This window comes from Protopterus annectens, chromosome 14.part0 (assembly GCF_019279795.1).
Source record: "Protopterus annectens isolate FY-2018-M chromosome 14.part0, PAN1.0, whole genome shotgun sequence".
In the NCBI taxonomy this organism is placed as follows: Eukaryota; Metazoa; Chordata; order Ceratodontiformes; family Protopteridae; genus Protopterus; species Protopterus annectens.
Genome location: NC_056748.1, coordinates 493,457,262 through 493,601,440, shown reverse-complemented (window position 1 = coordinate 493,601,440; position 144,179 = coordinate 493,457,262).

Below are 144,179 nucleotides of genomic sequence, written 5' to 3'. Positions count from 1 at the left end.
AACACAGAGCCAGTCCTTCTGCTGATCTTCCTTTAGGAAGTAATGGGTCAGGAGGATATAGGCAATGTTAAAGATGACTTTGTAGACGACTTCATCCACTGGCTGGAGTACTCGTGTGAAAACGCAGAGGGTATTATTTAACCCTGAGGCCATAACTAGCAATTAACCATTAAAGGATGATGACTAGAGATGTCTACAATTGTCTTTCAGTTGCAAGAGACATATTTACTTCTCCAGTCCAAGGATAAAAGGCTTATTATAAAGGTATCAGAAAGTTAGGCAGGTTAGTTTCAGGGGAATCTTACAGTATAATTTATAAAATAATACACTGAAGTTACATTAATGATCATCAGCATACAGATATATACAAACCAAAACTAAAAACAAACCACTGACAAGAGACTTCAGACGGCACTAGAAAATTTAATGTTAAGCGCTTTTCGTTTGATAAATTAAACAAACTTCATCAGACATATTAAAAATCTTATAAACAGTCACATATATAGAAACAGTTAACCAATCATTTCATCTGGTACACATATTAAATGAGCTAATTTGAACACTTAAAAAGAACTTTTTAAAGGGATAAACACATTAACAAAAGCTCTACTCTCACTCTATTAAAAGTATACCTGTAAAGATTCAAGCACAGTATAACCAAAACTGTACTACTAATATTACAACTACATACAATTAATATTATTTATAATAAGTTTTAAACATAATCATAAAAACTTTAAAGAAATAATGAAAATATATAGTAATAAAAAATGTAATGAAAAAACTGTATATGTATAAGTATATAATGTATATAATGAAACAATTCAAGTGTGAAAATCAAAAGTGAAATACCAATTACAGGTCATCTTATCAAACGTTTGATTTTTAAAATGCTACTAATAGAGCAACCCTCATTCAAACCGTGTGAATTATACGCATTCAACCTAATCTGCCATATAAGCTCAAGTTCTTCTAATCTAAGTGAATCAGGACCACCTCGAGGGTTGTAAGGAACTTGGTCTATCACTATGAACTTGAAACTATGATTGGGACATTGAACTATATGTTTAGCTAATGCATTTTCAAGTTTATGCTTTTTAATGGCAAACATATGCTCATACATATGGTCACGAAGTCTTCCTTCTGTTTTGCCAACATAGAAGGCCAAGCATGACCGGCATTGAGCTAAATAGACTACCATTTTTGAGTTACAATTAACTCTCTGCTTCAACTGGTATTGAAAATTATGAATACAGAATCTGTTGGATTCAGTGACATAAGAACAGTAATTGCAGGCCTGGCATTTATACATACCCACTGTTCTAACAGAAGTTCTTACATGGTGTTCATAATAGGCTTTGAGGTTTTTACCTCTTTTATATGTCACCATAGGACGTTCGCCTACACTTAAGTAGACACTATTGTCATTCTTAAAAATTTCCCAATTTTTTAACAAAATCTATACAAGATATATACAAACCAGTCCTTTTAATATGACTTACAGTTATTACAAGGATTATTATTTGTAAGTGGAAATCTCTACCCCCACATATTAGCAGACTGTTAGTCTCTATTACACCAGATACAAGTTCAGGAAAGTCAGCTCATGCATTGGAGAGAGACCTTTCACAAGTCTTTGATTCTGTTAGTAGAATATCTTTGGGTATTAGGCTTTTCTTCACCGTCTCCATGGGGTAGAATAAGGGTTAGTCAAGATAAGCAACGATAGGTTGCCACTGTAAATTATTCTACACTGTGTCCTTTTCCTTGAAGTCAATGGTGAGTCAGAACTAGCGAATGATTTTCCACTGGCCTCTATTCCCTGGTCTGCATCATATGAGGGAATCGCACAAATTGCAAATGCTCATAATACCGAACGTACTGGACCTCAAACTTCCTATTGTGAGGGGCTACACCCCCCGCTAAATATATATTCCAACTCGGAGATCGCACTACAGTGAGGAAAGGGCAAATATCCCATTCTTCACTGTACCGCAATCTCAGAAAAAGCACTTTGAAGTCTGGTATGTTCGATGTTATGAGTGTTCACAATTTATGGGATTCGCTCATATGATATAGACCCCTATTCCCATGAAATACTGATTTGAATGCTTTACTCCTTTTGTCCCTTTCTTTAAATGATGAGTTATATTATTGACTGATTGTTCTCTTTTGCTGTTTGCTATGTACATTTAATAATACTCTACCAATGTTTATTCAGTTCATGACAGGGATCCACAGTAAACAGGAAACTATATTTAATAACACAGAAAATCACTGTGTATGTTTTGGCTCTTCTGTGAGGAAAAATACTTTGTAATTTACATCTAGTGTAAGCAGTTAAGTAATGGAATGTTTACTATATTTAATTTTTCTTGGTACAAGGTGATTTTGCCAATGAATCTAAAGATAAGTTTTACAACTGGTCTTATTTTATGTTCAAGTCTTTGATATGGCATATTTTGGGAAGCAATTACTTGCATACACTTTGTAAAATCTTAACATTTTGTAAAAATAAAGTTATGCAAAATAAATCTGAAATGTTCAGATAATGACAAACTTTTCACATAGGCACATAATAACTAGCATTTATCAAACTTGTAAAATCCCTCTTCTTTCATCATATACTGTGAAAATGAATGCAATATCTCCTAATGACCACTAGAGGACACTAAAATATTACAAATATTACAAAACACATAGCCATTATCATACCCAGCACCATACCTCTCAACCTTTTAGCACAAGAAATGAAGAAAACCTAAAACAATGGGGGAACAAATGCCCAAAAATAGGGGCAAAATTTAAATATTACTCCAAGAAACTTAGAATATCATGATTTGTGTTAGCATGCATTTTCTGAAGATTATGAAGACTGAAACCCAAATGTATGTCATTATTTAGTGACTTCAGTCCTCAGGGATTTGCCAGAAAATTCTAAATGTTATGAGTAAACCAAAAATATGAGGCATAAAATGGGACATTCTGTGAAAATCTGGACAGTTGAGAGGTATGCCAGCATCTAAGAAAGAAAACCTGCAACTGTTTACTAACAGAGTGGTCCATAGCTGTATGCACAGCATTATCTAATCTAATTCCTAACATCTCCTAGCCTTACAGTCTCTATCTTCTTGAAGGTTCTGTTTATCTTAAAGAAGTTTCACCATGTACATTGTATTCTATAATACACACACATCTGATACAGAGTTGCTGGAGGCCAAAGCCTATCCTGGTATTCAGTGGACATAAGGCAAAGAAGCTCATCCAGAGAGAGTGCCAACCTGTAGCTGGGTACACACACACATGCAGTCATTTTCTAATGGTTTACATACATATTGGCTGTAGAGAATTGACAATTCACTTATGACACACCTTGGGGACTGGGTAAGAAACCAAAGCATTTGGTAAAATGTCATGTGGATACAAGGACATAATGAAGTTGCAAATATACACGCAAACACATGTACTCTATACGTATATCTGTGTACACACACACACATATATATATATATATATATATATATATATATATATATATATATATATATATAAAATGTGTGTATACATATATGAGACCAAACACAGAAAGAATGAGCATTTTAGACCGAATCCATTATCTGTTCTCCCCTAAAAACAGGCCATGTCTAGCGGGACTACCCTTGTCAACAATAGTACAAAATTAAATAAAACACATAATAAAATTTGGATGTATGCTATCTTTTGGCTTTCTGGTTGGTTTATCTTAATTACTTGCAGCTAGAAATTTGTTTAGCATCGTGCTTCCTTCTGCTTCTGGCATCACATTCTGAGCCTGTTCTGGCATCTTTTACCCGATACATTTTTAATTTCACATTGACTTCTACTGGACACTGAACTTGTTTTAGCCAAGTTTTAATTGCTTTGTTTAATAGCTCCCATTCATATGGGGTTCCTTCTGGTACTTCATCTTCTTAAGCCCTCACTTCGATAACCCAGGAAATCTTTTTTTTTTTTTATCTTTTATTATTACAGTTTATTATTTTATTGTATTCCTTGTTACTGAATTCAATTATATTTTCAATTTGGATGTCAATTCTAAACTAAAAATGTATGTGGTTGGCATGGTGTAGGTGTTCTATTGTCTCTACTCAGTTCTACAATCACTTAAAAATTATTACTTTTTTTAATACAACAATGGCGTAAGGAACACAACTCAACATAAATGTGAGAAAAACAAATGAGATACATTATTCCTCAGAAGATCAAAAAATAAATACACAAGATAATGGCTCTGACATTAACTGTGTAATTTTTTCTCATTATTTAAGCCCTGCTCTCATTTATGCAGTAAAGTGTAATGCTCAGGTGGAATGTCCAAGTAAAATTATTTATACTAGACTGACCCAGTTATACAAAGTCAAATTTTAATGTTTTGCTGAGTTTACAGCTAGCTTACTTAAACCCCTTCTGTTATCCATATTTGGTTCTGCTGTATTTATATATTTTGGATGAGGGCAAGTTTTGATGAAGTCATCAAGGGCTGGGATTCATAGATAAATTGCACAGTACACATCATGCACTTGTGTGGGAAATGGCTACCACACAACATAGTAGTGATTCGCAGTCTCATGTTGAATAAACACAAATGCATTCCAAAAGATATATGGAAATTACTGCACAAAACATACAAATGAAACTGGTTATGGAAATGAGATGTTAATAATAATATGTCAATCCATGCGAGCTGAACATACTTGTAATTTTGTCATATGTCTTTTTGTTTATTTATGTATTTATTTGTATTTGTTTACTGGAATTGTCTATTTGGGCATACGTTGTCCTTTTTCAGTAGAGGCTTGGGGGAAGCTACAAGTATAATACATGTATAAGAGGTACAAAAAACAGATAAGCAAAATTACAATGACTTTAATCATTTTAGCAGTGGGACTGAAATTAGAACATGTAGTAAAACATAAACAGAGATTTAGAAAGGACAACAGCATATATCAACACATTTAAAAAAAAATTGTAAGTCATAAATATAATCCAATTCATGAGTAAACAATGGTTCAAAACAAAGAGGGTGGAAGGAAAGAAAAAGGAAAGCAAATTTATAAACCATGGTTTTATATGTGAGGTTTGAAGGGAAAAGTAAGTAAGTAACATTTTGGTGGAAGTGATAGTTATACAACAGTGTGCAGAAGGAGCAAGATAAAAAGGACAAGTTTAAACGGTAACAACAGGCAAAAGGTAGTTTCCAGCAAAGAAAATGGTTGGATTATGCATTGGATGTGATAGAGGTTGAAACACATGATGAGTACATACAATGAGTGAGAAGAAAGATGAATAAGTATGAATAAAAAGATGCAGGGTTATTGTTGTGAAGAGTGGCTGTAAGGTGCCAATGTCTGGCATGTGGCTGGGGGGATACAGAAGGGATGTGATGTGAAAAGAGATGAAAGCGGGAAGAGAAAAGGAAATGTAGAGTCCCAAGAGATGTTGACTGGGAATAGGAGGTGTAATAAAAATAAAGGTGGGGTGAGAGAAGAGTAGGAAATGGTAAGGAAAGGTGTGAGGAATGGAAGTGGTTCAGGGACAGAGGATGATAAGAAACACATGCTGTAGATATAGTCAGTATAGTGTTCCTAGATAAGGTGAAGGATAGCATAGCTTGGCACAGACACTGTAGATGGACTGGAATTTTTGTCTAGTGAGGAGATGAGCAGGGGAACAGTCACATGATCATAAATTGTTGTTTTAACTGAGACTTAAATAGTTTCACCTGAGGTTGTTGTTTAAGGGCAAGGGGATGTTGACAAGAGAGTTGCCTGCAGAGTTGTTTGATTTAGTTATTGAGATTAATTATTTTATCTACAGAGCAAAGAGGCCTGTTTACTGAATACTGATAAAGGACGTGAGTTAGGGTAGGACATTTTTCAGGTTTGTGAATAAGATTGTTTGTGATTAGTAACAGAGGGAAATTGCACAGGTATATGTGCCTGAATGTAAAAGGAAAGGCACATCAAATATATTGGTGTTACAGATAGCTAGAAGTAGCATCATCAGTCAAGCAGCAGTATACTTTAGAGTATAGCATATCCACTTCCAGGTGGTATGCACCAGGTGCTACCCGGCGACAAAAGAAGCATTACCCTCAGCAGCTAATAAGTATATTTTCAACAATTTGGAGTTAGCTATTCACTTCAGAGTGGATTGGGATATAATAGGTTCATAGGTAAGTATTAAGCTAGCAGCCCTTGTAGGCTGCTTTAAGCCAGCCAATTTCCCTTTTTTTGCTTGAAATAACCTATCCCATTTGGTTACAGATTGGCCTCACCCATCCAGTGACTAATTATATAATGAGAATAACTCTGTTCATACCATAGATAATTGGAATGGACTCATGCATGGGGTAAAGCATTTAGGAACTGCCTCAGTCCATTAGTAGTACAAGGGGGCAGGCCTTAGGCATAGGCGAACTAGGCGACCGCCTAGGGCACCAGAAAGGGCGCAATTTAACTTTTCCTTGTATCACTTGGCAGCATCTTCACTTGTCACTCAGCATTGTGTCCGGCCCCATTGTAGCCTTGCGCTCTCCCCTACTTCTGTAATGCACAGAACGGAATGACAGTCACACAGCACATAGAACGGAACGACTCCCCTCCCCATTGCACCCGGCCCTAATGTCTTCACATTGCACCCGGCCCCATTGTAGCCTTGCGCCCTCCCCCACTTCTGTAATGCACAGAACGGAACGACAGTCACAGCACATAGAATGGAACGACACCCTCCCTCCCTCCTCCTCCTCCTGCTGCTCCTCCTCCTTCTCCTTCTCCTCCTCCTACTGCTACTACTACTCCCTCCCCGTGATGAGTTACAGTGGCTGCTCTTGCTCGGCATTATTTAAGCATCCAATCAGTGATGCTTTCATACCACTGACGTCCCTGGCTGCTGCTCCAATCTCGAGTATATAATGCAGCTGCCACCCGCCTCTTATTCCTTTCTTCATTGATGCGGTAGAGGCGGGCGTATCTATTGGTTGAAATTACTTCCTGGTCCTGATCAGTGGACTATCTGGATGGCATGGATCATCAGCGGGACTGGCTCTCTGTACACCCGGGCCTACAAGTGTGATTTTTTTTTCCTGCTGCCTCGTGTCCTTTTTTCCTAGCTTGGCTTTAATTTGCAGAGGTAAGTCAATTATTTCACTTCAAATTTCAGGCAGCCGAAACTAAAGAAAAACTGTCTAACTGTTTTGGCAAAGTTTGAATAACCGGGGAGTGAACGTAAGGGAATGTAGCACAGATGAGTTGAGAAATGTGGGTTAAAAATACTCTCTCTGATGTATAAAAGTACATTGACTGTTTGGCTGCTTGTCCTGTAGTAAATGAAAGGTGCTCTTAGCATTTAGCATTTGTTTAGGCACATGCAATGCAACAGCCAATAAAGGTGCCAGCAGGAAAATGTTAACCAATAGCTTCGGATTTCCAATGGATTAATTTAATAATTAAGACAGCAGAGAAACCAGTAAAGACAGCATGCACATTCTTTGGGAAGGTTTGGAATGCTAAGGCCCAGTACTCCATGCTTGCTAAGACTGCATGGTAGCTAAAACATTATCACTTTTTTAACCATCTGAACATTGCTTTAGTAACTAGCACACACAGATGAACATAAGAGGTGTGTTTTTTTTTTTCTGGATTACCGGTGGGGGGGGGGATAGTCTTTGTTTATGCATTCCTAAATCTGCAAGGACAACTGTCTGATTAAAATTCTAACCTCATATAACATTTTGTTAAATATCAGATATTTGCATATTTTTTTGTATTACATGTTGAGTACTGTTTGAGTAATGTTTGCTTGCTCAGTGCAAACTTCATCATGGTGTTGAAGGAAGGTGAGAGGAAGACAAGAATTCAGTTTTGTGGCTGTTTCTTGGTTTTTAAAACCTCATCCATTGTGTGGTTCTACTTGGAGCTGCTGTGATCTGTCTTGAATGCATTGTCCTTTGTTGGGAGTCCATGGAGGGGTTTGTGTTTAATTTCATACAGCTGCTTTATTTTTGTGGGGTGGGGAAGTGATATGTGGTGGGGTTCCATGTGTGCTGCATGAACATTGAGTCTCCTTTTGGAATCATTTGTTGATGTGAATTGTTTGGGATGTTTCTGCATGTGGTTCATGTTGTTTAGAGAGACTCTGATGTACAGTGGGGAGAATGGTTTGGAGACAGTTTACCTCCTGATCATTGAATTATTTTCCCTTTTGTTTTTTTTTTTTCTCTCTCTTGGTGATGGTGTACAAGAGGTTCTCTGGTTTGATCCTTGGCTGGGGTGCCTTCTGTGTGGAGTTTGCATGTCCTCCCTGTGGTCGTGTGGGTTTCCTCCGGGTGCTCCGATTCCTCCCACTTCCCAAAGACATGCTGTAGGTGGATTAGACACTCTAAATTGGCCCTAGGTGTGTGTGCATGTGTGCCTTTTGTGGAAGGTTGGGTGCCGGGCTGGCAACTCGACACTGTAAAACTCCACTGCTAGTCACGAGCGGACAGGTGACTCGCTGTGGCGAGCCTTAACCGGGAAAAAGCTGAAAGAAGGTGATGGTGTATAAAATGTAAGACTAATGCAATGTAGAACAGATGATCAGTGCAGAATTATTTAGATGAGTAAAAGAGAATGATAAATATTGCAGATAAGAATTCCAATGTTTTTGTGAGTGTGGTGGTATTATAAAATGCAGGGACAAGGTGTCTCCTTAAGAAGGGAGAGTAGTGTGCATGAAAAAGTAAATATAAGGACAGACTTCCATACAAGAAATACAACTGAGTGAGAGAAGTGGTAACCATTTGTCAAGTGAATGAGAAACGTGTTCCTGCTCTGGGTCGGCTGGTTAGCTTAGTGTAGTGTTTAGTTATGTAAACTATCTTTCCTGTTTTTTGTTGCAGTTTGTTTTTGTTGTCTGTCATAATGTTTTTTTTTACAAATCACCTGCACAGTCTGACTAACTTGTACTGAGTGGTGACAGATATTTGAATATCCTACAGAAAATGCACACTAAGACAATCTAAATTATCAACTAAGCTGTCTCTTATTAGAATGCTTTGATGGTCTGCAAACGTTGCATGCAGTATCTTTAAAGGTTGTGCAGCTAAATGTGCCTACTGGAGTCTGAATTTAACAGCTATGTTAGATCAAAGACAATTCTGATATCAGAACTGCATTCTGTTTAATGTTTTTCCTAATTATATGCAGAATGTTGATAAACGAGCAGCTGTCAAAACATTTTCTTTTTTCAGGAAGTTTAAAAACAATCCATGTAGTAAAGGAAAAAAACGTAGATCAGTGCACCAGGAATCTTGTTATATGCTTTCTTATATAGTAAATGTATACAGAGGACTTTGCTGAGTGCGTTTAACCACTGGAGGTGATGTCCCTTTATGCACTGTATCAGACAATATGTTATGTTGATGGGCTGATACCAGTAAATTTCTGCTGACACATGATCTGTTTCTTATGGGCATTCTATAGGGGTCTACTATTGAGTTATTCTTGCTGTTGTAACATTACTTGGACAGAGTATTACCATGTTTTTCTAATTCCTTTAGTTATCATTGTTGTGCATTGGGATGTATGAGTAGTTTTTGACTTTCTTAGCCCTACAGTCTTGTATCACATGAAATTGGTACTTACCTGGGGTACTTACTAAGTGAAGTGAGACTTAATAATGAAAATTTTTAAATTTCCTAATGCTATGATTATTTTGATTCCTGTGTATGGAGTTACTGAATACAAAGCAGTATATCATAGTGGTGTGGTTCTATACAAAGAAAATAGAGAAAGGGAATGATCTTGCACTTTTCAAACATCATCTAAATGTATGGGTAGCTGCAAATTGACCCCTGGTTTAGCAGTCTTGTTCTTGGCTGTGGCAAAATGTAAATATTCTGCTCATTTTGATTTTTATATTATTTTAAATTTGACTGTGATAGTCCGACTGGATACATATCCATTTTCAGCAGAGGCCCCAGGAGAAAAGCTCCAAACTTAAAGACAAGCAAGTTACAGTATATGCACAAACATGGTATTAACACACAAGTTAGTCTCACATTTCAAGTGTATGAATACAGTTTATATACAGAAGTGTATAGAAATATGTTGGTCTCTTATCAAACCTATAGGTGTAGCTTGTTTACAGAGTATCTACAAAGATATTAGATTCTCTTTTCAAACCTTAGTGTAAGAGGGTAGTTGCTATAAATAAAATTGCAGGATTATGGAAGTGCATGAGGCTTTACTCAGGGTTAGAGCAAGGACATAACCAGTGAATTTTAAAATACTGTTTAGATTTTTTTGAACTGATTAAGGGAGGGGATCACAGTAAGGTCAGATGGGAGTGAATTCCTGGTTTTGCCTTGTGAATTAGTGTAAGTAAGAGTAATTGGTGGTTAACAATGTCAAAGGCCTTGGACAGATCAACCAGGTTTAAGGAGATTTCAGCTTTCAATTACAATGCAGTCAACTACACTACAAGGTGTCTTGCAATACGACTTGTTTTTTCATGCAATTCAACATTGAAAGAACTGGAGTGGGTTTTGTGGGAGTGACCCATCTGTGGGCGTGGCTCAAATAGGGGTGTTCCTTGAGTTTGGTGTGGGTGGGGCTTAAAGGGCGCCAGAGCAGTACTTCGCCTAGGGTGCTGTTTCAGCTAAGGCTGGCCCTGTACAAGGGGCAATCATGGGGTAAATTTTCTGCTTCCTATCCATACACCTAAGTTGCAATTGAATATGGACAGGGCTGAACTTCATTTTATGTGGATGGGGAGTCTGTTCCACAGCAGTGGTATCCTCTGCATGATAGACCTGTCCCTCCAAACTGTCCTGTTGATGTTGCAGAAAAGGTTTAGATCCCTAGGCTGAGTATTTCTGATGTCATTTGACTTGCTGATGTGCAGTAAATACATCAGTAATGGGTCAGAGGATGCCTTGCATGGCAGACACAGGTCATAGGATACCGAGTATATTATAACAGCCTAGGCTAACATGTGTCATTCACACATTGAATCACTCATAAGGTGTGGCCATCCAGCACCTGTGGAGATCAAGACAAGTATAGTTCTATTTTAGCTGCAGGGACCTTTCAGACACCAAAAGGAGACATACTGATTATTTTAGAGGCCTTTGCTTTTAGAACACTAAAGTTCCATGTCATAATGCTTCTGCATGCGAAAGAGTATATATGGCTTCCTATCACACCACAGGAGAGCTAACACCATTCTTGCTGTCTCCTTTATCACCCACCTCACTGTAGTGCTGGGCACCATAGATACACATCTGTAGCAATAATGGCAGCACAGTCACAAAGATTCTGGAACAGGAAGTGCTACCTTTCAATAAACTGCCAGGTAGAACATAATGTATATGACATCATAATTAACATGCCCAGACAACACCTAGGCAGTTTAGTTGATTAACATATATAGCAAACATCTCAGCTTTAGCACCACTTCTTTTGTAGTAACATGGCACAGGACCATCTAGTCGGTAAGGTCAGCTACTTTAGCTGATATTAAAGTATATGGCTACATGTATAGTGTGTCCAAATGTGGTAACACCCAAATACACACACATGTTGATAATCTGTTGTAGGTGATGCTGGCAACCTATTGTAGTCCTTGTTTATGATGCCTGTGTGGAACTCACACAGTGTGGCCAAACTCCAGCATAACACTGCTCACGCACAAACCCACTTATTTTAGTGTGTGTGAGTTGGCCTGCTTAAAGGCCACTTCAACTGCTTTGACATGTCTGGGGAGACATTCTAGTACAACCCTGCCACAGCCTGCAGGATGTTCCTCATATGTTCCATTCTCAGACCATGATAGGTGCAGTAAAGGTTACTTAGGCAAACAGCTAATATACAGTCTAGACCTATGGTCCTGATGAGCCCACAGTGACAGTGTGATGACACACAGGACAAATGCAATGCACACAATGTAAATATAAGGCTGCACAAAACACTGCATGATCAAGACACTTTGTATCAGGCATTGTTCCATCCACCACACAGAAGGGAGGGTAGAGTAGGCCACAGTCTTCATTATGTGTTGGGGCAGCCAGAAACACAATGTGGATCCGTGTTTGTGTTTCAGAAACACAATGTCACATGGCTGTTTTCACACACCTGGTGGAAGGAGCACATCACAGATGATAAAGACAGGGGTCTTAAGCTGACGGAGTATTCTCTGTCCAGGGCAGTTTTCTTATATGATGGTCTGGAGGGAGCCAATATGTGGTCATGACCTGCAGTCACTCTGCTGGCTAGTTGCATTCTAACTCGTCTTCTCTGACAGGGATAGCATGTGACTACTGGACCATTACCTGGATGGATTCAGCTGGCAAGATGCCCTGCTAGTGGTGGCTAGGTGCATTACCAAACACGAGTGGTGGCAGTGTCATACACTTCCAGATGCAGATGAGGACTTGTGAGACCTGTGCAATATATTGCATGATTGCTCTATACTATGTTTTGTTTTTCATTGTACTGGGTACATTTCAAGCATGTGTCTACTTGCACAGTTGCAATGCTGACCATTAATGTATCCTGGAATGCAGCTAGCTGCAGAAAGGTGCTGTCTGACTTGGTTTTCATATTTATTTCCTTTGTTACTGTGCAGTGCCCCCAAGTTTTGCACATAAGGGCAACACATTTCTGTGAATCTTAGCCAAGGTTGTTTTTAGCAGATAGAATTAATTACCTGATTGGTACATGGGTGTATAAAGTGCACCACAGGCAACTTTCTTATTGTGCCATCAAATTGTTTTAAATGTACTGTAGAGCAATGAAGGCCATGATTATGCTCTGAAAATGGCAAAAAGTCAAACCTCTAAAAGCTGAAAAGATCAGGTCTCATGCTATGGATTACAGCAAACTTTGTCAGCTGGAGAGAAATGGTGGCAAAATAAAGTGTCTAACAGCTTTTAAAGCTGTTTTCTCATCAGAGGAACACTTCATTTCTGTCTTCTGCCTGGCACCACTAAGTGTTTTGCTGGCTTTGAAAGCTTGTAAAACACTTTACATTCCTACATTTTTTATTTTGTTCTGTAACAGGTAGTAGGTGAAGCAGATAAAGCTCCATGCACTACAAAGAATTATGACTGAATCTCAGTGATCATAACCCTTATTAAGTGTTCTTGACATAGATGCCAATTCCCACCACTCAACCTTCACTCTTGAGGTGATTTTCTTGGTATTCATGTATCTAACACAAAAAGCTGTCTGATCAAGACCAAATCATAATCCTATATGTTAAGAATTCTCATTCTTATCAATATTCATCCTAGGTTGACCATCTTTAAAAAAAATCTGTCTTAACTGTTTTAGAATAATTGTATTGTCCAAATACCAACCAAACTGTAGTGAAAACTCAGAACACAAAACACTGCACAGCATAAGCACTGGAAACCAGGGACTCAAGAGGAACACCAAAGGTAATTAAAGCACTAACTGCAAAATAAATAAAATTTATTATAATATAAACTGTCAAAAGTTTTGCACTTGCATTCCACACTGGAAGTTTATCAGAACAGAGCAATTCAGTGGATGTTCAATTCCACCCTTACCAAACGACTCTCCAGCAACCTAAGTCTGTCACCAAACCCAGGTCAATGTCCTTACATTTGGGTGCCAAACTACTGTAAAGACTGACACCCTCTTTGACTTTACCCATATTATCCTAGGAACTTTCAGCTCACATAAAAGCATCTTGTGCTTCTCATAAAGGATTCTATTATGTAATCTGATATTTTAATCCTTGCCCACTTCCTTACGTATGGGTTACGGTTCCGATATCGAACTGAGCCATCCATATACCAAGCTCGTGCCAGCGATAAACTCTCAAGCTAAGCAATCACTTACCCATAATCCCCCTCTCCCTGTAACCCCAGATTTCGTTTGCCGCATTGCCATCAGGTCGTGTCAGGCTGTTGCTCTTGAGCTAAGTGAAACCTTTTTTTGTCCTTTTATTTCAAAATAAGGACTTTTTCTCTCAGAAAGTTGATTTTCTGATCTCTCTTACCTTATTCCATTTAGCAACTCCCTTTTCTTTCAGTTTTCTAAACATTTTTTAGTCACTTTCATCCTTTTTATCTAATGTAAGGTATCAGTTGATTACCATAGCTGGTAGATAGCCTTTCCTTTCTTGCCTTCGAGTAATTTTGTGTTTTTGTATTATTGTTGGTATTTGCCTTTCCTTTAACATGACAGATAAAAAAGGTAGTACTGGTTTTAAAAGATGTTATGATTGTGGATATAAACTACCTACTTCAGATGCACATTCTTTGTGTGTTTTTTGTTTAGGTGTGCCTCACTTAACTGTTGACCCACCCTGTGGGAGTTGTAAGAATTTTTCCAACAGGACACTGATAGAGAGGAAAAATAAACTTTTGCTGAAAGGGTTACTAAAGTCTCCCTTTTCAGAGGCTATTTCTGGATTGGAGGCCTCAACCCCTCCAAGATCCCATAAAAAGAAATCTGAGGATGCTTCTAAGGCTAAATCTCTTCCTTCGTCCCCGGCTGGGGACTCTCATCAACCAAGAAAGAAAGCAAAGATTTCTGCTTTGGATCTGACTGTCTCGGATCCGACATCTTCGGCGCCTAGATCTTCGGCTCTGAAAAAGTCCTCGGCACCACCTATGTCTATGGCATCGATGTCCTTTGCTGTATTGGAACAGAGGGCCCCCTCAGTTCAGACTCCTTTACTGGCACCGACCTCACAGTCGGCGCAGACCACCATTGTTTCGGAACCGACAGCTCAGTCCTTGTTTACTATTTTATCGGTTCCAACCTTGGCACTGACAACTACTTCAGCACTGACCTTTTCAATGGTGCAGACCATTACATCGGCACCAATGACTTCCTCAGTGCAGACACCTGTAGTACAGTCATTTACGGCGCCGTTGTTTTCGGTGCAGTCTACTGAGATGGGCACCAACCTGCCCTCATCTCCAGATAGACCTGTTTCCCCCTCAGTTGTTTCTGTGAGATCTACCAGAAGCCTCTCCTAACATGACATATTGCGACTTGTGGATCAAGTGCTTTTGGCCAGAGGAATTCCACCTCTCAAGACCTAGCCTTCTCCCTTGAAATCTATTGACGTAGCACAGTCTTCCCCCTCTATGGTTCCCTTTATGGATCTCTCTAAGGAGCCGCAGTTGCCTTTGTGGCAGAAAGATTTTGCTACGACCCAGGATTTGACTTTTCTCAGCCATCCTGGGACTCCCAGTCAGCAGGCTGGATCACTTAGGGGAGAGGTGACTTCCCCCTTGGGCACTCACCCTCTTCTAGTGGACCTGCCTTCCAAGTCATGGAGAAGGCCTTGGCGTCTACCACTGATACTGTGCTTACTATCTCACCGTCCTCCTCTGGACCACTATGTACACAGGTTGCTTCTAGTGGACACTGGGTGCAGAGGTCTCAGGATATACTCCCACAGGATACCCCCTTGGTGTTGTCTTCCCTAGCGTCTCCCTCTGAGGAAGTTCATCAGAAATTCTCGTGCAAGAGGAAGCATATGGACTCCACTGAGGAGTCTCTCACTGAAGACACAGACTTTGATGATGGGGAAGGGTCCCCCTCATTCACCTTCCGACGTATCCTTTGGTGGTATACTACAAATCCTTAAACAGAGAGGTGAATGGCAGTCCTCTAACCCGACTTCTGAGGAGTCTGTGTTCCTGCAGGCTTTCGGCCCGGCCCCCTACCTCCTGGGTTACCCCACCTGCAGATGAACTGGTCCGGCTCATTGTGCAGTGTGCATGGAAGACCTCTGATACTGTTGAGGCCATTCCCTGGAGGTCAGACAAAATCTTGTCCCCCCTGCTTCTGAACCTCATTGGTCTAAAGGTCTGCCTGTAGATGCTGTGGTGGTGGCAGACGCAACTAAGAATGACCTGGCAGAAGAGGAAAGCCAGACTGTCCATCCGCCCAACAAAGAGTCCAGGGCATTGGATAGGATAGGGAAGTGCACCTTTGCATCAGCGACCTTCGCTATCAGGTCCCTGAATTATATGGGACACTTCCCCAGACTTCAAAGAGACCTAGTATCTGAGCTCTCTGAAACTTTGGCAGGTGCCATGTCTGATGAGATCCGTGACAAAGTGGCCTCTCAGCTGGCCACTACTGAATCGATTTCGAACTCCTCCATGCACTTGGTGTCCCACGCATCAGAAGGAGTGGCTAGAGCAGCGAGTTCAGGCATTGTTTTGAGATGACATGCCTGGATGCGCTTGTGTAATTTTGCAGAACCCTTCAAGACTTCCTTTCTCAATGCTCCCATCGAGTCCTCCTCCTTGTTTGGACCCAAAGTCAAAACTACATTGGCCAGGTGTGAACAGGACGGTAAGACCCTGTCTGCTGTAGGTGTCTGTTTTTCTTCCCCCAACATGCTTTCTCCAGAAACCAAAAGAGCGGGAAGATGTGGTACAGAAAATCTCAGGGTCCTTTCCGTGACACACAGGCCAATTTTTCCCCTAGGGGCAGAGGGGGAAACTCACAAGGAAGACGCCCCTTTTGGGGAAGAGGGGGTCTACATAATCAGGGTTCCAGAGATTCTTTCTCTGGGCAATCCTACCAGTGCTCCTGAAGAGCGGCCCAACCCCTTTCCTCTGGAAGTGGTTGGGGGACGTTTCTCTTTGTACCCTTCTGCCTGGCTAACCATTACCAATGATTCTTGGGTACAAACGATAATAAACAGAGGTTACAAGATCCCCTTCGATCTTTGTTCTGTCCCTCCATCAAGATTTCCCGATGTTCCACCCAGTCAAAGGGAAGCAGCAGCTCTAGAGATTACAAAGCTGCTAAACAAAAGAGTCATCCAATTAGTCCCAACAGACCAGACAGGATTCGGATTCTACTCAAGACTATTTTTGGTGCCAAAGAAAACTGGGGACTGGAGACCAATTTTGGATCTCAGTGTGCTAAACAAATTTGTGAGTGTGAAAAATTTTGGAAGGTCTGTATACAGTTTATCATTCCTCTCTTGGAAAAAGACGATTGGATGTGCTCGATAGATCTTCAGGATGCATACTACCACATAAAGGTGGACAGGCCATCAAGAAGATTCCTGCGCTTCTGTGCGGGAGCCAGTCATTACCAGTTCAGAGTACTACCCTTTGGACTCTCTACAGCCCCCAGAGTGTTTACAAAGTGCATGGCAGTTGTCACAGCTCACCTGCGACTTCAAGGTTTTCAGGTTTTTCCATATCTAGACGACTGGCTCCTCTCCGCCCCCACCAGACAGCTATTGGAGGAAGCCCTGGCATACTCTCTCAATACTATCAAAAAGTTGGGCATAACAATAAACTGGCAGAAATCCAGTCTCACCCCTTCTCAGTCCACAGAATTCATAGGGGTCATTTTGGACTCAAAAACTTGCAGAGCATCCATACCGGAACACAGAGTATCAAGAATCAGACAGCTATGTTAGATCAAAGACAATTCTGATATCAGAACTGCATTCTGTTTAATGTTTTTCCTAATTATATGCAGAATGTTGATAAACGAGCAGCTGTCAAAACATTTTCTTTTTTCAGGAAGTTTAAAAACAATCCATGTAGTAAAGGAAAAAAACGTAGATCAGTGCACCAGGAATCTTGTTATATGCTTTCTTATATAGTAAATGTATACAGAGGACTTTGCTGAGTGCGTTTAACCACTGGAGGTGATGTCCCTTTATGCACTGTATCAGACAATATGTTATGTTGATGGGCTGATACCAGTAAATTTCTGCTGACACATGATCTGTTTCTTATGGGCATTCTATAGGGGTCTACTATTGAGTTATTCTTGCTGTTGTAACATTACTTGGACAGAGTATTACCATGTTTTTTCTAATTCCTTTAGTTATCATTGTTGTGCATTGGGATGTATGAGTAGTTTTTGACTTTCTTAGCCCTACAGTCTTGTATCACATGAAATTGGTACTTACCTGGGGTACTTACTAAGTGAAGTGAGACTTAATAATGAAAATTTTTAAATTTCCTAATGCTATGATTATTTTGATTCCTGTGTATGGAGTTACTGAATACAAAGCAGTATATCATAGTGGTGTGGTTCTATACAAAGAAAATAGAGAAAGGGAATGATCTTGCACTTTTCAAACATCATCTAAATGTATGGGTAGCTGCAAATTGACCCCTGGTTTAGCAGTCTTGTTCTTGGCTGTGGCAAAATGTAAATATTCTGCTCATTTTGATTTTTATATTATTTTAAATTTGACTGTGATAGTCCGACTGGATACATATCCATTTTCAGCAGAGGCCCCAGGAGAAAAGCTCCAAACTTAAAGACAAGCAAGTTACAGTATATGCACAAACATGGTATTAACACACAAGTTAGTCTCACATTTCAAGTGTATGAATACAGTTTATATACAGAAGTGTATAGAAATATGTTGGTCTCTTATCAAACCTATAGGTGTAGCTTGTTTACAGAGTATCTACAAAGATATTAGATTCTCTTTTCAAACCTTAGTGTAAGAGGGTAGTTGCTATAAATAAAATTGCAGGATTATGGAAGTGCATGAGGCTTTACTCAGGGTTAGAGCAAGGACATAACCAGTGAATTTTAAAATACTGTTTAGATTTTTTTGAACTGATTAAGGGAGGGGATCACAGTAAGGTCAGATGGGAGTGAATTCCTGGTTTTGCCTTGTGAATTAGTGTAAGTAAGAGTAATTGGTGGTTAACAATGTCAAAGGCCTTGGACAGATCAACCAGGTTTAAGGAGATTTCAGCTTTCAATTACAATGCAGTCAACTACACTACAAGGTGTCTTGCAATACGACTTGTTTTTTCATGCAATTCAACATTGAAAGAACTGGAGTGGGTTTTGTGGGAGTGACCCATCTGTGGGCGTGGCTCAAATAGGGGTGTTCCTTGAGTTTGGTGTGGGTGGGGCTTAAAGGGCGCCAGAGCAGTACTTCGCCTAGGGTGCTGTTTCAGCTAAGGCTGGCCCTGTACAAGGGCAATCATGGGGTAAATTTTCTGCTTCCTATCCATACACCTAAGTTGCAATTGAATATGGACAGGGCTGAACTTCATTTTATGTGGATGGGGAGTCTGTTCCACAGCAGTGGTATCCTCTGCATGATAGACCTGTCCCTCCAAACTGTCCTGTTGATGTTGCAGAAAAGGTTTAGATCCCTAGGCTGAGTATTTCTGATGTCATTTGACTTGCTGATGTGCAGTAAATACATCAGTAATGGGTCAGAGGATGCCTTGCATGGCAGACACAGGTCATAGGATACCGAGTATATTATAACAGCCTAGGCTAACATGTGTCATTCACACATTGAATCACTCATAAGGTGTGGCCATCCAGCACCTGTGGAGATCAAGACAAGTATAGTTCTATTTTAGCTGCAGGGACCTTTCAGACACCAAAAGGAGACATACTGATTATTTTAGAGGCCTTTGCTTTTAGAACACTAAAGTTCCATGTCATAATGCTTCTGCATGCGAAAGAGTATATATGGCTTCCTATCACACCACAGGAGAGCTAACACCATTCTTGCTGTCTCCTTTATCACCCACCTCACTGTAGTGCTGGGCACCATAGATACACATCTGTAGCAATAATGGCAGCACAGTCACAAAGATTCTGGAACAGGAAGTGCTACCTTTCAATAAACTGCCAGGTAGAACATAATGTATATGACATCATAATTAACATGCCCAGACAACACCTAGGCAGTTTAGTTGATTAACATATATAGCAAACATCTCAGCTTTAGCACCACTTCTTTTGTAGTAACATGGCACAGGACCATCTAGTCGGTAAGGTCAGCTACTTTAGCTGATATTAAAGTATATGGCTACATGTATAGTGTGTCCAAATGTGGTAACACCCAAATACACACACATGTTGATAATCTGTTGTAGGTGATGCTGGCAACCTATTGTAGTCCTTGTTTATGATGCCTGTGTGGAACTCACACAGTGTGGCCAAACTCCAGCATAACACTGCTCACGCACAAACCCACTTATTTTAGTGTGTGTGAGTTGGCCTGCTTAAAGGCCACTTCAACTGCTTTGACATGTCTGGGGAGACATTCTAGTACAACCCTGCCACAGCCTGCAGGATGTTCCTCATATGTTCCATTCTCAGACCATGATAGGTGCAGTAAAAGGTTACTTAGGCAAACAGCTAATATACAGTCTAGACCTATGGTCCTGATGAGCCCACAGTGACAGTGTGATGACACACAGGACAAATGCAATGCACACAATGTAAATATAAGGCTGCACAAAACACTGCATGATCAAGACACTTTGTATCAGGCATTGTTCCATCCACCACACAGAAGGGAGGGTAGAGTAGGCCACAGTCTTCATTATGTGTTGGGGCAGCCAGAAACACAATGTGGATCCGTGTTTGTGTTTCAGAAACACAATGTCACATGGCTGTTTTCACACACCTGGTGGAAGGAGCACATCACAGATGATAAAGACAGGGGTCTTAAGCTGACGGAGTATTCTCTGTCCAGGGCAGTTTTCTTATATGATGGTCTGGAGGGAGCCAATATGTGGTCATGACCTGCAGTCACTCTGCTGGCTAGTTGCATTCTAACTCGTCTTCTCTGACAGGGATAGCATGTGACTACTGGACCATTACCTGGATGGATTCAGCTGGCAAGATGCCCTGCTAGTGGTGGCTAGGTGCATTACCAAACACGAGTGGTGGCAGTGTCATACACTTCCAGATGCAGATGAGGACTTGTGAGACCTGTGCAATATATTGCATGATTGCTCTATACTATGTTTTGTTTTTCATTGTACTGGGTACATTTCAAGCATGTGTCTACTTGCACAGTTGCAATGCTGACCATTAATGTATCCTGGAATGCAGCTAGCTGCAGAAAGGTGCTGTCTGACTTGGTTTTCATATTTATTTCCTTTGTTACTGTGCAGTGCCCCCAAGTTTTGCACATAAGGGCAACACATTTCTGTGAATCTTAGCCAAGGTTGTTTTTAGCAGATAGAATTAATTACCTGATTGGTACATGGGTGTATAAAGTGCACCACAGGCAACTTTCTTATTGTGCCATCAAATTGTTTTAAATGTACTGTAGAGCAATGAAGGCCATGATTATGCTCTGAAAATGGCAAAAAGTCAAACCTCTAAAAGCTGAAAAGATCAGGTCTCATGCTATGGATTACAGCAAACTTTGTCAGCTGGAGAGAAATGGTGGCAAAATAAAGTGTCTAACAGCTTTTAAAGCTGTTTTCTCATCAGAGGAACACTTCATTTCTGTCTTCTGCCTGGCACCACTAAGTGTTTTGCTGGCTTTGAAAGCTTGTAAAACACTTTACATTCCTACATTTTTTATTTTGTTCTGTAACAGGTAGTAGGTGAAGCAGATAAAGCTCCATGCACTACAAAGAATTATGACTGAATCTCAGTGATCATAACCCTTATTAAGTGTTCTTGACATAGATGCCAATTCCCACCACTCAACCTTCACTCTTGAGGTGATTTTCTTGGTATTCATGTATCTAACACAAAAAGCTGTCTGATCGAAGACCAAATCATAATCCTATATGTTAAGAATTCTCATTCTTATCAATATTCATCCTAGGTTGACCATCTTTAAAAAAAATCTGTCTTAACTGTTTTAGAATAATTGTATTGTCCAAATACCAACCAAACTGTAGTGAAAACTCAGAACACAAAACACTGCACAGCATAAGCACTGGAAACCAGGGACTCAAGAGGAACACCAAAGGTAATTAAAGCACTAACTGCAAAATAAATAAAATTTATTATAATATAAACTGTCAAAAGTTTTGCACTTGCATTCCACACTGGAAGTTTATCAGAACAGAGCAATTCAGTGGATGTTCAATTCCACCCTTACCAAACGACTCTCCAGCAACCTAAGTCTGTCACCAAACCCAGGTCAATGTCCTTACATTTGGGTGCCAAACTACTGTAAAAGACTGACACCCTCTTTGACTTTACCCATATTATCCTAGGAACTTTCAGCTCACATAAAAGCATCTTGTGCTTCTCATAAAGGATTCTATTATGTAATCTGATATTTTTAATCCTTGCCCACTTCCTTACGTATGGGTTACGGTTCCGATATCGAACTGAGCCATCCATATACCAAGCTCGTGCCAGCGATAAACTCTCAAGCTAAGCAATCACTTACCCATAATCCCCCTCTCCCTGTAACCCCAGATTTCGTTTGCCGCATTGCCATCAGGTCGTGTCAGGCTGTTGCTCTTGAGCTAAGTGAAACCTTTTTTTGTCCTTTTATTTCAAAATAAGGACTTTTTCTCTCAGAAAAGTTGATTTTCTGATCTCTCTTACCTTATTCCATTTAGCAACTCCCTTTTCTTTCAGTTTTCTAAACATTTTTTAGTCACTTTCATCCTTTTTATCTAATGTAAGGTATCAGTTGATTACCATAGCTGGTAGATAGCCTTTCCTTTCTTGCCTTCGAGTAATTTTGTGTTTTTGTATTATTGTTGGTATTTGCCTTTCCTTTAACATGACAGATAAAAAAGGTAGTACTGGTTTTAAAAGATGTTATGATTGTGGATATAAACTACCTACTTCAGATGCACATTCTTTGTGTGTTTTTTGTTTAGGTGTGCCTCACTTAACTGTTGACCCACCCTGTGGGAGTTGTAAGAATTTTTCCAACAGGACACTGATAGAGAGGAAAAATAAACTTTTGCTGAAAGGGTTACTAAAGTCTCCCTTTTCAGAGGCTATTTCTGGATTGGAGGCCTCAACCCCTCCAAGATCCCATAAAAAGAAATCTGAGGATGCTTCTAAGGCTAAATCTCTTCCTTCGTCCCCGGCTGGGGACTCTCATCAACCAAGAAAGAAAGCAAAGATTTCTGCTTTGGATCTGACTGTCTCGGATCCGACATCTTCGGCGCCTAGATCTTCGGCTCTGAAAAAGTCCTCGGCACCACCTATGTCTATGGCATCGATGTCCTTTGCTGTATTGGAACAGAGGGCCCCCTCAGTTCAGACTCCTTTACTGGCACCGACCTCACAGTCGGCGCAGACCACCATTGTTTCGGAACCGACAGCTCAGTCCTTGTTTACTATTTTATCGGTTCCAACCTTGGCACTGACAACTACTTCAGCACTGACCTTTTCAATGGTGCAGACCATTACATCGGCACCAATGACTTCCTCAGTGCAGACACCTGTAGTACAGTCATTTACGGCGCCGTTGTTTTCGGTGCAGTCTACTGAGATGGGCACCAACCTGCCCTCATCTCCAGATAGACCTGTTTCCCCCTCAGTTGTTTCTGTGAGATCTACCAGAAGCCTCTCCTAACATGACATATTGCGACTTGTGGATCAAGTGCTTTTGGCCAGAGGAATTCCACCTCTCAAGACCTAGCCTTCTCCCTTGAAATCTATTGACGTAGCACAGTCTTCCCCCTCTATGGTTCCCTTTATGGATCTCTCTAAGGAGCCGCAGTTGCCTTTGTGGCAGAAAGATTTTGCTACGACCCAGGATTTGACTTTTCTCAGCCATCCTGGGACTCCCAGTCAGCAGGCTGGATCACTTAGGGGAGAGGTGACTTCCCCCTTGGGCACTCACCCCTCTTCTAGTGGACCTGCCTTCCAAGTCATGGAGAAGGCCTTGGCGTCTACCACTGATACTGTGCTTACTATCTCACCGTCCTCCTCTGGACCACTATGTACACAGGTTGCTTCTAGTGGACACTGGGTGCAGAGGTCTCAGGATATACTCCCACAGGATACCCCCTTGGTGTTGTCTTCCCCAGCGTCTCCCTCTGAGGAAGTTCATCAGAAATTCTCGTGCAAGAGGAAGCATATGGACTCCACTGAGGAGTCTCTCACTGAAGACACAGACTTTGATGATGGGGAAGGGTCCCCCTCATTCACCTTCCGACGTATCCTTTGGTGGTATACTACAAATCCTTAAACAGAGAGGTGAATGGCAGTCCTCTAACCCGACTTCTGAGGAGTCTGTGTTCCTGCAGGCTTTTCGCGCCCGGCCCCCTACCTCCTGGGTTACCCCACCTGCAGATGAACTGGTCCGGCTCATTGTGCAGTGTGCATGGAAGACCTCTGATACTGTTGAGGCCATTCCCTGGAGGTCAGACAAAAATCTTGTCCCCCCTGCTTCTGAACCTCATTGGTCTAAAGGTCTGCCTGTAGATGCTGTGGTGGTGGCAGACGCAACTAAGAATGACCTGGCAGAAGAGGAAAGCCAGACTGTCCATCCGCCCAACAAAGAGTCCAGGGCATTGGATAGGATAGGGAAGTGCACCTTTGCATCAGCGACCTTCGCTATCAGGTCCCTGAATTATATGGGACACTTCCCCAGACTTCAAAGAGACCTAGTATCTGAGCTCTCTGAAACTTTGGCAGGTGCCATGTCTGATGAGATCCGTGACAAAGTGGCCTCTCAGCTGGCCACTACTGAATCGATTTCAACTCCACCATGCACTTGGTGTCCCACGCATCAGAAGGAGTGGCTAGAGCAGCGAGTTCAGGCATTGTTTTGAGATGACATGCCTGGATGCGCTTGTGTAATTTTGCAGAACCCTTCAAGACTTCCTTTCTCAATGCTCCCATCGAGTCCTCCTCCTTGTTTGGACCCAAAGTCAAAACTACATTGGCCAGGTGTGAACAGGACGGTAAGACCCTGTCTGCTGTAGGTGTCTGTTTTTCTTCCCCCAACATGCTTTCTCCAGAAACCAAAAGAGCGGGAAGATGTGGTACAGAAAATCTCAGGGTCCTTTCCGTGACACACAGGCCAATTTTTCCCCTAGGGGCAGAGGGGGAAACTCACAAGGAAGACGCCCCTTTTGGGGAAGAGGGGGTCTACATAATCAGGGTTCCAGAGATTCTTTCTCTGGGCAATCCTACCAGTGCTCCTGAAGAGCGGCCCAACCCCTTTCCTCTGGAAGTGGTTGGGGGACGTTTCTCTTTGTACCCTTCTGCCTGGCTAACCATTACCAATGATTCTTGGGTACAAACGATAATAAACAGAGGTTACAAGATCCCCTTCGATCTTTGTTCTGTCCCTCCATCAAGATTTCCCGATGTTCCACCCAGTCAAAGGGAAGCAGCAGCTCTAGAGATTACAAAGCTGCTAAACAAAAGAGTCATCCAATTAGTCCCAACAGACCAGACAGGATTCGGATTCTACTCAAGACTATTTTTGGTGCCAAAGAAAACTGGGGACTGGAGACCAATTTTGGATCTCAGTGTGCTAAACAAATTTGTGAGTGTGAAAAATTTTGGAAGGTCTGTATACAGTTTATCATTCCTCTCTTGGAAAAAGACGATTGGATGTGCTCGATAGATCTTCAGGATGCATACTACCACATAAAGGTGGACAGGCCATCAAGAAGATTCCTGCGCTTCTGTGCGGGAGCCAGTCATTACCAGTTCAGAGTACTACCCTTTGGACTCTCTACAGCCCCCAGAGTGTTTACAAAGTGCATGGCAGTTGTCACAGCTCACCTGCGACTTCAAGGTTTTCAGGTTTTTCCATATCTAGACGACTGGCTCCTCTCCGCCCCCACCAGACAGCTATTGGAGGAAGCCCTGGCATACTCTCTCAATACTATCAAAAAGTTGGGCATAACAATAAACTGGCAGAAATCCAGTCTCACCCCTTCTCAGTCCACAGAATTCATAGGGGTCATTTTGGACTCAAAAACTTGCAGAGCATCCATACCGGAACACAGAGTATCAAGAATCAGACAGCAACTGTTACCAGTTCTCTCAATGGAAAAGTCCACAGCTCACTCGAGCTGTTGGGCTCCATGGCAGCTTGCATCACCATTGTCCCCTTAGCCAGGTTTCACATGAGGCTTCTACAATGGCTACTGCTCACCCAATGGTATCCTTTTCAGCTTCCCCTTTCAGCCAAGATTCACATAACTCAGAGATGCAAACAAGATCTAAAGTGGTGGATGAACCACAACCTGTCACAATGGTCTCTCCCCTACTCCCCTCAGCAGCCCAAGGCTTCAGTGACCATGGACGCCTCCCTGATGGGGTGGGGAGGGCTATGTCAGGGTCAGACAATCCAAGGCACTTGGTCCGAAGTGGAGGCCCATCTGCATATAAATGTTTTAGAGCTGAGAGCGGTGCTTCAGGTGTTGCAGGCATTCCATCCCTTGCTGCCATCAGGGATAATTGCGATACAATCAGACAACATGGCGGTAGTCTGGTACATCAACAAACAGGGCGGAACCAAATCCTACCCCCTCTGTCGAGAGGCTATGAGGATATGGCAATGGGCGATGGCTACCAACTGCTTTCTTCTAGCAACACACATTCCGGGAGTTCCAACGTGATAGCAGACAGACTCAGCAGGTGCATTCTTCAACCTCACGAGTGGTCCCTGAATCCTCTCATAATGGCGGAGATCTTCCACCGTTGGAGCCATCCATGCTGTGACCTCTTTGCATCCCTGACCAACTTCAAATGCAGCAACTACTTTGCCCTGATTCCCCCTCCGGGACAGTCACCCAGGGATGCTCTAGTTCATGATTGGCCCACGGGTCTTCTTTATGCCTTCCCACCAACTCCTCTCATTCCCCAGTTTCTGAAGAAAGCCCGTCGATTGAAGAGCAAAGTGATCCTTATTGCTCCATATTGGCCTCGTCAGATATGGTTCCGCTTTCTGTGGCCTCACCTGCTAGATCAACCATGGATTCTTCGTCCAACCTCGGAGTTGATCTCCCATCCACAGAATCTGATTCACCCCAACCTATACAGTCTGAAGCTCACAGCTTGGCTTCTCCAATTCCCTTGACTGCCAGGCAAAATGATCTTCCCTCACAAGTACGGGACATTTTTATTGCATCTCATAAGCCCTCCACTAGAATGACTTATCTAGGCAAATGGAAAAGATTTACCTGTTGGTTGAAAGATAAGGAAATTGATCCCTTTTCAGCACCGGTGTCGATGGTACTCTAATATCTAACCGCCCTATTTCAATCGGGGCTGTCAGCATCTACCATTAGAGTACATTTGGCTGTGATCTCTAATTTCCACGAGAATGTCCAAGACTCCTCCCTCATGTCTCACAAGTTATGTAAAGCCTTCATAAAGGGTGTGAATCATCTGAAACCCCCTTTCAAGGAACCTATTCAACCTTGGGATTTATCTTTAGTTCTTCAAGCTCTGACATTGCCCCCTTTTGAACCAGCTGCTTCATGCAACCTCAAATATCTGTCGTGGAAGACCTTGTTTTTGGTCGCTATTACTTCTGCCAGACGTATCTCTGAGCTTCAGGCCCTATGTACAAAGAGTCCATACTTGATTTTTCATCCAGACAGGGTATCCTTAAGAACTAACCCTTCCTTCTTGCCAAAAGTCATTTCTGAAATGTCTATTAATTAGACCATTGAATTGCCAGTGTTTTTTCCTGATCATTCTAATGAGGGAGAGTACTGCCTACATACCCTAGACGTACACAGACAACTCCGTTTCTATTTGCAAAGGACTAAATCTTTCCATAAATCAGGCCAGTTATTCTTGGCTTTTTCTGGATCTATATTAGGATGTGCTGTTGCTAAGGTCACATTGGCTAGATGGTTAAAAGACACTGTGACCCGTATTTATTTGGTACACAATACTTCTTTGCCAACTACCATCAAGGCTCATTCAACACGGTCAGTGGCAACTTCTGCTGCCTTCCATGCCAGAACTTCTTTACATGACATCTGTGCAGCTGCAACTTGGGCCACTCCTCATACCTTTATCAATCATTACAAGTTGGACTTGGCCTCCAGGGGAAGAGCATCTTTTGGTTCTATGGTGCTCAGGAATGTCCTTCCATGAAAGCCTCTCAGGAATAGAGGTAGCTGGGGAATCTGTCCCATATGTAAGGAAGTGGACGAGGATTAACAATATCAGATAAAGAAGTTATGTCTTGCCATAATGTTCCATCTGTATTGTTGATCCTCGTCCACTCATTATGACCCTCCCTCCTTCCCTCCTTCCCCCTCCTATGACTTCTAGTGGATCTCACCATCCTTCTCTTTAGGTCATTTGACCAGAGATAGCCTCTACCTTTTTCTGAATTGCAAACTCAATCTGAGGTAACAGGGAGAGGGGGATTATGGGTAAGAGATTGCTTAGTTCAAGAGTTTATCGCTGGCGCGAGCTTGGTATATGGCCGGCTTGGTTCCGATATCGGAACCGTAACCCATAAGTAATGAGTGGACGAGGATCAACAATACAGATGGAACGTTATGGTAAGACATAACTTCTTTTTTTTCACTGCCCATAAAGAATTCTATTATGCTGGCATTCTGTGATATTAAAGTATTACATTCTGTGTGATATTTGATTTACAATTACTTGTGAAATAATAGCAACAGCAGAAATGTTTTTTTCACTGTCTTCATTGCCAAGCATAAGAAGGCAGGGAAGCAACCCCCAAATTAGTGTAAACATATATGTTTTATATATTTTTATCTGCCTGCAAACATCAGCCCTTCCATAATCACTTCATTCCAACTGTCCCTCTTCAGGCAAGAGCTGCTCATAAGACGCCATTATCTTGACATAACAGCTTTCTATTTGATCTTAATCCTCAGTACTGTCAGAATGGAAGAGTTTGACCAAAATACCAGACCCCCTCAAACACCTGCACTACAGTTCATTCTAACTCCAGCTTGTATGACATGCAAGCCCCCATCAGAGCCCTGTTCTTTTTGGTGAACCTCATTCTTTGTGGCATTCAGTCTTTACTAGGTGTCAGTAGAACAGCAGGCCTTGTTGCCCCCTATTTCCTAGGATGGGTGAGCCAGCACTGGGCATTCACTCTGACTCTCTGCCATCAGCTTCCCCAGCATCTGAGTCCTACTCAGTCCTGGGTCACCTGGGTCACAGTCAGGCATCATTCCTCTGCACCACAAAGTCAACATGCATGGGTTTTAAAATCTGGGAGGCAGCCTGGCCTAAATACATAGCAAACTGGCTTGACTAATATAGCAAAACATATCTTAGTTTAGTAAACTGCAGAAATCTATAAAAGAATCTAAGTTCTTTATAAAATGTTAAAACCTGTTCTTATAACCTCAGACATTTCTGGAGGGAGATAAACTGCTGGTTACATTGGGGACGTCTGATGATCCCCAGGTGTAGGCCCATGTCTCTGGGCTAAGGTGTCTTTCCAATCATGCCTTTGACATTTGGGTTTAAAAGTTCCTTCTGCAGATTCTGTGCTCTACTTGAGAAAGTGCCTCAAGACAATAAAAAGTGAGTGATTGTTTGAGTACAATCAGTCAGTCCCTCTCCTGTTAACATGATTCTAACCAGCAAATTTTGTTAAATTGAGACATACTGGCTAGTGTCTTTCCCTCTTACTTCTCAAACCAAACTTAATAAAATACCAGATGTCTTGGAAATACCAGATGTCCTTCCAAGATCCAAGCTCTATCTCTTCCTTCTCCAGTTAATCTCTATTCCTGAGATTCAATAAACTCTGTGCAGTAATAGTCCTATTCTTGCATGGAGTGGTTTGTGTCCATGTAGCCACAGCAGCACGCCTTGCATATTCATGAAGGCATGCTGCTGTTTAGGCTAAATGGACATGAACCGTGAATGATTGCAGGGGCGTGTTTAAGTAGTGCATGGACTACGAACATGCCCCCTGCACTCAAAGTGCCATATGGAACTTTCTAAAACACAATCCGGCATAATATTAGAGAATTTCTGTAATATTATGCCAGTATTTCAGTGTCCATTGACACTGAAATGAAATAATCATTTCAGTGTCCACTGACACTGGAATACATACAGCAGCAGGAAAGCAATGCAGAGGGTATGTGACAGGTTCTGTGACACACCCCCTGCATTGTAAAAATGCCGTACAACACCTTGCAACCTGCTAAAGAAGGAAATGTGTACAAAGGCACAAATAATGGGGGAATAAAGCTCTAAAAAGGGACACATCTTAAATATTGCCCCCACGAACTTAGAAAGTTGATGGAAAACAGGTCATGCATTAGCAGAAATGTCTGAAGGATAGAAGTCTGAAAGTCAAATGTATGCCATTATTCCCTGACAGTAGTCTATGTGGACAAAGGCACAAATAATGGGGGGATAAAGCATTAGAAATAGGGACACTAATAAAATAATGCCCTCACAAACTTAGAAAGTTGAAAGAAAACAGGATATGCATTACCATGATTTTCTGAAGGATAGAAGCCTGAAAGTCAAATTTATGCCATTATTTCCTGACTGTGGTCCTCAATGACTTGTCAGAAAACCACAATACTCACTGTATAACATAATAATATAATACATCTTTTTTTTACATGCTATGGAATGTTTAAGCATAGCTAAGCAGGTGTGCGCATTATGGTCCTCCGCTTAGCATTGTTTAAACATCCCATAGGAGATAAATAGAAATATACAGATACAATTCCTAAACTGAAATAGTGTAGTGGTTAGAGTCCTGGCTTTATATGCAGGTGTTCACGGTTTGAGTACCAAGGCAGGCAAGTTACTTTTATATGGGAAAGTGTTAAAATTATTTTTTACTTAAAGTATGTAGTAACTGTTTTTTGTCAACCAAGGTAGTGTAGCTGGTGTAAAATGGAAGTGTGAGTGCATGTAACATGTGAAATCACCCATGTATACACAAGTGTCCCATACAGTATAGTTACACCCCTTGCTAATGTAATGAAACACATAGGGGGTGTCATGTAAAGTAAATCAAATACACCTACTAAATGAAGCCATTATCCCAATATTTTTTTAATAAAAAGTGAGCAATGGTCAGCCATGTCCAGCTAAGCTTACCAGGTTTAAGCATCACTTACAGAGGACTGCTAAACAGCAGGTAGCTCAGCTAAGTGGATTTGCCCTCTGTTAAGCACTGCTCAGCAATTACCCCTTTAAGCACTGTTCAACCCAGCTTAGTAGGTATGCGCATTGCTAAGCTGTGCTCTGCATTTTTGAAATGGCCCAAGGATGGCAAAGGCCGGGAATATGGCCTTATTTAAACCATGCAGGCAGGAATACAGCCATAGCCTGTTTAGTTTGATCTCTGCAGGAACATGTCTGGTGTTGGAGAGAGAGAGAGAGAGCGCGTGCTTTCGGGTAGAGCACTGGAGAATTCAGGAGTCCAGGGTCATGGCTGGACTCCTTGTCAAAAACCATGACGAGAGACTGCTGCAGGGCCAGTACCAGGGCTCACAGTACAAAATGGAGGCCTGGGACTGTCTCACACATGATCTCACCAGTGCTACTGGCATCTCCTGGACTGGTGAGCAGGTATGCCACCATTATGCTGACCTAAAGCGGAGGAAGGGGGTGCTCTTGGCCCAGTGGATCCAAGATGCATGGGCAAGGAATGCTCCAGTAGTGAGTAAGTGTCACTATCAAGTAGTTTGTAGCAAATACTAGCCTGAGAATGTCATAGACAGGTATGCATAATGTTTGTTTCTCTCCCCTACAGATACAGCAGAGAGGGCTATGAACATTGAAGCCCATGGTGACAGACTGCTGAGGCTGCACTGAGAGGCTGGTGAGTACAAATCTAATTAACAGTATATTGCTCAAATAGCTAACAAGGAGAACATTGCTTATGCTAGTAGGTATACTGGCACTGTGTGAAATGAATAAATAAAAATGTCTGACAGACTAATATTGATGTGCAATAAAACTACCTAAAAACTGCTGAGTTTATTCTGATATGTTATTGTAGATATTTAGAATGTATACAGATTCTTTACAGAAATGTGGCTGTGACAGCATACATTAACTGAACTTTCTTCTGTGAACCTGCTGTAAGAAAAACTGTAGATGGTGTAGCTGTAAAAAAGATATAATTGAAATGTGAAATATATACTGCACTAAGCTCTGAACCCTGAATAGTAATGTGTAAAGTTTCAAATTGTGTTCCATCCAGCATTGCCTTGTGTTAACCTTTGCTTTCCAGATTGCAGTAATCCAAAGGATTAATGCATAGTACAATAACTATCTGTCATGCATGCATCACATGATTACAAGTTCAGACTGTCTAAACAAGAGACTATTAGGCAGAAACCAGTGAAACTAGAAACAGCAGTACCCCAGTAGCTCAGTGTGATGAGAAATAGCTTAGTTGTTAATTTTGCACACACAGACATGGTTCGTATCCAGGGAGTGGTACTAAGATGTTTGCATATCAACACACAAGGAATCAGGAATTAATGTAAAAACAGGTAGTGTTAACATATATATTCCCCACAGGTTGTACAGGTAAGGAAATGTTGGGAGTAGTTGTATGAAGGGTACACTAATAAACTGTGTACAACTGTTCAACGGTCCCACCACATGCCTGCCAATGACAACAGGATAGGTACATAAAACATGCACTCTTCCTGATACACGTCTCTCAAGAGTCACGCTGTCATGGCTAGTGATCACTGCTGTTAATAACCCTGGATACAGATAGGAAACCAGATGAAATATGCCAGTAGCACACTCGCATAACAGCAGTTCAGGGTACCCCTCCTGTGTATGTAACCCTGACATGTACGAGTCCCCTCTAGTCATGTATCCAGAGTTGTCACAGTTTGCCCCATACCATTCCAGGCTGACAGTTTAATAGGTATGTCTGTGCTACAGAAGCTATGGGCCATAGGCAGATATAAAGTGAGGGCAGACCCATATAGTATTGAGCAGTACTGTTGTGGTAAATAGAAGCATAAATAGTTAATGGACTTTTTGTCTCTCCCCCCACCCCTCATCTGGATCAGTACTAAAATTCATATACTATGGGTATGTTTTACTCCAACCCTAATGTTGGGGCTTGTGTTCTATTATTGTTCATATATTTGATTGTCTGCATGTTAACATACCTTGTTCAAATACCATTGTTGGTGGCCTGTTGCCGTCAATGTTACTGGCATGCTGTTGCAATGCATACTGTTGCTCCATTTATGCATGTGTTTGTTTTGATATGCAGCTGTTTCAAATATGTTTTATGGGGTTAATTGGAACATACATGCATGCTGTTATAAATGGAAATGTGTTGTTCATGACTAACCAACATATTCTTTAAAACCTCAACACCACAGCACGTTTGGGAAGGCAGATCCCAGCGGATCCACCTCATCTGGCCATGTCATCAGGCCCCAGCACATCTGAGACCCAACCTGGGCCTTCTTCATCTGCTGGTCCTGCACTACCTTCAAGTAGAACCACCTCAGGGGACGGAGCCATCACCCACAGTCAGGTCTGGGGTTTGCTGCACAGCGCCATCTGAATAGAGTTGGGTGGGCAGCTGCACAAGATTGAGGGCCACCTGGCACACCTCGAGGGGCAAGTCACTCCTCCTGTCCAGCCCCCAGCACAGCCACCTTCAGGGCTGTGAAGAAGCAGTGGTGACTGCCCATGGGTGGGGACCTCAGTCCCACTGTATCCATTTGGGGGCTCATGGGCTTCGGATTCCCAACCACCCTCCCCATCAAAGGTGTTTATCTCCTCTCACATGTCATATAATGCCCCTGTCTGCTGTCTTGTCCATCTGCAAATGCAACCTATCCCACCCAAACATACCTACAGCCCTTCGCCAACATCCCACTGTCACCTTTAAAACATTTCCCCCATACATAGCTCTGCATTTCACCACTATGTACAGTGAAACTAATGAATCAACCCACTGATTACTCTTAAATGTCTGTCACCAGCTCCGCCCCCCCCGTGGGGTGTGATGCTGTAAATTCCAAATTCTATACATGTAATGCACAGCAGTTGCTGCTGAAGAAATGTAGAGCTATGGTCTTTTCCTACATCCATCTTGCACATCCCTAGCTCCTTTTTGTAATGTTTTACTCTCTGCTTGCCCCATTTCACCACTTTCATATCACCCTTTTTTATTTTCTTTAAAGAAAATTAGTGTGGGTGTAAGCAGTGCTAAGTTAAGCTAAGAGGGTTTATTTAACAGTCTCTTAGCAATGCTTAGAACTGCGCAAAATAGTGCAAACCCACTTACAACTGCTTAAAAGTACCTTAATCACTCTGTCTCCATCAGCCATTGTTCTGCCCGCCAAAATAATCAGCCCTGCTGGGATGCTGTGCACTACAATCATAGCAATGTAAAACTTCACCATCTGAGCTGTGTGAATCTGTAATGCATTTACAAACATATAATTCATTCTGGTCATTTAACATTAATGAAAAAAAGTAATCACCTCCTAGTCAGGAACCCAGGACCCTGTGCACAACAGTCACAGCAACATACCGCTACATCATCCAAGCCGTAGGAATCTGTGATATTTTTACAGACATATCATGCACAACAGTCATTCAACATAAGGTGGAATTATATATCCATAGAACTGTTATATACATATATATGTATACATAGATAGCAATAAATATCTCTCTCTGTATACACACACACACACACACACACACACATATATATATATATATATATAACACAGCACTTCTGCTCTATGTCTAATGGAGTACTCAAAACTAATACAAAAGCAAAAACAAAAATAATAAAAATATATTGAAGCAAGTGTTTTGATTGAATGAAGAGAAATAAACTCCAGAACAGACATTTGAGTGCGCTTTCGTTCTTTATTGTATAAGAACTTCTTCAGAAATAAATACAAATGTTAAAAACCAGGTATATGTAGACAAGTCATACAATGGAATTACAGGAACAGCCTATGAGGCAAATCTAATTAGCATGTTAAAAACTCTTCTTTAGGATAAATTTACAATCTTAGCAAAGTGTTAAACAAGCTGTGGGGGTTGTAAACCGCAGCCAAGCACCTTGGGCAAACAAAGAAAAACTTGATTAAGCAGTACTCTGTTATAAAAAATGTTACCAGTAGAGCTAAAATAGCAAGTGGCATAATTAAAGATCAAAAAATGCAGTTTTTTCACCAGAGTGTAGTAGTCTGCAAAGGTTAAGCAATACTCTGTTATAAAAAATATTACTGTACACAAATAACCACCCTCTTACTGAAACACATCTGCAAAAAGCCCAACAAACTGGGGGGATAAAGGGCAAACAATAGTGACATGTGAAATATGGCTGACATAGGCACTACAATCATAGCAATGTAAAACTTCACCATCTGAGCTGTGTGAATCTGTAATGCATTTACAAACAGATAGATTCCAGGTCTGAAACAAAAATGAATGCCATTATTTACAGATGTCAATGCTCACATCATCCCAATGATTTATCAGAAACCCACAACTGTTGTGGCCAACAAACAAAACATATGAGCCACACATCAGGACAGTGTCTAGACATCTGGACAGTGGAGAGGTATGGCCGCAGTCATGTAACAAAATGGACAAACCTGTAACAGCTGCCAACCATGTCACCCAGCACCTTCTGAACCACAGTAAGATTAGCACGAAACTAACCCAAATCAGCTCTGGGAAATTACCCATGTATATCCAAATATATCATGCACTACAGAGATGGAACTGTAAGGAAAAGCAGATAGTGGTGCATAAATGTCCACCCACAACCATTTGCACCACAGCCACAGCAACATACCAGTACCCCAAATGAACTCTAGAGTAGAATGACTGTTTGAACAAACATATCCTGATTCGCAGTCAAACAATACACTGACAGATAGTGGCTCAACTCACAGTGTACTGGGAATACTGAGATGTTAAAGGACTTTTCTCAGTCTGCCCCTACAAACATACACATCTGCTAGACTACCAGCAGCCATAGCAGCATGCACATTCAGATAGAAAAAGGATCTGTGACACTTACATCTGCCACTCTCCCTAGCCAGCCAAACAAACATCTACACAAAACACTGCTCCACAATATTGTCAGTCGCTTCACAATGGCCAGACCTAACTCTGATATATAGTGATTTCCACAGAATGTCCAGGGTATGAGACCATATTCAAGGCCACTGCCACATGCCACTCCCAGGAGTCTGCTAAGTCAATGGGATGATACCTTGAGTGCAGTCAATAAATAATGATATCACATACCTCTGACCCTCTTACTGCAAGACATCTGGACAAAGCATGACATACCTGGGGGACAAGGGGCTAGAAAGAGGGACATGTCTCACATAATGGTGTTACAAACTGAAACTACAACTATGGAATTCAAAATTTTTTCACATAACAAAACTGAAATAGAACAGGGACAATCCGCAAAACGTCTAGAAATTACTATCGGCAACAAACACTCTTTTTGAACAACACATTCTCAACACAGTAAAGAAAACCCACTTTAAACTGGGCAAATTATACCGACATAAACTTTATCTTGACAACAAACTAGGGTCAAATTAGCTAACACCCTGCTTATTCCATCCCTTACATACAGAAGACCCATTTTCACCAACCTCCAAACATCACTCAGTAATAAACTACAACAATGCTACTACAAGATAGCAAAATGTGCTTCTAACTTGCCTAACTGCTCACATCACTGCAGCACACTCTCAAACCTATCCTGGCTAGAATTTCACCACTATATCCAGTTTACCCAACTAACTACTGCCCATAAATTACTTTTCCAACCTGATAAATGCCCAGCTCTCCAATCCATCTTGCATACATACACCCCCACTCGATCCCTCTGCTCTTCACAGAAAACCCTTCTAAGTGTAGCTAAACCCAACAAGAGAGCAGGACAATGCCTGTACTCATACAGTATAGCCAAACAGTGAAATGCCCTCCCCTCCTCCATTACTCAACTAGACTCCCTGAAGTCCTTTAAAGCTGCACTAAAAACCTAGTTTTTACAAAACCCAGCTATGCATGTAAATACAATGCAAGCCCCCATAATCCCATAACTTTTTCAACTATAATTCTGCCTTACTAACAACTCTGATTTCTCAATCAACTCCACTGAATTATAATACTATAGTACTTGTACACCTTGCTTTTCTTGTTATATAGTTTTTACCTATGATATGGTGTTTATATAGTAATTTGTAAATAATATCTTTTTTGCAATTATGTTCTTCTATAATAGTAGTCTGTCTTAATTGTGGAGCCTTCCCTCCTGATCTGTACTTCATAGTTTGCTATACTTTGTTTTGATATTTGTTTCTGATGTTTGTATATATGTGGAGCTTTTCTCCCCAGGCCTCCACTGAAAATGGGTATATTTTGCCCAGTGGACCTTCCCGGTCAACAAATGCCAATAAATAAACAAATAAATAGTTGACAGTGTCACAGGCTTTTTTGTAACATAACATCCCTGAAGAATGTGATGTCTGAAACACCAATGGATGGCAACAGTTACTGACTGCAATCCTCACATTATCCTACTGCTTCAACAAAAACAGACTAAACATAACAGATGAACCCCTGGGCAGTCTGTGGACATCAGGACAGTTGAGAGATATGTCACAGAGATATCACACTCAGACGTCAAGTCACACAGAAAATGTATGTCCAGATGAACACTGTTAAACTAGCAACCCTGTATAGCAGCACTAATGACTTACAATCTGTACCCAATTCTGGAGCTTTGCTCCCTATGTTGCCGGGCTGTCTCCACATGTCCTCTCCTAAGAGGTATTCCTACATACTGTCTGTGAAGCTGTAGCCCCCACACCTCCATAATGTCCTCCACACAGGCAAGGGAAAAGCACACATGAAGGCAGTCATAGTAGCAATGTGTTGCTATGGAATTGGCAAATGGAAAGACAACATGGCTGCTCTGGATGAAAGTAGCAAGTGGAAGACATCGACTGGTGCACAGGCCATCACCTGCCCATGAGCAGTATCTACAAAAGGCAAGCTGCTGCCTATGCAACACAGGTCTCAACCCATCTATACGAAGACAGACTGCAACTACACAAACTTAACCATTTGCATTGTTGTGAGGGAACTCTTGAGCACTATAACAGGTATGCCAATCATGTAAGCAAGTAATGGAATGCAGAAGGAGGGGTGCAATGATGTCAAAAGGGACAAACACTAGGCCGCAACAAGACCTGCTGGACTCGCATGCTGCTGTCCAGCACCCATGGCCATTACAGCTTTCCCTGCCTGCAATGACATGGAGCACATCTCTGGTCCCTGAGTCACCCCAGCAAAGGCCAGCTCATGTACGACTACTACTGGAGTCTTTGTTGTCCAATACTGAGTGTGCCACTGGTAGGCCAGCTACCTGGGATGTTGTAATTACTCATATGTCACCTGTGAATGCTACTCTGATGCATATGCTTGTCTTACAAATGTAAGAGATGTATGCAAGATATATGCATAATACACAACAGGTGCAGATGTGTGTGTTGAACTGTATATGATATACTGAGCCCATACCAGACAACTGTCCAGAGTTTTGCAGATTGACCACATGTGTGCCTCATATTTGTTTGTAGTCAATGCCTCAGAAAGTTGTGTATTGTCTAGCACATCACTGGTAACCTATTAAAGACTGAAGTCATTGAAAATTAGCATACATTTCATTATCAGATGTTATATTCTGCAGCGTACACCTGTGAATGTGACACTGTCTTTGCTGGCAAATAAATGTGTTTCAGCTAGATTCATAAACTGACACTATTTACTGGCCTTTGTCCACCACTGATGTGTGCGCCTTTGTGCAGGTGTGTTGCTCTAACAGGAGCTAGGTGTCTTACCATGACACCCATGTCAATGCAAGCATATCCTGTCCTGTAGGATGCTGACATTTGTGCAGTCATTGATACCTGCTTTCTAGCTGTGGAGAACACACCAACCTTGCCAGGTCAATCATATGTGTAGACCCCAAATGGAAGCCTGCAAAGTCACAGGAGGTGGAGTGTTGAACATTAGCATACACATACACACCTCCAGGCTAGAGAAACATTAGGTCACATGAGTGACATCCCAAGTGCAGTTAACACTTGACAAAACACCTACTCAAGTCATAGTTAGCTACAGGCCTCCAAACATGACTATGGACACCCACCACACCTATTGGGACCTGCTGAAATCTGTCAGGATTAAATCATCTACCCTGCTCCTGGGTGACTTCAAATACCCAACCATACTGTGCCTGACCTATGCCACCAGAACATGAACGCACATAGATTCCTTGGCTTTGTCAATGGCAATGCAGTGGATCAGTGGGCCAACACTCCTATGGCAGGTGGGAATCTCATGTACCTGGACCTAATCAACATGAGTAGCCACTGTAGCACTCATACAGTGCCATCCTCCTTGGTAATATCTGATCACACAGCCATCACTATTCAGGTCACCATCTCCCCCTTTACAGTGTTAAACAGAATGTACACAAATGACTATATCCCATCAGAGTAGGTAGAAGTAGCTGTGCAGCCAAAGTCCCATTTGTTTGAACTAGCAGCAGTGTCCAGGCCCACACCACAATACTATGTGGTCATCCACATAACTGTATGGACTCAGCAGTACCTGAAAAGACATCATCCCCCTCAAGGTAGGGTAAATGCCTGTGGTGGATGGCAGCAATACACAAATACCATAATAGGTGGAAATAATTGCTGGAGGGCCAAGAAGGAACAAGTGCCTCATCGGAAGCAATGCCACCTTGGTCTGTACAAGCAAATAATGGCACAGGTGATGTACCCTAAGCCTGTCTGAGTGCAAATCGGACACATCCACCTCAGAAAATCACTAGGCCTTCCATGTGTCTGCAATTCTAGAGGAAACATGCAAATCTGCTCTGTAGTGCACATATGGCATAGATACAGGCAACCGGCTGCAGACAGGTGAAGTGTAAACACCACCCTCTGTCCCTCCAGTGGTACACATGTGCATGTACAGCACCTGCCCTCATCATCAGGAAGGAGGTCCGTAATGACCTCTAAAAAGCAACACACAGAGGTCTCCATAGTCATGATACCATCCCTGGCTGCATCCCACATGAACACAGGCATGGGATGTCAGATACATTTCACACTATAGTCAACCACAGCCTGAACACTGGTGTCATCCATCCCACCTGCACAGAGGACAGCCACTGTCATCCCTATACACAAAGGTGGAGCAATCCACCAACCCGGCCAATATGATGCACATCAGCCTAACTAGCCTACTCTGCAAGGGCATAGGAGGTGATATTGAGGACATTATGAACAGAGACATCAGCAACATCAAAATGCCTGGGCCCACACACCATTGTATTGTCAAAAGGAGATCAGGCCTGTGAAACCTGATTGACCTCTCTGCAGTGGTCAACAAACACAGGGACAAGGGGAAGATGGTGAACAATGCCTGCCTTCACCTAGCCCAATCCTCTCACACTATTCCTCAGGTGGACAGGATAAATAAGCCTACACAGTTAGGCACCAAACTGTAGGTTACCAGATGGGTAGCTAACTGGCCCAATGATAGTAGCCACTCACTCAAAGTAGTAGAATTCATCTCTAATAATAGGTTCATCCACAATGGTGCACCAAGGATCAGTCTGGGGGGCCTCTACTCTTTGAGATATATGTATTTGAGGTACAGGACAATAGCCCCATATGGGGATGTGAAGGTGCAGTTGTGACTGCCCGCAGGTGGGGATGTCAGTCCCACCATATCCATATGGTGGCTCATGGGCCACTGATTCCTGAACACCTTCCCCGTCCAAGGTGTTTACCTCCCACGTGTCATACACCACCCCTGTCTGTCGTGTCTTTCTCCCTACCCAAGCTACCTCCCCAGACATACATACAATCCTTCCCCAACATCCCACTCTTATCTTAATGAAGAAAAAAAGGGCATCTGTCCCCCAAAATATTATTGCCCCATACATAGCTGTCCATTTTGCACAGGTGCCCACTGAACACATGTAATCCAGTCCAATTGTCTTGACAACACATTTCTGTTGTCCTCCCCCTCTCTCTCTGATTTGAGTGTCCAAATTCTCCTCCAAATTCTGTACAAATGCAGGCCTGTTGCTGTATAAGAAATGGACAGCTATGGACCTTCCCTACATCCATCCTGCATATCCCTAGCTACCTTTCATATTGTTTTTCCCTCTGTGTGCCCCTTTCTCACCACTTTCCCCAAACCCCTTTTTCTTTTCTTCTTTTAAAGGAATTAGGGCAGGTGTAAGTGGGAGTAAGCAAGTTTGCGATGCTAAGTGAAGCCAAAATGGATTAAGCATCTCTACGGTTAACCATATGTTGGCATTGCTTAGCATCATGCAAACCTGTTTAAAGCCACATAAAACTGCTTAAAACTGTTTTAACCACTCTGTCTCCATCAGCCACTGTTCTGCCTAGCAACAAAATAATCAGCCTGCCAAGTCTCGAACCCAGAGCCCTGTACACTACAGTCAGAGCAATCTACCACTACACCATTTGGGCTGTAGGAATTTCTAATGCTCTTTCAAACATACCATGCAGTAGAGACATTCAACAATAGGGAAAAATCTGTGTGGAATCGCTCATGTTTTTTATATATACATATACAGATATGCATGTATGGAGATACATATATATGAAAAAAAAATATATAATATATATATATATATATATATATATATATATATATATATTTATAGTGATTGACATTTAAATTCTGACAATGCGGAACCGGCATCTTCGTATAGTGTGAAATGGTAAGATTTCCATTCCTGCATTGTAGAGTTGGTATATTAAAGTTACGGGGGTGTGGGGATGGAGCCCCCCTTGGGGGTGCAGGGAGTCTTGTCCCCCTGCCAGCAGTGTTTAGGTAAGTGTTTGTTGTTTTTACTTTTGTATTCCATATGTTCGACATTTCAAGTGTCGATCATATGGTCTCGGCCATATAAAATTCAGTATTTTGAAGTGTCAAACATATGAAGTATATATGTATATGTATATGTATATGTATATGTATATGTATATATATATATATATATATATACACACACACATACTCAGAACATGTAGTGCACTCCTATCTCAGTACCATACCTCTCAACCTGTTAGTGCAACAAATCTGGACCAAGCCTGACAAAGTGGGGGGAGAAATCCATGACAATAGGGACATATCTGAAATACCTGGCTAGATAAGCTGAGACAGTTGCTACAGTAACACCGTCTGTTCTAACATATATTGACTGAAATAGCACAACTCCATGACTTAATTGCTTCTCAGCAGTTAGTGCCTGAAATCCTTATATCATCTCAGTTTGTCAGACATACAGAACAGTTATGGGGAGTAGACCAAAGATATGAGCCAACAACTGAACATTCTATGAATATCTGGACATAACATGACAGTAGGGAAAAGTACACTGAACTGCTTAGCATGTCACCAAGCACCATCTAGACTACAATCAAACTGACACAACACTACCCCAAGTCAGCTATGGGGAATTACACATGCATTTGCAAATATATCAGCCGCTACAGGGATGTAACAGTAGTGAAGAACAGTTACCGGTGTGAGCCTGCATACCCACAACCACTTTCAACACAGTCACAGTGACATACTGGTAAGCCAAATGAACAGTAGAGTATAATGACTGTGTGAACATAAATATCATGTTTGACACCCGCACACTACCCCTACATATACTCCCCCAAGTCACACAGTGTAGTCTGACTTCTGTGGTGGTACATAACATGTCTCAGTCTGCCCCTACAAACATATACAGCTGACAGACCACCAGAAACTGGAGCAGCATGCACAATCAAATAGAAAAAGAGCCATAACACTTAAATGTATCCTCCTCCCTACACAGCGCAACAAACATGTACACACTACACTATCCTGACAGTCTGTTAACAATAGCTACACATACATAGACCCCCAACTGTACAGATTCCCACAGAATGTCTAGGCTCTGTCCTCAAATATATGGCCCCTTCCTCATAACATATCTGGCATTCGCTACATCACTGGGATGATGTCAAGAAGGAAGGCACTAACTAATGGTATACCATACCTATCAACCTCTTACTGCATGACATCTGGACAAAGCCTGACTTAATTGGGGGACAGAGGCCCAAACACAGGGGCATAATTGAAATATTGCTGTTATAAACTGAGATAGTTGCTGGTGTTAAAGGGTTTGTTGTAACATATCTTAACTGAGGGATATGAAGTCAGAAACACAAATGGAAGTTAGCATTTACTGACTGCAATACCCAGGGTATGCTACTTATTTGCCAAAGACAAAAACTGTCAGAAGAACAGACCAAACATAAGAGTCCAACCTCTGGCCATTCTGCGGATAGCCCTACAGTTGAGAGTTATGTCAACTACATAACACTGTCAGACTGAGACCCACGCAGAATATCCATGCCCACACAAACCCTGTTAAACTAGCATGAATCCAAATGTATAACAGCAATACTTACATTCTGTCCCTAAGTCTGGAACTTTCTCCCCAGTTTTGTTGGGCTGTCACCACAGTTTAAGTTGTAAAAGGTATTTCCAACTACCCTCTGTGATGTTGTTGTTCACACACCTCTATGAAGTCCTCCTCACAGGCAAGGAAAAGGAGCAATGCCCACATGAAGTACTCAATTATAGGAGTGTGTTGCCATGCATTGGCTATAGGAATAACAACACAGCTATTCTGCATGCAATTAGCAAGTAGAGGACACCAACTGGTGCCCAGGCCATCAGCTGCTCATGAGCATGACCTACAAAAAGCAAGCTGCTGTCTATGCAAACCTGATGCATACCCTACATCTGAAAGAGAGACAGACCATGAATAAAATAAAAAGACTCGGAAACTATACTTGGGGAAAAAAATGGTATGTCAAACAAGTAAGCATGTAATGGAATGCGGTAAGGGGTATGTAATAATGGGAAGTACAAAGTTTAACAAATATGTCTCAACAAGACTTGCTGTACTGATATATTGCTGATCAGCACCTATAGCCATAACATCTGGGTCCATCTGTGGTGACATAGATCACAGCTCATGCCTCCAAGTCACCACAGGAAAGTATGGTCACATATGACTACAACTGGAGTGTCTGTTGGAAAATACTGACTGTGACACTGATAGACCAGCTACTGGGATGTTGTAGATATCCATATGTTACATCTGGATACAGCCATGATAAACATGTTTGTCTCACAAATCTGAGAGACCTATACACGCCATGTGCATAGTAAACTACTGTTGCAGATGTGTGTGTTGAACTGCATATGATATAGTGAGGTCATACCATTCAACTGTCCAGTGTTATGCATACTGACTGTATGTGTGCCTCAAATTTTGTAGTCATTTACTCATAAGAGTTGGGTTATGTCCCAAAAATCATTGGCAAATCTGTGAAGACTGAAATTAATAGCATATGTGAGTGTCAGACATCCTCCACGGTATTTCTGTGTATGCAAAGCCTACTGTGCTATCAACTGATGTAAATGTGTTACAGCAATATTAACAGTGTCAATAACTTTAACCCATTGCTCCCCATTTTTGTTTGCCATCCTCCAAATGTCCTGCTCTAACAAGTTGAATGATATGACAAAGCAGGAAGAGTGTAAATACAGAGTGCCATACTGACATAGAACAGAAATGCATATCAGGTATTACCTGTGCACATGTATGTATGAGTAAGTGTAGCTGGAAGCCTCAAAACAACAGACACGAGATGCAAAACATCAGGTAAATAAGCTATACATATTGAACATGTGTGTAATCTTAGTTTCAATGCATCCAACAGTCGGATTTCCACAACTACTGGTTGTTGCAATGCCCTGACACAGACATGGGTACTAGAATAAGCATGATTATCCAGTTGAAATTGGAGAGGTGTCCAACTGTGTCATTATCATGTGTCCATGCCTACTACAAACAGCTATATAAACACCTACATAGCTGTAGGGACTCAGAAATACCTGATTTATAAGACCTGCCTCCACCAAGGTGGAATAATCCCCTTTGGAGAGCAGCAATACATAGACACATAATTGGGTGCTATATTGGCTGTACAAGGACAATTAGGAGCAGGCACCAACTTGAAAGCAGGTCAACCTTTGTCTCAACAAGCATATAATGTCACAGGTGTGTCATTGCAAGGTTAACTTTGAGTACAAATTGGACACATCCACCAAGGCCAATTACAAGGCTGTCTTCACATATGTCTTCCATCTCAGAGGAACAACCCAACCCACCCTGAATTGGTGGTCAGTCACACCAAATGCACACACGGAATAGCTATAGCGATCCCTCTGCGGACAGGTTCAAGGAAAACATCACCCCCTCGTCCCACCATCAGTATAGGTGGAAAGGCACAGCAACCACACCCTCTCCTCATCATTAGGAAGAAGGTACATAATGCCTATTCAAAGGCAACAAAATAAGTCTTAACATCCCTGTATGCATCCTATATGAACTCAGGCATATGCACCCAGCTCCATTACACACTGTACTCAAGCAAAGCCTGAGCATCATTGACATCCCATCTGGAAGGAAGATGGCCACTGTCATCCATCTACACAAAGGTGAAAGATAAATGTTGGATTATGCAATTTACTGGCTATCATTGGGGTAACATGACACATCAGGACCAGGAGTGCAATGCAAGCTCATACTGTTCTGATAGATGACAGGGTATGATGTGGTCATAGGTGGTGGCTAATTATATAAAATGTTGATGTTTAGGTTCTGTAAAGAAGGTTGACCAATGTATGAGGTTCTGTAATGTGTTTCCCTGTGTATGTCTTCCAAGTGACATGCCACATGTCCATCAGCCACAGTATTCTGCAGCTGAAAATAAGACTATTATTAACTTTATCATCCAGCACCATGGGGTCATGTTTGGCCATAGGCAACAAGATCTGCAGGAGCAGACTGCCCTGTGCCAAATGTGAGTCTGCTGACAATACCTTTCCCCCAAAACTACATAGGTACCTCTGGTCTGGATGTGGGACAGCAGCCTGAAGTTGGTGAGTATGGGATTGTCCTGTTGTGGCTCACCAGTACCCCAGGCATGTTAAGGTCATGCATTTTACCATGCACACAACTGTTACTCTCAACCATATTGCAATATCTGCATGTTCATTTGTGGTGGAGTTAACTGCATTGCATCCCAGTGGTCATCACAGGGGCCTATTTGCAAACAGAAATGAGAGCAATGTGGAAGGATACCCAGATAGTTCAAATTGTAGTAGGAGCAATGGGTCTTATAAAAAAGAGTCTACCATCATATTTAAATAAGCTACCAATACACAACTCCATATGAATTACAGAAGGAGTCATTAATGGGCACATTTTGGGTGCTGCAAAGAGCACTTTTGTCTGACATCACAGAGTAAACCAATACTAATTTCATTAACTTTAATCATACTTTGACTTAGGAATGGGGTCCATTCCCATCATGGTATTAGAATCCCAAAAAATTTGGAGAAATTAAAAAAAAATAGGAGATGTAACATATTTGTAGCATACCTCACATCCTGTCATTGCAAGAAATCTGGACAAAGACTGACAAAATGGGGGGGACAAAGGCCAACAACTATGGACATATTTTACAAATTAGTGTTATACAGTGCATATGAATGGTGTACACACACCTGTTAAAATGCCAGGTATTTGTGATATACAAACATGAGAGCACAATAAAACATTTCCAAACTCTTCCAACCTTCCATGTGACCTATAACCTGTACAATTCAATTGTAAAACTAGCAAATGTGTTAGGGGAACAATTGTGACAAATAAAAAACATACAAGACGCTAGATGCATAAGTCTGCACAGGCTGAAGCTAATACTGTGTTGACACAGCTTTCAATATAATTACAGCATTACATCCTTGAGTACACACCTGCCATCAATTACACAGACTCTGGTTAACAGCAAATAACTGTCAGCTGTCCTACCAGGATTTACTTGCCATTTACTCAGTTGCTTGCTACAGCAAAAGCCATGGTTTGCATAGAGCTTAACTCATTACATCTGAGTGACGTCTCCAGGTGCATCTGCAGTTACCTCCTACTGATGCCTTTAGGCATCAAATATTGCTTGATCATATTTGTATCAATAATTCTAAAACCATGCTATATACAAGGTTTTAAACGATTTCATCTTAAAGCTTACACAATGGTAGAATTAATTACATTAATATTTGACATTTGTCTAGTGCAGGTTAAGAGATATTAAGTGTTTTTATTATATTAATTTTATATAGATACAATTGTCACATTTTTATAAATATCTCAACAGCCAAGTAACAGAGATGCAACTGCTTAGCCTCATATGAAAGCTCTCAGCTAGATGAATAAAATGTAGTGGACAGCATTTGTTTAACTTGAGTGGTTGCTGAGATATTGTAAGTTGTTTATAAAATATTACAAACATAATAGTTACTGTGTTTCCTGTGACTTATAAAGTTCAGTTTAAGACCTAGAACCTAAAGAATACTACCACTTTAAAAATAGTTTGTACTGAAGAGTTTGTCAATGATACTTCTTTCATAACCCCTATGATTCCAGAGATATGAACATTTGTTTGAAATGTGAGGACATAATTTGACTCTGTCAAAAGGCTTAGGCTCCTCCCATTGGAAGTTACAGTGCAAACTTCCTGAGCTCCACTGGAGTGAATGAGTTAAGAAGCAGCAAAGGGATCTCATTTTTGAAAGGTACCAGCTTGGCGAAGGGTACAAAAACAATTCCACAGCATTGCATATGCCATGGAACACAGTGTGGAAAGTCATCAAAAGGTGGTGAAAATATGGGGCAGCAGTGATATTGCAAAGAAGAGGACATCCCTCCAAATGTGTTGGACACAAGACCTGAACTGGTCAGGGAGGCTGCCAGGAGACCTACAGCAACACTAAAGGAGTTGCAGGAATCTCTAGCAAGTACTGGTTGTGTACTAGATGTGACAACAATCTCCCATATTCTCCACATGTCTGGCCTATGGGGTAAGGTTGGAAGATGGAAGCCTTTTTTCACACAGAAAAACATCCAGGTCTGGCTGAATTCTCAAGAACAATACACCAGATCTCCCAAAAGCATGTGGGAAAATGTGTTATGGTGTAAGGAGACCAATTTTGTACTTTTTAGCCACGATTCCAAAAGGTTTGTTTGGCACAATAGCAACATTGTGCATCACCAGAAGAACACCATCTCCATGGTGAAGCATGGTGATGGCAGTCTCCTGCTTGGGGGTTGCTGTTCATAAGCTGGGAGTGGGCCTTTAGCCAAAGTGGTGGGGATTATGAACAGTTCCAAATACCAGTCCCTTTTGTCCCAAATTCTTCATGTGTCTGCTAGAAAGCTGTAGATGAAGAGGAATTACACCTTTGCACATGACAATGACCCAAACCAAGCATCCACATAAAAAATGGCTTCAACAGAAGACAATCAATGTTTTGGAATGGCCCAACCACAGTCCACACCTACATCCAAAATAAAATCTGTGGGATGCCCTGAAGAGGGCTGTGCACAAGAGATGCCCTCACAATCTGACAGGTTGGAGGGCTTCTGCAAGGGGGAGTGTGCAAATATTGCTAAGTCGAGATGAGCCATGCTGATAGACACCTTCCCAAAAGGACTGACTGCTATTACTAAATCAAAAGGTGCTTTAACAAACTATTAGTTTAAGGGTGTGCACACTCCTGCAACCAGCCTATTGTACATATTCCACCTTCTATATGCTACCCCTAACCAATGCGTTTGTTCTTCAATTGGATTGCACAGGTTATAAGCCACATTAAAGGTGGGAAATGTCATGACATGATTTCTGTGGTCTCATGCTATATATCAGGAAAACCTGGAATGCTAACAGGGGTGTGTACACTTATTATATCCACTGTAAGCTTAGCATGGTGTTAGTGCAACTGGTTTTGTTTTAACATACATGTACTGCAGGTGTTGAACTGCGAAACTCAAACCATGTCATTAATTAGTGACATCAATCCTTGGATCATCCCAGTAATGTGACAGACAAACACAGGATTTGAGAGGAATAGACCAAATATATGAACCACACATCTAAACATTCAGAGAAACTCTGTACAGTTGAGAGGTATGTTCTTTAGGAGTTGGCACTGTGCTATACAGGTGAACAGCAATAATGTGTACATGGCTGCAGTGTGTGCTAGGTGAAGGCCCATCACCTACCAGCACTACTCGCATATCTCAGAGGTGTATATTAATAGTAACATTAAGTGGAAAGGGCTGCACTGCATGATGTTGAGGACCTGTCCAGAGTATGTATGTTGTGGTCTGACTGTCATGAATGTCACCAGTTGGCTATTGTGAGGTCTGTGGAATGCCTTTGTGCCACCTCACCTGTACATATATATATATATATATATATATATATATATATATATATATATATATATGTGTGTGTGTGTGTGTGTGTGTATATATATATATATATATATATATATATATATATATATATATACCAACAAACATTATAGGGCAGGTATTAATTTACATATATTGTCTTCCCCTCACAGGTGGACATGGTGGTTGTAGTCCCTCCCACTCAGAATCTGATGTCAATGCCTCTGCGGACTCTGACAATGATGGTGGTCATAGTGGGGCACAGGTGGGGCTGTCAGAGGCTGAATCTGTGCCATCGGTTGGCATCCCACAGTCATCCACAATGTCCCCACACACAGTCAATGCCCACACATACCCCATCCCCAGTAGCCACAGATAATAGATAGTTGGCATGTAGTGGCATGGAAAAGGCTAGTGTGGTGACAATGACAAGTGTGAATGTAGCCACTAGCCACAGCCAGAATCCATGCAAGGTCCCACACAGGCAGATGGACAGGGGTGCTCAAAGGAGGACTGCTGCCAATCAAGCCGCTGTTGCAAGTGCCACAGCAGGGGTCACCAGATGCATGTTTTTGGCTGTCATGGATGCACAAGCATGTAGTGAATTCAACAAAAAACACTCAGGGTCTTGGATGCAACTCTTCCTGGCTTATGTGGTGACATACATGACCTTGTTGAGGCCACATGTCAAAATACTACGATCATGAATAGACGGTGGGGTGAGATCTTGGCAATCCTCAACCATAGCATGTCTATGATAGAGTGTGTGGTGGGAGATTGGTGTTGGCCATGTGGACATAGGTCAGCACTAACATCAGCTGAAAGTCTACGAGGCTGTGCACCTTCACACTCCTGTAGTGGCAGTACCACCAGCACTACTGAAGGGGGGTGCTGTCCACAACACAACGGAGCAGACCATGGGCACGTGGTCCTGGCCAGTCCCATCAGGGATACAGATCCAGCAGACAGCAGTCATCATAGGAAAGAAGTACTGCATTTGGCCTTGGGCCTGGTGGTGCTAGTGAGACCCCTGGCATGACCAGTTCCTGTGTTCATGGCCGGAGATGGTGAACTGTACTCACTGCCATGTATGGTCTACAGCTGTCCAACATACCCCTGTGTAGGGCAGCCACATGGTGTGACTGTCTGCACACATACACTCACACACATCACCATCACAGCCAGGTCACCTCCAGACACACACACACACACACACACCCCACCTCTGCATGGGCCAATCATAGAACACCCCTCCAAACACACACATGATGTCAACCATATGGCCCAGCCTAGGCCTCTGGCAAACCCACACAACACCCTGTACATATGATGATACCTCTACCACATCCCTGTCATCCATACCACTGATGCAGGGACATGCTAATATGGTGCTGATGCACACGGTCAATTAAGTACAGTTTAGTTACGTAATGCTGGGTAAGGTACTATCAGCTTGCAATTGTAATGGGTAAACTTCAGAGTGTGTGCATCTTGTCAGCCATGATGCTTTACCAGTGTTAGTAATGCTGACCAAATGTAGTTTCACATGATATATTCTGTTTGTGTTCTAGGTGTCTGTGTGTCAGCAGAAGGTGGCCCTGCAGAAATTGGCAACAAGGGGTATGGCAGAGGGGTAACACATTGATCATATGAAAAAGAAGAAAAAGCCAGCAGACTGGATCCTTGGTATTAAATCAATTTAATATGGACAGCAAAGGAAAAAGACAGACCGGTTTTGGCTGCTTAATACTACACAGCCTTCTTCAGCGTAAAACATTGTAATCAGAAGCTGTCATATATACCAAATAAAAGTACATGATTGGTTCAGCCTAAAACTGCTCATTAAGCCCCGGTGCAAACAAACCACCTAACTTAATAATCCATTTCTTTTCTTTCGAATTTAATAAAGAATGCCAACATGTTTTATTTTGTTTTTTGCCCTTGATTATATCAATAATAGTAAATGAAAAATTAGCAGTTGGATGTATAACATGATGTTTATACAAAGCATTGCGGACTCTGCCTTTCTTAATATTACTAGTATGTTCAGAAATCCTGAATCTGAGTGGCCTGGAGGTTTGTCCTACATAGAATGCCCCACATGTGCATGTAGCCAAATAAATAACCCATTCCGAGCTACAACTGGCAAAAAACCTAATAACATACACTACAGGGGAATTTTTACTTGAAAATTATTTTGTTGTACTTACTTTATTGCAATTAACACAATGGCCACAAGGATAGCAGCCAGTTATAATGCCTCCTGTAAGTGTAGCTTGTAGGGATTCAGAAAAGTTAGACTCATGTGAATGTTTGTAATGATTAAAACAACTGCTTAGATTCTTACCTTTCCTAAAGGAGAAAATGCATCTCTGGGGGATGATATTAGATGTTTCATGGTTGTATTGCAAAATATTCCAATGCCTATGTACACTCTCAATAAGATTCTCAGGGTTCCTACCAAAGGTGGTAGTGAACCTGATTGGTTGTGTAACACTATGGTCGTGCTCCTTATAAGATAATAACTCATTCCTCTTGAGCTTGTTAACTTTGTTACTGGCATCGAAAACATTACCCATTTTGTAGCCCCTACATCTAAATCTGTGTATAAGGTCCTTACTCTGCTCCTGATATGAAGATTCATCAGAACAGATCCTTTTCATTCTAATGAATTGTGATTTTGCTATGTTTTTGGCAATATGTGGTGGATGGAAACTGATGGCATGAAGAATAGTATTATATTCCGGATGTTTCCTAAACACATTTGTACCTAGAGTATTGTCTGATAATCCGGTAACCAGAACATCCAAGAACGTAATAGTCTTGGTATCCTGATGTAAAGTAAAATGGAGACCCCCCATTTGTTGTTATTCAAATAAGCCAGACAATCAAACAATTCCTGAAGACCCCCTCTCCAGACCAACCAACAGTCATTAAGGTAGCATCTCCAAATATCCAGTTGAGCCAAATAAATATCATTATCGCTGTTATAAATGAGATCTTGCTCAACATAGGCCATAAATAAATCTGCATAAATAGGGGCAAATGAAGACCCCATTGCTGTCCCTTTAGTCTGCCAGTAACAAGTCTCTTGATAAAAAAATACATTATTTGTTAACACATGGGCAGCCATGTCAAGCAAGAATTCAATATAATCAACTGGATATAAACCTGACGCATTTATCCAGTATGCCAAAGCCTCCAGGCCACCAGAATGGGGAATGTTAGTATAAAGGGCAGTAACATCAAGGGTACACATACATCAGTCAGGTTCAAGTTATGTCTCAGAGATAATTTGTAGAAAGTTAGTAGTATCACGTAAACGTGAGCGTATAAGAGATAACAAAGGTTTGATTTGCTTAGTAAGATAAAGGGACAAGGGTTCTGTAATATAGCCCTTCCCTGACACTATAGGCCTCCCTGGAGGACTGATAGGATCTTTGTGTACCTTAGGCAAAAAATATATATACTGGTTCATCGGATCCTGAACCAGAAGCTGGTGCATAACTTCACTATCAATAATAGCTGCATCCCTGGCCTGAACCAAAAAATCCTCAATCTCTTTCTTAAATCACATAGTGGGATTGATGACCATCTCCGCATAGTATTTCTTGTCTGAAAGTTGTCTTTGGGCTTCCTGATCATAGGCAAGCCAATTCAAAACAACAACCTCTCCACCCTTATCAGCTGAAATGATAACAATATTATGATTATTCTGTAATTCCTGTATAGCATGTTTTTCTTTCATGGAGATGTTATTAGGTTTCAAACGAGAATCAAATCGATGAAAATGTAAATCTTTGAGAATATTGCTTTGGAATTGCAGAACCACAGGATGCATCGGAGGCAAGAACTGAGATTTATGATACACAAATTTATCATAAGCATAATTACTGTCATTATCTCCAAAAAATAATTTTAAATTAATCAATCTACAAAAGGATACAACATCTTGTGCAAAAGTATCTTCTGGTACAAAAGCCTGGTACAAATGTTAAGCCTTTATTGAGAACCATCAGTTCATTAGCTGTCAAAACATGGTCGGATAGATTTAAAACATTATGGTTAGACCAAACATTTAGTTCTGCATTGCTAGTTTGAGCAAGCCCTGAATGGTGTTTATTTGCTTTATGCTTCCTTCCACCCGGTGGTATTTGGGCCTAAAGGGACACCAGGAGAAATTCTTTTGGGAGAGGGTGATGCTGATGCAGTCTGTAAGTTATTCTCATTACAGAACGAAAGTTCATCCGTAGATGAACCCATATCAGAGATACGATTCCTTAGTATGGATTTGGGTCTTTTCCTTTTTGAAGGGCGACTGTGTAGTATTAACCAGCCGAAACCGGTCTGTCTTTTCCTTTGCTGTCCATATTAAATGGATTTAATACCAAGGATCTAGTCTGCTGGCTTTTTCTTCTTTTCATATGATCAATGTGTTACCACTCTGCCATACCCCTTGTTGCCAATTTCTGCAGGGCCACCTTCTGCTGACACACAGACACCTAGAACACAAACAGAATACATCATGTGAAACTACATTTGGTCAGCATTACTAACACTGGTAAAGCATCATGGCTGACAAGATGCACATACTCTGAAGTTTACCCATTACAATTGCAAGCTGACAGTACCTTACCCAGCATTACGTAACTAAACTGTACTTAATTGACCCTGTGCATCAGCACCATATTAGCATGTCCCTGCATCAGTGGTATGGATGACAGGGATGTGGTAGAGGTATCATCATATGTACAGGGTGTTGTGTGGGTTTGCCAGAGGCCTAGGCTGGGCCATATGGTTTACATCATGTGTGTGTTTGGAGGGGTGTTCTATGATTGGGCCATGCAGAGGTGGGGTGTGTGTGTGTGTGTGTGTGTCTGGAGGTGACCTGGCTGTGATGGTGATGTGTGTGAGTGTATGTATGCACACAGCCACACCATGTGGCTGCCCTACACAGGGGTATGTTGGACAGCTGTAGACCATACATGGCAGTGAGTACAGTTCACCATCTCCGGCCATTTACCAGGTCTGTGCAACAGTTATTGCATGTGCCACAGAGCTTATGGGGCTGAGGGTTCTATCCAGGTAAGTCCACAGGGGTTGACGTCAGCAGGCCTTGTGAAGTGGACAGTGGTATGTGTAGTGGGTGGGACACACCTCAGATTGGTAAAACCCACAGCCCAAAAGATATTGTGTTAATCAAACACAGAGAATATTGTCTCCCCCCCCCACACACACACACACACACACACGATCACAGTTGCCAGTGTTGTGTTTGGAACCCCTACCCATCTAGTTAGTGGTACTACAGTGTTATGCGGTACGTGCAGGTGGTATGGAACTAAATGTTCCCACGTACCTGTAAAGTGAAAAACATCATGTGCCCTTGTGAGGAATGGCAATGGGGTGTGTACTTGGTGTGGAGGACTCAGACTGTCATCTACGAGTCTACATACTCACAAACACTGCTATACACACCAATACACACACAATTGCCAGTACTGACATCAGCAGCCCTGCTATCATGTTATTCATTCCATACTGTTACAAAACTGTTGAATGCAGCATGGGGCTTATAGGGCTGAAGAGTATCCACAAATACCTCTATAGTGGATGTGAACAGCGGCCTTTGTAAAGTGGACTTTGGGATGTATACTGGGAGTACCATGGCCTAAAACTGTCAACTACAGCCACCCAATGGATATAGTTTCCACTAACACACACTTGCCAGGACTGAGATTAGAACCCCTACCTATCTAGTTACTGCTAATACAGTGTTATGCATTTATCGCATGTGCCACAAAGCTTACAGGGTGAAAAGTGTCCCAAGGTAATTCCAAGGTGTACAACATCACCAGGCCTTGTAAATTATGGCAATGGGTGATTTACTGGGTGAGAATGTACCCAAAATACTCAAACCTACAGTTATACACACTTACACACACAGATGCACTCATACACACATTTTCCAGGACTGAGATTAGCAGCCCTGCCTATCTTGTTAGTTAGTCCATACTGTTACATAGTTCCTGCATACGGCACAGAGCTTATTGGGCTGAAGAGTGTCAGCAGATACCTCTATGGTTGATGAAGACAGCAGGCCTTGTAAAGTGGATCTTGGGACATGTACTGGGAGTACCATGGCTTAAAAGTGTAAAACCCACCCCCACAATGGATATAGTTCTCATTCAGACACATACACAAAATATGGTTCTCGCACGTACACACACACACACACACACACACACACACACACACACACACACACACACACCAGGACTGAGATTAGAAACCCTACCTATCTAGTTATTGCTAATGCAGTGTTATTAATTTATCTCATGCACCATGGAGCTTATAGTGTGAAGAGTGTCCCACAGATCTAAGGTGAACATCACCACCAGCTCTTGTAAAGTATGGAAATGGGCAGTGTACTGGGAGAGTGAGGCCTCAAAATGATGTATCCTACAAATAACACACTTACACTTAGACACACACACACACACTTGCCAGGACTCAGATTAGAACCCTTACCTATGCAGTCATTGGTACTACAGTGTTATGCAGTTACTGCATGCACCATGGAACTTATACAGTGAAGAGTGTCTCAAGGTACCTATATAGTGAATAATATCACCAGCCCTTGTAAGGTATGGCAGTGGTAGGTGTAATGGTTGAGAAGGGCCTCAAACTACTTTCACCTACATGTTTACACACAAACACTTTATACACACTAAGGCACACACACAGGTTTGCCAGTACTGAGAGCCATAGGTTCATAGCTCCACAGGTGTGTACTAGGTGAATAGCCATGGAGCCTTTACAAGCCTAGCCCATGGGAATACCCTGGCATCATGCCAACTGACAATAGTCTCCAGTGTGTCTAACGAGTATAACCACTGCAGTGATCCCTGGGATAGGATTTCTATTCCCCATCCACTCATCCAGATTTCTCTTGAAGAGGGCCAGTGAGGTGCTCTGCTTGATATGTATGTAAAGTCGATTCCATAGCATTTTCTGTTGATTGTGGAAATGGGGTTGAGGTCTCTGGGGCATGTGGTATGGGCAGAGTGGTTTCTTCAGATGTAGTATTCCTGACAGAGCTGGGTCAGATATGGCTATGTAACTCAGGCAGAGACTGCCTCTAAGTAGCCAATATGAGACAGAGAATAGTTGGAGTTATTGACGTCTGTCCATATAGGGCAAGTGTGTAAGGCCTAGGATCCTCCTTGTGAGGTACTTTTGCAGCCTCTGCATATGTGTCCAATGGGGCACATGCCAAATGGGCCATTGTACTCAATGACTGGCCAAATGAGGGGAGAGTACAGGGAGAGAATGACCTCTTACTTCCTGGATACAACACCCTTAGTCAGGAGATGTGACAAGAACTTTCTGAACACAGTGGCACTGTGGTGGTCAACAGGGAACTCACTGTCAATTTGTGTTCCCAGTTCTCTTATAACATCATCTGTGTTTAGTGGACTACCATCAATGTAGTAATTCATGGGAACCATGTTGTTCCCAAAGGGGATAGCAGCACATTTTCTAGCATTGAGCTAAAGTCCAGGGTTCTGACACTAGTCATAGGTCTCAATGAGGCCTTTGTGCAGGATGTCAACATCATGTGGGGAAGTAATAATAGCACCCACCTTGCAGTTGACTGTTAACATTGTCAGGCAGAGTCCCTTGTGTTAGTATGGACTTCAAAAGTGTATATCCTGAACACAAGGGAACCGGGACCAAACCCTGTGGGACTCCAGTCATGACTGGATGGCAGTCTGACATGGAGTCCACTGCTTTCACACTGTGGTTTTATTTGTGAGTCAGTTTGCAAGCCACCTAGTGATATAGGGGTTGATGCCTAGCTCAGTGCATATGTCCATGATTCCTGAGTGGGGAATGGTATCCAAGGAAAGAAGGGCCACCTATCGTATTTATTCCATACTGTTACATAATTATTGCACATGGCACAGAGTTTATAGGGCTGCAGAGTGTCTACAGCTACCTCTACAGTGGATGACAACAATGGGCCTTGTAAAGTGGACACTGGGGCATGTACTGTGTGGGCAACAGCAAAAAATTGCAAAGCATGCCCCCAGTGGATATGTTTCTCACAAAGACACACACACACACATACATACACATTTGGCAGGACTGAGATTAGAACTTCTACCTATCTAGTTACTGCTACTACAGTGTTATGCATTTATCGCACACACCATGGAGCTTATAGTGTGAAGGCTGTCCCAAGGTATTTCTAAGGTGAGGAACATCAACAGCCCTTGCACAGCAAGGCAATGGGTGAGAGAGGCCTCAAAATACTTTAACCAACACATATACACACTTGCACACACAAATACACACACACACACACATTTGCCAGAACTGATATTAGAACCCCTGCCTAATTAGTTATTTGTACTATAGTGTTACGCAATTATCGCACATGCCACAGAGCTTATAGGGCTGAGGGCTGCCCAAAGGTACTTCTAAGATGACTGACATCAGCAGGACTGCTAAAGTAGGGCAATGGGAAGTGTACTGGGTGTGAACATGGTCAACATTTTTAAACTACAAATACACACACACTTTTACATTTGTGAGGACTACAATTAGGACCCCTACCTAACTAGTTATTTGTACTATAGTGTTATGTAATTATTACATGCACCACAGAGCTTATAGGGCGGAGGGCTGCCCAAAGGTATTTCTAATGTGACTGACATCAGCAGGACTGTTAAAGTAGGACAATGGGAAGTGTACTGGGTGTAAACAGGCTCAAAATCTTTAACCTACAAACACACACTTTTACATTTGTCAGGACTAAGATTAGAACCCCTACCTAACTAGTTATTTGTGATATAGTGTTTATGCAGTTATCACATGCACCACAGAGCTTATAGGGCTGAGGGCTGCCCAAAGGTACTTCTAAAGTGACTAACATCAGCAGGACTGCTAAAGTCGGACAATGAGAAATGTACTGAGTGTGGATGGGCTCAAAACCTTTAACCTACAGACACACAACACAAACACACACACTTTTACATTTACCATGATTGAGATTAGAACCCTACCTAAATAATTATTTCTACTATAGTGTTATGCAGTTATCGCACACACTACAGAGCTTATAGGGCAGAGGCCAGTCCAACAGTACTTCTACAGTGAATGACAGCAGATCTTGTGAAGTGCGGCAATGGGAGGTGTACTGGGTGGGAATGGACTAAAACACTTATTCCTGCACACACACATACACACACACACACACACACACACACACACCCCACCTCTGCATGGGCCAATCATAGAACACCCCTCCAAACACACACATGATGTCAACCATATGGCCCAGCCTAGGCCTCTGGCAAACCCACACAACACCCTGTACATATGATGATACCTCTACCACATCCCTGTCATCCATACCACTGATGCAGGGACATGCTAATATGGTGCTGATGCACACGGTCAATTAAGTACAGTTTAGTTACGTAATGCTGGGTAAGGTACTATCAGCTTGCAATTGTAATGGGTAAACTTCAGAGTGTGTGCATCTTGTCAGCCATGATGCTTTACCGGTGTTAGTAATGCTGACCAAATGTAGTTTCACATGATATATTCTGTTTGTGTTCTAGGTGTCTGTGTGTCAGCAGAAGGTGGCCCTGCAGAAATTGGCAACAAGGGGTATGGCAGAGGGGTAACACATTGATCATATGAAAAAGAAGAAAAAGCCAGCAGACTGGATCCTTGGTATTAAATCAATTTAATATGGACAGCAAAGGAAAAAGACAGACCGGTTTTGGCTGCTTAATACTACACAGCCTTCTTCAGCGTAAAACATTGTAATCAGAAGCTGTCATATATACCAAATAAAAGTACATGATTGGTTCAGCCTAAAACTGCTCATTAAGCCCCGGTGCAAACAAACCACCTAACTTAATAATCCATTTCTTTTCTTTCGAATTTAATAAAGAATGCCAACATGTTTTATTTTGTTTTTTGCCCTTGATTATATCAATAATAGTAAATGAAAAATTAGCAGTTGGATGTATAACATGATGTTTATACAAAGCATTGCGGACTCTGCCTTTCTTAATATTACTAGTATGTTCAGAAATCCTGAATCTGAGTGGCCTGGAGGTTTGTCCTACATAGAATGCCCCACATGTGCATGTAGCCAAATAAATAACCCATTCCGAGCTACAACTGGCAAAAAACCTAATAACATACACTACAGGGGAATTTTTACTTGAAAATTATTTTGTTGTACTTACTTTATTGCAATTAACACAATGGCCACAAGGATAGCAGCCAGTTATAATGCCTCCTGTAAGTGTAGCTTGTAGGGATTCAGAAAAGTTAGACTCATGTGAATGTTTGTAATGATTAAAACAACTGCTTAGATTCTTACCTTTCCTAAAGGAGAAAATGCATCTCTGGGGATGATATTAGATGTTTCATGGTTGTATTGCAAAATATTCCAATGCCTATGTACACTCTCAATAAGATTCTCAGGGTTCCTACCAAAGGTGGTAGTGAACCTGATTGGTTGTGTAACACTATGGTCGTGCTCCTTATAAGATAATAACTCATTCCTCTTGAGCTTGTTAACTTTGTTACTGGCATCGAAAACATTACCCATTTTGTAGCCCCTACATCTAAATCTGTGTATAAGGTCCTTACTCTGCTCCTGATATGAAGATTCATCAGAACAGATCCTTTTCATTCTAATGAATTGTGATTTTGCTATGTTTTTGGCAATATGTGGTGGATGGAAACTGATGGCATGAAGAATAGTATTATATTCCGGATGTTTCCTAAACACATTTGTACCTAGAGTATTGTCTGATAATCCGTAACCAGAACATCCAAGAACGTAATAGTCTTGGTATCCTGATGTAAAGTAAAATGGAGACCCCCCATTTGTTGTTATTCAAATAAGCCAGACAATCAAACAATTCCTGAAGACCCCCTCTCCAGACCAACCAACAGTCATTAAGGTAGCATCTCCAAATATCCAGTTGAGCCAAATAAATATCATTATCGCTGTTATAAATGAGATCTTGCTCAACATAGGCCATAAATAAATCTGCATAAATAGGGGCAAATGAAGACCCCATTGCTGTCCCTTTAGTCTGCCAGTAACAAGTCTCTTGATAAAAAAATACATTATTTGTTAACACATGGGCAGCCATGTCAAGCAAGAATTCAATATAATCAACTGGATATAAACCTGACGCATTTATCCAGTATGCCAAAGCCTCCAGGCCACCAGAATGGGGAATGTTAGTATAAAGGGCAGTAACATCAAGGGTACACATACATCAGTCAGGTTCAAGTTATGTCTCAGAGATAATTTGTAGAAAGTTAGTAGTATCACGTAAACGTGAGCGTATAAGAGATAACAAAGGTTTGATTTGCTTAGTAAGATAAAGGGACAAGGGTTCTGTAATATAGCCCTTCCTGACACTATAGGCCTCCCTGGAGGACTGATAGGATCTTTGTGTACCTTAGGCAAAAAATATATATACTGGTTCATCGGATCCTGAACCAGAAGCTGGTGCATAACTTCACTATCAATAATAGCTGCATCCCTGGCCTGAACCAAAAAATCCTCAATCTCTTTCTTAAATCACATAGTGGGATTGATGACCATCTCCGATAGTATTTCTTGTCTGAAAGTTGTCTTTGGGCTTCCTGATCATAGGCAAGCCAATTCAAAACAACAACCTCTCCACCCTTATCAGCTGAAATGATAACAATATTATGATTATTCTGTAATTCCTGTATAGCATGTTTTTCTTTCATGGAGATGTTATTAGGTTTCAAACGAGAATCAAATCGATGAAAATGTAAATCTTTGAGAATATTGCTTTGGAATTGCAGAACCACAGGATGCATCGGAGGCAAGAACTGAGATTTATGATACACAAATTTATCATAAGCATAATTACTGTCATTATCTCCAAAAAATAATTTTAAATTAATCAATCTACAAAAGGATACAACATCTTGTGCAAAAGTATCTTCTGGTACAAAAAAGCCTGGTACAAATGTTAAGCCTTTATTGAGAACCATCAGTTCATTAGCTGTCAAAACATGGTCGGATAGATTTAAAACATTATGGTTAGACCAAACATTTAGTTCTGCATTGCTAGTTTGAGCAAGCCCTGAATGGTGTTTATTTGCTTTATGCTTCCTTCCACCCCGGTGGTATTTGGGCCTAAAGGGACACCAGGAGAAATTCTTTTGGGAGAGGGTGATGCTGATGCAGTCTGTAAGTTATTCTCATTACAGAACGAAAGTTCATCCGTAGATGAACCCATATCAGAGATACGATTCCTTAGTATGGATTTGGGTCTTTTCCTTTTTGAAGGGCGACTGTGTAGTATTAACCAGCCGAAACCGGTCTGTCTTTTTCCTTTGCTGTCCATATTAAATGGATTTAATACCAAGGATCTAGTCTGCTGGCTTTTTCTTCTTTTTCATATGATCAATGTGTTACCACTCTGCCATACCCCTTGTTGCCAATTTCTGCAGGGCCACCTTCTGCTGACACACAGACACCTAGAACACAAACAGAATACATCATGTGAAACTACATTTGGTCAGCATTACTAACACTGGTAAAGCATCATGGCTGACAAGATGCACATACTCTGAAGTTTACCCATTACAATTGCAAGCTGACAGTACCTTACCCAGCATTACGTAACTAAACTGTACTTAATTGACCCTGTGCATCAGCACCATATTAGCATGTCCCTGCATCAGTGGTATGGATGACAGGGATGTGGTAGAGGTATCATCATATGTACAGGGTGTTGTGTGGGTTTGCCAGAGGCCTAGGCTGGGCCATATGGTTTACATCATGTGTGTGTTTGGAGGGGTGTTCTATGATTGGGCCATGCAGAGGTGGGGTGTGTGTGTGTGTGTGTGTGTGTGTGTCTGGAGGTGACCTGGCTGTGATGGTGATGTGTGTGAGTGTATGTATGCACACAGCCACACCATGTGGCTGCCCTACACAGGGGTATGTTGGACAGCTGTAGACCATACATGGCAGTGAGTACAGTTCACCATCTCCGGCCATTTACCAGGTCTGTGCAACAGTTATTGCATGTGCCACAGAGCTTATGGGGCTGAGGGTTCTATCCAGGTAAGTCCACAGGGGTTGACGTCAGCAGGCCTTGTGAAGTGGACAGTGGTATGTGTAGTGGGTGGGACACACCTCAGATTGGTAAAACCCACAGCCCAAAAGATATTGTGTTAATCAAACACAGAGAATATTGTCTCCCCCCACACACACACACACACACACACACACGATCACAGTTGCCAGTGTTGTGTTTGGAACCCCTACCCATCTAGTTAGTGGTACTACAGTGTTATGCGGTACGTGCAGGTGGTATGGAACTAAATGTTCCCACGTACCTGTAAAGTGAAAAACATCATGTGCCCTTGTGAGGAATGGCAATGGGGTGTGTACTTGGTGTGGAGGACTCAGACTGTCATCTACGAGTCTACATACTCACAAACACTGCTATACACACCAATACACACACAATTGCCAGTACTGACATCAGCAGCCCTGCTATCATGTTATTCATTCCATACTGTTACAAAACTGTTGAATGCAGCATGGGGCTTATAGGGCTGAAGAGTATCCACAAATACCTCTATAGTGGATGTGAACAGCGGCCTTTGTAAAGTGGACTTTGGGATGTATACTGGGAGTACCATGGCCTAAAACTGTCAACTACAGCCACCCAATGGATATAGTTTCCACTAATACACACTTGCCAGGACTGAGATTAGAACCCCTACCTATCTAGTTACTGCTAATACAGTGTTATGCATTTATCGCATGTGCCACAAAGCTTACAGGGTGAAAAGTGTCCCAAGGTAATTCCAAGGTGTACAACATCACCAGGCCTTGTAAATTATGGCAATGGGTGATTTACTGGGTGAGAATGTACCCAAAATACTCAAACCTACAGTTATACACACTTACACACACAGATGCACTCATACACACATTTTCCAGGACTGAGATTAGCAGCCCTGCCTATCTTGTTAGTTAGTCCATACTGTTACATAGTTCCTGCATACGGCACAGAGCTTATTGGGCTGAAGAGTGTCAGCAGATACCTCTATGGTTGATGAAGACAGCAGGCCTTGTAAAGTGGATCTTGGGACATGTACTGGGAGTACCATGGCTTAAAAGTGTAAAACCCACCCCCACAATGGATATAGTTCTCATTCAGACACATACACAAAATATGGTTCTCGCACGTACACACACACACACACACACACACACACACACACACACCAGGACTGAGATTAGAAACCCTACCTATCTAGTTATTGCTAATGCAGTGTTATTAATTTATCTCATGCACCATGGAGCTTATAGTGTGAAGAGTGTCCCACAGATCTAAGGTGAACATCACCACCAGCTCTTGTAAAGTATGGAAATGGGCAGTGTACTGGGAGAGTGAGGCCTCAAAATGATGTATCCTACAAATAACACACTTACACTTAGACACACACACACACACTTGCCAGGACTCAGATTAGAACCCTTACCTATGCAGTCATTGGTACTACAGTGTTATGCAGTTACTGCATGCACCATGGAACTTATACAGTGAAGAGTGTCTCAAGGTACCTACATAGTGAATAATATCACCAGCCCTTGTAAGGTATGGCAGTGGTAGGTGTAATGGTTGAGAAGGGCCTCAAACTACTTTCACCTACATGTTTACACACAAACACTTTATACACACTAAGGCACACACACAGGTTTGCCAGTACTGAGAGCCATAGGTTCATAGCTCCACAGGTGTGTACTAGGTGAATAGCCATGGAGCCTTTACAAGCCTAGCCCATGGGAATACCCTGGCATCATGCCAACTGACAATAGTCTCCAGTGTGTCTAACGGGTATAACCACTGCAGTGATCCCTGGGATAGGATTTCTATTCCCCATCCACTCATCCAGATTTCTCTTGAAGAGGGCCAGTGAGGTGCTCTGCTTGATATGTATGTAAAGTCGATTCCATAGCATTTTCTGTTGATTGTGGAAATGGGGTTGAGGTCTCTGGGGCATGTGGTATGGGCAGAGTGGTTTCTTCAGATGTAGTATTCCTGACAGAGCTGGGTCAGATATGGCTATGTAACTCAGGCAGAGACTGCCTCTAAGTAGCCAATATGAGACAGAGAATAGTTGGAGTTATTGACGTCTGTCCATATAGGGCAAGTGTGTAAGGCCTAGGATCCTCCTTGTGAGGTACTTTTGCAGCCTCTGCATATGTGTCCAATGGGGCACATGCCAAATGGGCCATTGTACTCAATGACTGGCCAAATGAGGGGAGAGTACAGGGAGAGAATGACCTCTTACTTCCTGGATACAACACCCTTAGTCAGGAGATGTGACAAGAACTTTCTGAACACAGTGGCACTGTGGTGGTCAACAGGGAACTCACTGTCAATTTGTGTTCCCAGTTCTCTTATAACATCATCTGTGTTTAGTGGACTACCATCAATGTAGTAATTCATGGGAACCATGTTGTTCCCAAAGGGGATAGCAGCACATTTTCTAGCATTGAGCTAAAGTCCAGGGTTCTGACACTAGTCATAGGTCTCAATGAGGCCTTTGTGCAGGATGTCAACATCATGTGGGGAAGTAATAATAGCACCCACCTTGCAGTTGACTGTTAACATTGTCAGGCAGAGTCCCTTGTGTTAGTATGGACTTCAAAAGTGTATATCCTGAACACGAAGGGAACCGGGACCAAACCCTGTGGGACTCCAGTCATGACTGGATGGCAGTCTGACATGGAGTCCACTGCTTTCACACTGTGGTTTTATTTGTGAGTCAGTTTGCAAGCCACCTAGTGATATAGGGGTTGATGCCTAGCTCAGTGCATATGTCCATGATTCCTGAGTGGGGAATGGTATCCAAGGAAAGAAGGGCCACCTATCGTATTTATTCCATACTGTTACATAATTATTGCACATGGCACAGAGTTTATAGGGCTGCAGAGTGTCTACAGCTACCTCTACAGTGGATGACAACAATGGGCCTTGTAAAGTGGACACTGGGGCATGTACTGTGTGGGCAACAGCAAAAATTGCAAAGCATGCCCCCAGTGGATATGTTTCTCACAAAGACACACACACACACATACATACACATTTGGCAGGACTGAGATTAGAACTTCTACCTATCTAGTTACTGCTACTACAGTGTTATGCATTTATCGCACACACCATGGAGCTTATAGTGTGAAGGCTGTCCCAAGGTATTTCTAAGGTGAGGAACATCAACAGCCCTTGCACAGCAAGGCAATGGGTGAGAGAGGCCTCAAAATACTTTAACCAACACATATACACACTTGCACACACAAATACACACACACACACACATTTGCCAGAACTGATATTAGAACCCCTGCCTAATTAGTTATTTGTACTATAGTGTTACGCAATTATCGCACATGCCACAGAGCTTATAGGGCTGAGGGCTGCCCAAAGGTACTTCTAAGATGACTGACATCAGCAGGACTGCTAAAGTAGGGCAATGGGAAGTGTACTGGGTGTGAACATGGTCAACATTTTTAAACTACAAATACACACACACTTTTACATTTGTGAGGACTACAATTAGGACCCCTACCTAACTAGTTATTTGTACTATAGTGTTATGTAATTATTACATGCACCACAGAGCTTATAGGGCGGAGGGCTGCCCAAAGGTATTTCTAATGTGACTGACATCAGCAGGACTGTTAAAGTAGGACAATGGGAAGTGTACTGGGTGTAAACAGGCTCAAAATATTTAACCTACAAACACACACTTTTACATTTGTCAGGACTAAGATTAGAACCCCTACCTAACTAGTTATTTGTGATATAGTGTTTATGCAGTTATCACATGCACCACAGAGCTTATAGGGCTGAGGGCTGCCCAAAGGTACTTCTAAAGTGACTAACATCAGCAGGACTGCTAAAGTCGGACAATGAGAAATGTACTGAGTGTGGATGGGCTCAAAACCTTTAACCTACAGACACACAACACAAACACACACACTTTTACATTTACCATGATTGAGATTAGAACCCTACCTAAATAATTATTTCTACTATAGTGTTATGCAGTTATCGCACACACTACAGAGCTTATAGGGCAGAGGCCAGTCCAACAGTACTTCTACAGTGAATGACAGCAGATCTTGTGAAGTGCGGCAATGGGAGGTGTACTGGGTGGGAATGGACTAAAACACTTATTCCTGCACACACACATACACACACACACACACACACACACACACTACCCCACACACAAAGTACAGTTGTGTACACTTACCATAAATGTAGATGTTCGGGTGTATTCACTGTTGCAGTCATCACATTTGGGTTATACCTGCAAGGGTAGCCCTCGGCCCGACCGAATACCAGAGACTTAGTATTTCTGCGTCAGTTGCTGTCGCTTCATGACTGATGTCAGGTTGTCAGTAGTATAAAATAAGCAGCCGATGCCATTACATCAGTTTTTCTTGCCTTAACCCATCAGGAGCCCCCAAGTGGGAGCCAGGTTCTAGAAGAAGAACCCCACCAGTAGAAAGTAAACACCAGTATGTCCCTTGTAAGGAAAGAGAAGAAAGAAGAGGGGGATGGAGGGAGGGAAACCAGGACTGCAACAGTGAATACACTCAAACATCTACATTTATGGTAAGTGTACACAACTGTACTATGTTCTTTGTGTTTCACTGTTGCAGCCATCACATTTGGGTTGATTCCCAAAGCTGAGGAAAAAGGGTGGAGGCAGTCAAGGAAACCAGTGGCTGGCTAGGATGCCATGCAAGACAGCAGGGGCAACCCTGCCCTGGATTTGGAGAAGAGATGCAAGTGGTAATGCTTGGTAAAAGTGTGAACAGATGTCCAAGTGGCAGCCTCCAGGATGTCCCTGGTGGGGATTCCTCTGAGGAAAGCTGCAGAGGTGGAAGCTGCTCTGGTGGAGAGAGTCCTGACCCCCTTGGGGAGGCTTTCCATGTTGTTTGTAGCAGAAATGGATGCAGTGTGCTATCCATTTGGAGATGGTTTATTTGGATATGGCTTTGCCCTCTGCCACTGCAGCAAAGCTAACCAGCAATTGATCAGACTTTCTAAAGGATTTAGTCCTGTCTAGATAGAATCTGAGCTATCTGTGCACATCTAGAGAGTGCAGTATCCTTTCCCCCTTGTTCTGTGGGTTAGGGAAAAAGGTGGGCAAATGAATGGATTAGTTGAGAGCCATGCTGGGTACCACCTTGGGTATGAAGGATTGGTTATTCCTGAGGGATACCCTGTCAGCATGGAAGATGAAGGGTACCACAGCCACGAGTGCTTGCAGCGTGGAGACCTTTCTGGCTGAAGTGATGGCCAGAAGGAAGGCTGTCCTCCAGGAAAGAAATGTTAGCTCTGCTGAAGAGGCAGGTTCAGGGGGTGAGCTTTTCCAACACAAAGTTAAGGTTCCAAGCTGGGGTTGGTGCTGTTCTGGGTGGCCTCAAGTTGCTAGCCATTTTAGGAACTGTTTGATCAGAGGGTGTGAGAAAAGTGGCTGCTCAGTGGGGAAATGAGCAGAGATAGCAGAGGCATGAATTTTAATAGAGGAAAAGGAGAGTCCACTGTGTAGCAGGTCAGCTAGAGAAGGAGGGAGGGCTGTGCCATATTGGCTCCCTTAGCCTGAATCCAGGTACAGAACCTTTTCCATTTGTCATTATAAGACTTCCTAGTGCTAGGGCATCTGGCCTCATGTATAACATCTAGAACCTGTTTGCTGAGGTTGGCAGATTGATCAGGGGTTAGGGAATAAGCCAAGCTTCCAAACTGAGTGTCTACAATTGGGAATGCATGAATTCCCCTTCCCTCTGGGTCAGGAAGTTTGGAATCTGAGGGAGATGTCAAGGTGGCAAAAGGGACAGACTGCACAGAAAGGGGTACCAGTGCTGGCGAGGCACTAAGAATTGCCCTTGGTTTCTCCTCCTTTATTTTGTGCAGTACCCTGGAGATAAGAGGTAGTAAAGGAAAGGCATAGACCAATAGGTTGACCCAGGGGAAGGACAGAACATCCACTTTCCAAGCCATGCAGTGATGCTCCCTGGTGAAAAACTTGCTGAGCTGGTGGTTGGTGTGGGAGGCAAATAGGTCTACCTTCAGGGTGCCCCATTTCTGAGTTATTAGGGTGAAGGTTCTTCTGTTGAGCTACCACTCATGTGGGTCCAGAAGATTCTGCTTAAGTGGTCAGCCTGAAAGTTGAGAGAACCTGGTAGGAACTGTGTTAACAGGTGAAGTTGCATGGCAGAGGCTGTGTATCAATGGGTCATTGCCAGCCTGCATAGAGGGTAGGACTGAGTACCTCTCTGCTTGTTGATATACCAGATCACAGTTGTGTTGTCTGTTTTGATCAGAAGAGCCTCTGGGGAGAGAAGGGGCTTGAAAGCTATAAAGGCGTGCTGGACAGCTATCATCTCTTTTTGGTTGATGTGCAGATGGATTTGCTGTGGGCTCCATTGGCCCTGTATGCACCTGCCATCCAGGTGTGCACCCCAGGCGTAATCTGATGCATCTGTGGTGAGGGTCTGGGCAGCGTGAGGTGGCGAGAAAGGTAGTCCTTTGTTGAGGGAGCAGGCTGTTGCCCACCAAATAAAGTATTTTCTGAGGCAAGGTATTATATGTATGAGTCTCCAGGTCTTGAGAGTGTTGACACTAAAGTCTTTTTAGGTACCATTAAAGTTTCCTCATATGCAGTCTGGCATATGGAAGGAGTAGAATGCAAGATGCCATGAACCCCAGAACTTGCAGGATTTTCCTTGTAGATAGTTATGGTCTGGCGGCCAGTTGAAAGAAGTAGGCTGTCAGGAAGGATTGCTTTTCTGGTGTAAGGAATGCCATCTGGAAAGCTGTGTCCAGGCTTGCTCCCAGGAATATAATCCTTTGAGTGGGTACCTGTTTGGATTTCTTTTCATTGATTGTGTACCCTAGGAAGGTTAGTAGGGACTTTACAAAGGCCAGGTGCTTGAACAGCTTTTCCTGGCTGTCTGCCTGAATTAGGCAGTCATCTAAGTATGGGTAAATCTGGATATTCCTTTGTCTGCAAAAGGCAATGGGTGGAGCCAGACATTTTGTGAAAACTCTGGGAGCAGTAGTTAAACCAAAGGGAAGCACACAGAACTGAAAGTGCTGAGATCCTGCCCTGAAATGGAGATATTTCCTGCATGATTCCCTGATAGGAATGTGGAGGTAGGTCTCCTTTAGGTCTAGGGTGGCTAGCCAAGCATCCTTTGAGAACATGGGTAGCAGCTGCTAGAAGGTTACCATTTTGAATTTTGGGATCACCAAGAAGGTGTTTAGAATGGATAGACTGAGGATGGGGTGCCAGATACCCTCTTTCCTAGGTACCAGAAAAACAGTCTGGAGTAGAAACCTTGGCCTTTCTGTTCTGCAGGAACATGCTCTAATGTCCTCATGGAGAGCAGGGAAATGACTTGCTTTTGCACCTCTGCCCACTGGTGTTGAGGTAGATCTGAGAACCCTTTTGGAGTTGGAAGGGTGTGGAAAGAAAATTTGTATCCCTGGCACACTATGTTGAGAACCCAGTGGTCATTGGTAATGGTGGCCCAGGTGTTTGCATGAAAGGACAATTTTCCTCCTAGGGGAAGTGGGGGTGAGCAGAGGGAGGGGGTGGAGAGTCATTGTGAGTTCTTACCATAAGGGGGTGGTTTAGAACTCCCTGGTTTTGAAGTGGAGGTAGTCCACTGCTTAGATCTCTGCATTCCCTGTGGCTGCTGTCTGTGGGGTCTGGTTGCCTGGGGTCTGGGCTGAACTGACATGGTTGGAGCAGGAAAGGACCAGTGCTTGGAGGGCTAATGTCTGCTAAACCTGGGTGGCTGGACCTGTAAGAAATCCTTAACTGTCTCCATAGATTTTGCTTTTTCTTCCATCGTTTTTAAGACCTCTTCTGCCTTAGTGCCAAATAAGTTGTCTTTGTGCAAGGGGACATCCAATAATTTAGATTTAACATGGTCTCACAATGGCTGCTCCTTAAGCCATGCATGCCTTCTTAAGTTTCTAGGGCATTAAAACCACAGTGCAAGGTGTGTTTAGTTACTTGACTTGCAGAATGCATTAACTCTTTAGCTTCTGTACAAGCAGGAAAGGAAGACATTTATGTTTGAGGAGTTCCAGGGTATGTTGCTGAAATTTTAGCATATGGAACTGACAATTTAGTGCTCTGATAGCAAGAGTAGCTGAAGTGTATACTTTTTTACCCCATCTGTCTAGTTTTCAGGAATACCCATCTGGGGGGGGTGGGATTCTTAGCAGAGGTTGCTTTAATTCCTTTAGGCCCTTGAGAAATTACCTCAGGGTCAGCAATAGGATTTGTAAAAATAAATTTGTGTGAGTCAGGGATTCTGTAATACTGGTCTGGTTTTCTGGGTGCAGGAGGCAGGGTTTCGGGAGTCAAGCTGGATTCTAGGAAAACATCCTCCACTACATCCAGGACTGGGGGGATGCCCTGGGGGTCTGTGCTGTGGAAGATCTAAGAATTCCCTGAGTCTCTTTTTTGACTGAGGGTAGTCCTGACTTTCCCATTGCAAATGCTCCCTTAAGGTGTGAAGGGTTTCCCCAAAGGAAAAATCCTCTAGGGGAGAGGCAGAAGGAATGGAATCCTCTGCATCAAAATCCTCATAAGCAGAGAGGGGTTGCATGTCTTCATACTCAGATGCATCAGAGTCATCGGACTCCTGTTCAGATAAAACTACAGGGGACAGATCTTTTTCTTTTGGAAGGGGTCTGTGCTGTGGAAGATCTAAGAATTCCCCGAGTCTCTTTTTTGACTGAGGGTAGTCCTGACTTTCCCATTGGAAATGCTCCCTTAAAGTGTCAAGGGTTTCCCCAAAGGAAAAATCCTCTGGGGGAGAGGTAGAAGGAATGGAATCCTCTGCATCAAAATCCTCATAAGCAGAGAGGGGTTGCATGTCTTCATACTCAGATGCATCAGAGTCATAGGACTCCTGTTCAGATAAAACTACAGGGGACAGATCTTTTTCTTTTGGAAGGGGTAGCTTGGCTTCCCCTGATCAGCATGATAAGGTCTTCTGCCATTTTAAGCATTTGAGACTGAGGCAAGGAAGCAGGTGCCTGAGACTGTGTCATCGGTTTCTTGGGTGCGGTTTGTAACCTGGGCCTAAGAAACGTAGTAGTTTTCGATGAAAGGTAGTCGCAAAAGAAGTCTGTTTTTGTCAAGAATCGGTAGTGCAAAAGACTTCCTCAGAAGCTGGTGCCTTCTCAGCAGCTCCAGATCCATCCAAGGTAGAGACAACCACAGGATCCTTAGTTGAAGAAGAGTTTTGCTGCATACTGGACTCAGAAAGGGTCTCGGTAGTGGCCTGTGAATCCACAGAAGCAGGCATTAGGGGCTGCTAAAGCACCTCACTGAGGACCGGAGAACTGACAACTAGCTTAACAAGAGCGTAGTCGGTAGGTTTGGAACTGTGCAATCTGTGTCTTTATATTTTTTTGGAAGATCTTCTGCCAGATGGCTTACCAAAGCCATATCGGAATTAGAGGACTGTAAGCGAAAATATCTAGCTACAATAAGGGCCCGACTATGTATAGTTCTGGCATTGAACAAGGCACATAAGCAACAGCGGGGGACATCATGGTCTGGGCCTAAACAAGTGATGCAGTAAGAATGAAAGTCTCGGTGTGGTATTTGCTTTCCACAGGCAAGACAATTGTTAACTTTTTCTGACATCGGTTAGTGCAAGAAAAAAGGATCCCCAACGGGGTACTTAGCTTTAGAAGACTTCAGCTTCAATTCGGAAGACGAAACTCGGGTAGCGGCTGACCTGCACTCGTGCAAACTGCTTCTTCTTCAGACTCCATGGCAAGAAAGACTGATGTAATGGTGTCGGCTGCCTTACTTTATACTACTGACGAACTGACATCAGTCATGAAGCAACAGCAACCAACGCAGAAATACTAAGTCTCTGGTATTCAGGCTGGCTGAGGGCTACCCTGGCAGGGATAACCCAAATGTGATGACTGCGACAGTGAAACACGAAGAGCATCCATTGTTATATATGCCAGGACTGTGATTAGAACCCCTACCGATCTAGTTGTTTATATGATAGTGTTATGCAATTATCACACAATCCATGGAGCTTACAGGACTGAAACCAGTCCAAAGGTACTTCTAAGGTGAATGACATTAGCAGATGTAAAGTAAAGCAATGGGAAGTGTACTGGGTGGGTAAGGCATCATAATACTTAGACCTAAACACACACACACACACACACACACACACACACACACACACACACACACATATATATAGTCCGATGTGGTTTCAGACATGGGCTTCATTGTCTCTAAGTGTAGGAGCATGCTCAGTATGACCTTCTGTAGAAAGTGTGGGAATCCATTCCAGGGATAGTTGTACTCCATTCTGGGGTGTTGTGTGCTACAGCCATATCTTGCAACCTGTTTGTGCAAGATATCCATAAATAGGTTGCCAGTATGAGGAAACAATGGACCAAACATAGGGGGGGTACTGTAACTATTCCTGTTATCAATGTATGACTTGCTTGAGTGACAGGGCTTGTTTTGGCAGACATTTTCTGACATATGTAATTTTTGACACTGTGCTGTATTGTGTCATTACCTTCTGACAGATATAATGGGATCATCACAGTTATTTACCAGAGAAATAGAAGACGGATAAGGCACAGATCTATAGTAGGAGGTAAAAGCTAGACATTCTTGCACAATCCTGCCAGTTGGGAGGTGTGGCTACAGTCAGTTGACTGATGAAGCTGTGTAAAAGGTCCAGCACCTTGGTGATATGCTGCCTGGGGATCTCCTGGCTGTGCAGTATTCTTCTTACCTGATAGATTATTTCCTGGTGTGGTCATACCTGTCAACTGTACAGATTCTCACAGATTATCCATATGCATGCCTCATATCTGGTTGGTTTCCCTTAACATTGTGATTTTCTAGAACATTTGTTACAAATCAGTCAGGACTGCAGTCAGGGAATACTGGCAACATTAGAATTTAAGACTTCACACCCTTCATGGCATCCATGCTACTACACACCCCATGCTACTACACACCCCCTCTGTTATTCTATCAACTAACATTATGAGAGCAATATTTCAAATGTGTCCCTATAGTTGGGCCTTTATCCCACCATTATGTATGGCTTTGTCCAGATTTCTTCCTCTACGAGGTTGAGAAGTATGCTACTAGCATTTAGTGGCATGGCCTTACATTTTCATTTTGTTGACTGTGTTATGTTGGTACTATGGACCACATGACATTCCCTACAAGGGCACCATGGGTGAGGCATGGGGCTTTTGCCAGAGGCCTGTAGGCCATATGAGACTGCTGCAGGCCATCTGTGGCAAGGCAGTGCGTGCTGCATATGTTCCCAGGCTGCCAGGCAGTGGACCCCCTGGGATGACAATGGTAAGTGACAGAACATACTGCTGTACTAATAGACACCATACCTCTCTACATATGTGAGCCAGATATCCGGACAAAGCCATGAGTCACTGGGTGACAAAGGCCTAAATATACAGACCACTGTAACTATTGGCTTTAAAAACCTGGAAGGGTAATACAATAACAGATTTTGCATTAGCATGCATTTTTCTATGGGGTATGAAGTCTGAGACACTACAATCCATCAATATTTTCTTAGTTTAGATGTTTGTGATTTGCCAGAAGACCACTATTTCAGAATAGACACCACAGATAAGATGCAAACCTGTGTACATTCTGCAAAAGGTCTGTACAGTTGTGAGGTATGGTGGGTACTATGCAGGTTACTCCAACTTGTGCACTGTTCATATGTGTGGCCCCCTGTACATGACCTGTCCAACTTCCCAGCAGTAATGGATATTGGCATCTGAACAGTGTGTAGAGCTCCCACTGTATGTGTAGCTGACATACAAAATAATTGGCACTGCATTTCATAGAACATGGCCCTGTCTACCACAGTACTGTATCTAGGCCATTAGGACACAACAGTCATGAGAAGTTGCTTTCCACATCCTGACAAGTATTCCTCACACATATGCATAGCTCATTGACCCCTGCATATTGTGGACATGCAACAAGTTAGCATGTTGATTGAGACAGCCCTGGCAATGTGTGCTCTGCTGCTATTACCCTACAAATTTACATGTTACTGCATTTCTATGTGAATATGGGTGGGGGGGGGCACACCTGTCAACAGTACACATTTGCACAGACTGTGCTGATCTTGGCTTCACATTTTGGTTCCATTTAGCATAGTATTGTGCCCTGTCTTGGAGAATAGAGGCATATCGCTAAAGAGCACAGGTTAGATTGTAATGCCATACAATTAAGTTTCAGACTTATTACCCTTACGAGAGTCTTACTGCAAAGCCTGCTGTGATATCACTGTGTAAGTCTGTAGGGGGGTATTCCATCATTGTTGCCATTTGTGTGCCTTTGCCAGACATTCCTTTATGGTTTCCTGTGGCTGACTTGCTGTGCAAGTCTGGGAGTGAGTATGGGATCCCCACAGTGACATCTATGCGTGTGACCTTGGACACCCCCTTAGTTGGCCTCCCACATATACTGCAGTGGGATTTGTCACCTTAAATGATACTGCAAAATGTGGGGAAGCCAGTATTGTGTAGACAGTTCCTGGTGTCCCACACAGCTGTCTGCTGCTATCCCAGTAAGCCACCCCATTCCCTTGCATGCATGCAGCATTACCAAAAATTTGCTACCAAAACAGAATAATCCATTCATTTATTGTTAAGAAGACTGACTTACCTTGTGCCTGCAGCAGTTGTGAGGATGGTGCTTGAGGGCCGCCTATGTTAGATGCACACAGTACACTGCCTATACATGGTAAATTAAAGGTAATGTGATGTGTGTGTGTCATCCATTTTACTGTGTGCCCAAGTCAGAGAGAGGTGTAATTCCCTGGGTCCCTACAGTGTCACTGTGTGCACTATGCATTGCCTCTTTACCAAGGCCTGGGCATACTGGACACGCCTCCATCTGCCTACAGAAGCAGGCTCAGGGTCCTCCTCCTCTGAGTCCCTATGTGCCTTTGTGGACCTTGGCAATGGTGGGGGGCTGTGTAGTCCTTCCCCATGCTGTTTCTGCTGCAGCTGTTTCCACAGGATCATATTGTTTAGCATGGCACATACTATGAACATGTGTGCACATGTGGCTGGAGAGTACTGCAAGGCTCCACCAGATATGTCAAGGCAGCAGAACCGTGACTTGAGCATCCCAAACACATGCTCTATAATGATCCTGGTTTGTGCGTGTGCCTCATTATGGCATTCTTGAGTGGGTGTCTGTGCATTTCTGATGGGTGTCATCATCCACAGCTCTAGTGCATAGCCAGCATCCCCCACCAGATTTCCATACGGGATGTCCCCACTGGCAAATGCCTGGTACAGCTGTGAGAAATGCCAGATGTGGGAGTTGTGATAGCTTCCAGAACTGCCAGCACACACATTCATGATAATGCCCTGGGCACTGGACACAACCTGGCAGTTGATGGAGAGGAAGCCCTTGTGGTTCATGTAGGCACTACTGTATTCACCGGGTGGTTCTTTGATGTGGATGTGCTTGCAGTCTATCACACCCAGTACCTCCAAGTATTCTGCTGCACGGTGGAAGAGATGCATATTGCTGGTCTTCTCCTCACGAGTGTTGGGAAAGTAAATATGCTCATTGGCATGTGATAGGATGGCATCCAGGAACTGGTGGAGTACCCTGGATGTGGATGCCTGTGAGTCCCCCCATTATGTCCCCAGTAGGTCTTTGGAAAGTACCTGTAGCTAGTATTCTTAAGGCTACAAACACCTAGGTGTCCACTGGGATGGGTTCCCCTCTGTTGGCTCTGGGTCTGAGTTGAGGCTGGCACAGCTCAATGATTTGTTGAAGTATGTCTCTGTCCACCCTGTAGCACTCTACTATCTCCAGATCATGTAGCCTCTGGTAAGTTACCTTGGGTCTGAACACTCTTCTCCTCCTCCTCGGTCTGTGGAGGTTGTCAGCATTATCCTCTTCACTGCCCTCAGCCTCTAGCACATACTGATGGATCAAAGCAATGGCAGCCGCTAACATTTTTCTGGTTAAAAGTCCCCTGCAAGTTTACACCAATGGTGCAGAGTATATGGGAAAAAACTGTAAAAAGACTGTAAGGTGTTTCCATAGTGTATACTGTTGTGCTGCAGATGCTGTCTGTATGATTGGTTGACTATGATGCATTCCACCTACCAGCTATGTTATTTGTACTTGATTGCTTTTATTCTATTTTCCTTTTTTTTCTTTTTCTCCTTCCCATTTCTGCCCCTTTTAAGCCAGAGGCACCCTGTGCAAACCCGATGCCCAAATGTAAACAGTCCTGCTATTTCCCGGCTTTTTTTGTTGTTATTTTACACCTGGTGCACACAGCGCAAACCCATTTAGCTAGAGTAAACAATAAGAAATGTCTCTCCCCTGGACACGAACACACTCTTCATTTCATGGAATAAGTCAATACAGCCTCAGACACACCCCCTTGCATAGCAGTGCTTAGCTAAGCTCGTCTGGGAGCCGTGGAGCTTCAATGTGCTTACACTAAGCATGACACACACCCTTTTCATGTCTGCTGCTCCTCCTACTTAAACTACTGCCTTATAGCACCTACACGGTTAGGTGAAGTTTGGAACTTAGAATCATTTTGTGATTCAGTAAATTTCCCTCATTAGCATACCACTGCCTTAATCCCTATTTATTGCACTACACCAGAGCCTTTCCCCTTAGCAACCACTGTTCCTTGGTATTGTTTTGATTCTGCATGTCAGACTATAATGGCAAAATGCAGATTTCACTTAAAATTGCCTTTTCAAGTTTTTTTTTTTTTTTTATATTTTTGGCATGATCCCATTTGTGCGCCACTGCCCTATGTTGAAACTGCCGAGATCAGCCAAAAAAATAAACTTTTATTTTTATAATTTTGCAACACTTTTCCATGCTAAGGGCCATGTATTTGGCCATTGGCATACCTGAAATTTATAATACATGCTTTTATTTGAGCTATCATGCCTCTTGATTTTTGCAGAAATGTATTTGGCTAGTAGCCAAATACATTTCTGCAGGTAGCACTATTCCCACATAGATGCCTGCCTGCTTACTGAATCACTAATTCACCTCATTTGCATGGTTTTCACCAACAAATGAGGTAACTGGCATTATTCAGTGGTGTCCGTGCAGGAATAGTGCTGTCAAGCTCATGTATGTCCCCAGGCTTGTTTAATGGATAGCTTGGTGGCTATATTCCGTGCGGGGGCGGCTGCACTATTCTTATAATCCGTGTAAGCTTTACTGAATCCCAGGGAATGAATTTACTTCTCTCTTCTGTTTCTTTTAGGGGATGCAGCAAGCTTCTAAAAAGTGATTAACTATGACAAACCTGGAGGAGAAAGCATTCAAAGTACAACACAGCCTGTGATACATGTACGTCTCCTCTCATAATTCAGCTTATCATCTTTGCCTTCTTGTGGGATGATTCACAAACTTTGAAATAGATCCTAAAATTATACTTATTCCAAAATGAATCACAGAATCTACCTTGAATTCCTTCCTCCCAGTTTCCATAATGTCCACTCTGGCAAAGTTCTCAGAGTCTACTACTTCCACACAATAGATATAAACATGACCTATTGTGTGATAAACATCATGGGCTTAAAAGAGGGTACACAGCACAATCATGGCCCCTTCTGCTGTCACTAACCTGATACATAAAGTACTGGACACCAATAACCTTCTGTTAAGTTAAAAGGTTTTGATTTTATCTGCCATGCACGCCTTCTCACCAAGTTACAAAAAATGTATTTTTTTGACAGACTACCAAATGGGTTGAAACTTACCTTAACAGATACACAAAGGATTTTAGCAGACTCCCCCATCTTGCTTTTCTACAAAGACATTTCCCATCAATCAGCCATTGGACCTTTCTTGTTTTCATTCTTCATAAATACTACTGTTGATGGCATTCCTGACATAAAAGCTTGCCTATACACTGATGATCTAGGGCAGTGATGGCGAACCTTTTGGGGTCGGCATGTCAAAAATTCAGAAAATGCCTAGCCTGACTCCACGGGGGTGTCACCCCCCCAAAAAAACCATAATAATAAATAAATAAGTAAATAAAAAAACAGTCTAGCTCTCAATATATCAGTGATAAATCTCAAAAGAATCAGGGACAAAACTAGAAATAAGAGTTTTAAACTGCTAGTACTATTAATTTGGGACATTGACAGAAAAAAAATAATGTGAATTAATATACATTTTCTGAAGTAAAATAAGTTTTGTTTGTGTCTTTCGGCTTTTCCCGGTTAGGGGTCGCCACAGCGGAACTCCGGTCCGCTAATGATTGGCAGTAGATTTTTACATGCCGAGTTGCCGGCCCTGACGCACAACCTTCAACGAAGGTACACCCATTCACACATGTCTCCACACAGAAGACGCTCTAGCTGAGAATCGAACAGGCAACGTCTTACTGTGAGGCGACAACGCTACCGCAGCACCACCACCACAGTCTCTGAAGTAAAATAAGTCTATAAATCTAATTACTGTCATTAAGTCTAAAAATTCAACAGTTTTAGGAGGGATTAAGAGGGACAGTTGAGAGGAATGAAAAACAGCACACACTTAGAAATGCAGACCACTTGCCCTTTGCAGAAGTATAACCATACAGAAGTGTAACCATGAAGAGAAAACAATGTCAGAACTGCCCTTTGCAGACTTTATCGAGACAGTATACCAAAATAGTCTTTGAGGTTAATAATTTCCTTACCTCTGCAGCAGTGTTGTTGAACTGGCTCCTGGCACAGAACAATTCAATGCACTTCACACTCAACTGAATGCAAAAGCAGTTTCTTTGGTAACTCGGGTGTTGGTGAATGCAGGTGTGTCACCTTTGACATGCACCATCACTGATCTAGTGACTGCTTGCACTGACAACTTTGCATCACTATCTGCCTTAACTCCAAGCTACATTACCTCTCTGAATTACGGCTTCTTTCTTCAAAAGCAGTAAGAATCAAAATTACAGCCATGCTTTTTCAACAGCCAAGTTTATACCTATACGTGTGTGTGTGTGTGTGTGTGTGTGTGTGTGTGTGTGTGTGTGTGTGTGTGTGTGTGTATGTATGTGTGTATGTATGTATGTATATATATATATATCTATATATATATATCTATATATATATATATATATATATATAAAATTACATGACACTTGGTTGAATACCAGTTTTGCTGAATCTCAAATGACTGAATTCAAATGACTGAAACCCTATTTTATTGAAAGATAATTTATTCAAATTCAAATAACAGAAACGTCATACAATGAAAATAAACTGACTAAAAATTAAAACAATTTTTTTTTTGCAGGGGTTATAATCCCATGTGGAATTCTTCAAATCCTCACACAGACCCCATATTTAAATATGCCACATAACTATGGAGAAAAGTGAAAATACCACACAAAGGGAATCACTGCCAATGTTCAATTAGAAATTACCCCAGCAGCAGTTAACACCAGTCACCACATACAACTTTTTCATATATTCTGTTTCAGTTCTTGGTCTAGTTATGTCAAATTCAGTGAATGTAAAATTTCAATCAAAAGGTTCAGCTAAGTTGTCTTTCAAGCATTTCAACAGCCTGAGTTTCCATTCACCAAAACTGTCATTCAACTAAATTTTATGCATATATATATATATATATATATATATATATATATATATATATATATATATATATATATACACACACACACACACACACACACACACACACACACACACACACACACACACACAGACTGGCCCATTCTTCACACTTTTCTAGCTTAAGAAAACAAATTCTGTTTTGATGGCTATAGCATATGAAATCTCAAATTTGCTCAGTGATAAACTAAAACCTTTTAGGAGAAGGGTTTCTGTTCTACTTTGTTTTTTTAAATATAATCTTTATTGAAAAAATAATTATCATAAACTCAGTAATCCTATAAAATCCCAGATAATCAATTTTCAAACAAAACAAAAGAGAGAATTAATAACAACAATAATAATAAGTAATACTGAATATCTCACCATTGACTGGGAAATTTCCATAACTACAATTACCTTAATACATGACACACTCCATTTATGAACTAGTGGTACTAACTCACTTAACATTCAATGCTCGTACTGAGCATGCAAACAGTTTTTCATTAAAATGTACATCAACCATACCTGTTAAAAATATAAATATTTACATCTGGTTGCATTATCAGTGTTAATGTCACTCCCTTTTAGCATAGTCCTTTCTTTCCCCATCTAAGAGGCACATACTACCTTGCATATCATTCAAATACAGCATCATTGTGGGTTTCCTTTTCTCCAGTCTAATCATTCCCATTCTTTTCAGCGCCTCCAAATCTTATGTAATGATGACAAAGACATAGCAAGAGTGAGGCGAAGGATGTGTCTACTTGTAGGGGATGCCAAACAGGCTGACAGCTTGTAAACTGTTGAACTGGTCTTTTCTTTTAAAGGTAGCAACAAGTTAGTAGGTGGTTACGTAAATCATTGCTAACTGTAACAATATAGGACAATTTACAAGCTGTCATTGAGTGATTTCAAGTATGATAAATATGATCAATCAAACAGCGGGAGGAGGGGAGCATCAAACTGATGTGTTGCCCAAAGTGCCAAGCTCCACAGCTACAGTTCTGAATGATTGTAAAATAACTAGTTCATTATCACTTGTACTTTATTTCTAATAATGCTTGCTTAAAAAATTCAAATCCAAAGTTTAGTCTTGACATTTGATATTCCCAATTCTTGTGTTAACCTTTCTCACTGTCTTCAAAAGCCTTGTCTTTGCTATTCTACCCATGCACAAGAATTCAAGATAGCTCTCAGACTATCTACACAGCTCCAGGATATGTCTTTGTAACCATACCACCAAAAAATGTATTCCACTCCCTCCTTCCTTTTCTCCCCTTATCTTTTCCCCTACCCTCTCATTCCTCTCCTCCACTTTCCTTTCTGTAAACCCTCAAACTAGTCTAACTTCCAGAACATTAAAACAGTTCTCTATTACTCCCCTCCTCACCCCTCTAAAGCCTGCCTCAGTAATCTTATACTATTCTTCCTTTCCCACTCCTCTACCTTTCTTTTTTCCCTTTTCCCTTATACTTGACAAATCATCTTCTAACTCTCTGCTGCTTGACCACAATTAACTAGTTCCTTGACATCTTTGCAACCTTGCTTAGGCCAAATATTCTTCTTTACCCACTTCTAACTTGGCATCCCATTTTCAACTATATCTCATCTTGCAAAACCTTTTAACCTTTATAATATATACACATCATTGTATCTTTATTCAAATATGTTATTCTTTACTGTGTATATCCTGCCTGCACAGTTTTTCCATAGAAGTTCATTTTTCCTCGTTTAATTTTTTGTAAACTATTTTTTACTTCTGTACCACAAATGTTTTGACTTGTATTACTTGTACTCTAAATCTAATTTTGTATAATTTATGTATAAATGTTTCACTTTGGAGATTTTCTCCTTAGGCCTCCGCTAAAAAAAGGTCACAAACTCAGATGGACTAACCTGGTCAATAAATGTCAAATAAATAAATAAAAATATCCAAATATTAATTCACAGAACTTTCTTGAGGAAGATACCTATCTATATCAAATTAACTTGCTCCCAGTAGGGTATTCTTTATAAATATCATAATTTTAATTGTCTCTACTTAATAACCATACATCTTTGATAATACAACTGGAGCTTAAAGCAGCAAAACAATGGAATCACCGTCATCTATACCATGAAAATTCTTTTCCCAGTAATAAATATTTGGACTTCAGTCCATGCTTCCCAGCCAGATATAATGTTTCACTGACATAGCATCATAATTATCCAGCCATCTTCTTAAACCTCTAACATTTTCCAGCCAACAACTCATACTTAAAAACCCATCTTGTGCTATGTGACCTATAGTGTTCAATAATCCTGTTAGCATTCTAATAACCAGATAATTATTTTGCACTGATAATGCCAGCAAGTTAAACCGGTTTGCCATATTTGTTCAAGCCAGTCTGTATCACAAGTTTGTGCATGAAATAAAATGAAGATATGCCATAACTACTTCTGTTTCATGCTATGTAGTGGCGGATTCAAACTTTTAAAAGTCTTGACTGCTGGTTCATGAATGAAGAATTGTGTTTGATGTACTGAGCACTGATGTTGGCTCGTGCACCAGTTGATGTTTTGAAAAAAAAAATATTTATATATATATATATATATATATATATATATATATATATATATATATATATATATAAGGTATCAATATTCAAAGCTAATGTCCTCGGTCCCCATACTGAGCATGTTTTTTTTTTTGCTTAGACTACAGATTATGCCAAAACATTTCCCTTTATCATATAATTCCTCCATTATTAATCTTGATATAAACTTGAAAAGGGCCTCGAATATGTATAAAATATTAAGACTTAGTGGTTAAGGCATTATCTCTATAGAATTGTAAGCATTAGAGGGTAAAAATAGCTTACTGTGAACTTCATATATTTTCATTATTTTTTAAGGACTTTCTCATAACAGAAACTACATATTTATGGCTCCCTATTATGCTGTTTCAGACGCAGGTTGTCGAATGCATTTTCGTCGAACTGAAAACTGCCAAAAGGCAAAATAGCGAAGCAGCTTTTCAGCTAATTCGTTCCCTGGGAAATAATTCATTTGGCCGCTTTCGCTACTTTGCCTTTTAGGCACTGAGTTGTTATATGTAAGTGGGGGGGGGGTGAAGCCCCCTACACTATGTAATGTTTTACAGTTTATTTTTGTTTTGGAACAGCGATTTTTTTTTCCCTTGGAAAAAAATCGGTGTTCTGAGGTTTCGACATTGTAAGCTTTCGCTTACATGGGGTCAGTTATGTGTCGTTCGCTCTTCTGAGCATGCAATATAATATAGACCCCATATTTATAGGTATTACAATCAATAAAACAAAAGAAGGCCCAATGAAGACTGTCTGTTATCAAAATACAAAATTAAAAGTAAAAAATGGCTAAAAAACACTAGTAATAAAGTATTAATTTACTTTCTTAAAATGAGTAAGGGTTTTCATCTTGCAACACATTCAAAGAAGACTTTAACAGACTTATTATTCCTCACAAATCTTCTCTTCAAATAAATAAAAAGACCAAATCACAATACAATTATAAGTCAGTTAAAGCAATGCTTAAACTACTTAGACTAAAGCATGCACTTAAAATTAATGACATCATTCATTCCTGGTAATATGCAAATAAAATTATTTTCCATCTAATTTCTATAGTATCGAGATGCATCACAACATCACCACCTTTCATCAAGTATATAAAAAAACTTTTGCATTTATCATATCTCTTCTGATACCTAAACAATGCAAATTTACATTCTTAGGGCTGTATTCATAGTCGTTGCTCAAATGCAGTAGATGTTTGTGAGTGAGTGTAGCCAAGACGTGATTAAAAGTGACCACTTATGATAATGCACGATGCCTATAAGCAAAGTAAGTTTAATGAGTTGTAAATCAGAAATTGATGTTAATGAAGTGTTCTTGTGATTCATAGCCCGATACGCATGTCGTACAGAAATCTGTTATTAAAAGCATTGCTGTGCCTCTGATCTGATATTTACTTTGCAATCCACAAACTTGCCCCAGTAATCTCTTCAGTAGTTTAACCATGTAGGCACAAGCATGTAAATGATACCAAAATGAATAATTTCCCCCCAATGATCCCTTCAGTTTAACCATGTATGCACAAGCACCCAAATGATACCAAAGTGAATCATTTCACCCAATGACCCCTTCAGTAGTTTGTCCATGTATGTACAAACATCAATGACACCAAAATTAAATATTTTCTCAGTGATGCCTTCAGCATTTTGTCCATGCATACACAAGCACTCAAATGACACTAAAATGAAATAGTTCCCTCAGCAATTCCTTTGGTAGTTTGTCCATGTATGCACCAGCATAAAATGCAATAAAACAAGTATTTCTTGAAGTGAAGTCAATAATCATGCCTCCTTTTAAAAAGTATGGTAGTGAATAGGGTTGCCACCCCTCTGTTTTTTTCCGGACTATCCAGAAATCAAACTGATTCTCTAGTAGTCTGGAAAGCACTGTACAAACTCCGGTATTCTGTTTCAAAAAAGGAAACAGACTATCAGAGTTTGTAAATCAGCTGATTTACTATGCTTTTTTTTTACAGAAAAAGCATAGCAAATCAGCCAAATGCAGGCATTAGGAACAGAAAAAGAGAGTGTTCCCTGCCCAGTGATGTCATAGTGACATCACAAAATGAGTGAAGTGTTGGCAGGAGAAAGGGCAGGGGTGGGCATGGATACTGGTGATGTAAGGGGTGTGCCTTACTCTGGTTTTAGCCACAATGAAAGTTGGCAAACGTAGTAGTGAATATTCATTTTATCCTTCTAGTCAGCTAATTAATTTGCCGCCTAAATCCTGCATTCCGCAAGTAAACTGGTTCTTACTAGCATAAGTCCATGATCCTTTATGCATTTTGTATACAAATGAGGTGCTTTTTCATTTACCCCTATGAAAGGTAGTAATACACAAACATGTAATACCCCTTATCCTCATAATAGCTCTCCCCATAATGTTTTTTGCCTTAAGCACGTTCCACTTTTGTCATAGAGAGACATGTATGCCAAAATGTCTTCATATTTCCAGTCAGCATGAATGATCTCTGCTGACTTAGTTGCATAAGGACATAGCACCGCTCTTCACAGATTATTGCTACAAATTTATGGAGTGCAAGACTATGAATACCAACCTTAGTTTTAATAGTATGGATGTGCTAATGATTTAAATTTAACAGGTTGCCAGAAAACCTAGCTACAGTTCTGCCTTTGACTAGTTAACATCTCACACTATGAAGACTGAATTTGTGAATTGCAGCCAAAATTTTGATCTAGTGTCGCTCTGACTCTTTATCCTTCTCTTAGAGAAATAACACTTTTGCACTTCTGTCACAATACTGTTTTTGTTTCAGTTGTCTTTTCTTGAGAAGTTCTGATGCTTGTATTTTACCCCCTGGAAATAGCAATATGAGACATTGGGAGCTTTTATCTCAGCCTTCTTCCTGTTGATAACTATAGAAGAGATAGTCCACAGTTTGTAGTAAAGTGTTTCTATAGTACAATAATGCTACATGAATACCCATTTAGACTTATGTATCAATCTTTTTACAGTCTGCACCATGCATTCAATGTTTCTAAATTGTTGGAATACACAGTATGGACATCATGAGCTCTGTATCCATTTCTTCATGTAACAGTAAATGTAGATTATTGTGCTGAAACAAGTCAGCTCCTACTGTCAGCCATGACTGTGCTGATATTTCATGAGGCTATCCGTTCACTTTTTTTGATTTTGGTTTCTATGCATACCACAAAACATACAATTTTACAATATTTTTCTATTAGCGCTGTCATGTTGGGTCAGTATCTCTAGCTCTCTCTTTGCACTCAAACATTATCAAATGTGACTCATGAATTTTCAGTAGCATCTGCTTCCTTTGCTGGGATGTAATGATAACTTTTTCATCTTGTATGTAAGACAATTCCTTTCTGAAGATATAGTATGGTTTTTAGCAGTAGATGTATTCATTTTGCATTATCAGGTCTTCCTGGCTTCCAGCTTCTCACAAATTGCATCTCTCTGTCTCTTCTTGCAGATACTTTAATGTGCTCTGTTGTTACTAGAATTTGAGTAATGTCATGTCCCATAACCTCTAGATCCTTTTCTAGCACATCTTCCATGCACTTATTTAAACATTCAGCACTTAACATTTCAGTAAACTGCATCAGTCTTACAGGTTCGTACATCACTTCAGTGTCACATTTCTGAACTGTTAATAAAATTCTTTAGAGTTTGTCTCATGCTTTCAGTACTTACTTTCTGAGGATGTTTTGTAAGAGTTTGTGAACTGTCTCAACTTTAATATGCTTCCCATACACAAAACCATGAAACTTCTGGCATCCAAAGACAATGGCCACCATTTACTTTACGTCTGCATATTTCTGGTTTGTGCATCTGGTAAAGCTCTCAGTACAGAAGTAACAGATCCACCCTTTTTCAGTAGTATGGCTCCTACCTATTTTTAGCTTGCACCCACATGGAGAATTGTAGGTATTGTTATATCATAAGGAGTATAGATACAGTTGTAACCATTCACTTTAGTGGTTTAAAGCTTCTGACCACCCCCAAACAGTCTTGATCAAGTAGCTTTCTTAAAGTAAACCTGTATCTAACAGTAAGTTATAAACTTGGACAGATGTTGCACCACCCCTAAGAAAAGTTATAAACTTGGACAGATGTTGCAACACCCCTAAGAATTGTTATAGCTTGCATAGTTAGATTGGCCCAGATGTTATCAGCATCTGTCAAACTCACTAGCAGTTAGAAAAAATCATACATGTATATCAAAGATGCCAAACCTGTCTCAAATTTGCTATGATCAATTTCAAACCAAACTCTGATCATAGTCGGACTAACCTGATGCCATGTTCTTGTTTTAATAGTAATCAAAACCAAAGTGAAATTAAAAATATTTACACACCTTTTACGTCTTTAGTCCTTATCAGTTATAGCACATTAAAAAACTTCTGGAGTGGATGAAATGCCATATGGTAGTCTTGAAAATCTATATTTGCCCAATGGAGTACTGAAGGTACACATCGTAGAGTTTGTTTCATACAGTTTTATTAGCCAAAATCCCTGTTTAGCAGCCATCACTAAGAACTTTGCACTGGGCATACTATTCTGTTATTGATAATGACGAGTGTTCTCTTACTGTCTATTTGTTGAAGTTTTGTTCCTATGTAAATCCTAATTTGTCTTGTTTCACAATTAACCATGTTGTAATTCCATTTAATAGATTCTGCCTGTTTATGCATCATTTCTAGCAGTTTAATACATTTAAGTGCTTGCTCTAAATTTTTTCTCACAGTTATGGTACAGTTGTTTTGATAATTTTTTATGATCCTGTTTCAAGCAAATTAAACCAAAAGAGCAGAATACATCTCTAAGGTATTGTTTTAACTCAGAAATTTACATTTTTGTTTCTGCATCTGCACTAAAGTTTACTATCAAAACCTTGAAAGGCATTCCATCGAGTAAAGACTTACTCGACAAATTACTTGAAATTACAAACATCAGAAAGGCACAAAGAAGAAACCAGTAATGTCAAGTCCATTTTTTACACAGTCGACATTACCGAGCGTACCTTACCGATCAGACATGTCCAACTAACGTTTTGCAGGGGGGAAAGTCCCTCTGCACCCACCACGTGGGGGAATACACCCCCTGCTAATTATATATACAAACTCAGAGATCACACTATAGTAAGCAAATGGGTACATTTCGGTATCCCACCTGATTTCCATGCAGAACATCGACTTCACAATAGCGAATGCACATTAGCATTCACGGTTGTGAAGTTGATCATTTTTGGTTCATTTTTATGCACATTTGCAAACTGCACTTCAAACGTGCTTTTCGATACCCTGCACTTTGTCAAAGTGATTGTAAACCTGCACTAATGCTGACAGAATTGGCACGTTTTTCTACACTGTGTCTTTTTGGAGCATTTTGCCCAAAATGTTTTATAATTCCACATTTTATTCAATTTACTTGCATTACTGCCTAATTTTGAGACATAACACTCCACAAACTAATGAAATGACTGTGCTTTTGAGTGTTTTGACTGCATATTTGCAAATGAACAGTATACACATTTCAATGGATATGCATCACATACACTCTGATATCATTCTTCATTTCTGTATTCATTGGTTTGTAGGCTGCATTCTCATTCCCATTTTCTAACTGTACAACCTAGTCAATCACCCCCATGCCCATAGATACAGAATATATTCATAATGCCGAATGGCTGAAAGGCATTGCCCTGAACTCAAAAGGAGGAAACTGACATTGTTAAAAAAACTCTGAAGTTCTTTGTAGTACTGCCCACATGGGGGGCTGCACCCAGGGCCGGTGCTAGCATTTTGGGGGCCCCCAACAAGTTTCAAGTTGGGGGCCCTACCCAGGAGAATACAAAAAGTGTGACCATATTGCCGTCATGCCCCCTTCCCTATAAAGCTCATGCAGCACCACTTAACAAACGTTGTGTAATGTTACTACATTCAGACCATTAAAAAGACTTGAAATGTAAGGGTACACACTGACTGGTATTTAGTACCAGTGTTGTATTATGGCAAGCCACTGCACCACAGCAAGGTAGCCACTCATAATGGTACACACACACACACACACACACACACACACACACACACACACACACACACACACACACTCTGACTGGGACTGCACAGTGGTGCAGCTGTTAACACTGTCGCCCCTTAGCAAGAGGTTCTCTGGTTCAATTCTCAGCTGGGGTGCATTCTGTGTAGTTTGCATGTCCTCCCTGCATTCACATGTGTTTCCTCCCACATTCCAAAGACATGCTTCTGCAACATTTCTCCCTGGGCCTCGGCAGAAAATTGGCTCTGTCCTAGTCAGAGTACCAATAAATTATGACAAGCCCCTGTACCACAGCAAGGTAGCTACCCACAGAGGTTCATGCACTGACTGGCATTTAGTACCAATGTTACATTACAAGCCCCTGTACCACTGCAAGGTAGCCACACACACACACACACACACACACACACACACACACACACACACACACACACACACACACACACACACACTAGCATTTAGCAGTAATGTTGTTACATCATGGCAAGCCTATGTACTGCATCAAGGTAGCCAGTCCCTCAGAGGTACACAAAAACACCCACACAGGCTCTCTCACACAGGACAGAAACACAAGACACAGTGAATACAACAACAAACCACAAGCGTCCAACAAAGGACAAAAAATAACATCAACACAACACTCCACAGCACAGCTTCCAAAAATAACAGCAGGAATGGTAAATTTTCCACCATTTATTCTTCTGTGATACCTCGGCTTTTCACCTTCAAAGGAATAAATTAACTCCAAAAAAACCCCACCTTATATACCATTCAAACACACTTAATTAAACAATAAATTAATTATCCAATAAATTCATTCTCCAATGAATATATATTTTTCCATAAATTCTGCAGTACTGAGTACTCAAAAAGAATTATTTTGTTTAAAGCATCATTTTAAAACATTCAAATTTAGAGACCCATAGAAATATTATAAACAGTTAATCAAATGTAAGCAACATTTATCTTATTAAATGTTTTTAACATTTAAGCATTTAAATGATCTTATACTTTAAAAATTTTAACACTAAATGCATAATGCCTATCTAACCCAAGTGAGTTATTTTATAAGATTAAATTACTATCAATATTCATACCACGTGGTTGAAGTGTTCTATAGTTAATAATGAATCTACATTCCAACATATCCAACTCATTTAAAAAAAAAACTACCTCCACATTCCATAAATGGATGTGCTAGAACACTAAAAAATAAACTCTTAGAACAACCCCCATGTGCAGATGCAAAATGATCACCTACTGGACAGACAGCTACACAGACTTGCACACAAGACATAGACACCCACGCATGACGAAGACAGCACTACAGTAAGACTGACCATTAAGAATTTAAAATACTGGGATTATGAACTAATGATGATGATGCTAGAATAAGCATGCACTTTGTGACCCCTGATGAACAGACCAAAACTAACAAACATCTGGACATTGTGTAACATTCTCACAGCCCCTACCAACCTCCTAACCTCTCAGCATAATTCCAAATCCGAAAATAACTGCAGAACAAAGGTGTAACATCAAGGATAGTTGCAAACATTGCTATGATAAACTTAAATAGATATTAGAATAACAGGGACTGTCCTCTTCTATTTCTTTGGGCTGGTCCCATTAGAGGTCGCCACAGCAGATCATCTTTTTCCATTTCTTCCTGTCCTCTGCATCTTACTCCATCACACCAACCACCTGCATGTCCTTTCTCACCACATCCATAAACCTCATCTTAGACCTTCTTCTTTTCCTCTTACCTGGCAGCTCCATCCTTAGCATCCTTTTCCCAATATACCCATCATCCCTCCTCAACACATGTCCAAACCAACGCAATCACGCCTCTCTGGCTTTGTCTCCAAACTGTCCAACCTGGGCTGACCCTCTAATATACTTATTCCTAATCCTGTCTACCCTCATCACACCCAGTGCAAATCTTAACATCTTTAACTCTGCCACGTCCAGCTCTGACTCCTGCCTTTTTGTCAATGCTACCGTCTCCAACCCATACAACATAGCTGGTCTCACCACCCTCTTGTAAACCTTCCCTTTCACTCTTACTGGTACTCGTCTGTCACAAATCACTCCTGACACTCTCCTCCACCCACTCCCATCCTGCCTGTACTCTCTTCTTCACCTCTATTCCACACTCACCATTACTCTGAACTACTGATACCAAGTATTTAAACTCATCCACCTTTGCCAACTCTACTCCTTGCATCTTCACCATTCCTCTATCCGCCCTCTCATTCACACACATATATTCTCTCTTAGTCCTGCTGACCTTCATTCCTCTACTCTCTAGAGCAGATCTCCACCTCTCCAGGGTCTCCTCAACTTGGTCCCTACTCTCATTACAGATCAGAATATTATCTGCAAATATGTGGACAACAAGGGATTGTATTAGCATTCATTAAAAAAATCAGTACATTCTGCAGAACTCTCATAGTCCCCCCCAAAAGTCTCAGCACAGTTCTAGAGCAGGTAAAACCAAAATTAAAAAAAGACAAGGACGTAGCATTAGGGATTTAAAACACTGGGCTTATGAACTAATAAAGAATAACAGATTTTTCCAGTAGCATGCATTGTGTGAATCCACATTTTTGATGAGTAAAAACACAGATCAAACATCTAAACATTGTGCAACATTCTCACAGTCCCTACCCCTCTCCTAACCTTTCAGTGTAAGAATTACAGACAAAGCCTCCCCCCAAAAAAATGGCATAACAAACGTGTAACATCAGGGATAGCTTGAAACTTTGCTATGATCAACTTCAATAGTAGAACAGGGTTTGCATTGGCACACATTAAGACATCAGTACATTCTGCAGAATTTTCACAGCTCCTACCCCCTCCCCCCTCCCCCAGTGTCTCAGCACAATAAATCTGGATGAAGTGAAAGCAAAATAAAAACACAAAGGCATAACATTAAAAAACAATGTGTTTATGAGTAAACAAAGATGCTGGAATAACAGATTTTGCAGTAAAATGCATTGCGTAACCCCACGTTTTAATGAAAAGAAGCAAATACCAGACAAACATCTGAATATTGCGCAACATTCTCACAGCCCGTAACCTCCCCCCCACCAACCTGTCAGCACAATAACTCCAGACAAAGCAAAAAACGATCATAGATCAAAGGCGTACCATCAGGGATAGTTGTAAACATTGCTGGTATACACAATGTTAGTATAACAGGGTTTGCATTAGTATATATTAAAACAACAGCTGTACATTCTGCAACATTCTCACAGCTGCTAACTCCCCTCCCAACCTCTCAGCACAATAATTGTGGACAGAGCAAAACATTATCGTAGAACAAAGGTGTAGCATCATGCATAGTTGTAAACATTGCCGGTATGCATAAAACATACTAGTAGAACAGGGTTTGCATTGGTATACATTAAAACATCTGTACATTCTGCAGCATTCTCACAGCCACTACCCCCCCCCACTACCAATATTTCAACACAATTGTACACAAAACAAAAATGCATTAATGAATAATCTTATGTAAGACTAGCTAAAAAAACTACTTCAGATCTGAACATTAATTACAGACAAGCCTTCCTTCCTCAATCTCTTAGCAGAAGAATTCTGGCCAAAGGTAAAAAAACTGTTGCAACCAGAAGTCTACCCCCCCCAAAAAAAAATCATCCTTGCAGAAAAAAGCTATACAATCTCTCCATAGGTTTTCTTACCCCCCCCCCCCAGCAAAAAATAAAGTTAAAAATAAACCCAGCAACTTACCTTTTCTGCAATTGATACAAGGCTGGTATTAATCCTCTTCTTACTTATCCTATACACAGACCAGACCAGTTCATCCCCTTTAAAATTTCCCTCAAAAGGACAGTTTCTCAGATCTTTTAGAAATTGCCCTTACAAGGGCAGTTAAAATACAGCTGCTTCGCTGGTCCCACAGTCTTTCCAGAAAAACTTGCATTCTCCATCCATCCTCACACCACACCTCTCAACCTCTTAGTGTGGAAAATCTGGACAAAGCCAAAAATAATGGGGGTACAAAGGCTTTAAAATAGGGACACTTTTTAAATATTGCTCATATAAAGTTACAAACTTGCTTTCAGGCTTTGCTTTAGCCTGCATTTTCTGAAGGATATAAAGTCTGAAACATAAATGTCTGCCATTATTTAGTGAAGAAAACCCAAAATTTTATGAAGAACAAACTAAAAATATGAAGCAAAAATGTGGACATTATAAAAAAAAACTGGGCAGTTCAGAGGTATGCCTACCACCGATAATCCACTGAACTGACACAACAGACCACAGATTACAGCAAAGCCGATCAGAAAACTGGAACTTGTGTCTTTGACTGCGGCAGCCAATCAGGTCCCTAGCTTCACTGAAGCGGACCTGATTGAGTGCAGCTTTCAAGTGAAGCAAGGGACCTGACTGGCTGCAGTAGTCAAGGAAGCAAGTTCTTAAAAAAAAAAAAAAAAAAAAAAAAAAATGGAATCGCGCCACAACGCTAAATGAACGAGGCAAGGAGCAGAACAGACAGAGAAACCCGCGGCTGCTTAATGTGGAGGCCCTCACATGCGGGGAGATAATCGGGGGCTCCCTGCGACCGCGGGTTTGGCGGGCGCCTAACGCCGGCTATGGCTGCACCCCCCATCCCACCTGTTTATTACATATACCAACTCTGAGATCACACTACAGTGGGTAAAAGGAAAACAACAAGCCTTGCTGTATTGCGGTTTCATCAGCGTTTTCACTTTTGGCCTTTTGTGTTCAGAGTTTGAGAGGCATACGCTGATGGCATTCTACTTTATTCATCCCAGCGACATGTGTCTTTATTGGGAAAAACACAAGTCTAGCTTTTCATCTCTATGCAAATGGCTGTCTGAAAGTGAATTAGAAATTAATGAAGGAAAATAAAATGTCATGTTGCTTGCCACCAAAGGAAAATACCACTCCCTACTGTTAAAGTACAGTATATTGGCATTGTAATTTATCAGTCTCTAACCTTTCACTCTCATAGAACAACAAACTCCCGATGTGCAGAAACAACTGAAACTTGCATAAAAGTTTTACAATGTGCTATCACAGAAATGTAGAGAAATTATTGCCCTAAATGTTTTTCTTTCTGTACTGGAGTATGGTTTCCTGATCTTCACCTTTAATTTAACCCAGAATGCTACTATTTTACTGGGCATTGAAAAACAGATTTCTTAGAATATCCATTAGAATAAGTAGAATGGGAGACATAGCAAAGATGGCTGAGTGCAGCAACTGGTGAAAGCACTGTGACTAAAAACTTCTCTGACATAAAACATAATAAAAAAATTAAAATCTGGAGATACGTGTGAGCTAATTTTATTCACTAATAGAGAAACGATTTATAGCTTCAAGTTCTTGAAAATCTATAATATTTCTGTCAGAATTTCAACTGCTTAGTTAAAAGAGAAGACACTTCAACATGAGCTACTCAAGAAATGGTACTCAGGATTATGTTAAAAAAGGCATCCAGTCACTAATGACTAGTAAGCAGGATGTATTAGTTAAAATTGAAAAAATGGATACCTAAACAGAAAGTTTCAAAAATGAGTCCAGAAAGAAGGTGGGACATGTAGAAATTCTTATGAAACAACAAAATGCACAAATCAGCAATACGGAAGAAGCTTTAAATGATCATGAAAGGAGAATAACTGAAGGTATGTCTCAGACTGAATTTCGTTTAAAACAAAATAACTGTTTCACAGATAAAGTTGAGATTTAAAAAATAAAATAGACTGAGACTAAATAATGCTAGAACTTAAGGTATACCTGAAAAGTATGAGGGAGACAGTATAATACATTTCTTAACAACCTGGCTACATAAAACATTAAATCTACCTGAAACTTTATCTTTTGGAATTGAAAGGGCAGACAGATCCCTGAGAACACCTTCAAAGAAGGAAAACTCACTACCTCTTTCAATTATAGTCTAGTTTATGTCTAGCTTAGAAAAAGATCAAATATTAAGAACAGCATGGTTCAGCCTACCTATTAAAATAGATGAGCATGTAGTCAGATTTGACAATGATTATTCCAATTATGTTATTAGCAGAAGAAAGTCCTAATTATCACTGATTAAAAAACTTAAAAGGAATATTAAAGACACTTTGGTGTTTCCTGGAGAAATCAAATGATTTCTTTCTGAAGGAACTAAAACATTTGACACATTGGAGGAAGCATACACCTTTGTTAACAAAAATAAAATCTTTAATAATACTGAAAAAAATGGATTGGAAAAGTATATCCCTCAACAGACAGAATTATAGGAATTCTTGGAAAACTGTTTCTGTATTTAAAAAGCTTAATAATGAGCGACTTTTATTCTCTGATTGCAGGACTGTTATTTTCTGAAACAATAAATTTACCCTTTAAGTAAAAGGTTTGTATTGGACTTTAACACATATGTAAGTATATGTTTATATTTTAAGCTAAATCACTTTTCATGACAATGAATATAAATGGTTAGTTTTACTGTTTTACTATATTTACAGAATATTTACAGTAAACACCTTAATATTTTATTTTATTTTTATTTTATATTTGTTGACCGGGCTAGTCTAGCTGGATACATATCCATTTTCAGTAGAGGCCTGGGGAGAAAAGCTTCAAGTATGAGAAGATTACTACATACAATAGTTAAAAAAAAAAAACAAGCTTAAGATACATTATAAGCAAAAAATGTTTGTAAAGAGAGTACAAGTTATTAGTGGGATCAATGTAACAGAGTCTTGGTAGGTTAAAGCAACAACAAGCCATGAATTATCTGGTACAATCATCACACGTTTATACAATATCTGAAGAACAATTTAACAATCACTTAGTCAAGGAGGGAGAAAGAGAGTAGGCTGGAATAAATAGTGTTAAAGAGTTGACTTATAATAATTAAAAACTGTTGGGCAGTATCCCAGGAGGCTTTGAGCAGGGACAAAGCCAATGTGTTTTTAGATGAACTTTGAGGTGTTTCTTAAAGAGTGGAGTAGATGAGAGAGAGAGTTAAGTGTTTTAGGAAGGTTGTTCCAGATTCTGCCCACGACATTGGTAAAGAGTGAGTCACCAGCTTTGTTGTTGGATTTATTGTTGGCAATAAGTAACTTACCAGCTGAGCGTAGTGTTGTAAGATTTTTGTATAGGAAGATCAGGTTAGAGATGATAGGAGTATTAGTAGGGTGGTACAGAATTTTTTGTGTTATCACAATATAAACGTATAAATGTACTTCTAAGTGTTAAACAAATATTTCCTGTAAGAGAATGTCATTAAATTTTAAGCAATAAAGTTATATTTAAGACTATATAAGTTAAGAATTTTATTTTGTTTAACTTTGCTTATGTGCATTTCATGGGTTAAACGAATGCCAGATTTAAGTGATATGTTACTTAGAAGTGTTGAAGTGATGGAAATTTTGCGTTCTTTGCTCTTGTGTAACACATTCCTTTCACAGGCCATTTATAAAGCAGTTAACACTTAAAGCTCAAGAACAAAATAGTGTTCCAGTAAAGTGAAAATGCTTGATACTTGCTTGCCTTGCTTACCACCTACTCTTTGAGATGCTTTGAAACAAATCTGTCAAAGTTCATCATTGATATTTGTCAAAAAAGGAAATAACTTATTTTCAAGTATATATGTGAGAAAGCTACACAAAATAACATCTTAAAAAAACATTTCGAAGTGAAGAACTGGTAAAACAAATGCTATAGTGATGGTTTATATTGAGCTGTTGCTGACATAATTTGCTTATCTTTTGCTGAATGGTGACAGCTTATGTTGTAGTGTTATTAACTTTAACTGTACATATTAATGGGAAGAAATAAAGTTAGATATTTGTTACTGATTAGAACAGTTTAAAAGAATTACAAAGAATGAGAAACCTAAAGAGGAAATTAGTTGCTGAGTTATTTTGACAAGCTGTAATGAAATTCTAATGTCAGGTTGGGAAGCATAGATCAGAAAAGTATTTCACAGTGGCTAAAAACACACTTTCAAATTAAACAAGTAGGAATTATTTTATATAGTCAAGATTGCTTGTAATGCTAGAATTATTAAGAAGAGTAAACATCTTATGAATAACACGCAAATGCACAAGAATGAAATATTTACTATGTGAGATCAATAATTATTAATAAAAGCAGTAAAGGCAAGTTAATACACATATACACATACTGTAATCTCTAAATGAGAGCTGATTAAACACCACTTTGATGGGAGATTTTAGAAATGCAATTTATATAGAATAAGGTATATTAGTGGGCAAATAAGACAGAAAAATATATTTAAATAATAAACTGCTTATAATAAAAATATGTATTACATATACCTTCACTTGAAAAACACCAAGCAGAATCCAGATATAGGAGCCTCCAAATACCAAACGGAGTTACAAAGATAAAAAAAAGCTTTAATAAGTCACCAGTATAAAAATTGTAGGTCATACAGAGATGAAAAAATGTTAAGTGCTTTTGTCCTAAACAAATATAACTTTGGACTTCTTCAAAAAAAAAATTCAAAATGGAGGGAGGGTTTAAATAGGAGCAGATCACAAAATGGAGGCTAAATTTAAAGTTGTAAAGACCCAAATTTAACCTTACATAGAAGGTATAGCTGCTGTCACAAAAGAACATCATGTAAAGCTATTCCTTTGAGCTCTAAGTAAAAAGTTGTTGTAGTACATTTAAATAGAAAAAAAAATAACATAGCATAACATTCAAGTTGAAAAGTGAATTAATAAATAAATATAAGTTCAAATAAACGTAGCATGTAAATGTATAAAAATGTGTTACCCACATTTTACCACTTTCTTGAATAAAAACGTTGTACATAAAAGTATTGTCAATTCTGTGCCCAGATAAAATGGAATAAAGTACTGCTTCATAAAATTTTACTCAGAGTTTGGATGCTCTTAATTTTAAAACTAGGTGCATTGAAATGTACTCATTGATAACAGGGACACAACTTGCATCCAGTCTAACTTGCCAATAAAACTTGTGGAATTCAAAGAGTTTCCCAGACACCACCTCTTGGGTTTGGAATGACTGTATCAAGAATTCCAAAAAACACACTTTTGAACTGTGGACACACAAGAGAATGTTTGAAAAGAGCTTTTTTTGAGTTTTTAGTACATTTGTCATACACATGCTCATAAATCCCTCTTTTAAGTACACTTTCCGTCTTTCCAACATAGAAGGCAGGGCAAGACATGCATTTGGCAAGATAAACCACTCTACTGGTATTGCAGTTGCCACGCCTTAACTAGACTTGGTCCTTCAGAGTGTTGTCCAAAATTATATGACCTCCTTCCCGAAGAAAAGAGCAACAGGGGCAGCTTCCACATTTGGTGGTGCCCTTGTTGTTACCATAAAGTGCATCATGCAAAGGTGTTGGACTTTCTGATAAATTTTTAATGTTATGTCCAGTCTTGAAGACCAAAAGAGGATGCTCCCCCAATTTTATGAAAATGTCAGTGTTACTTTTAAAGATGTTCCAGTTGTGTATAATCCTTGAAATAGTTTGGGAATGTCCTTGACATTTTAAGACAAATGGCCTCTCCCAGGTAGGGAACTGGCTTCCTCAGGGGTACCTTGTGGGTTTGGGTCATCCAAGGGATTACACAATATGGTTTTAAACTTGGAGTCCTAAACTGAGTGACCTCCTTGGTCACCTTGTCCAAAAGCATACTGGGGTACCCACGGTCCAAGAACATCATTCTTAAAAGTTTGATCTCATGGAAAAAAAGTTTGTCGTCTGAGGTCATACGTGACAAGCTGACCATCTGACCTTTCACCAAGCCTGCTTGTTGTTATTTGTGGGGGGTGAAAACTGTTAAAATGGAGAGAAGAATTACTGAAAGTAGGCTTGCAATAAATATTTGAGGTAAATTTACTGTCCTGAATGCTAATATCTAAATAGTTGACAGGATTCACATTGTATGTGTGGGTTGTTGTGTCTTTCAGCTTTTCCCGGTTAGGGGTCGCCACAGTGGAACTCCGGTCCGCTAATGATTGGCAGGTGATTTTTACTTGCCGAGTTGCCAGCCCTGACGCACAACCTTCTACGAAGGTACGCCCATTCACGCATGTCTCCACGCAGAAGATGCTCTAACTGAGAGTCAAACCAGACAGCGTCTTACTGTGAGGTGACAACACTACCACAGCACCACCACCATTGATTCACACTATGTGTGGGTGAACTGCAAAAATTCGGTAGTTGAGTTCAAGTGCTTCACAAACTGATCTGCCATGTCTGGTGGCCTATTTCATAAAATAAATATCTTGTCAAGGTAATGAAGATATAGTTGACAAAAATGAGTAAACAGATTGTTGTTAAATACAAACTGGGTTTCCCACTGGTACATGCACTAAGTTGGTAAAAGTTGGAGCACATGCAGCACCCATGGCCACACTTCTAATCTATTTGTAAAATTCCCCATAAAGATTAAAAATTTGTTGTCCAAGATGAGGTCAATGAAGTCAATCAAAATATGAATACCCTTGCCTGTCAAGAAGGTGTTATTGTATAAGGACTTTGCTGAGAAAAATCCAAACCTAGGTCTTGGTCTATATAGGTGAACAGGTCAATGATGTTAATAATGAGAAAACCCATGTGTTCACTACCATGTAAACTGTTGAATCTACTAAGGAAATCCCACAAGTCCCTTAGTAAGTATGGGGTGTTAGAGAAAATGGGTTTTAACATACAATCAACATGTACAACAAATGGGTAAGTTTTTGACTGCTGTGCCACAATGATAGGTGTCAAGGGTGGATCTAAGATACTTTTATGCATTTTTAGCATCCCGAAGGTGGTTGGGCTCAAGGGGTTGGGATTAAAAAAGTCATAGAGATCATCCAAAAACAACCCTTGTAAAAGTATATCTTGTAGGTGTAAGTCAATGCTCTGTCATGAAATATTGACTTAATTATGGGACATTTGCAAATAAGTGTTTGAATCCTGGAGTAATGAAAACATTTTGCGCTCATAGTCAATGCTGTCTAAAATGACCATTCCACCACCTTTATTAGGTTTCATGACCCTGATACTGTTATTTTGACAGGATAAGAAGGTGTCTTTTTCCCCCATAGAAAGGTTCCAAGAAGGGAGTGACTGGACTTTTTGTGGAGTCCATACAGATCCGATTCACAAACCTTATCAAAATTTTGTAACAGTGGATGTAGCAACAGTGTAAAAGTGTTCTTTTTTAATCTAACTAGTTGTGAGATGTCACTGTTAGACTTCTCTTCAAACAAAATGGCCAGGTTCAATTTCTGAGTAAAAATCTTTAACTAGGTGATGATGTTCGCAAAGTAAAACTTTTGACTTGGAACAAAAGTGAAACCTTTTATAAAGAAAGAAAAATGGTCCACAGAAATCTCAATACTACTATAACTGAAAATCTTATACCCACGGTATTCAAACATGATGCCATCGAGAGAACAGGTCATCACCAAATATGTTGCACCACAGTTCTGCCATCTGGATCTATTGCAGTATTGCATCTTCCCTTCTCTTACATATACCTGCATGTGACAGAAATGTGAATGTACAGGATCTCATATAGCTTACAAAGAAAATCACAAAAACATTTTTGAAAATATCCTCAAAGCTGAAATTTGAAACTTGGTCATATGAACTTTGAAGCTTTTTGTGGAGACAATCCTGAATAATAGTGGTGAAATGGAAAAGAAAACATATACAGAGAAATCTGAGTAGCAAAAAAGAAGGCAGAAGAAAATGTAAAAATGGAAATGTGTGGTAAGGATTCGAAGTAAAGAAGACAAAAATGGACAGGTAGGAAGTGTAGGACAATTTGATAGCTCATTTGGGTGTAAAGCATGAGGTAAGAGTATTTATTCTTAAAGACACCTTTTGTGACATTATATTTGAGACAATTCTTTCAATGGAAAATTTTACTGGAGAATATAAAAGAGAGACTATAACCCATTGAATCTTTATGTCATAAAAGCATTTGACAAGGAAACAAAAAATAAAAGTCATGTACAATTTTGAACAGAAGTAGAAAGACTTTGAAAGGACGTGTGAAAACTTTATGTAAAGAAGTATTGACTATTGTAAAGGTTTATAACAAAATAGGTTTATGGACTGGTTGATTTATAAAGGGATACCTAGGTTTAGGAATTTGAGCGAATTTGTGCCATTGCACCACCCACTTGTTGAAGCCTACTATAAGTTAACCGAAGAGGAGCTTTGTAAATATTATGGCAATCAAAATACACAACAGAAATTTAGGAGATGAGACAATCTTAGTTACAAGGAGAGGCAGGGCTTAAAGAAGTTACAAGCTGAAACTGCTATTATAATAAGACCGGCTGACAAAGGTGGACGGGTAGTTGTTATGGATACAGGACACTACTGTGCATCTATGGAAGCCCTTCTAGGTGATAAGTTTTATAGAATTATTAGTATGGAAGATATGTATGAGATTATAAGATACGTGAAAGATACATTATTGGATATTTTTAGAAGTGGCATCATTGATCAAGAACTCTTTGAATACCTTACCATTAAGACACCTTTAGTCCCTATAATACAAGGCCTCTCCAAAATTCACAAAAATGCCAGAAACCCACCAATGAGACCGATAGTCTCAGGACAGGGGTGGGTAACTGAGCATTTGTCAGTGTATGTTGAGAAACACCTTAGACCTGTCTTGAACATGAATGAGTTTGTGTTGAAAGATTCAAAATAGTTCTTAATTGAACTCTATGAGTGCTTTAAGTTACATAATGAGATAGATAAATATATTTTTGTCACACTCGACGTACAATCTTTGTTTACAATCATCCCTAATGAAATAGGTTTACATAGGTTTTAGAGTACCTAAGAAAGCACAATGATTATTCCATCGTTGTGATTGATTTGATAGTACATTTTCTTGAGTTGGTATTAGAGAACAATTTGTTCATGTTCAGAGAAATTGTTTACAGGCAGCATGATGGTGTAGCGATGGGAACCCCATGCGCCAACAGCTATGCCAATATGTTTTTGGCACATTGGGAAGAACAAGTTCTCTTTCATGAGGTATTGTTCAAGGAATACGTGATTTTCTATCGACGGTTTGTCGATGACATTTTTGTCCTCTGGAGTGGCACCAGGGAACAACTTGAGTCATTTGTTGCTATTATGAATAATTTGACAAGCTTTCTCAAATTTACTATGCATTGTTCTGAACACAGGATAGAATTCCTGGATCTATTTATAGAGAAACTGTCATGTGGTTAGATAAACACAGGGGTATATCGTAAATCATGCCACTGTAACACTTTACTTATGAGGTCAAGTATGCATCCGGCATATATTTTTAGAAACATTATTAAGGGACAAGGGGTTAGAGCCTCTAGACTGAATCCTACTGATGTAGGTTTTGAAGTGGAGGTTATTAATTTGAAGGAGAGGCTTTTCCAGAGAGGGTATAACATCAATGAGGTCAATGAGCATCTGAGTAATGTTTTTAAGCTACGTCTTAATACAGCAGCACCATATTTCGGACCCGTTACTATGGATAAAGTGGTGGATGTCAATAAGGAACAATCATATGCCAAAATTTCCACCTTTTTTTCATCCGACCATACTGATGTGAGGGACATTATCACTAGGCATTGGTCTATTTTGCAGGTTGACCATGACCTAAGGCATATAAGTTGGGAAACAACCTCATTTTCTTTTTAAAAACAGAAATAATTTAAAAAGGATGCTTTGTCATCCTAGAACTGAGAGGAACGATGAAAAGGGTGGAAATACTAAACCATGTGGTCACTGTAATTTCTGCTCATATATTGATGTCACTACTACATTTCTCCATCCAGACATGGGCATTGAGTTCATTACAAGTGTTGAAGCTGATTGTATGACCAGCAATCTTGTATATTTAGCAGTATGCCAGGTCTGTGCCTCCTATGTGGGCAAGACTAACCATTCCCTTAGGGACAGGGTAAGAGAACACGTCTACCACATTAGGAGAGGGTCAGCACACAATGCCCTGGCCAAGCATGTGTCTCTACATGGGGATACACGTAGGTTTTTATTTAGAGCCCTTGAGGTTGTAGCACCGACCAAGCATGGAGGTGACATCAAGAACCACACTGAGTGTAAGGAAAGTCGATGGATAATCAGGTTGAGGGCAGATAGTGGTTCCAGACTTAATGAAAGGGCTTCCATTAAGCCCATGTTAAGGAAATGTAGGAACATCAGATAATATGCCTAGGTTTTTAAGTGCAATATAAGAGATTTATTTTTTAATCATTTTTATCATTTATTCATATTGGCTTTCATTAAGCCCATGTTAAGGAAACGTAGGAACATCAGATAATATGCCTAGGTTTTTAAGTGTAATATAACAGATTTATTTTTTAATCATTTTTATCACTTATTCATATTGGATGTATTTTATAGATAATACATGTATTTCATATCTGTTATGCATTTTTATCTTACACTGAATTTTTAGTGTATAGATATGTGGTTGCACTTTAAGACTTGATTCATTCTTGTATATGATAGGCTGTTTCTAATTTGAATGGATTTATATACAGCAAGAGGCCTTTTTGATGTATTGTTTACAATCTGAAGAAGCTCTTGCAGCGAAAGAGCTAATCCTTGTATACAATATTTTTCTTGTTCTTTGGATAATAATTTCGGTGGATTTTTTATAAGTTTTAAGCGCCTGCTTCGTTCCTTCTCCATCCTTTGGTGTTTTATTTATTCTTTTGACTTTGGATAAGGAACGTCTACCTGGTTTATTGGCAGCAGTCCTGTCTTTGATTATTTTATTTTTATTTGTGATATCTGCTGTCACCAGGAGCAGGGATATGCAGAATATGGCTGGTATCGAGTTGGACTATACTCCACGAGGTGAAGACCGAGTGAAGGAAGCCCTACAATGGAGGTTTCATCAGTATCTTGATTGTACTATGAGTGCCTCATGGCAGTTTGAGGTGTCTGCCCCTGCCGGTGATGTCATGGATGCGACAGACGACCTGGAGAAGCTTCAGAAGCTACTCGATGACATGGAGAAAGACTTTATTAGGCGGAAACGCCTTCAAACACAACGTATGCATTTGCAGCATTGTCTGGATAAGAAAATAATTCCTCGAGGACTCCGAGTGTTTAACATGCCGAGTTAAGGTGGACAGTATCCGGAATTACTTGCGAAATGGCAGCAATTAAATTTAGAGGTAAGCCGCAAATATTTACAGCTCCTCATTTATTTTTTTCAACCGGAGGAAGCTGTGTTAACTGAGAACATTAAGAAGAAACAGCAATTGATTTTTAATGGTTTCTCGAATTCAGTAGTGCAGCCTTTATTTGAAAGCCTCCTTGATGGAGTCTCTGCATTTGAACACAAGTTACTCCATCAGAAAAGGAACAAAGTTACCAGGGATGTTAATGACTTTAAGCTGGGCCATGTCTTTATGTGGCCCAGACATGGACAAGGTGTTGCTACCAACATTAATGATGATATGCACATGGTTAATAACTCTAATGACAGTGTATTGAATAGAGTTAAATCTTACAATAACTCGAACAGAAATTATAATGTGTCTAAGACTTTTGTGAGTAAACAGAGTGTTAATCATTGTGTAGGAATTGATAATATGGCTCAATAAGCTGCTAGTGTTGAGACTGCATTACTAGGGCACAGTAATGATTTGTTGAATGATGATTTGTTATTGAATGATGAAATAGTTAATGTTGAATCTAGTCATACAGCACCCATTGTTGTGGATACTATCAATGCTGCTTGTGTAGTAGACTCTAGTGATGCACCTGATATGAATTTATACCCAGTTGCTCAAGTTGTAAAGGATAAATCTGTTCCCCTGTTACAGGCAACAGAGGAAGTAGTTCGACCGAAGAGTTTGAGGAAGCCAGTTGATCAGAGTCACAGTATAGGCACTGAAATTTCTTTTCCTCTGCCAGTCCGCATAGACAAGGGTCCGAGAAGAACACGTTCCATGAGTCGAGGCCGGCAGAAGAGGAAATATTCAGGCGAGTCGTTACCACATCAAACATTAAAGAAAATGTGGACAAACACCAACAAACGTTAGTTCATAACTTATCTAGTTATGAACTGTCTGAAGATGATGAGAAATTATTGTGTAGAGGGTTGAATTTTATTACAAGAAGTCGAAGTAAACTGACTGATACAATTGTAGATCTGAAGTTGTTTTGTAGGAATGTGATGCTCAAGTTGGTATACAATGGTTCCCCGGTAGAACCTGAAAAGATTGATAAAGGGATACCTAGGTTTAGGAATTTGAGTAAATTTGTGCCATTGCACCACCCACTTGTTGAAGCCTACTATAAGTTAACTGAAGAGGAGCTTTATAAATATTATGGTAATCAAAATACACAACAGAAATTTAGGAGACGAGACAATCTTAGTTACAAGGAGAGGCAGAGCTTGAAGAAGTTACAAGCTGAAACTGCTATTATAATTAGACCGGCTGACAAAGGTGGACGGGTAGTTGTTATGGATACAGGACACTACTGTGCATCTATGGAAGCCCTTCTAGGTGATAAGTTTTATAGAATTATTAGTATGGAAGATATGTATGAGATTATAAGATACATGAAAGATACATTATTGGATATTTTTAGAAGTGGCATCATTGATCAAGAACTCTTTGAATACCTTACTATTAAGACACCTTTAGTCCCTATAATACAAGGCCTCCCCAAAATTCACAAAAATGCCAGAAACCCACCAATGAGACCGATAAGTCTCAGGATGGGGGTGGGTAACTGAGCATTTGTCAGTGTATGTTGAGAAACACCTTAGACCTGTCTTGAACATGAATGAGTTTGTGTTGAAAGATTCAAAACAGTTCCTAATTGAACTCTATGAATGCTTTTAAGTTACATAATGAGATAGATAAATATATTTTTGTCACAATCGACGTACAATCTTTGTTTACAAACATCCCTAATGAAATAGGTCTTACATATGTTTTACAGTACCTAAGAAAGCACAGTGATTATTCCATCGTTTTGATTGATTTGATAGTACATTTTCTTGAGTTGGTATTAGAGAACAATTTGTTCAAGTTCAGAGAAATTGTTTACAGGCAGCATGATGGTGTAGTGATGGGAACCCCATGCGCCAACAGCTATGCCAATATGTTTTTGGCGCATTGGGAAGAACAAGTTCTCTTTCATGAGGTATTGTTCAAGGAATATGTGATTTTCTATCAACGGTTTGTCGATGACCTTTTTGTCCTCTGGAGTGGCACCAGGGAACAACTTGAGTCATTTGTTGCTATTATGAATAATTTGACCAGCTTTCTCAAATTTACTATGCAATGTTCTGAACATAGGATAGAATTCCTGGATCTATTCATAGAGAAACTGCCATGTGGCTTGATAAACACAGGGGTATATCGTAAATCATGCCACTGTAACACTTTACTTATGAGGTCAAGTATGCATCTGGCATATATTTTTAGAAACATTATTAAGGGACAAAGGGTTAGAGCCTCTAGACTGAATCCTACTGATGTAGGTTTTGAAGCGGAGGTTATTAATCTAAAGGAGAGGCTTTTCCAGAGAGGGTATAACATCAATGAGGTCAATGAGCATCTGGGTAATGTTTTTAAGCTACGTCCTAATACAGCGGCACCATATTTCGGACCCGTTAATATGGATAAAGTGGTGGATGTCAATAAGGAACAATCATATGCCAAAATTTCCACCTTTTTTTCATCCGACCATACTGATGTGAGGGACATTATCACTAGGCATTGGTCTATTTTGCAGGTTGACAGTGACCTAAGGCATATAGTTGGGGAACAACCTCATTTTCTTTTTAAAAACAGAAATAATTTAAAAAGGATGCTTTGTCATCCTAGAACTGAGAGGAACGATGAAAAGGGTGGAAATACTAAACCATGTGGTCACTGTAATTTCTGCTCGTATATTGATGTCGCTACTACATTTCTCCATCCAGACATGGGCACTGAGTTCATTACAAGTGTTGAAGCTGATTGTATGACCAGCAATCTTGTATATTTAGCAGTATGCCAGGTCTGTGCCTCCTATGTGGGCAAGACTAACCATTCCCTTAGGGAAAGGGTAAGAGAACACGTCTACCACATTAGGAAAGGGTCAGCACACAATGCCCTGGCCAAGCATGTGTCTCTACATGGGGATACACATAGGTTTTTTATTTAGAGCCCTTGAGGTTGTAGCACCGACCAAGCGTGGAGGTGACATCAAGAACCACACTGAGTGTAGGGAAAGTCAATGGATAATCAGGTTGATGGCAGATAGTGGTTCCAAACTTAATGAAAGGGCTTCCATTAAGCCCATATTAAGGAAACGTAGGAACATCAGATAATATGCCTAGGTTTTTAAGTGCAATATAAGAGATTTATTTTTTAATCATTTTTATCATTTATTCATATTGGCTTTAATTAAGCCCATGTTAAGGAAATGTAGGAACATCAGATAATATGCCTAGGTTTTTAAGTGTAATATAACAGATTTATTTTTTAAATATTTTTATCACTTATTCATATTGGATGTATTTTATAGATAATACATGTATTTCATATCTGTTATGCATTTTTATCTTACACTGAATTTTTAGTGTATAGATATTTGGTTGCACTTTAAGACTGGATTCATTCTTGTATATGATAGGCTGTTTCTAATTTGAATGGATGTATATATAGCAAGAGGCCTTTTTGATGTATTGTTTACGATCTGAAGAAGCTCTTGTAGCGAAATAGCTAATCCTTGTATACAATATTTTTCTTGTTCTTTGGATAATAAATTTTTAAGCTCGTGCTTCGTTCCTTCTCCATCCTTTGGTGTTTTAATTAACACAGTGGTGTATGCTGCTTCATTAAATTTGTACAAAGTGTTAAAGTAGATAAATCAAAAATTATTAATTTTATTTTATTTCAGTTTGGTAACTAGTGAATTTGACTGGCCAAGAAGAGCCTGTTTTTAGTGGAGGCCCGGAGAGAAAAGCTCCAGTAACAATTACAGACATGTAGATTTATACAATAAGTTTCTTATTCAGAGAAATACAATATAAAAACAAATTTCTTACTCAGAGAAATACAATCTAAAAATAGAATGTGATAAACTAAGCTACTACAAAGAAATACTAATAATGAGATTTAGGTGGAAGTTTTGTATGTACAGAGTTAGAATATAGTTTCCATATAAGAGGGTTTAAGGTAAGGTGCAGTAGGAGACTGCCCCACAGGGTTTTAATGTAGTGTTGCAGTAGATGAGTGTGGTTATGAGAAGTAGGTATAGTACTCAAGAAAAGTTAGCTTTATTTGCAGATTATATTATTTTGCACTTGAAAAATAAAAAAAGGACATTTTGGTGTTTTGAATACTTTCAACTCTTTTGGGATACAAAATGAATGAAGATAAAACAAAGTCTATAGCAGTAAATTATGTACTCACTCAATAATTGATTCAGCAATTTCCATATTTGTGGGGACATAAGGTAAAGTATTTAGATGTAAGGATTAAAAAGGATTCTGTTATGGGAATGGATAGTAAGATACAAGAAAGGAAAATGTTTTAGTCCATTTAATCTGATATACAGTTCAATATTTTTATCAACCAGAGGAGAGGTTGTAGGCAAAAATAAAGAGTTACAGGAGATTATTTAGGAAAAGAAAAGGGCAAGAGTTAAATGAGATAAGTTGATCCTATCCATAGAACGAGGTAGATTAAAATGATCTGATTTTTGAAGGGATAATGTATTTCTAACTCAGTGAAGGCTCGTATACACAACACAAGCAGAAGGTTATAAATCAAAGTGGAAATTAATGTTGATGAAACGGGAAGTTCAAGAAATAGAGAGAACGTGGAATTTAAGAGGCAGGTCCTTAAGGAGAACAGCAGCCATACAGTATAGGGGGTCCTAATGGAGAGATGAAAAGTCAGCAAGCAAAGGAGAGTAGTAGTGCTGAAACTGAATTCATCCTCAAGTCTTGGTGAGTACCTTCACAAGGTAGATCCTGTTTTTCACAAATCTCACCAAGGCGACACTGATATATAGACTGTATTTATATAGCATGTATCATGGACAGAAGTAAGTCAAAAACAAAAAAAGATAGCTGAGTGCACAAGTCCCAGGATAAAAAAGTGCCCAATCCTGGTAGGCACACCTGTGCCAGGATGGGAAAAAATGACAGTGTAGAATCCTCAAAATCTGGAAACATTCCTACAATGGGGCCAGGCCAGGCCCAAGGGGAGGATGGCCCCCCGTTATAGAAAGTAACAGCAGTCCATAAAAACTGATAGGCCTAAGAACAGCCATAAAGATGATAGAGTGGACTACTGAGGCTAAGAAAAAAATAATGTATTATTACTATTATGCAAAATGTCCAGAATCACCAGACAGAGGATATACAAAGAGATTAAGAGATAAATTAGAGGAAAGAAAAATATTTTGCAGGAAAAACTGTCAGAAGCTTAAAATAAAAATTTGCGTTCATTAATACAAAAGATTTTTGAAAAACAGTATATAGCTCAAGAAACTTTGATCTGTTTAGAAAAAGAAGCATCTGAGGAAGTGCGAAAATGTAAACAAAACCTAGACATTTTTGAAAAGTATAAAAAAGAAATATGGACATGGGAAAGAAAGACAGATTTCATGTGGTGCAATATTTATACAAAGGAGAAAGCCAAATTAACTAATATAGAGAAAGCAGTTACAAAGCTATTCGAAGAGAAATACAGGCAAAGACATCCAGATATGGAAAATTTCACAATAAAAAAATAATATCACACAGATGTTATGTGGAAAAGAAGATTAATAAAGTAGAAGTTAAGGAAATAGAAGTTGAAGTTATGGAGTGTCTGCAGAGTGAAGGATTTACTGTAGAAAGTTTAACACAGACTGCATCACAGAATGATGGAGTGAGTCCCCAAAGTAAGGAGAAGCAGGAAGTTCAGGAGACATCTGAAGATGAAATATGGACATGGGAAAGAAAGATTTAAAATGGTGTAATATTTACGCCAAGGAGAAAGCAAAACTAACCAATACAAAAAGAGCAGCACCAAAGATATTTGAAGAGAAATACAGGCAAAGGGATCTGGATATGGAAAACCTTACAATACAAAAAAATAAGAAGACAAAGAGGAAAAGTAGAAAAAGAGATCAGCAATGGAGAAGTTAAAGAAATAGAAATTGAGGTTATGGAGCACTTGCAAAGTGAAGGATTCAGTGCTAGAAAATCTAATGCAGAAAGCACCACAACAGGATAAAGCAATGGATATCCAAATTAAGGTGAAATCAGCAGAAAAGGAAGCAATTGGTCAGGTGCCACATCAAGATATTTTGGAGCCTTGCACAGAAAACCAGTATAAACATTCACTTGAAGCTAGACAACAAGGGAAGGAACAGGAGACTGCAGAAACTCTGATGCAGTCAATGTTGAGGAGTGATAGGCCAGTGAGTTCCCATATGACAAAGCAATGGATGGCACATGATGAAATCAAAGATAAGGTGCCACAGAAAGATGCTATAGAATTTTCTACAGCATGCCCGCAGAAAATGGAAAACAAAGGTTGTGCCCGTAGTCTTGAAGAAAATGAACTAAGGGAAGAGTTGCTTGATTTAATGGATACAGATAGATATATTAAAATCAATGAAAGAAATAGACTGCAGAAGGTCAGTAAAACCCCAAAAGTCAGAAGTCTGATAAAACAAATGAACACAGTAATTATGACTGTCCATAGAGACCCATGCAATATAACAGAAGTAAACAGGATATGTTACTGTGTACCTAAATTAATAACTGATCAAGCTCTGCCACAAGAGTATAGGGTAGTGAGGCAAAGGAAAGGGAGAAATCGAATACCATCATGGAAGTATCGAATAGAGAAAAATATAAAGCAATTAACACAAGAAGTGTCACTGTTAGAAGACTATAGAAGAGGGAACAGATCAACAAAAACACTAAGATAGATAGATGCGATAAAAGCAGTGCGCAGTATTAGAACAGACCAGGCTCTATCGTGCACTATCACAAATAATAAATTAAAAATTTCAGCACAGGTGGAAAAACTTAGAAGATGCACAAATAAATATAAAGGAAAAGTACAAAATAGGCAATTTGGTGATGATCCAAAAAAGTTTTACAGAGAATTGGGAAACGAGGTAAAAGGAAATGAAAGATCGCCAAAAAAACAAGAAATAGATGCATTTTGGAGGAGTATCTAAGAATATCCTGTGGAACACAACAAAGATGCTAAATGGATAAAAGAAGTAAAAGAAAGACTAAGAAGTTTAAAGGTACAGGATATGAAATTGGATGAAGTAACAGTCAGAAAGATTAAAACAAAGTTAAGAAAAGCCACTAATTGGAAAACCCCAGGCCCAGATGTAGTGCCTAACTTTTGGTTAAAAGTATTAACATGTTTGCCTGAAGACCTAGCCATGAGTAAGAATTATTTATATGTGGACCCCAAACAGACACCAACCTGGCTAACAGGAAAAACAATGCTCCTACTTAAGAGTGAACTTGCAAGTTATCCCAAAAATTATAGACCAATTACTTGCCTTTTGCTGATGTATAAACTGTACACGGGAATTGATGCTGACAGAGTTTCTAGCCATTTAGAAGAAAAGTCAATTATGGTAGTAGAACAAATGGGCAATAACAGAAAGTCATATGGAACAAAGGATCATTTGTTGTTAAATAAAGTCATAGTGGAAAAGTATAAAAAGGGGAAGAATCTAAGTATGACAAGGACTGACTACAAAAAAGCATTTGATAGTATCCCACATTAATGGATAAAACATTGCTTAAAAATGTACAAGATACAGCCTACACTGATCGATTATGTTACAGTGACCATGAAACAATGGCAGACCACTTTGCAATTAAACCATGATAAAGAACAAATTTTTATCCCAGGGATAAAAATTCAAAGGGGGTTATTCTCTCTGTCACCGTTGCTGTTCTGCCGTGCCCTTAACCCATTAAGCTGTTTACATAACGGCTTTGGCCATGGCTACAATTTGGCTCCTAGAAAACAACAAAGTCTAAAGACTTTTCATCTTCTATTTAACGATGATTTAAAACTGTACAGCTCATCAGATGAGGAACTGAAAGCACAGCTGCAGGTTGTCAAAACTTTTTCAGATGGTATTAGAATGTCATTTGGCCTTGATAAATGTGCATAAGTAACCTTTAAAGCAGGAAAACTGCAGCACCAGGAAAACATCAGTTTGGGACAAGAATGTGATATAAAAAAAACTTGAGCAAGAGGGGGTGTATAAATACTTGGGAACTGATGAAGGATCAGCAATAAAACATGAACACATGCGAGTAAAACTTAGTAAGGAATATTTTATAAGACAAATTAATTCTGAAAACAGCATTGACATCTAGGAACAAAATCCAAGCAATAAACTAATTTGCTCTTCCTGTCCTTACAGTTTTGGAGTGATTGATTGGCCCCAAAATGTTTTGGGTAGATTAGATATTAAAAGAAAGATGCTTCATGCTCGCCAAATGATCTATAAAAATCATTGCATACCAAGATTATATATTCTCTGTTCCAAAGGAAGGATGGGCTCCTTGAAATTGATTACATGTACAGATCTGCAATTGTGGGACTACACACATCTGCTGACCTCACAAGACTTAAATGTAGTGAAAGTTTTGAAACATGAGGAGAATAAATCTAAGATGACTTCCCTGCTTAATCTAGCAGTAGCATATCAGCATCAGGCAGGAATGGAAATCAGACCGGAAGTGGACAGAAATCAGACAGCAACTGAATGTGCCAAAAAACAAAAAGAATGTAAGGTGAAGGATCAGATGAAAAGGCAAGAAATGTGGAAAATACATAAATATAGTTGCAAGTATAGAAAACTTCTGGAAGAACCTCATGTTGATCAGGAATGGACATAGGAATGGTTAAGGAGAGGTGAATTCAAACCAAGAGATGAAAGGTTAATAGTGGTGGCTCAAGATAGTGGCTACATACACGGTTTAAAGTCCATTGAACATGTGGGAGAAACAGACAAATATAGGTTTTGTAAAATCATTCTATGTTGTGCAACTTATTAACAAAGGTATGGCATTCTATGTCCAAGGAGGTCATTGTCCCACTGTATTCAGCATTCATCAGACCCATCATGGAGTTCAATGTCCCCTTTAGTACATACCTAACAGGCACATCCAACAACTGGAATATCCACAGAGTTTCCTCACTTAAAGAATAAAAGGCATAATTAACTTGTGTTATGCAGACCACCTCAAGACCCTATTCCTGTATTCTGTCTCCTACAGGCTGTTGAGGGGAAATCTATGCCTAGCATAGAAGACCTTGTCAGACCCCACCCTGATGCACCTCCTGCATATCTGCAAATCAAATAGCATCAGAATTACCTATTCTAAAGACTTAAACCTTACCTGTGATATAAACAGGACCTGTTGGAGAGACAGGTACGTATCTGGAGGAGGCTCCCCATTAATGTAAAGCAGAAATCCCCTCTAACCCAATTCAAGTGTAACTTGGGCAACTGGATTTAGAGGAGGAACTTCATCGATGGTTTGACACCTATGTCTCTAATGGACAACATCATCCTGCAAATGGTTCATCTCCCAGGCCACTACTTATAACTGTTTCATCTCCCAAGTCCCTGCTTTTACTTATCTAGTGTACCAGAACTTGTCAGAGATTTGAGATGCATGTCTAGGCTTAAAAGGGCCCTTGAGGCCATTAGCCTTGTACACACCATGAACTAGTGGGAGCACATCATGCCTTTGAAGGTAATTTCGGCACACACAAAAAGAGCAAATGCTGTTTGCCAAAACTACTTCCACAGACAGTGGAGTTTGCTTTTCTCTCCACTGTTATGCCATCTCAGAGTTGATTTATATAAGTCCAGAAGGTGTGGCTTGCCCCTCTGCTACAAAAACAAAATTGTTTCATGATTTGCCATGTTGAAGGCAGTTTCAGCAAGCAGTTTTCAATTTTTTTGTTCACCTAAATTATCTTCAGTGACTTGACATGAATCTCTTACTAGTATTACAATGAGCCTAGATGACTCTGGCCATGATGCTGCCCTGTTCAACCTCACTTATATTTCTGCAACACTGAACCATAAACCAGCCAGGAATGCCCCAACATTGACATTGATAATGATTCTCCTAAAATATACCACTTGTTGACCATTTATCCTGATGTCTCATCAGCAAGGTCCATTAGCACACAGGACCATTATCAGAAGCCAGTCATCCTCTATGGAAACTCAGCTCTCTTTACCTACAGTCCTCCCTCTTCAACACCAGCCAATCGTCATGCTCTGCAGAAAGGAACCGGTATCATTCATAGCTCTCAACCTCTTAGCACAAAACATCTGGACAAAGCCAAATATAATGGGAGGATAAAACCCCAGAAATAAAGACACATTTTAAATATTGCTCTTATAAACTAAAAAAAGTTTCCAGAGTAAAAGGTCTTCTTTTACCATGAATTTTCTGAAGGATATTAAGTCAGAAACTCAAATGCTTGTCATTATATAGTGATTTCAGTCCTCACTGATGTATCACAACAATCCAGAAAACCACAAATGTTATGAGGAACAGACCAAAAATATGAGAAAAAATCTGAACAGTTGAGAACAGTTTGAGAACACTGCAATATTGGACATGATACAACAAAGGTTATATAACCTTATGGTGCACTTAATGTAGAGCTGTATGCTGTGATGCATCCTATCCCATGCCTAGTCACATACTGCATTGTATTTCTTTACTGGCCACACTATATGCTATACTATATACTATGGGACTGACCCATGTGTCATAGTAGGCAATCATCACAGGCAATGTACGTGTGAATACCAAATGACTAAGTATTGCACCTGTATATACCCTTGGTAGCATGCACTGACAAATCAATAATATTTTCACAGCAACAGAGATTTTACATTAAAAAAATTTATGTATAGTATCATACCATCTATTTAGTTATTTAGTTAGATTTTTTTGACTGGGGTAGAGCGCTGATTCATTAAGAAATATTTCAGGCCTAGCCTGGGTGTGAAAACACAGGACAATGACAGAAGAAACACAAAGTATTTGAAAAAGTCACAGATGCAAACACAGTAGTGGCAAAGATACAGTTACAAAGTGAAGGTACACTAAAATTACTGCAAGCAAGCACACAGTGGTAAGGAGATACATACAATACATAGGCACACTCAGTTATAATGGGCACACATTTATTCTGAATAAGAACACCAACTGCTGTGCGTTTGGAAATTTTTTAATTCTGGTGAAGACACTAAATTTTGAGGATATTCAAATTTTGAAGATATTAAATTTTGAGGATAGTTTATCTACTAAGATTGTATGCAACATGTAGCAGTGTTCAATTTTTGTGGGTTTTTTAGGGAAGAATAATAGAAAGTATGATCTATTTATATCAATGTATTTATGCATTAATTTATTTGTTCATATTTGCATATAAAAAATTATGAATTGTTCTTGCATTTTATACAAGTAAAGGGAAGATGATGCCAGAAAGATGTTTTGTATATAGCATGAAGGAAATCTAATTGAAAAATCAGGGGATGGTGTATCAATTATACAATTAAATGTTTGTTTAAATATGGGTGGTGTTTGATATGCAAATTGTATTCCAGGCGAAGGCCGAGGTACCAGAATTAAAAAATTTCCAAACGCACAGCAGTTGGTGTTCTTATTCAGTATATTTAAACTTGTGAAACTTCAGAAGGAGTGGAGGTGTTGTTTTGTTATTTGCACACATTTATTCGAAAGGTTATGTACATAGTACATGAAAAGAGAAAGTGTGGTGCTGAAGGAAGGTTACACTGGGGTCTGGTAAAAGTGAATGATCTAACCGTTATGTAGAGATGCACAGTGAGTACTAGAATATTAATGCAAAGTAACAGTGGTGCTGTGGTAATATTATCGCCTCATAGCAAGACTTTGTCCCGTTCGATTCTCAGGTAAAGCGTCTTCTGTGTGGAGGCATATATGAATGGGGCGTGCCTTCGTTGAAGGTTGTGCATCAGGGCTGGTAATCCGGTATGTAAAAATCCACTACCAATCATTAGCGGACTGGAGTTCCGCTGTGGCGACCCCTAACCGGGAAAAGCCGAAAGACACAAAAAAAAAAACAGATGTGTAAGTGGTAGGAAATGAGTAAAGCAAGGAGTTTGTGTGAAAAATGTTACTGAGTATGGGATTGAGGAAATGGTCATTTTGGGAGATGGTTAACAGGGTGGGAAATAGGGGAAGAGGGGATGTAATGGGGATAAGGTGGGGCATGGTGAAGAGTTAGAAGAGAAGATTGGAATAGTTGTAATGAAGCTATAACCACAATCACTTAACTAATTTAAAATTACTCTCAATTCATTATATGCTACGTAAGGGAGACCAAATGATGATGTTTAAGCGTCTGAATGAGGACTTTCTTGCCTCAACTGTTGCCACTATATTCACCTAGCACAACATGCAAACAAGAAACAGTTCATTATTTTTGAAAGTGTGAACATGTAATTAAAGTTGTTTTTTTCCTGTGAAAGTAGCAAGATTATGGAAATAGATATGTGAGGAGAAGAAATGCATGATAACTGGTTTATAGAAACAGACTCCCAGATGATCTCATAAAAGGTTCTTGAGTTTGTGATTAATATTAACACAGTCACATTGTAGTATATGCACAGGTTACCTGCTTTTGAAAGCTTTAGCAGTCCAGAAGTTATGCTTATACTGGTCAGACAGATGGCAGATGCAAACAACTGGTCTTGATAATGCCAAATGTGTAAATACTGCACTTACTATTTACAAGCATCATAGCAAGCTGCCAAAGAACTTTTTTCATGGCTTTCACAGATCTGTGCTGCTACTTTAGGGGGTAAAGCAGTAATCCAAACAGAGCTTTGACATGCTAAAATGAGACACCTGCTAATCTGATTTCACAGTTTGTTAATTAGGTGGTATTTCTGAATGGCTGATATATTGTCAGGCTATCATCATGGGCAGTGAACAATACCTGCTTTCACAGCAATTATATTCTTTATAACTTTGCAATTATTGGATTCACAGTTTTCATGACTTGTACTTATAGACTGGAGGTGTAAGGTGTGAGCTGTGGCAGTACAACTGGCAAAAGCGTTACATAAATCATGCCAAGTACAGCATTCCAGGCTGTGTTGTGCGATTCACAAGGATCTACTAAATCAATATATTATCATACATTCATAGCTGCTGGACACATCATGTGATCAAGGTATCACTCATCACACTGCTGCATATGTGTTTTGTGGCCACAGTCATTTACAGCTCCAACAGATGCCAGGGAACACCATTATGAAACTTAACTGAGTTACTAAATACTCTACATCTGACTGCTGAATATTAGGATGGGCTTTTCGGGTAGACAATCTGGAGGGATCAAGACCTTTCCTCGGTAGGTATGTTTCCTCTAGGGGTACACAATCCACATTGGTTCCAAGGAAGGTTAGCAGTGTTAGAAACAGGAGGCACCAGCAATATCAATGGCACACACTACTGCATAAAAAGGTGTATGCCATGTTGTGCTTGTCTTGCTTCAGTCTTGTGATTACTGGGACAAGTCACTGTGATTTATGTCATGTGTAATAATTCAACTAGTTGGTTAGATTACTACTGGTCATTCCTGTATGTAAACAGAACACTATGATGTGCGGATACCTCACTTGTGCAGCCACATATTTACTATATTGTTACTACATATGCACAACACAATGTAGTGAACAGAAAGAATTATATCCACACTTTTTCTAAGTTTTAAAGAATTATATTTCTAGGAGTACTGCCATTTTTTTACATTAAATAAAACATTAAATTACAAAAATGAAAAACGCAAAAACATTTTCCTGGTGGCATACAGAAGTAAAAGTCTGAGTACAATGCAAGTGACCCCCATTTGATTAGCAGCTCAGGAGCAGGGTAGGATGAATTTGCCCATCCTGGGGATAAAGGGTGGCAAAGCAGGCAGCATGCTGCTGGATGTATGCTTGGAGAAAGAATGCAGATGCAAATGTGTAGGTAGGAAGGCAGGGAAGAGTTTGGTTCACCAAGCCCCCAATAGGTAGCAATCTTCACTGTGAGTGCATGTAGCAGGAAGCCATATGGGAAAGATATTGTGCGTCTCCACAATGACACAGGTCACTTGTCCCTTAACATAAGAGTGGGGTTATGATCATCATAAACATCCTAATAGGAGGGGATGCAAGCAAAGGGTACAAGTAACAGTCATAGCTGCATGAATGACAGCCCTTCTGGACTGTTCCCACCCCCAGTGGTTCAGGAAACTCCCAACCAACACAAGGGAATAAACAGACTCAAGTCCAGACGTGGAGCTTATTGGTCATCAGGCAAAGAGGCAGTAAAAAAAATAAAATAAACTGTAAAAAAACAACTATTTTTTTTCAGAGGGGTAAGCCCCCATTCAATCACATGAAGTGGACATTGGCTCCCACCTCCCATACTTAAATATACTAACTCCAGAGTCACATAAGGCTCTAGCATATGTTATGAGACCCCTTGTCAGTAATCAAATTCTATGAGTTTTCAATTTACTTTGTCAGAGGTTCATAGGTAGGTACTAGGCTATTGACCATGGGGCCTATATAAGCCTAGCCAAAAGGTACCCTATCTGTCGCCATCCAAGAAAATTATTTTCCTGTGCCCCTGTCAAGCAGATCCACAGAAGTTATCCTCAGGGTGAATTTCCTACCTCCCATCCAATCAAGATTTTTCTTGAAGAGTGCTAATGAGGAGCTTTGATATAGATAGGTAGTTTATTATAGAGTATGGGAAATCTCTGTGACAGAAATCTATCCCTCCAGCATGTTCTGCTTATTGTGGTAACAAGGTTTAGGTCCCTAGATAGGGTTGCCACCATTTCAAATGCCCAAAGTGGGACATTTTTTGTAGAAACATCAGATCTTGTAGGGCAAAACATACCCACAGCCAGTACAAAGGACAGAAATTCACTTTTTTGCCAGAATAAAAGCTTATTATTGTAGCATTTGAGTTGCGTATTCTGTTTATTATAATATTTAGGTGTTTCAGATACAAAATAACTGTTTTATGCAACTATTAAAGAAAATATAGGAAATATTTTTGTCCTAAAATCTCAGGACATTTGCCATTTTTTCAATTTCTTTGCAGGACGCAACTGCCCAAAGAGGGACTGTCCCTCGCAAAGTGGGACAGGTGGTAACCCTATCCCTAGAGCGTGTAGCTCGGAGGAATTGGGATTTCTTTAAGTGGAGCATGTCCAACAGCTTTGGGTTTGGCATAGCTTTGTATGTTAAATGAAGTAAACTAAAAAAACAGCAAAAACATACCTTAGCCATGTGTAATACTACCTACAAAAACACACTAGACTTGGTGTTATATTAGAAGTCTTCATTTACCCTTGCCCTGTGGCCAGATTGTGGCTGAATAGGGCCTTGGTTAGATCAGTTCTCTTACCTGATTAATATATAAATTAAGACTGTGTAATCAATAAGAATGAAATAATTTGATAATAGTACACATCACATGTCAACTTCCCAGATTTTGTCAGTGCATATCTAAGTTATGCTTTTCCTTGGCTGGCTTTTGCAATCACCCATTCCATAAGTGCTGTGCAAAGGGACACAGGCACCAGAAATCTGGCCATAGGTTAATAGATTGGCATATTTAGGTAGCAGCAGCATCACTTATAAACCAGCTTTTGTTACAGTGTGGCACATTGTATGTATGTGTGTATTAAATGCCACTGACATTTACAAGTTATTTTTGTCATGACAATATACACTGCATATATCTGTATGGGTTCCCTTCAGAAGCCCGAAATACTGAAATCTCGAATTTCAGTATTTCGAGCCCAGGAAGCCGAATCCACATAATAGCAAAAGTTTAGAAGCGCGAAATTCAAAACTTCGAATACTGGAGGTTTTGAATTTCCCGCTTCTAAAGTTCCGCTGTGGTCATGTATTCAGGTAAGTGTGTGTGTGTGTGTGTGTGTGTGTGTGTGTGTGTGTGTGTGTGTGTGTGTGTGCGCATGTTAAGGGGTTTGGGTAGGGGCTGTGGTGTGTGTCAGTGTGTTTTTTTGCTGTGATGTGTGTGTGCGAGGAGAATGTAGCTTGTGTGGTGGTGTTTTGTGTACGTTTGTATGTAGTGTGACCTCAGAGTGATAATATTTAAGTAGGGGGGTGTGGGGGGCACAGTCCCCACATGGGGGGTGCAGGGGGGCTTGCCCCCTGTTTTTATGCAGTAGAGTGATTGTGTGTGTCTGTGTGGTGGATGGTGTTTGTGTGCGTGGTTTTGAATTTCACGGTATTTGAGGTTTTGAATTTCACGGTTTTTAGTTTTCGTTGTTTTGTGGATTCCAATTCTTGGGCTCGAGATACTGAAATTCGAGATTTCAGTATTTCGAGCTTCTGAAGTGAATCCATCTGTATGTCTCATACTATATGCTTTCTGCACGGCTCTCTCAATGTAGAATTTATATAGCATTAGTGCATATCTACATTAATGTTGTGACACTGTGGAATGATGGTTAGTAGTGACCTCTACAGACACAAGAAACCAAATTTTCCCTATAAAACCACCTCCAATACTATACCAGTAACTCAATGTGTGCACAGAAACTACTCTGCATGTTAAGTAGCACAGAGCAACTAGTTTGCATGTTAAACAGTACTGCCCCTTGAATTTTGTATTATATTTTCTGGTCTAGTCTCTAGCCCCAAAAGCACCCTTTATCAGCCCATTATCAACCCCTTGTGCACCACATCCTTGTAAGCTCACTCAATAAAGTGCCCGACATCATGGATATGTAATTTCCCAATTTCTCTGCAGCCTGTGTACATTGAGACAATGTAACAGTTGTCCAATGTTCACTGATAACCATTTAATCCTCAAACAAATATAGTATGTGAAAGATGTATATACACAATGTCTCTTGAGGTTAGATTCTCAAGTCCAAACACTCCTAATAACAATATGGCTGTTAGAAACATATGCACTATGCCTGCCATACATAGTATGCACCCCACACATAGACCTACTTATGCTGAGACACTTAAATGCAGTCTTTCCAAATCTCAAATACCTCTCAGACAAACCATCAACAAAAATTATACTCAACAAACCCAAGACATTTAAAAAAAAAAAACAACTAAACAGTACATACTGTTATACCCAGTGGAACCTCAGTTACCAAGCCCATAAATCAAGCCAATACACTACCCAGAACTCAAGACTAGACATAAGGGACTCTATTGTACAATATCCTGATGCCCCAATCATTGGGCTGAGAAGGAGAAAACAACAATCAGTTGCTTACCAGAGGCCAAGATCCACCAAGTTGCACATGTGCTCAGGTCATTGCACCACAGTTATCAGTATGATTCAGTCACAGTTATTGTAGGTCAAAATAACCGGAGACATACCTCCCTAGACTATATGAAGAGAAACATTTTGGAGATCTTGGACTATGTCACAGGCTAGTGTATGCCTAGCACTGAGCAGCATTCTACCTTCACCAAGGATGATGCCACAATATGAACAGATGATGATGATTGACTTCAGCTTAGTTTTTGGAGTCAATCTAGGGGGATATAATATTTGTCAGCATAAGAGGATATGGTTAACAAACCTTGCTTTACCAAGGATTGTCTGCACCTGTCTCCTCTAGGCTTTGAACATTGGCTAAAACATTGTCCTTCCCCAAAGAGCCATTTTAGACAATGCCAAATTCACAAATCTCCCAACATAGCAAAATCTACCCAAGGAAATCTAAAGACGTTACCGACCAATACCAGGAGTCTAAACAAGAAGTTCTACTCTCTCCAAGCTCTTCTCAGCTTGAAGAATGTGGGCATTTGTGCAGTTACCAAGACGTGTTTTAAAACTGCAGAGAGTACCCCAGCAGTGCAAGGCTTCAGCGCTTTCCACGCAATTAAACCAGCAACTGCACAGACCGGGACTAAAGATGGCGGTGTCTCAAACTACATCATTAACAAGCATACCTCTAGGATGGTTAAATAGGATGAAGTGCTAGAGTTCTTCCACTTCCAGAATACCATTGACAAAGTCCCATACCGTACTCCATCAAGCTATAGGTCACAGTCTATGTCCCCTGAAACCCATAGCTCCTACTTAGACCTACTGGAGACATTCACTGTTCAGTCAAATACCATACACATGGGGGGACTTTAATTATACCTGTATAAACTGGGAATCCTACATGACCCCAAATTTGCAGGTACAGAGATTCCTAGATTTTAAACACAAACTTCCTAGACTAGTTAGTACCTACACATACTAGAAGCACAAACATATTGGACCAGGTACTTACAAACATGGGAGAATCTTGCTCCTGCTATGTTCTGTCCTCTCTGGTAAGGATGAACCACAAAGCAGTCTTCTTTGAAATAAGAATCAATTTTGTAACCCCAGCAAACCCTGTAGCAGTTAGAAACTACTCCAAGGAAAGTTACCTTTTATTAAGTGATAACCTACCAACATTTCAAGACCTCCAAACCCAGATAACACAGCAGACTATGTGGAATTATTTACAGAAACTCTATACAACCATGTCAATGATTGCATAAAGGCTGCTGTGCCCACCAAAAGTAAGACCAAAACCAACTCAAAAAATAAACCTTTGTGGAATCCAAAACAAAATAGGTTATACAAAAAAAGAAAAAAAAAATCATAGCTAAAATTAGGAACTGTAGCATCAAAAACAAACTCTCATCAAACTGATTGGACAACTAGGAGGACTAATTAAGTCAAAAACACATTCTGAAGTAAAGACAGTATCCCAGGCTAAGGAAAGCCATAAGGCCTTCTTTAGCTATGTCCAGAACCTCAAAGACAGCATACAACAGTGTGCCAAACTGTTGGTAAATATACACCCATGTTCACAGAACCAGGAGATACAGCAAATCTTCTAGCTGGCAAATTCAGCTCCAACTTTACCCCCTCTCACCCTCAGCAACCCCTCCAGGAAATACCATACAACATAACCCCTCCAACTATCTGTAAGAAGCAGGTCTTAGATGTGCTCTCCAAGACCAAGAATAAAGGTTTGATGGGCATCAATAGTATCCCAGGATACCTCCTAAATAGCCTAAAATATGATCTATCAGGGCCACTGGTGTCACTGTTAAACCATAATGTCCACACAGGCTTAGTGCTATGCAAATGGAAGATTGCAATGGTCATTCTTCTTTAAAAGACAGGACCATAAATGGATACCAGGAATAAAGTACAGTTTTGTACCTACCATAAATGTAGATGTCCGATAGGCATGCATCTGCAGTCCTTACAAATGGGTTGTCCTGTCGTCAGGCAGCCCTTCGGTCGGCCGGATTCCAAAGTCTGGGTCTGGCCTCGGCTGATGTCGCACTTCACCCGACATCATAGTTGCAGTTATTCAGGTATCAGCCGACGCCATCTTCCTCAGTGTTTCTTGCCCCAGATGCCAGGTGCCCTCTAGGAAGGCTAAATTTGGATAATTGCAAAAGTTTCCAAATAAGAGAGAGCAAATGAAAATAAACATGTATATACATATATACAAACAAATACACCATAATAGATTCCCCCAGCTAGCTAGAAGATGGGTAAATACCCTAGGAGTACCTCAGAGGGGAAGGAGGGAGGGTAATCCTGACTGCAGATGCATGCCTATCGGACATCTACATTTATGGTAGGTACAAAACTGTACTATGTCCTTCAAGGATGCATCTGCAGTCCTTACAAATGGGTAGAATACCATAGCCAAACTGGGGGAGGAGGAGTAATAAGATTATGGTGTAGTTAAGATCCCTTGCAAAACAGCAGTGGCAAAACCTGCTCGGGATCTGGAGTATAAGGGTAAATTATAATGCTTGGCAAATGTATGCACGGAGCTCCAAGTAGCAGCCTCTAAAATGTCTTTGGTAGCCACTCCTCATAAAAAAGCTGTGGTAGTGGCTGTAGCCCTTGTAGAGTGAGGTCTGATGTTTTCTGGAGTTTTCTTCCCATGGTAAGAGTAACAAAATCTAATGCAATTTCCTATCCAATTAGAGATTGTCTGTTTTGAAATTGCTTTTCTTTCCATTCCTGTTGCATATGCTACCAGTAGCTGGTCAGTTTTTCTATTGCTCTTGGTCCTGTCCAGGTAGTAACGTAATTGTCTATGTACATCCAAGGTATGCAACAGTCTTTCTCCCCTGTTCTGTGGGTTGGGGAAGAATGTAGGCAGGTGGATAGCTTGGTTTAAAGATACCCTGGAGACCACCTTTGGCATAAAAGTAGGTTTAGTTCTCATGGACACTCTATCTTGATGGAAGATCAGGAAGGGCTGTACTGCCATTAATGCCTGTAGTTCAGAAACCCTTCTTGCTGAAGTGATTGCAAGCAGGAAAGCAGTTTTCCATGATAAGTACTGTAATTCTGCTGTTGCTGCTGGCTCGAAAGGAGGGAGTGTCAACTTTTCTAGCACAAAGTTCAAGTCCCATGCTGGCAATGGTGGCTTCCTAGGTGGTTTTACATTTTTAATTCCTCTCAGAAACTGCCTGAGCAGAGGATGTGAGAAGACTGGAGGATCCAAGTTGTATTCTGCTGAAATAGCTGATGCATGAATCTTAATGGAAGAATAGGACAGGCCATTGTGGAAGAGCTCTGCCAAGTATTCCAGGATGTTAGCTATGTTTACCAGTGACACATTTTCTCCTTTTGCAGTACTCCAAATGAGATATCTTTTCCATTTTGCTGAATAATTTTTACTTGTTGAGGGTCTGCGAGCCTCCAAGATAATGTCTTTAACCCTTTGAGATAAATCTGGGTTATTTGGTCTTATGCAATGTTCCAGGCAGCCAGCTGCAGTGTTTTCAGGTTTGGATGCAGGGTTTTGAAGTTGTTCTGTGTTAACAGTAAGGGAACTAGGGGCAGAGGCCATATTTGTTCCCAAGACATACTCCTCAGTAATGGGTACCAATGTTGCCTTAGCCAGTCTGGAGCTATCAGGATGATCCTTGGACGGTCTTCTTTGATCTTCAATAGCACCTTGTGCATCAAAGGAAGAGGTGGGAATGCATATGCTGTCAGGTTTTTCCAACTGAAAGAAAGGGAGTCCACTTTCCAAGCAAGTGGGTGGTACGTCCTCGTGCAGAATTTTTTCAGTTGGTGATTGTGTGGGGATGCAAATAAGTCTATTTCTGGTAGTCCCCATTTCCCTGCAATGGTTTTGAAGATGTCCGGATGCAGCATCCATTCATGGGCATCCGTGGTAGTTCTGCTTAGGATGTCTGATAGTATATTTTCTTTTCCTGGCACAAAAATTGCTTGTAACTGAATGTTGAAGCTCAGGGCCACATTCCAGAGGTCCATTGCCATCCGGCATAGAAGGTATGAATGTGTGCCTCCCTGTTTGTTGATGTACCACATAACTGTGGTGTTGTCCGTCCTTATCAACAGTTGACCCTGTCGAAGAAATGGTCTGAATGTCTGAATTGCCAGTTTTACTGCCAGCATTTCCTTTTGATTTATGTGTAGGTGCAGCTGGTCTTGAGTCCATAAGCCTTGTATGCACTTGTCCAGCATGTGCGCCCCCCAACCGAGGTCTGAGGCGTCCGTTGTGATGGTCTGGCTTGGTTGAGTGCTGTGGAAGGGCAGTCCTTTGTTTGATTGACAGGCCTGAGCCCACCATTGGAATTCCTGCTTCAGGCATGGAATTATTGGAATTTGGGTTTCTAGGCTGTGCTTGTGCTGAGACCATAAATTCCTTAGGTACCACTGTAACTTTCTCATATGTAGTCTGGCATGTGGAATCAATATTATGCAGGATGCCATGTAACCCAGGGCTTGCAGGACTTTTCTTGCTGTTAGCTGGTTCTGCTTTGTTAATGCCATGAAGTAGAGAGGGAGTTGCTCCTGTTTTTCTACTGTTAGGAATGCCATTTGTTTTGATGTGTCTAGCTCTGCACCCAAGAAGGTTATCCTTTGGGATGGTATCAGCCTTGACTTTTTTTATATTGACTGTGTATCCCAGGGCTTGCAGTAGATGAATGACCCTTTTCAAGTCTTTTGTTAATTTGTTTTTGTTGTCCACTTGTAACAGGCAGTCGTCCAGGTAAGGGTAAATTTGAATTCCCTGAAGCCTGCAATGAGCAATTACTGATGCCAGGCATTTCGTGAATACTCTGGGCGCAGTAGATAAGCCAAAGGGCAATGCTGAGAATTGATAATGCTCTGATCCTGCAAGAAATCTGAGGTATCTTCTGCAATTTGGTCGTATGGGGACGTGCAGGTATGCCTCCTTGAGATCTAGAGTTACCAGCCAAGACTCCTTGCCCAGCATGGGAAGAAGTTGCTGTAGGGTCAGCATTTTTAATTTTGGAACAATGAGGTATGTGTTTAAAGCGGACAGGTCGAGAATAGGTCTCCATTGGTTTTCTTTTCTTGGTACCAGGAAGAGTCTGGAGTAAAATCCTTGCCCTTGTTCCATAGATGGTACCCTTTCTACAGCTCTCATCCTTAGTAAGTGAGTTATTTGTTCTAGAGCTTCTGTCTTCTGATTTGGAGGTAGGTTTGGCATTCCTCTCTTCCTTGGTAGAGTATGGAAGTGAAACCTGTAACCTTGGTCTATTGTCTGTAAAATCCATTTGTCTCCTGTGATGTAATGCCAGTTTACTGAAAATAAGGCTAGCTTCCCGCCTAAGGGTGCTTCTAGTTGTTCCCTGGTAGGTGGTGCCACAGCCAAGTCACTGTGATTGTCCTGTGGAAGTGGTGGTGGCTGGATCTGTGGCTGTACCTCGCTGGTTGTTAGCCTGCCACTGACGTCCCCTGTAGGCACCTCTGGATTGACCCCTGCCTCTTGAGCGCCTATTCCTGCCTCTCTGAGCTCTGGAGGTGTCTGGAAAGGACCAATTCTTGGAAGGCCAGTTCCTGCTAAACCTTGGAGGCTGGACCTGCAAGAAATCCTTGACTGTCTGGACAGATTTTGCTTTCTCTTCCACCTTCTTCAGCACCTGCTGTGTAGGGGAGCCAAACAAATTGAGCTTATCCATGGGAGCATCTAGGAGCTTTGATTTAACATGGTCTGGTAAGGACTGCTCTTTTAACCATGCATGTCTTCTGATCACTGTACCAGTCATGGCTGATCTAAAGGAAGCCTCCAGTGCATCATAGCCACATTTTAAGGAATGATTACTGACCTGCTGAATGTTATGTACCATTTCCTGAACAGATTTTTTGTCTAATGGTTCATCCGAGGACAGTTTTTTAGTTAACTGGTCTAGCATAAATTCCTGATACTGAATCATGTGGAATTGACAGTTCAAGGCCCTAGCTGAAAGAGTAGCAGAAGTGTAAACTTTTTTACCCCATCTCTCTAAGGCCCTAGATTCCCTTTCAGAGGGAGGGTTTTGGCAGAGGTAGCTGCTACAGCCTTGGGTCCCTGGGAGATAGTTTGGGATCTGCAAAGGAGCCTTATACAAATGATAATGTGTGTCCGAACCCTGTAGTACCTATCGGGCTTAGCAGGGGCCGGAGGAAGAGAATCAGGAGCAGTACAAGCATCATTAAATGCATCATCCACAACAGTAAGTACTGGAGGAATGGCTAAAGGCCTATGCTGTGGCAAATGCAAAAAGGTTCTAAGCCTTTTCCTAGAGTCTGAAAAATCCTGGCCCTGCCATTGAAATTGTTCCCTCATAGCATGCAAGGTTTCCCCAAAAGAAAATTCCTCAGGCGGAGAGGCAGAAGGAATGGACTCTTCTGCATCAGAGTCCTCATAAGGACAAAAAGGGCCTTCTGGAGGGTTTGAATTATCTGATTCATCAGAGGAGTCATCTGAAGAAACTGGCTCAGGGGGCTCTACTCTAGGCCTCTTCTCTGGAGGTGGGTTTGAGGCCCTGTCTGGGTGTGGTTGGGATTCCCGGATCAAAGAAAGGAGATCCTCTGCTAGACTAAGCATTTGTGAACTAGAGCTAGGCCTGTGAGAGGGGGTCTTAGCAGGCACAGTTTTGGTAGATTTTGCTGCTTTAGCCCTGGCAAAGGCCTTAATCGACATGGATGCAGGTGGCCTAGCAGCTCCACGTGCAGGGGTAGAAACATCCAAAGGGATAGTATCAGATAAATCCTGTGAACCTGCAAGAGTGGGTGGGATTTCAGTAGCAGATACAGCCACGCTGGATGAGACCTCGGTAGGAGGTAAGCTTTCGGCCGAAGGAAGAACCGTGGACTCTGTTTCAGCTGAAACCGAGACACTCGCGGTTGGCTTAACCGCGGTTTCGGCCGAAACCGCGGACCACGAGTGTCGGTCCTTTTCCTTGTGCTTTTTAGATATTTGCGTAGTCGGAGTATCCGACGGCATAATGTAAGCAAAAGCGGAGCCGAAAAATTCCTCAGCAAATTCCGACCGACGTCTAAGCGTCCGCCGGTTGAAAGAAGCACAGGCTAGACAAGCTGCTACGTCGTGGTCTGGGCCTAAACAAGGTAAGCAGTAAGAGTGGAAATCTTTATGAGGTATTTGTTTCCCACAAGTTAAACAGTTATTCACTTTTTCTGACATCGGCTGAGGCAAGAAAGAGTCCCCAACGGGGTACTTAGCTTTTTAGAAGTCTTCGGTAGTAGTAATCTCTGGTTCTGACGGACCGGCACTTGCGAACAGCTTCTGCTTCGGGCACCACGCGGCAAGAAAGACTGAGGAAGATGGCGTCGGCTGATACCTTTATACCCGAATAACTGCAACTATGACGTCGGGTGAAGTGCGACATCAGCCGAGGCCAGACCCAGACTTTGGAATCCGGCCGACCGAAGGGCTGCCTGACGACAGGACAACCCATTTGTAAGGACTGCAGATGCATCCTTGAAGGACATCAGACCCATTGCTCTGACTATTCTTATATGCAAAGCCATGGAAATAATTATCATGGAAATGATTAACAATGACATACGAAACCTTCAGACACCGGTCCCAACCCAGTTTAGTTTCATCAAAGACAGGCTATGCCTACTGAATCTGAAGAGGTCACCAAGGCAATGGATGATGGCAAGATAATGCATACTGCCTATCTTGACCTAGCTAAGGCATTTGATATACTAGAACCAAGAATACGAAAACACAGCAGAATGGCAGAAGGAATTAAATATGTACAACTTTAATGAACAAAATATTCTAAATATACAAGTTAAGCGCTTTCGTCTGATAAATGGCAGATGAGGTTATTCATATTTTATTCCCTCCACCATTCTAGTGTGTTTTCACATTCTTGGTTGTTTTTTCCCATGAGTGGTGTTTGTGTGCATTTGATACAATACCCCATTTGGGTATTGTACACAAATTAATGGAATTAGGCATAAACCCATATGTAATTCACTGCATAGCCAACTGGCTCAGAGTCAGGACCCAGGAAGTAGGATTGGAAAGATCACCTCCACAAAGAGGCCAGTAACCAGTTAAGCCCTCCAGGGCTCTGTGCTCTGTCTGCTCCTCTTTGGCATCTATTTTCTGGAAGTCAAGACCAATGTCAAGGACCTCTGGCTTACCAAGTTTGCAGGTGATTGCAAGCTAGCAGCAACCATAGAAACCACACAAGATGCTAACATCGTACAGGAAGGTCTAACACAGACAAATGACTGGTGCCAAATCCATGGCTTAAAACTCAATGTCAAGAAATGCATAACAGAACTGTGACAGCCCCCTACTTAAACCCGGGGCAGTAACTAAGGAGCCTCAGTCTTCACCACTGTCTCCAGTAAGGTAGCGTCACTGAAAGCGGGGATAGAACGCACAGTTTCCCTAAGGGTACACTGGGAACTGGCTCCAAACCTGGGACTCAACTATATGCTTCACTCCAGGTCCCGAAATGAGTCTTCACACTACCCACTGCATAGCATTGTGTCCCAGTTTTAAGTTTTTGATGCATTCACTCTTAAATATTTTATAATCACACATACAAACACTCTTGGAAAAGACAGGCATGGATTTATCTGCCTTGTCCTCTTTCACAAATTACATGGTAATGCTGCCACCAGTCAAAATACCATGAAATCATTCAAAAGTGGTGTTCAATTATATTGGGTAAAATAAATCTTAATATGTAAGATAGCATGCAATCCAAGCAGTAAGGCTTTTCAGAGTGGCCCTGGTGTTATCACAATAAGCATAAACACTCTCCGGTCACTAAAAGTACTTTCCAAATAACCATCCACAATAGAAGGTGGCGTTATATGTTTAGCTTCCGTTTATTTTCTTTTTTTGGAGTTTGAGAATTTTTACTTTGTTTATGGCTGAAAACAACGGTGGCTTACAATCGCAGTCGCAGGATCTGTTTACTTCAAGTCCAACTGCTACCACCTCTAATCGTGATGTTGATGCGGTTGGATATCTCACAGTTTTAATTCAACAGCTTACACAGCGTGTTGAAGTATTAGCAACCAAGGTCGAGTCCCAGAATGTTTCCAGCACGCCGGTAGTGCGACCGAAAGCAGGGGCAACTTTTCAAACGCTTCCACCTTTGGGTTTGGCATCAGTCAATAATGTACCAACTACTTTTGCAGGCGGGACAAGTTCCAATGTTTCCCCGTCATCTAGTTTACCTCTTGGACAAGGTAACGGTCAAATAATTCAAACTGAAAACCGTGTTTCACGTGAGAACAATAGCTGTTCCAATAATTTACCTACCTTGGAAGAGTTTTGTAAGGTGCCTGACATCAACTTACATTCAGGTAGAAATGCAGTCACGGAAAATCAACAGGGCAGCTCCGTAAATGACAATAACTCTGATATTGTAACCAATCTCAAACAACTGGATGGTTATTTGCTAAAATTTAAGAAACTGCAAGTTGAAGTCATCTATTTACGTGAATGCATAAACTTGAAAATAGTTCCCAAAGGACTCCGGCAGTGGAAGTACCCATCAGGTACATTGAAACATACTGAATTCCATTCCCGCTTAATTCGTCACTTTGATCAGCAGGGGCTTCAGTTATTGGAACTGCTGATTGAAGAATATACTAACCAAATGGCATCTTTAAAAGATAAATGAAACACTACGGATACCCTGATAAAGACAGATCCTTGTTTTTCCCGTTATGAGTACGATTATACCAGGATCTTTTCGAGTATCACTGTTTTAATTAACAAAATTGGTGACACGAAAAGGAGGAAAATACAAAGAGATCTTTCCGCTTATGAAAAAGGAGCTGCCTACCCTGATCCGCCTGTAATTAAAAGCACGCATGCTGGTCCTCCTTTTTTTATGCGCACACACAATAACCCTTTGGTTATGGATACACAAGGGGTAAGGGAAAGTGACTTAGACAATTTCCTCAACACCGATAATAGTCAACTTACGGACATTGAGGTATCATCTCAAGTTCCGAGGTGAAGTGACCGGATAAGTGAAAAGAAGAAGGCTGGTAATCAACAAAATGAAGGGAATGGTAATCAACCGCAGGATTTTCCACGCAACCAGCACGGTCCTCGGAAGAAAACGGGTTGGACTCGCAAAGGCCACAACAGGTTCACATCCAACAGGAAGAAAGGCCGATAGATGCGGAGTATGGGAACAATGAATGGTCTGTTAACATTTTGAAAAGTAAGAGCAATGACTTTCAGGTTTATAATTATACAGACTTTGACATTTGTTCAGACTTCATAGAACTTTTATCAAAAGGTTTTTCTTATGCTGTGCCACCTAATTTTGACATCGCTAGGGTTTTATGCGATGTCAAAATGTTTGTACGGAAATTAAATTTAAAGGTATTTTTTGGGAGCAATGTCAGTTTGCAATCTAGAACGGAAAATGTACCAAGTGTGTTTAACCCCCCTTTAGATAACAACCTAATGACTTTTGAAAAAGTTTCAGAGGTTCATTTAAGAAGCCTACATAATGAAATTTGTAAAAGTAAAAATAAGATTTTAGGATCTAAGGAAAGGGAACTAATTACACATATTAGAATACACGAAATACGTGTAATGAAGCCCGATAAGGGAGGGGGGGCTACTTTAATGTATGAGAATGATTACTTAAAGAAAATGCACTTGTTACTTTCTGGTGAAGAATATAAATTAGTATCACTTAATGAATTCAATCAAGCTTATAAAAGAATTAAAGACTATTTAAGTGAACTGTTTATAGAAGGGAGTATCACATTGGATTTATATCACTATTTATCCATGGCAGCACCTATTACACCGGTGCTATTCGGCATTCCGAAACTACATAAAAACATCCAAGACCCCCCTTTTAGGCCCATAATAGATGGACGGAATTCCATTACTTACTCCTGTGCTAAATGGGTGGATAACAAACAAAGAATTCCTCAGGACTGAAAGCCAGATATGTAAAGATTCTTGGCACGTCCTGAGGAGTCTTAATAACATTTCGTTTCAAACTGAATTAATATTTGTGACAGCAGATGTCAAAAATTTATATACTGTTATTCCCCATGCAACAGGATTGGAGTGGGCACGTGAATTCTTAATACAAAAGAAGTGCCCAGGGAGTCAAGAAGATCTTATTGTCTCTATTCTGGAAATTATTTTGGCAAACAATTACTTTATGTTTGGTAAAGATATATATTTACAAACCACAGGAGTAGCGATGGGTTCCCCAGCCGGCAGTAGTTTTGCAAACACCGTTATGGCCTTTTGGGAACGGTCATTCCTTTTTCCATATAACTTATTTCAGGACATTATTGTCTGGTACACACGCTATCAGGATGACATTCTAATGATAGCTAATTGTGGAAGAGATAAAATTATTGAGCTAATTAGCGAAATGAATTCTTTTGCCTCTTTCCTTGAATTTACCTATGAAATTGGAGAGGCATCTATTAACTTTCTTGACATCAATATTAGTAAGGACATGATAAAAAATGTTTTTGTTACTAAAATATATCGGAAGCCAACATATAGTAACTCTTTCCTACATTTCACAAGTTGCCACCCCTATTTTCAAAAGAAAGGGGTAGTAAAAGGCCAACTTGTCCGAGCCTCTCGAATGTGTTCCACAGAGGAAGGTTTTGAAGAGGAATGTAGGACACTTCGGGAAATGTTTGAAAATAGAGGCTACCCCAATAAACTTTTGAACGCAGTTTTTGCGGAAATTAAAAACAAAAGGAAAGAGGGAATATTTGGGCCATTATTTAATGGGTCATCCATTGATATGGAGCATGAAATTCATGACACTAATATTAGTAATGTTGAGCCAGAAAATATGAATCAAAGTAATAACAATAATAATTATAGTGCTGGTTTTTTAACACAATTCAACTTGTATTCCCCACAAGTTCGAAACATTTTACAAAGTAATTGGGAATTATTAATGCAAGACAGGAAGCTACATTCCTTACACTGGGTCCAAAGTTGAGTGTAGTTTACAGAAGAGCCCCTTCTATGAAAAATCTATTTGAGCACCCTATTAAACCTTATAAAATGAACAAAGGGATGTTCAAATGTGGGCGATGTAAATACTGTAAATATATACAAACAGGGTCCAATTTTATGATAAGGGGCTCTAGATACCACATTAATGGTAAATACAACTGTGAGACTCAGGGAGTTGTTTACCTTGCAAAATGCAAAGAATGTCCTGCTTACTATTTCGGTAAAACCGAAAGATTACTAAAGAACAGAATTTATGAGCATTTGTATGCTATATCTAGAAAAAACTCTGCAAATGCTTTAGCCAAGCACATTATAGACAACGACTCTCACAGTTTCTTGTTTAATATAGTAGAAAAGGTTGACAAAAATCCTAGAGGGGGGCCATGGTATTTGAAGTTACAAGAATGTGAACTTCTTTGGCAGCTAAAAACTAATGCCCATATCTATCCGGGCATTAATGATGCATGTTCTATTAAATGTCTGCTTAATATTAAAGCTTTGGAGAGATAGTGGTATTTTTTAATGTGTAACATTTACATTTATGTAATTTTTTAAAATATTTCAATGATTTAATATTTTTATATTTCATTTTTTGTTAATAATATGCAGTTTATTTGGTTATATATTTAGAAATGGATTTGGTCTTGGACTTTATATATCATAATACATAATACATATAATACATATACAATGAATTTAATTTAAATTTAATTCAAGATAAGATAATAATTTTAAATTAATTATATTTTATAGTACATGTTAAGTATTTGGTTTGGTTAATGGGTGATTGTGATGATTTCTTACACCAGCATTTTTGTTTGTATGTTACTTTTATAAATCAAGATTTGTATGGTTGCTGAATTGTTGACTTAATTGGGTAAACTAATTAATTATTTAATTAACTGTGGGTTTGGTCTAAGCACTTAGTATTATAAAAATGTAAAGTGTTTCATTTTTACTTTGTCTGAAGAAGTGCAAGCAGTGTCTTGCATGAAAGCGCTAACTGAGTAAAAGAATTGTATCCATTTGACTGGCGTTATTTGTTTAGCTTCCGTTTACTTTCTTTTTTTGGAGTTTGAAAACATATACACTGAACAACTTATTTCAATAAACCATGGAGTTTCATACTCGAGAATTACAAAAATAACACTGTAGGATAGGTTTCACACTGATTGAGAAAAACTCTATCTAACTTTAGATCCCTAATTGTCTAAAGATTAACAATCTCCGGTCTAACCTAATTAACTCAGCAAGGGAAGATGTTACTCTTACTTCTGCAAGGCAAAATAAGAATATGTGTTCACTCTTCAGGCTGTTGTCTGGTCCTTAGCAACTGGAATAGCAAATCCTATTATTTCTGCTGAACAGCTATGAAAATAAATAAATAAATAAATAAATAAAAAGCTACTGATCTGGGAAACAACCACTGACTACTGAACAACTGATGCAACTAAGCTTCACAACTCAACTGCAACTGAACTCAGCTGACTCAGAATGTGCTTTTTATAGCAGAATCTTTTAAAAGTCACAGAAAGCTGTTATGAGAATTCTACTCTCTTATTTCAGACTTTTGAAAAGTAAACAAAAACAGCTGCTGTGGAGATTCCATTCCTTTCAGCTCTGGCACATGATGACATCACTCTAGGTCAGCTGACTGGCAGAACCTGCATTCAGAATTCTTTTTAAAATACATGTACATTTGGTCAGCCAGAAGAAAACAACTATTTGATTCAAACATCTTACACAAATCGAAGAAACAATCAAAAACAAACTTATTTACAAAATTATAGCTAGTCATGCTGGCATTTATAACACAGGGTAATTTATAATTATTTACAAGTATACAAAACTGCAGTCAGACATGCTAGCACAGATAACAATATCTGATATCCTCACAGAACCTTTTGGAAAGTCAGCCACCCGGGGAAATTACCTAATTTATAAAACGGGTCTATATTAGAAGCTCAAAGGTGTACTTACCCGAATACATAAACGCCGACACGTCTTCATCGACCCGCAAAAACATCGATCGTCCTGAAGCGCAAAATCTAAAATGTCGAATCATCATGGCTGGCCTTTCTGCGGTATAGCTCCGTAAGGTAAGTGTGCGATAGTTATGGACATTAGGGTTAGGGTGCGGGTTAAGGTAAGTGCATACATGGTGGTATTTGCAAGATTTAGTGTAGGGTAAGAAGTAGGGTTTAGTTTAGGGTTAGAAGTAGGGTTTTGGTTAGTGTGTGTATGTATGTGGTTTATTTAGTTTGTTTGGGTAGGTAGTATTTAGCGGGCGGTGGGGTGCGGCAACTATGATGGTTCGAGTTTTTGAATTTTGTGGTTTAGGGCATTCGGTGTATTCGCGGTTCACGGAATATGTGTCTGTATTTTCATATTCTGTGACTAGGGCTTTTGCAATTTTAATATAGACCTGATAAAACACCCTTAAAAGTAGACACTGTAGTCACGGATTTGGGGACTCGTGTAGATAGCAACCTGGCTTTTGACCAACATTAATCTAAGGTATGAAGAAAATTACTCTATGTCACTCAGCTTATACGTAATGGCATGGCATCTAGGTCCAAAAACGTCATTGTGCCACTGGAATGTCCACAGAGGTTCCTCACAAAATACAGGCTGTATCCCCATTCTCTGGAATAGGCTTCCCATCCACGTGAAGCAGAGCCCTTCCCTAACCGTATTAAACAGCAACCTGAACAAGAGGATAGGAAATCAAAAATTCATCCCTGGTATGAAATCTATATCTCTGATGGACTAAGGCAGCCATTAAATCATGCCTCAACTAACATAACCCCTTAAAATGACCTCTAAGACACAATACCTCATGGGATACTTTTGGGTTGCATGGCTAGACTTATAAAGGCCCTGTAGTCATTAGCTAGTATGCATCTATAAACCTATGAACCTATCGGACTCGTGATCTACTACAACATGTTCCCCATTCTCTGTTTGTCATATCCTGTTCTTTATACATTTCTAGCATGACTGTGCCGAGAACATGTCAAATCATCAAAGTTATTTTCACCAAGTGTAAAATGTGTGAATGCTGTTCAGCGAAACTAACTTTGCCAACAGCAGAGTTTGCGTTTTTCTCCACCATTGTGTGACCTCAAAGTTAGTATATACTAAGTTTAGGGTTGTGGAGGGTGTCCCCCCACATTAGGGAGCAAGGAAGCTTGTCCCACTGCAAAATAATGTTTTCTTATATTGGCTGAAGGTAGTTTTGGTGATAAATTTTAAACTTTTTATCATCAATGAAAATGTCATTTGGTGAGTTAGCATGATTCCACTGTGCCATATACGTCATTTACTGTGTTGAAATTTTACTCACTGATTTCCAGTTGACATCACCAAAAGAATGAACAGGCAGCCCATCACAACTAATGTAACTTACCTTGATGTCTAGTTACCCCAGAGTTAGCTATATTTTTTTTTTGGGGGGGGGGTGCAAGGGGCACAGCAATGCATGGAAGATTTAACAACATGAGCTTTGGAGAGTCATGTGCCAAAAATAAATTATTGCATCACTGCTCACTGCTGACCATGTGTTTGTGCACTTTGATTTGCAATGAGACTTAAACCCAACTATCTGTGATGCCCTGAGTAATCTTGTGTGCCTTTCCCTACATTCTACGTTTTTGTAGACTGAGTAACCCATTTAAGCATGTTCTGCATGCCACTACAGAAGATAGGATTGCAACAGTGTGTGTAGCATGACAGCAACTGCCTTTTTATTCCTGCTCTTTGCAGATCAGCTTGTTCCAAGTGTGAATGACAGGCAAGTGTCTGTGAGGAAGGATCTATACTGCATCCAAGTGGGGCTGGCATATATCATCAGTAGGGATGTGCACTATAAATGCATGTGTATATAAGGCCATTTGCCAACAAGGCATTAACTTTCCCCCTGTATATATAATGTATGCAACTAGTTATCTTGTTTATATCCCGCACATAAACATCCCATCTTTCTTTTTTACTAATGATGTGTATGTGTGTGTGTGCGCGTGTATCTTAAGTCCCATTCCTAATCACAGCTACAAATGGACTGTGAAAAGACTAGTAAAATAATCCTGAAAGTACAAAAACCTGCACATGAAAATGACGCAACTCAGAAAGCATATAAATGAAAAACAAGTTTGAACAAAATAATACATTGGCAGCCAAGGCCCCAGGCACATTCTACAGCCCAACTGTTTTAATATTACTTCTCTAATGGTACACAATGCCTATTTTATTCAAAATACATTTTGCTTACTTCAGCAGAGTCTTAGTTGGGGTGAAATATGGGATGGGGGAAGGTTTAGGACTAGGTCTAAATTTATGTTTGGGGTATGGGTTAAGTTTAAAGTTTAATTTTAAGACTACGAGGAATATGGCTTGCTCATTCATGTAAAGTGTTGAGGGCTTTACCTCTCATAAAAAAATTACTGTTGATAATTGCATGTATAGCTGTATTTCATGGGTTTTAAGAATGCGTCTTTCAGTGAAACATTTTTCATTTTTTCAGTTACTTGAACTTACAGCTCTTTTTGATGAATTTGTTTTCAGATTTCCTACACACATACCCTATGACTGATACAGATCAGTTATGTAATTTATATATGAAACTTCCTTTACATATTACAGAACTGTACACTATAGCACAGTAACTATAGTTTGCTACTCTGCGTACTTTATTACATTTTAGTGAAATGAAAACCAAGTTGGTTATCTGTGAAAATATGCAAATATTTTATATGCATTTTGGCCTGAATGCTGAAATATTAAAAAAGACAGAATAACCTATGATATTTTTACACATACACAAAAGTGTTATATTATATTACATATTACATTTTTCTAGTAATGAACACTGACAAAGGGAAGTAATAAATGTCTTCCAGCCTCAATGAACATTTTTTATCATCATCAATATAACTCTAACAACATCAAGAGTTTATTTCAACTCTTCTTACATCATCAGCAACTAAGCTTAATTACAATTAAATAAGCTGTGCATGTCACAAGCATGAATACCCACAAACACACACTATAAACCACTACAAGATTGCCCCTAAACAGAAAATCATAAAAACAACTCCAATAAAATGATGAGAATATATAAAAACATTAAACTATGCATAGAACTATAACAACTATAACTCCGCAGAATAAATAAAGCAAAGTGTACCAACACTCTGCCTTCTCTAATACTAAATTAAAAAGGGAAATGTACACAAAATATGCTTCAAGCATCAAATATGTATAAATATAAATTTCACAAATAAAATTCAGTCTGACTGAAAATCTTGAAAGAAATCCAACCCTAAATAAGAAAGAAATGACTCCCCCCCCCCCAAAAAAACTGAAATGAATAAAAAACTGTAAAAAAAAATCCCAATACTCACACTCATATTGCTCATACATAAAAAGAAAATTTGTAAAAAAAAAAAAGCATGAAAATGTAGCAGATAAAACATTAAAATACATATCCAGTCCAACTCTTTCCCCAGTAAATACATCCACTGTCCCAGCCAAAGGCATTAAAAGAAAATTCCCAATACATAAAAAGTTATGCACACTTGTTTTCATGATTCCATATCATCATCGTGTTCTATAAAACACTCTTGCATCCATCATCTTGAATGAACACATCTCCTATCCATCAACCCAAATGCAAGCACCTAAGCAATGCCCCCCCCCCGCGAGTAGAGAAAAGCAGCCATGAGTCGTATCCTATGCTGCTCCAAGACCTGAAAATAAACTCGCTTCCAGAAAAAAAAATAATTCCAAAAAGGTGGTGCTCTATGAGCTTACCATTCTTATGTGACAGAACTTGTTAACTATTTTAAAATGCATTCAGTGTAGGAATTGCATCACGTTTTAGTGTGAGAACTCTATTCACAGAAATAACATTTGCACATCTGTTTTCTTCAGTGTCTAATTTTTCATCACTTTGAAAAATCAATTGGCTACTGCAAATGGCTTCTGGCTTTTAGCTTACAGTTCTGGCTTTTCACTTTGCTAAGACTGTTTCCCATAGGAAGGACTTAGCAAAGGTATAGTTGGCCAAGTGTTTAGCCTGTAGGTAATGTTAATTCCTTAGTTTTGTGTCATCTAGTAGTAAAATATTTTTTTCTTTTTTTTTTTTATTTAAGAATATTGTACTACTGAGAGTGAGTGTATGAAGAGGGGAATAGTGTTTACAACTAAGCAAATACAAGTTTCTTAGAGTTCGGTAGTTATGCAAGTAAAACAAATACTTTCTTTAAACCTTTTTCTATTATTCTGGTATTGACAGAAGTATCCGAAGAGGGAAGATGCTAAATTTCTGCTGAGTCTACATTAATATCCCGTTTAAAGGACTGACTAAAAAGCCATTAGTGGAGAAATAGTTTTGGTACTGCTATTGGGATATGCTTTTATCAAATGGACCACACTTGTGATCCATTCTGGAATGAAGCTTCTTCTCCCATATCAGAGCCAGGTGAAGGAAAGTCCTTGAAAGTTATAAATTTAACAGGTAAACTATTTTTTCGCTCTCTTTCCTTGTTAGTTTAGTTTCTGTTTTGGGGCATAATTTTGTCTAAAACTGTACATCTAATTTCAGACCTCTTAACTATATGTAAACACTGTAGGAATTATATGTATCAGTTAACATGTATAAATTTCCATAATTTTACAGTATAAAATAATGACAATTTATATGTTCATCCTTTGCATTTTCTTTGGCCATTTTATGTAATACTCTTTCTCTGACAGAGAATTGTGTAACAGTGATTAGTTGTTATTTTTTGCTGTTGTAACACATAGTGAGTGAGGGGTAGGAATAAGACATTAATTAAAGGGACCACTACTCTTTGAATTAAAATTTGTAGCTAAAACACTTGGGGTTGCCATTTGTCATGAAGCGTGCTCCCTAATTTTATAGCACAATAAATAACTTACTTTATTTAGTAATCTCAGGGCAACTTGGACCTCCTAGTTCTCTAGCCTTCACCCAGAGGATGTCACATGTCAATGACCTGTAACTGGTGAATTTGGCAACAACAGAAAAAGACTACTTTCTCCAGTAAAGGTAGACATTTTCAATTGTTAAACAACAAGCACTGCTAATCTTGACATAATACCATGAAAATAATATGCTTCAGTATCCTCAGTACAACCTACAAAGCTTACGGCTGTCTGAGGTGGCAGCAGCAGTTAGACATTATACATACTCAGACCAATAAAGAAATTAAAATAAATAAGAAATAAGTTGCACCACAAAGACTCGCTTTCTGACAGATTACCTTGCAAATGTTTTTCTGTGTTCATTTTTTTCTGTAAGCTATGGTTCCTGGAAAGTGACTAATACCATCTATCATCACCTTCTGACAATTTACACTGCTTTTACAAGTTAAAACAGTGAATCTACCAGTTATTTTATTTAATCATTCACCAGGCAGTTATCTGCCATGTTGACATACCAAAGATGAGTACAAAACCAAGCTATTTGTAACATATTTTTATGCTTTAGGTCATACTATTATATCAGTAGCTGAAAAACAACACTGTCTTACCCATTACACCATTTATTTTTAAAATCAGACATTTGTTTTCCAGATAACTACTCAAAAAGGGAAAGAATGGGATGTGACTGTAATACAAAATATTTGTGCATATATTATACTGTTGTGATTTACCCAAAAGTACCTTGCATGGCCTAGGATTTATTTTTTTAAAAATAATAATACAAAACTTTTTCCTACTTGTTTTGGTATATTACACCTCAGAAGAAAGACAGAAGTCACTGATCTTGTCACCCTGTTGCACGACACACCCACAAGTACAGCTACTGTCTTCATGTTTTTATGCTTGACTATATGGAAGGTTGTTTTAAAGACTGATTTGGGAGCACATCATCAACATGCAACGTAAGCTTGCGCTACATACCTCCTGCTGCCTGCATTACTTGCATATTCTTCCTGTCATACTGCATGTGCTAATGGTTCAAGACAAACTGTAAACAACACTCATTACAAAGGGCACCCAAGTTTAGTGCCAATACCTAGAATCATGAATAACTATTGTCATTCAACCGAATACACTCACAAATGCACAGCTGAACAAAATTATGTTCCTCCAAGCTCAACACCACCAAGCAACAACATTTAACATAAACATTTGCACATAAACACAAAAACAACAGTAGCAAGCCAAGCGACTGTGCCAAAAGCTTCAACCGGTGCATTCCAACTCCGGCACCAACTGCATCCCAAGTTCCAGTCCAACCACAGGCACAGAAACATCAACTGCCGCATCTCCGATTCAGCTCCAGCATCAGAAACATTCCTCCCAGTCTACCAAGGAACCACAAAGGCACCCCATCTCCACACCAGAACTGGCAGCAATCCAAACCCAGACCAATCCTCAGATTGTACAAATGCAGCCATCCGCAGGTCCTAATGGTCAAGACCACATAACGATCCATCCTCCTCCTCAATCTTACCAGCCACTACATCACCAGCACCAGCTCCAGCTCCAAAATCCGGCATTATTTTCAGCTCAACTCCATTCTGGATCCCTCCGACCCAACAAGACAAATCCAATTTCAAATTTCATGCCAGCAAACTCTGCTTTGGCTTCTGCATCCAACTCCCACTGAAGGTCCTGCTTCACGTTCCAAGTTCCAAAAGGTAAGGGAAACTAACATTGGGATGCCATGGGCATTGCGACTTCAAACTGTTGACACCGGACACACTTGACCAGACTAACGGCCCTAGAACTCAATACAGGTATGTACAACCAACAACAACAAAAAATAAAGTGCACAACGGGAGTCGGAGACGCTGCTGCCATACAAGGCACTGCCATCTTGCTCATAAACCTAGCCTATTTTACTAAATTGTAACAGTTTTCTATAACTACTATCAGACATGTAAGTAAAACTTTTAACTAAGCTCCAAAAATGAAGTATTTCTTGTTTATGCAGATCTCAGTATAGTGTGTTAGTAGAGATTTACAAGGTTATCACCCATGTAGCATTAAGAGGAGGTTTGTTCTGTTTGTTTTTAAGAAAAATTCAGAATACTGTTACTAACTGAGCATGTAGGGATTAATACTGTTTTAAGACTGGTAATAGGATAAAGAATAGAACAAAGATTTTCACCTTCTAAATTTAGACAAATGTCATTTATTATATGATGTTTTTAGCAGTTTACTCTAAGTATTTTATCAATTATATAGTGACTGATTCATAAAGACAACATGTACTGTGTCCTAAGCACAGTATGGCTACAGTCCTGACTGCAGCACTGAGAGCTGCACACTTCAGGAACAGAGCTGCACATCTCTCAGCCAGAGCACAGTGAAATGAATGGTACACAGACAAAATGTGCATTGCTCATTTCAGTGCTGAACTGAGCACTGCTAGTACAAACAACTGCATCCATTTGGGCTGTGGGGCAGAAAGCCAAGTAGGGCATGCAGCAGGGAAGCAATGTGAGAACTTTGTGCCCTATAAGTAAGCAACAAAAAAGTAAGGTGCTATGGACAGGTGAAAGATGGAGTAGTAAAATGCAAAGTAAAGCAGATTGTATACATTCAGTGTTTAAAAGGCAGTAGGCACTTAGGATGGTGGGTTAAAGCCTATTTCAAGAGTAAACAACATAGCAGACTGATTGTTCTAGGAGTACCTAGCATGTCAGGTTCATAGGAAGAATTTCTATCTACTATAAAGGAGCACAGAACATCAAACTATCACCCTACTTATGTCACCTCAGAGACTGCAAGTTTTTCATCTAGGCAAATGGCACTGCAGTGTGTGGTTTACTTTACAATAGTACACTAGCTGGTGAGGGATGTTGCACAGCATACTCAGGGCACAAAGCAGTGCAGAACAATGCAGCCTGCATCTAAACAGCACACAGTCTGCTCAGCATGGATAATACAGTGCACACCCCGTAGTACACACACCAGTGTACAGTTGCCTAAACAGATATATGGAGGCAGAAGGCGGCCAGATGAGCATGCAGTGGTCAGCAGCAAACTTTGTGACTTCCTGAACTGCATTGTTCTTGCTACCCATAGTGCTTATCTACTTCTGATATGAGCTTCAAACCTGGGACTGATATCAGAAAAGGATGGCATATTATAGGCAATAATCATGTCAGTGCAATTCAACCCCAACTTGCTGACACTACAGCAGCAGTTGTACCACTTTACAGGAGACATTACAGTAGACATGCCATGTGCTTTCTGTCAAAATGGGTGCAATTTAGATAAACAAAGGATTGCTTAAGCAAAAGCATAGGGATGTGTAGAATTAGTGTGAAGAAAATGTCAGCAAATATGCGGGTTGAGCTCAGAGGGTTTGCACAAATGTGACGTGTAGGTGGATATTGCCTTGAGCTCTGCTTGTGAAATAGTACTGTTTTTTGCATGTTTTTTTTTGTTAGTTTACAGTTGTACATAGTTTTGTGTGTGTGATGTGAATATTATGAATAGTGGCAGTTTGTGTAGCCATGTTTAAAAGTGGTTGTGGCTTTGTTGAAGGTTACACCTGTTTGATGGATACAGTAAACTTGCATGGTATTGGCAACTAGGTTTTCTGTAATGGGTGCGACCGTGCAGCCCTGCTCATCATCTTCTCAAATGGATACAGCAGTTAGTGAGATTGGGAAATTATATAGTACAGTCCTCTCTCAAAAGGGCAAGAAGCGGCGTCATATCAATGTATGTATATTTGTGTTGAAGCAACATGTGATGGAATGTCATTACTGGAGTTGTGTGAAAAGCAGTAAAGATATATGTCTTCATCAGATTATGACATTTTGCATAGGTGACATGAAAGAGTTGTATTTCGCTAAACATTGTCATGCACCAGGAGTGGAGTATTCTGACAAATATGTAGTTCTCCAGAGTGTTTGCGCTACAGCTGTTATGGCCAGGGATGTACCAGGGGAAATAGTTGAAGATGTGCTTGCAGATATCCCAGAAGAGACTGTGGCACAACTTCCTAGAAAACAGTCTTAGACAGACGGTGAACCATGTGCATGCTAAATGTATCAAAGGGAAGAGAAGGTCTCCTTAAGTACTGCAGACAGTAAACCTGTGGATTGGCCTTTATGTCATAGATTTTTTTGTCTTCAGGAGAGATTTGCATAACTCATCT